This window comes from Coregonus clupeaformis, chromosome 28, assembly GCF_020615455.1.
Source record: "Coregonus clupeaformis isolate EN_2021a chromosome 28, ASM2061545v1, whole genome shotgun sequence".
Lineage (NCBI taxonomy): Eukaryota > Metazoa > Chordata > Actinopteri > Salmoniformes > Salmonidae > Coregonus > Coregonus clupeaformis.
This window is the reverse complement of record NC_059219.1, coordinates 19634095-19748704: the sequence shown is the minus strand read 5'-3', so window position 1 is coordinate 19748704 and position 114610 is coordinate 19634095. Positions and strand designations below refer to the sequence as shown.

The 114610-nt window shown below is 43.0% G+C and overlaps 3 protein-coding genes and 1 pseudogene across 4 annotated transcripts; 2 read left to right on the top strand and 2 right to left on the bottom strand.

The window, feature by feature from the left end:
• The first annotated feature begins 8590 nt into the window (after positions 1-8590).
• Positions 8591-13919, top strand: LOC121543369 (annotated as a pseudogene).
• Positions 13416-32433, bottom strand: LOC121543368 (KRR1 small subunit processome component homolog). The gene is made up of 10 exons (XM_041853181.1): positions 32337-32433; positions 31838-32013; positions 31470-31604; positions 31192-31317; positions 28344-28427; positions 26954-27010; positions 25753-25923; positions 17527-17604; positions 17222-17318; positions 13416-14418 (listed from the first exon to the last, which is right to left on the bottom strand). Exons 1-10 carry the CDS (start codon positions 32410-32412, stop codon positions 14282-14284), a joined length of 1137 nt encoding a protein of 378 aa, XP_041709115.1. The 5' UTR covers positions 32413-32433; the 3' UTR covers positions 13416-14281.
• A 9087-nt stretch (positions 32434-41520) lies between these two features.
• Positions 41521-50117, bottom strand: LOC121542445. 2 transcript variants are annotated; one of them, XM_041851841.2, is made up of 19 exons: positions 50039-50117; positions 49878-49936; positions 49635-49689; positions 49373-49530; positions 49104-49168; positions 48909-49002; positions 48340-48618; positions 47751-48044; positions 47029-47280; positions 46148-46468; positions 45633-45745; positions 45243-45462; positions 44712-44873; positions 44237-44427; positions 43880-44031; positions 43399-43656; positions 42824-42977; positions 42167-42299; positions 41521-41657 (listed from the first exon to the last, which is right to left on the bottom strand). In XM_041851841.2, coding segments are annotated over exons 1-19 (3084 nt in total). In that variant the 5' UTR covers positions 50041-50117; the 3' UTR covers positions 41521-41535. The 2 variants fall into 2 exon arrangements, with proteins under 2 accessions (XP_041707775.1, XP_041707774.1); XM_041851840.2 differs by lacking the exon at positions 50039-50117 and having other exon boundaries at positions 49878-50022.
• A 2604-nt stretch (positions 50118-52721) lies between these two features.
• Positions 52722-99333, top strand: LOC121543367 (crystal protein). Its single transcript, XM_041853180.2, has 8 exons — positions 52722-53584; positions 53829-54030; positions 55302-55435; positions 56601-56728; positions 57578-57696; positions 89864-90004; positions 90643-90815; positions 97410-99333. Exons 1-8 carry the CDS (start codon positions 53081-53083, stop codon positions 97860-97862), a joined length of 1854 nt encoding a protein of 617 aa, XP_041709114.2. The 5' UTR covers positions 52722-53080; the 3' UTR covers positions 97863-99333.
• The last annotated feature ends 15277 nt before the right edge of the window (positions 99334-114610 follow it).

The following is a 114610-nucleotide window of genomic DNA, read 5'->3' as shown; positions in this document are numbered from 1 at the left end:
ACATTAACCCCCGAAAATAAATAAATAAATGAATATAATATAATTTATTATTTTTATGGGAGTGGTCATTGAATCCACAATATAACAGGTTCGTGTCTCACAGACAAACAACATCCATCCATCGAAGCTATGTCGACTTTCCAGAACACAGAAAACGCAAGGGGCGATTCTCGCTGCATCACTGCAGTGTTTGACATACACACGTCGGACTCCAGTCACGTAACTACTACTACCGACAATACCACCACCACCACCACCACCACCACCACCGTCGTCGCCACCGTGATCGGTCTGGGCATCGTCGGAGGGTCGACTCGACTGAATCTGAGCACCATCAACTTCAACGACATCTATTCTGCGTTCAATCGAGTAGTGAACAACATACCCATACTTCTCGGCTACACGGTGAAAAGCCTCTCGGTCATGCCCAACAACAAACTGGAGGTGAGACTATTTGTCGAACCCAAATATAGTCTGTTGAGGTATGAGCTGTGGCTCGTTCGGGTCGTAGGACAGGCTCTGCTCTTGTGGTTTTACCACGGTGCAGTGTCACACATCATGGTGACACACCGGGACCACCATGTGCAGAAGATACACCGTCAAGCTGTGGGATGGTGTCCCTGTGCTGCAACGTTGACCGGGTTCGACGACAGCGAGTCTTGTACTTGTGCTTTGTACTACGACATGTGGGACATGGACGTTCGTCACAGCCACGTCCGAGACCATTTGTTGACATATTATCGGACAAAATATCGGCAAATGCCATGCGACATCTCATCCGTGTGTAGCGGTGTCCACATGACAGATCTCTCAGATGAGGAACAGACACTTCTGATGAAGACAGTCGCCTGGATATTTCAAGGCTTTTCTGTTGGCCCCAAACAACACGCCATGATGGGGATCCCTGCGAGCCTAGGCATACCTTGTGATTTCACGAAAACCCAAAATGTTGTACCGCAAGTCTACAAGTTGACAGACTGTCAGAATGAAACACGTGCGGAGATGTTCAATTGTCAGCAAGCCGAAGAGCAGATGACATATATTCACTTGTCGAGGAAATGGTTATCTTGGGTTTCCAGCATTGTCCTCGACTAGTGACACACACACACACACACACCTACAATATTACAAGGAAATCACCAGATTCTTTTACCAAGTAACACTTTTCACTGTAATGTCTGTACCTACAATGTGACCAATAAAAAGTTGATTTAATTTCATTTGCAAGGGTCCCGTTCACAGCACAGCACACACTCGCTCTAACACTCTAACACGTAGCCTGGGTCGTTTTCACCCCAGCCAGGACACGAGAGGACAACGCTAGGGGTCATACAGCCACTCGCTCTAACACATAGGCACTGACACGTAGCCTGGGTCTTTTTATTTTTATTTTTTTTATTTTTGTTTGACCCGGACAGGACAGCGGGAGGAGATATACAGCCACACGCTCTAACACATAGGCACTGACACGTAGCCTGGGTCTTTTTGACCTCGGACAAGAAAGGACAGGACAGGACAGGACAGGACAGGACAGGACAGGACAGGACAGCGGCACGGGATATACAGCCACTCCCTCTAACACATAGGCACTGACACGTAGCCTGGGTCTGTCTGACCCCGGACAAGACAGGGCAACGCTAGGGGTTACACAGCCACTCACTCTAACACGTAGCCTGGGTCTTTTTGACCCGGACAGGACAACGGGAGGGTTAATAGAAGGAACCATGAATTCTGCTCTGTATCAGAGAATTCTACATGAGAATGTCAAGCCATCCGTCTGTGAGCTGAAGCTGAAGCACAGCTGGGTCATGCAGCAAGACAATGATTCAAAACACACAATCAAGTCTACATGAAAATGGCTAAAAAGCAAAACATTTGAAGTTTTGGAATGAACTAGTCAGAGTCCAAACCTAATCCCAATTGAGATGTTGTGGCAGGACTTGACACGAGCAGTTCATGCTTGAAAACCCACAAATATCGCTGCGTTAAAGCAGTTCTGCATGCAAGAGTGGGCCAAAATTCCTCCACAGCGATGTGAGAGACTGATCAACAACTACAGGAAGCATTTGGTTGCAGTCATTGCAGCTAAAGGTGGCACAACCAGTTATTGAGTGTAAGGGGGCAATTACTTTTTCACACAGGGAAATTGGGTGTTGCATAACTTTGTTGATTAAATAAATAAAATAAGTATCAATTTTCTCAGGTTCCCTTTATCTAATATTAGCTTTTGGTTGAAGATCTGATAACATTCAGTATAAAAAAATATGCAAAAATAGAGAACATCAAAAAGGGGGCAAATACTTTTTCACGGCTCTGTATATGGGTAAGTCTCTAAGAGCTTTGCACACCTGGATTGCACAATATTTGCCCATTATTATTTTTTAATTCGTTAAGCTCTGTCAAATTGGTTGTTGACAGCCAATTTCCATGTCATGCCATAGATTTTCAAGCTGATTTAAGTTAAAACGGTAACCAGGCCAATCAGGAACATTCAATGTCGTCTTGGTAAGCAACTCCAGTGTATATTTGGCCTCTTGTTTTAGGTTATTGTCCTGCTGAAAGGTGAATTTGTCTCCCATTGTCTGTTGGAAAGCAGACTGATTCAGGTTTTCCTCTAGGATTTTGCCATTGCTTAGCTATAATCCATTTATTTTTTATCCTCCCAGTCCTTGACAATGACAAGCATACCCATAACATGATATAGCCACCACCATGCTTGAAAATATGAAGAGTGGTACTCAGTGATGTGTTGTGTTTTCCCAAAACATTACGCTTTGTACTCAGGACAAAAAGTTAATTTCTTTGCCACATTTCTTGCAGTATTACTTTAGTACCTTGTTGAATTTTGTATTATCTACAGGCTTCCTTCTTTTCACTCTGTCATTTAGGTTAGTATTGTGGAGTAACTACAATGTTGTTGATCCGTCCTCAGTTTTCTCCGATAACAGCCATTCAACTCTGTAACTGTTTTAAAATCACCATTGGCCTCATGGTGAAATCCCTGATTCCTTCCACTCCGGCAACTGATTTAGGAAGGGCGCCTCTATCTTTGTAATGACTGGGTGTATTGATACACCATCCAAAGTGTAATTAATAACTGCACCATGCTCAAAGGGATATTCAATGTCAGCTTTTTTTTATTTTACCCATCTAGCAATAGGTGCCCTTCCCCTGGTCTTTGTTGTGGAATCTGAGCTTGAAGTTCACTTCTCGACTAGAATAGCATGAGATGAGCTATAAAACTGCAAATGTTTATCTCGGCCTCATGTAAAAATGTGTAGAATAGCATTATAAAACTGCACATTTTTCCCTCTGCCCCCATTGCAAAATGTGTTGAAATGTAAGAAGTTAGCTATTTTCCCCAAAAAATATTTTCCCTAAAATGGGAGGCGGGGCCTGGAGGTAGGTGTCCCGGGACCGCAAATGTAGCAGTCCGGGCCTTCTTAAATGCCAACATGCCTTTAAAGGAATCCCCATTTATCTCCAAGTGGATAACTAGTTTGTTTTCCATTTCATGTAACTTGATTGGACTGAGAGATAGACAGTGTACTACTTTCTCTTCTGTAAAGATCAAGAACAGGATCGGAGTCATCAGGCACGTGGTGAAGAATGGCCTTCTTTGGGACGACCTGTACATCGGCTTTCAGAACCGTCTGAGCAGAGAGCCAGACGTCTACCACCACCGGTAAGCCCTCGTCTCCTCACCTTGCCTCCTTTCCTTCCTTCCTTCCTCCCTTACCAGACCCAGGCGTCTACCACCACCAGTAAGCCCTCGTGTACCGTTATGAACTCTATTGTGATGAGCAACGATTCTCAACTGTTGGGTTTTATACCTGTCTTGGTTATTTGTCCAGGTTCTGGAACCACTTCCAGACAGAGTTGCCAGTCGCTGGGCCGGATTGGGACTTGTTCCTGCAGCAGGTGCCATCATACCAGAGGTCTGCTGAACCCCAGGGAATCCAAACAGAAAGTGGCTCTGCTTGTACATTGTCTTAGAAAAAGCAGGCTATACTGTCTCATGAGAACCAAGCTTTGTGCCTGTATCCATTAATGAATAAGAAGGGCTGCTCTCCCTGTCACTGTAGGCACCACCAACCTCCCTGTTCTACTGAAACAGGGAAAAAGGGACGTGGCTGACGATATTAAATTTCTGAATTGGTTAAAATAATTGGTTCATTTAGGGTTCATTTTCTAATTATTTTTTAAAAATGTAATGGTGAAAGCAATTAGCATAGCATCTACTGTTACTTTGTAGGTCTGCATGTAGGGGACTAGTATGAAAAAGTACCCAAATGTATGCACTCACTACTGTATGTCTCTCTGGATAAGAGCGTCTGCTAAATGACTAATATGTGAAATGTAAATGTACTATGAATAAACCTTATTAAATTATTATTGATTACAGTGGGGGAAAAAAGTATTTAGTCAGCCACCAATTGTGCAAGTTCTCCCACATAAAAAGATGAGAGAGGCCTGTAATTTTCATCATAGGTACACGTCAACTATGACAGACAAAATGAGAAAAGAAATTCCAGAAAATCACATTGTAGGATTTTTAATGAATGTATTTGCAAATGATGGTGGAAAATAAGTATTTGGTCAATAACAAAAGTTTCTCAATACTTTGTTATATACCCTTTGTTGGCAATGACACAGGTCAAACGTTTTCTGTAAGTCTTCACAAGGTTTTCACACACTGTTGCTGGTATTTTGGCCCATTCCTCCATGCAGATCTCCTCTAGAGCAGTGATGTTTTGGGGCTGTCGCTGGGCAACACAGACTTTCAACTCCCTCCAAAGATTTTCTATGGGGTTGAGATCTGGAGACTGGCTAGGCCACTCCAGGACCTTGAAATGCTTCTTACGAAGCCACTCCTTCGTTGCCCGGGCGGTGTGTTTGGGATCATTGTCATGCTGAAAGACCCAGCCACGTTTAATCTTCAATGCCCTTGCTGATGGAAGGAGGTTTTCACTCAAAATCTCACGATACATGGCCCCATTCATTCTTTCCTTTACACGGATCAGTCGTCCTGGTCCCTTTGCAGAAAAAACAGCCCCAAAGCATGATGTTTCCACCCCCATGCTTCACAGTAGGTATGGTGTTCTTTGGATGCAACTCAGCATTCTTTGTCCTCCAAACACGACGAGTTGAGTTTTTACCAAAAAGTTCTATTTTGGTTTCATCTGACCATATGACATTCTCCCAATCCTCTTCTGGATCATCCAAATGCACTCTAGCAAACTTCAGACGGGCCTGGACATGTACTGGCTTAAGCAGGGGGACACGTCTGGCACTGCAGGATTTGAGTCCCTGGCGGCGTAGTGTGTTACTGATGGTAGGCTTTGTTACTTTGGTCCCAGCTCTCTGCAGGTCATTCACTAGGTCCCCCGTGTGGTTCTGGGATTTTTGCTCACCGTTCTTGTGATAATTTTGACCCCACGGGGTGAGATCTTGCGTGGAGCCCCAGATCGAGGGAGATTATCAGTGGTCTTGTATGTCTTCCATTTCCTAATAATTGCTCCCACAGTTGATTTCTTCAAACCAAGCTGCTTACCTATTGCCGATTCAGTCTTCCCAGCCTGGGGCAGGTCTACAATTTTGTTTCTGGTGTCCTTTGAAAGCTCTTTGGTCTTGGCCATAGTGGAGTTTGGAGTGTGACGGTTTGAGGTTGTGGACAGGTGTCTTTTATATTGATAAGTTCAAACAGGTGCCATTAATACAGGTAATGAGTGGAGGACAGAGGAGCCTCTTAAAGAAGAAGTTACAGGTCTGTGAGAGCCAGAAATCTTGCTTGTTTGTAGGTGACCAAATACTTATTTTCCACCATAATTTGCAAATAAATTCATTAAAAATCCTACAATGTGATTTTCAGGATTTTTTTTTCTCAATTTGTCTGTCATAGTTGACGTGTACCTATGATGAGAATTACAGGCCTCTCTCATCTTTTTAAGTGGGAGAACTTGCACAATTGGTGGCTGACTAAATCCTTTTTTCCCCACTGTATGTGATTTTGGATGTGTGCTGACAATGCATTTGTTATTCGTCCAACGCCTATTAATTGAACATCATTTAGTTTTTTTGTTTTGTATTAATAAATAAAAATAGGTTAGGGTTAAGGGTTTGGTTAATGTTAGGGTTAGGGTTAAGATAAAGCCACTTTTAGATTTTGGCTAGTTGGGCTGTGAATGGTCCCGTGTAGCTCAGTTGGTAGAGCATGGCGTTTGCAACGCCAGGGTTGTGGGTTTGATTCCCACGGGGGGCCAGTATGAAAATGTATGCACTCACAAACTGTAAGTCGCTCTGGATAAGAGTGTCTGCTAAAATGTAAATGAATGGGATGCTGGTCAGAGAAGTCAGTCTATTGTATTAGGCTGCTGTACACTGTGGTTTAACAAGAAGTTGTCAACTTAAAATGTTATGAACTGTTACGTGTGATTCTAATTATTTTAATGTATCTGTGTGCTTTTAATGTACCTGTGTGATTTGAGACAAAAATCTCAAATTTGGACTCATCAGACCAAAGGACAGATTTCCACTGGTCTAACATCCATTGCTCGTGTTTCTTGGCCCAAGCAAGTTTCTTCTTATTATTGGTGTCCTTTAGTAGTGGTTTCTTTGCAGCAATCCGACCATGAAGGCCTGATTCACACAGTCTCCTCTGAACAGTTGATGAGATGTGTCTGTTACTTGAACTCTGTAAAGCATTTATTTGGGCTGCAATCTGAGGTGCAGTTAATTACCGATTTCTGAGGCTGGTAACTATAATGAATTTATCCTCTGCAGCAGAGGTAACTCTGGGTCTTCCTTCCCTGTGGCGTTCCTCATGAGAGCCAGTTTCATCATAGCGCTTGATGGTTTTTGCGACTGCACTTAAAAGAAACTTGAAATTTTCCGTATTGACTGACCTTCATATCATAAAGTAATGATGGACTGTTGTTTCTCTTTGCTTATTTGAGCTGTTCTTGCCATAATATGGACTTGGTCTTTTACCAAATAGGGCTATCTTCTGTATACCACCCCTACCTTGTCACAACACAACTGATTGGCTCAAACGCATTAAGAAGGAAAGAAATTCCACAAATTAACTTTTAACAAGGCACACCTGTTAATTGAAATGCATTCCAGATGACTGCCTCGTGAAGCTGGTTGAGAGAATGCCAAGAGTGTGCAAAGATGTCATCAAGGCAAAGGGTGGCTACTTTGAAGAATAGGGGTGGTGAAGAGATGATGTGGTGCAGGTGCGCTGGAGGTGATTAGGGTGCGTTGGGTTTCCATTCCGGTGTTGCCGAGGTGGTGCGCTCAGACCGGTGGCTCAGTAGACCGGCGAATCAGAGCGCCGGAGGGGAGCAACGGGAGGAGACGTGACAGTTTGGTATACCTCCACTGGTGTGCCATCCAGCCCTGGACTTAAAGGCTTTAATTGCATCAAGAAGTTCTTCCCCTGTAAGTTAGCCTTCACATGAGTCTTTCTGTACAGCTGTTAATTTTACATTATTAATAGAAAAAATCCATACAATTAGCTTCGGTTAGCGGAGCTGGAGGAGACTGAAACGAAAACATATGCTTAAAGTACTTTACTTCCTCTTTCAAAATATTGTTTGGTGAATCAAGTTTCAGTAAATTATTTTTGGTAGCATTTCTCTGTTGAAGAATAAAAAGGTATTTGCAGCATTTTCCCCCATATTCCATCCAGTTCACTTCATTTTTATAATATATTACGCTTGATCTTTCTTGAATAAGTTCCTCCATTTCTTTTTGTTTTTCCTCTAACTTATTCTGAGCCTCTATGGTACCCATAGTTACTGTCTGGCTGAAGAGTGATAAGTTCACAGAACTGACTCAATAGGAGAAGTTCAGACAACCACAGCATAAGATGCTTGCCTTGCTGAAGTCACACACACAGACAAACACAGACACACATGCACACACACACACACACTCCAGTAGATTCACACAGGACTGCCGAATTATCTTGTTCCCACACATGAATAAGGGAGGTTTAGCTAACCACAATACCACACTTCTTCCTAGCCTTACATGATCCTAGAGATACCATAACACTCTAGCTATCTCTCTAGATAAGTCTATCCATGTATCTGCCTATGTCTCTCTCTCCTCCCTTCTCCATGTATCTTCCCTCATCTCTCTTATGAGTTGGATGCAACAATCACCAAGGCTTTCCCACTGGCCACAGACGTCAGTTCAACGTCTAAATTAAAATTTGTTTGAGTTGTCAACTAGCATGAATTCAACGAGAAATCAACAACAAATGTTACCATGTCATTGGATTTAGGTTAAAAGTTGGGTGAAAAAAAGACGTAATGCCCTTATGTTGATGACAAATCCAATCAGTTTCCCACGTTGATTCAACATCATCACATTGATTTTGGGGGGTTGAAATGACGTGGAAACAACATTGATTCAATCAGTTTCTGCCCAGTAGGTTTATTACAGTACTACATGGCACTGACTCACTAGTACACAACATTTCACACCGACTTCCTTCCTCATCACCATCCAGCAGTAAAATTTGCAAAGATGTGTCAGTTCCTGTGTGCAACGAGCTGCTTTACTGCAAAAGGAGATGTAATGTGAGACAATTGTATCCTGTCTTGGTTCAATCATCTGAACCTGAAGCATGGCACAGCTACTGCTGCTGGGATCGCTGTGGGTTGTGATTTTCCTGGCCTCATCTGTCCCTAATATCGAGTCCTCGGAGTACAACCCATTTCCTGGCATCACCGACGAGAAGTTCATCGACGACTGTGTGAGGATACACAACGACAACCGGTCCTCTGTGAATCCACCAGCCAGCAATATGCTCTACATGGTAAGCAGAGGCAATGAGAGCATGCAACACTGTGGATTCTCACCTTAAAAACTCAGCAATACCATAATATAGCCAAGACTGGTTCCATGTAAATAATTCAGAATTGTCATGTTTTTGCAGTTGGAAAAGAAGTGACAATTAAGAATATGCAATACATTAATAGTGCTTCAATGCTTCCCAGAGCAAAAACAATGCTTATAAACATTGCCTTGTGAGCAGGCTATAGTTGAATAAGACAGGGTTCTACACTGTCCTTTTTTACAAGGAGCACGTGGACGCCTAAGTTGAAAAATGTAGGCGCACACAAAGAAATGTAAGACCACAATGAAACATTTGAGGTAAGGTAATAAAGCTAGAATCCTTAACTTTATCGAGGCGCACTGGTGCTCCTAAATTAAAATTCCAGGTCGCACAGCAAAAATATGTAGGCGCATAGGCAATTAAAATGGTCGTACTGTAGAGCCCTGTAAGACGATGTTAGAATGAAAGTAGGACAGGCCACTCAGATCCATAGAGGCGTGTAATCAGTTTCACATCATAGATACTGTCATTTTTTAGACACCCACTAATTTGGTTGTAATTTGTTTTCTCAAGACGTGGGATGAGGGCTTGGCCATCACTGCAAGGGCCTGGGCGAAACACTGTGATTTCCAGCACAATATCTACCTGAAAGAGGTCAGACGGGTCCACCCTGTCTTCTCCTCCGTGGGAGAGAACATCTGGGCAGGATACCCGCCCTCCACGTTCTCTGTCATGAGAGCCATGGATTTATGGGTCAAAGAAGTGAAAGATTACTCATACCAAAGCAATGAGTGTACACCAGGAAGAATGTGTGGCCACTACACACAGGTACGTGTCCTCTACTGTAAAACCATCAAAACCACAAAATGCAATTTGAGCGTTGGACCAGTAACCAAAAGGTTGCTAGTTCAAATCCCCGAGCCAACTAGGTGAAAAATCTATCGATCTGTCCTTGAGCAAGACACTTACAGTGGGGGAAAAAAGTATTTAATCAGCCACCAATTGTGCAAGTTCTCCCACTTAAAAAGATGAGAGAGGCCTGTAATTTTCATCATAGGTACACGTCAACTATGACAGACAAAATGAGAAAAGGAAATCCAGAAAATCACATTGTAGGATTTTTAATGAATTTATTTGCAAATTATGGTGGAAAAGTATTTGTTCAATAACAAAAGTTTCTCAATACTTTGTTATATACCCTTTGTTGGCAATGACACAGGTCAAACGTTTTCTGTAAGTCTTCACAAGGTTTTCACACACTGTTGCTGGTATTTTGGCCCATTCCTCCATGCAGATCTCCTCTAGAGCAGTGATGTTTTGGGGCTGTCGCTGGGCAACACGGACTTTCAACTCCCTCCAAAGATTTTCTATGGGGTTGAGATCTGGAGACTGGCTAGGCCACTCCAGGACCTTGAAATGCTTCTTACGAAGCCTCTCCTTCGTTTCCCGGGCGGTGTGTTTGGGATCATTGTCATGCTGAAAGACCCAGCCACGTTTCATCTTCAATGCCCTTGCTGATGGAAGGAGGTTTTCACTCAAAATCTCACGATACATGGCCCCATTCATTCTTTCCTTTACACGGATCAGTCGTCCTGGTCCCTTTGCAGAAAAACAGCCCCAAAGCATGATGTTTCCACCCCCATGCTTCACAGTAGGTATGGTGTTCTTTGGATGCAACTCAGCATTCTTTGTCCTCCAAACACGACGAGTTGAGTTTTTACCAAAAAGTTCTATTTTGGTTTCATCTGACCATATGACATTCTCCCAATCCTCTTCTGGATCATCCAAATGCACTCTAGCAAACTTCAGACGGGCCTGGACATGTACTGGCTTAAGCAGGGGGACACGTCTGGCACTGCAGGATTTGAGTCCCTGGCGGCGTAGTGTGTTACTGATGGTAGGCTTTGTTACTTTGGTCCCAGCTCTCTGCAGGTCATTCACTAGGTCCCCCACGTGTGGTTCTGGGATTTTTGCTCACCGTTCTTGTGATCATTTTGACCCCACGGGGTGAGATCTTGCGTGGAGCCCCAGATCGAGGGAGATTATCAGTGGTCTTGTATGTCTTCCATTTCCTAATAATTGCTCCCACAGTTGATTTCTTCAAACCAAGCTGCTTACCTATTACAGATTCAGTCTTCCCAGGCTGGTGCAGGTCTACAATTTTGTTTCTGGTGTCCTTTGACAGCTCTTTGGTCTTGGCCATAGTGGAGTTTGAAGTGTGACTGTTTGAGGTTGTGGACAGGTGTCTTTTATACTGATAACAAGTTCAAACAGGTGCCATTAATACAGGTAACGAGTGGAGGACAGAGGAGCCTCTTAAAGAAGAAGTTACAGGTCTGTGAGAGCCAGAAATCTTGCTTGTTTGTAGGTGACCAAATACTTATTTTCCACCATAATTTGCAATTATATTCATTAAAAATCCTACAATGTGATTTTCTGGAGAAAAAAAATCTCAATTTGTCAGTCATAGTTGACGTGTACCTATGATGAAAATTACAGGCCTCTCTCATCTTTTTAAGTGGGAGAACTTGCACAATTGGTGGCTGACTAAATACTTTTTTCCCCCACTGTAACCCTAATTGCCCCAGGGTCACCGTCAATAATGGCTGATCCCTGGCCATGACCCCACTCTCCAAGGGTTTCGCAGGGAGGGGATATGCAAAAAATACATTTACATTTCACACCACACAGGTTGCACAATTGTACATGTGTGAAACAGGACAAATATAAGACCCCCTATTTGACCTATTGTAAAAACAGTGCCGACTGCATGCTTGCTTGCATTCCCAGGTTGTATGGGCGACGAGCTACAAGGTTGGTTGCGCCGTCCAAATATGCCCGAATGGTGTCGACAGGACTTCGTTTTCTAATAAAGAGGGAGCCATTTTTGCTTGTAACTATGCCTAAGCGTAAGTCAGACTGAAAACACAGATATACATTCCACCCAAAAACTATCTTTGGGTATTTGTTTCATTAGTCCATTGTATATATAGTCCCAAAATATGTTGCATGTCAGCAAATTAAAGATATAACTTTCAAAATACAGAAATACAGCCAGTATGACACATTTGCATCATATGATTTTGCCTTTGCATCACAATGATGCAAAATGAATCATTTCTGGAACGCTTGAGGATCTTTGAAAGGTTATTGGAATTATGCAACCCTGCACATATTGCACAAAGTCTAAGATGCTCTGATTATAGAAATATGGACAAATCTTGGACAAATTAAAAGGATGAGCATTGCTTTCTCCAGGGGAAACGTGGTTGGGATTTTACCATACCAGAATGGGATGGAAGAATGCAGCTCTTGTGAGGGTGCAAACAACCAATGCCAGGCCAAGCTCTGCCGTAAGTCTCAGTCAGTTACCATTTCCCACACCCAATATACTAATAAGATGCAGGACAAACTTGTGTGATGGTCTGAATGTGAAGTTAAACATATTCCTTCACAACACCACCAATACTCTTTCCCTTGTACATGCTACATGTTCAACATATTCAACAACGCCCAATACTATTTTCCATTCATGACATAACAAAGCTGCCATATTGTCTTCTCTCTTTACAGACAATCCAAAACGAGATGAACAGAAAAGTATGTTTTCAATACGCAACCCTTCATTTCAATTATCTTCCTAAGCCACAATGGCAGCATGTGTTCTTTGTGACCTACAGTAGCCTTTTCTTTTCTCACCTGTGTACAGGTTACAGATGGACTCCCGACTGGGACCCCGCCCTGGCCACCTGGGACCCCACCCTGGCCACCTGGGACCCCACCCTGGCCACCTGGGACCCCACCCTGGCCACCTGGGACCCCACCCTGGCCACCTGTGGCCCCTCCTGCATGGCCATATTGGCCATCCGACCCCTGGCCCTCCTCCTCACCTTTGTCGCCGCATTTGGAGTACACAGATTGTACCCAAGCTTATTTTTTTACGAATAGCTCAGCTGTTTAGATGATTGATTGTCCTGCATTGACGTTGTCATTGATGGCATTCCTTTCTCAATGTGGTCCTGTCTTTTTAAAATTGCCGCAGAGCCTCAAACCAAATTCCCATTGTGGTACAATAACGTGAACTACTACTAATACTAAAATGTATATGCTGCTTTTGCTGCTTCCATTAATGTCTTAAAGGGAAAGTTTACCCCAAAATGTAACCAAATCTTTATTTTCTGACCTCAAGGAGTTACGCAGCAGTCTTTAATACAAACTCTACGGCCCTCTGAAGTAAACAATGCATTAAATAAGAGCATGAAAAATAGGTCTTAAATAGCTCACACACTTCAATTCAATTTATATTATGACAATCTGTGTTTCTGTTAAGTTAAAGATTTGAAAATAACGGTTTCCCCAAAAAAATTGTCTCGCATTCATGTTTGGCTTGACAATGAGCAATAGTGTTGGCAAAAGCACAAACAAATCTAGGTCAAGGCTCACCAACCACTGACAGCAGAACTCCTAATAACACAACAGCTTATGTGCTTGTGAAAGTTGAAGAGCGGTGTCTAAAATCATCTCATTTAGCCTAAACAGGAAAATCACTCCTACAAATACAGAATGAGTTGATCATATACTTGTTTTATTGAGTCTTTAGAAGTAGCAGCACCAAATGACAAAGAATGTCACAGTTCTCCTAAACATCACAATGCTATTTCACTGTTCAGCAGTCCTCTAGGCCCATTTCTGCTACACCTGACGCCTGTAGCTGCACACAACAATGTTAATTTAATCATGAACTAAAACTTTCAATGCCTAAACAACCACCTTTTCTCAAACCCTGCAGGTATATAGCTTAATACCTTGTTAATGATTTATAATAAGTCTTTAATAGTATGCATGTTATTTTCAACGGACTCAAAATGTATTTAGTCAGGATCGCATAGCATTATGAGACATTACAAGTCTTACAATGCATTAACTGAATCATAAGCCATTATACTTGCAGGCTTCATAAAAGTAAAGTGTTTACGGCAAATATTAACATGGACAGGTGTTGGCTGAAAGCAGTACAAGTAGTTCTGAGGAATAGGACAAGAGGAGGAATCTGTGGCGTTAGGATAAACCAAGTGAATCACATTCTGTGCACGTCTTAGAAACTGTCGCTAAGTGATATTGAAGAATGGGCCTCGGTCACAGGAAAACTAGGCAACACTCAGAAGCATTGGATCTCACATATAGGGTTACACCTTCACTCTATACTCTCTCCTCTACTGCTGACAGAAGCATTCAATATTCATTTAATCATCGAAACTATGAGGAAGGTTCATCTCTGTGAGGAATTGGGGATATTCTATTAATATCACAAAGAAATCTTTAGCCAAACCGATGTTCTGACAAACCGGACATCCTTAACGCCAGTAATCTGCATGCCCCGTTTGAATGCAGTAATAGTAAATATCGTCCATTGGTCAAGCCTTTCCAAGGTTAGCCCTTCTTCTTCTTGCCACTGGCGGGTGTGGTCTGTGGGACAGGGTTAACTGAGGGGGCTCCTAGCTTCTTGGTCTTGGCTTTCCTTACCTTAGCCTTGATGGCCTCAACGTCGATTTTGGCTTCTGAGGGAGCTAGAAAAAAACATGGTAAAATAAAAATGAATATATTAAACAGCTAGGAGTGACTGTGGAAGTATGTTGTCAGACAATGCTTCATTTAACCAGATGAGTCAGTTAATGATGATAATAATTTACTACATTTGTAAAGCGCATTTCATTATACAAGAATAATCTCAAAGTGCATGAAATCAAATAAAATAGAAAATAAAATACTGGGACAGTAAAAGCGTTTTGTCCTACTTTTGGCTCAATACTCCAAAAGTTTGGATTTGAAATCAAACAATAATAATAATAATATAATAATATGCCATTTAGCAGACGCTTTTATCCAAAGCGACTTACAGTCATGCGTGCATACATTTTTTTTTTTTTTGTGTATGGGTGGTCCCGGGGTTCGAACCCACTACCTTGGCGTTACAAGCGCCGTGCTCTACCAGCTGAGCTACAGAGGAACAATGACTATACTTAGGGTTAAGTGCCTTATACATAGTCCCCCCATTTTAGAGGACCAAAAGTATTGGGACAAAATCACTTATGTTTGTATTAAAGTAATAAAGAGTTAAACATTTGGTCTCATATTTCTAGCACGCAATGACTACATTAAGCTTGTGACTCTACAAACTTGATGCATTTGCTGTTTGTTTTGGTTGTGTTTCAGATTTTGTGCTCAATAGAAATTAATGGTAAACCATATATTGTGTTATTTTAGTCACTTTTATTGTAAATCAGATTTGAATATGTTTCTAAACACTTCTACATGAATCTGGATGCTACCATGATTACGGATAATCCTGAATGAATCGTAAATAATGATGCGTGAGAAAGTTAGACACACAAATATCAAAATGAAACAATACGTTATTTACCATTAATTATTATTATTGGGCACAAAATAATCTGAAACACAACCAAAACAAACAGCAAATGCATCCAACAAATGTGTAGAGTCACAAGCTTGATGTGGTCATTGCGTGCTAGGAATATAGGACCAAATACTTACCCTTTTACTACACACACTACCGTTCAAAAGTTTGGGGTCACTTAGAAAAGTCCTTGTTTTCGAAAGAAAAGCAATTTTTTTGTCCATTAAAATAACATCAAATTGATCAGAAATACAGGGTAGACATTGTTAATGTTGTAAATGGCTATTGTAGCTGGAAATGGCTGATATTTAATGGAATATCTACATAGGCCCATTATCAGCAACCATCAGTCCTGTGTTCCAATGGCACGTTGTGTTTGCTAATCCAAGTTTATCATTTTAAAATGCTAATTGATCATTAGAAAACCCTTTTGCAATTATTTTAGCACAGCTGAAAACTGTTGTGCTGATTAAAGAAGCAATACAACTGGCCTTCTTGAGACTAGTTGAGTATCTGGAGCATCAGCAATTATGGGTTCGATTACAGGCTCAAAATGTCCAGAAACAAATAAATGTCTTCTGAAACTCGGCAGTCTATTCTTGTTCTGAGAAATGAAGGCTATTCCATGCGAGAAATTGCCAAGAAACTGAAGATCTCGTACAACGCTGTGTACTACTCCCTTCACAGAACAGCGCAAACTGTCTCTAACCAGAATAGAAAGAGGAGTGGGAGGCCCCAGTGCACAACTGAGCAAGAGGACAAATACATTAGAGTGTCTAGTTTGAGAAACAGACGCCTCACAGGTCCTCAACTGGCAGCTTCATTAAATAGTACCCGCAAAACACCAGTCTCAAAGTCAACAGTGAAGAGGCGACTCCGGGATGCTGACCTTCTAGGCAGAGTTGCAAAGAAAAAGCCATATCTCAGACTGCCCATCTTAATCTTTTCTTTTTACTGGCCAGTCTGAGATACGGCTTTTTCTTTGCAAACTTTTGAACGGTAGTGTAATACATTTTCTCCCCTAAAATGGGGGGACTATGTACAAAGAGTTCTGTAATTTCTAAAACGGTTCACCCGATATGGATGAAAATACCCTCAAATTAAAGCTGACAGTCTGCACTTTAACCTCATCGTGATTGTTTGAGGCAAAACAATAAAAAACGCTTCACTGTCCAAATAATTACAGAGGGCAATAACCATATCATGAAAGCAACAAAGTCTAGGAGGAAGGGTAGGCCAGCTGATAAAGATGAGTCTTAAGGCCTGTTTGAAAGCCCCAACAGTGTCTGGAAGGGAGTTCCAAAAGCGTGTTGAGTGGAAGGAAAAGGCGCGGTCGCCTCATTGTGCGGACTGGTGTGGGGCATGAAGCAGTTTGGCAGAGTGCGGACTGGTGTGGGGCATGAAGCAGTTTGGCAGAGTGCGGACTGGTGTGGGCGGCTGGTAGCTTAGTGGGTAAGAGCGTTGTGCCAGTAACCGAAAGGTCGCTGGTTCTAATCCCCGAGCCGACTAGGTGAAAAATCAGTCGATGTGCCCTTGAGCAAGGCACTTAACCCTAATTGCTCCTGTAAGTCGCTCTGGGTAAGATCGTCTGCTAAAATGTAAATGGGTATGAAGCAGTTTGGCAGAGTGTGGACTGGTGTGGGGTATGAAGCAGTTTGGCAGAGAGCGGACTGGTGTGGGGTATGAAGAAGTTTGTCAGAGTGCGGACTGGTGTGGGGTATGAAGCAGTTTGCCGGAATGCGGACTGGTGTGGGGTATGAAGCAGTTTGCCGGAATGCGGACTGGTGTGGGGTATGAAGCAGTTTGGCAGAGTGCGGACTGGTGTGGGGTATGAAGCAGTTTGGCAGAGTGCGGACTGGTGTGGGGTATGAAGCAGTTTGGCAGAGTGCGGAAAGGTTCATAGGTGGAGAGAAGATAGTTAAGAACATAAATATTACAATGATTCACTGTACCTTTGTTGGTCTTCCTCATAACAGGTTTCTCCTTAGGAGGAATAAAGGCTCTGTTTCGCTCCTCTTGCCTCTTGGTCAACGCCTCGGCTTGTTTCACCTTGGAAACAGATACAATCAGACATAGGACAAATGGATTTGACACATTAAATCCTGTTATGAGTCTTTGAAGGTAATTCGTTTCTCATGCAATGCTATGCAAATAGTTAATGGTGCATAGCTGTCAAGTGATGGTTGCGACACCTCAGGACGAAGCTGTGTCAAGTGATCCCCATGGTTACAACCCCCCAGGGTGAAGCTGTGATTACCTTTATCGCTTCCATCTTCTTCCTCTTCTTAACGCTCTCTCGAAGGAAGAACTCTCCCGTTGCCAGTTCCTTGTCAATCTAGACAACAACCAAACACAAAAAAACAGTGACTCCTGATAAAATAAATGTGTGAGTAAGACAGTGAGACTATTAGTCAATAACTAGAGAGACTGAGAGATGTGTTCAATGCAAACAGTGGATTTATTAAACAATAGGTTTATATTTTAATAAATTAATGCAACAGGTTTAAATCAGTAGATTACTGGAAGGTGGTTATGGGTTTGTTATTTATAGGTTTAGTGAATTTAATGATACGTGGAGTTATCTGATGTGTTCTGAGGGGGGAGTTTCTTGTTTTTGTTTTTTTCCCAGGATTGAGGGAAATCCCCTACAGTATATGTTAAGGGACAGTAGGAGACAACGTATCATTTTTTTTTTTAAATAGATGCCTGGAATAAAATATCACTGCTTACTTATATGAAGTAAGGGATTATATTGGCAAATGAGTGAAATATGACATTAAGAAGGGTGACAGGAACAATAGAAGGGGAGACAGATTTTCCTATGGTGTTGATCAAATAATTGATAATGGATCATTTGAGATGAGATCACATGGAGCAGATTTAGGGTTCAATAATCATTGTAAGATTTAAAGAGGATATGATCTGAAGGGTAATCAATTAAACAATCATTGTATACTCGAGGAATTTTGAGTGGTTTTATGGATTAATTATGAGGAATTAGATTGATACAAACAATTATTGATGAGTTAGGACTGGGGATATCTGTATCATGTTTTGTGTGTACTTACCATCTTTAGATTACTGATGGTAATTGAAGGTTAACTAAATGTATAATTCCTCTTCCAGGAGAAAGAGATTAGCTTATCTCATTGGAATGTTGCCCAGGGCTAGGGGGAGCAGTCTAGTGGAGTTAGGCAGTATTAAGGTCGTAAAAGTGAGCTACCAAATTAAGTGGGGACTGGCTATTTTTGGTTGTTTTTCAATTGGGTTTTTCAAATAAAAAACAACACACCTAGTATGATGTTTATAAAGGGTTGTTATTTTGATTCTAGGGGGTTTTCAACAGGTCAAAGGTGATAAGTCTTAAAGGAGCACACACAGTGAATTTTATGGAGTTTTTCGGTTTTGACTGAGTTTAGGGTATACATGATTTCTTATGAGAATAAATGTCATGAGGACTTAATGAACACTTGGGATAAGTAACATTTATGAAATATTTAGAATGATGGTCATGTTTAGTATACTATGGGATCGAACAGTTCGTTGAATAATTTCAATTGCCTCTGAACTCTGTTTTGACTTTCTGGTGTTAATTAATCATCCACACTGGTAATTCTAAAAGGCATGAGAGGAGGACTTTAAGATAGTTTATTTTACCAAGTTGAGGGGAATTTATAGTACTGTGAAAAGTGTGAAGATTATGATTTGAACCATAAAATAACAGAAGAGAGAGAGCTTTCCCTGAATGAAGGATACCTGTTGCTAGTAAATTGTATTAATCTTGGATTACTTTTACGGGATAGAAGTAAATTGAGGTATTATCAAATGTTGTCATTTAAATTTCATTTTTATTATGCTTTAATAAACAACAAGTTGGTATTTGAAACTAAATTAATGCAATGAGCTGCAGTAATCAGAGGAAGGCACAATCTAATGCGAAACAGCTATTACCTAGATCATTTATTTAGTAATGAGATCAGGAAGATAGGAGCAATAAAGAAGCAAGGGACAGTCTCAAAAATAAATAAGGGATGGCAATTGGATGGTAAATTACCAATATTACCTAAGTGATTGTTTAGGTAAGTGGTAATATTGACACATGGGCAGTGACATGTGTAAAAAGGAGGGATGGATGGTAGAGCAGATTAGACAACACTGTTGCATATGGGATGACTAATTATATTTAACAAATATATATATATAAAAAATAAAATAAACTTTTGTTCAAGATGTGTTATGTGTGCTCAAAATAATCACCAGGGCAGACAAAGGGCACCTCAGGGTGAGTATCCTCTGGCTAAGTACCCTTTCCAGCAATTGGAAATTGATTTTATAGAGTTATCACGGAGTGAAGGGAAGAAATTTAGAGTAACCCCAGATAAAGATGGGTTATCCCCCTTTGAGAAAGTGTTTGGAAGACCTTACAGAATGCCACAGTTGGCAGGACCAGACAGGCAGACATATAACTAGAGAATACACTAGCAGAACACATGAGAAAATTGTTCGTTAACCGTATGTCTAAGAATTTGTGCCCCACAGGTGAACTAAAGGAGAAGGTGACCCACTCTATCTAACCAGGTGACTGGGTGTGGATCCAATCCTTAAAGAAGAAAAACTGGAAGCAGCCCCGTTGGGAAGGTTCATATCAGGTCCTGTTGGTGACGGCCTTCGCTGTAAGAATTGCGGAAAGATTCACCTGGGTGCATGTCACACACTGTAAAAAGGTAAACCCAGCTACACCTGACGAACAAACACAGAGTTAGGAGAAAGAACCGATCACCACTAGGGCTCGGGGGTTGGCTCCTTAACGAAGATTCCCTTACCCTGTCTGATCATCCCTGTGTGAGTTCGATAGAAGGTAAAGCAATGGGTTGGCCTCTGGCGTCTGACATGTTCTCAGGGCGAGGGTGGGGATTCACAGGTCTCCTGACGGTAGGTAGCTGTCTGATTGTGGGGGCCATATTCCTAACACACTCAAACCCTCCTGATACGCCAGTAGTAGTAGTTAACCTAACACAAGTTGATAAAATAATACCTGAGCACAGTCTACGAAGACATAGGAGACAGCTAGACGTAGGGAAAGGGGAAGTACTAGGGACTGTAGGGAAGGACATCACCTTTGAGGTCTTTGCGGACCAGTTGGGGACTACTGGCTGGTAGTATCGTAAAGGATGGGAGAGATACAGTGGGGAAAAAAAGTATTTAGTCAGCCACCAATTGTGCAAGTTCTCCCACTTAAAAAGATGAGAGGCCTGTAATTTATATCATAGGTACACGTCAACTATGACAGACAAAATGAGAAAAAAAATTAGGATTTTTAATGAATTTATTTGCAAATTATGGTGGAAAATAAGTATTTGGTCAATAACAAAAGTTTCTCAATACTTTGTTATATACCCTTTGTTGGCAATGACACAGGTCAAACGTTTTCTGTAAGTCTTCACAAGGTTTTCACACACTGTTGCTGGTATTTTGGCCCATTCCTCCATGCAGATCTCCTCTAGAGCAGTGATGTTTTGGGGCTGTCACTGGGCAACACGGACTTTCAACTCCCTCCAAAGATTTTCTATGGGGTTGAGATCTGGAGACTGGCTAGGCCACTCCAGGACCTTGAAATGCTTCTTACGAAGCCACTCCTTCATTGCCCGGGCGGTGTGTTTGGGATCATTGTCATGCTGAAAGACCCAGCCACGTTTCATCTTCAATGCCCTTGCTGATGGAAGGAGGTTTTCACTCAAAATCTCACGATACATGGCCCCATTCATTCTTTCCTTTACACGGATCAGTCGTCCTGGTACCTTTGCAGAAAAACAGCCCCAAAGCATGATGTTTCCACCCCCATGCTTCACAGTAGGTATGGTGTTCTTTGGATGCAACTCAGCATTCTTTGTCCTCCAAACACGACGAGTTGAGTTTTTACCAAAAAGTTCTATTTTGGTTTCATCTGACCATATGACATTCTCCCAATCCTCTTCTGGATCATCCAAATGCACTCTAGCAAACTTCAGACGGGCCTGGACATGTACTGGCTTAAGCAGGGGGACACGTCTGGCACTGCAGGATTTGAGTCCCTGGCGGCGTAGTGTGTTACTGATGGTAGGCTTTGTTACTTTGGTCCCAGCTCTCTGCAGGTCATTCACTAGGTCCCCCCGTGTGGTTCTGGGATTTTTGCTCACCGTTCTTGTGATCATTTTGACCCCATGGGGTGAGATCTTGCGTGGAGCCCCAGATCGAGGGAGATTATCAGTGGTCTTGTATGTCTTCCATTTCCTAATAATTGCTCCCACAGTTGATTTCTTCAAACCAAGCTGCTTACCTATTGCAGATTCAGTCTTCCCAGCCTGGTGCAGGTCTACAATTGTGTTTCTGGTGTCCTTTGACAGCTCTTTGGTCTTGGCCATAGTGGAGTTTGGAGTGTGACTGTTTGAGGTTGTGGACAGGTGTCTTTTATACTGATAACAAGTTCAAACAGGTGCCATTAATACAGGTAACGAGTGGAGGACAGAGGAGCCTCTTAAAGAAGTTGTTACAGGTCTGTGAGAGCCAGAAATCTTGCTTGTTTGTAGGTGACCAAATACTTATTTTCCACCATAATTTGCAAATAAATTCATTAAAAATCCTACAATGTGATTTTCTTTCCTCAATTTGTCTGTCATAGTTGACGTGTACCTATGATGAAAATTACAGGCCTCTCTCATCTTTTTAAGTGGGAGAACTTGCACAATTGGTGGCTGACTAAATACTTTTTTTCCCCACTGTATGTATGTCACCATGTACATCCTGGGACCATGTAGTTGCTCATACCGAGCGGGGGAATATGTCAATCTCCATACACAGTTTAAGGACAGGTGGAGTATTGTGAAAGTAGGGAATGACCAGAAATGGCAGTGCGACCCATATAAGGGTAGGTACTGTCTGAAAGTCCGAATCACGCTAAAACAGGTTACAGACCTGACAAGTGAGATATCCTCTACAACTGGGGCACCCTATAGAGTAAACCTCTCTGAGGGAGGTATTGAGACCGGGGCTGTGGTGAAGATAGTGCAAACTATAGACCTGAAGGAAGTAGTACAGGTGGAGACGGGGTATAGGGATCCTAACCTGTGGTTGGAATGGATTGAGTATACGGCAAGAACTATGTCTAAAGAGGACTGTTATGCCTGTGGGACAGCCAAACCAAGGTTAACAACTACTCCGTTCCTGTTGACGGGCTTTAACTCTCCGTCAGGTTTATCCTGCATGATTAAATTGTTCAATACTCAAGGAGTATTGTAGTAACTTGCACTATCTGTATCCCCCGATAACAAAGTCACCCCGACCTAGGTTGTCTCCGTTTGAAGTCTCAGGGGATTCTTATTATTATTTTTCTAGGACTAATAAGATAGGATACTGGGTAGGGCATCTTAGCTCCTGCTCCCACACAGAGAATGTCACAACTAAAGAGACCATGACTAATCTCTCCTCTTTGTTGCAGCCAGAGGATTTTAGGAACCAAAACCAGGCCCGTGCTGACATCTGGTGGTTGTGTGGTGACAGATTGTGGCCTCACCTACATACGCAAAACAATCAAATGTGTCAGAGACTGGTGAGTTGACACGTAGAAAGCGGGACCTCCTCCCGGGATCCTTTAATGAAAGGATATATATTGATGGGATAGGAGTACCTCAAGGGGTTCCAGAAGAATTCAAAGCTAGGAATCAGATCGCAGCTGGGTTTGAATCAAGTATTTTCTGGTGGTCAACAATTAATAAAAACGTAGATTGGATAAATTATATTTACTATAACCAGCAAAGATTTATAAACCACACTCGTGATGCAATAAAGGGATTGGCTGAGCAGACAGCGTCAACTAGCTTAATGGCATGGCAGAATAGAATAGCTTTAGATATGCTTTTGGCTGAGCGGGGCGGAGTTTGTGTTCTGTTTGGATCTATGTGCTGTACTTTCATCCCCAACAATACAGCACCGGACGGGTCTGTGACCAAAGCGCTTCAGGGACTCAACACGCTCAAAGAACTGGCTGAGAACACTGGTATTGATAGCTACCTAAACGGTTGGTTTGATAACATATTTGGTAAATGGAAAACTATTGTTGTTACTATTCTGGGTACAGCTATAGCTTCTATGGGTATACTTGTTCTTTGTGGATGTTGTCTTATTCCCTGTGTCCGAGGGTTGGTGAGCAAGGTGATGGAGAAGGCGGTTTCCCAACAGATGGTGAGATACGGCCCAATCCCGGACTCCGACCTATGAATGAAGGATATGACCTACCAGGCTTGGTGGAGGATGACAACGATTCAGATAGTTTGAGACTGGATGAAACTTTTCTTAGTTCTAATGTGTGAAGGTTGCAGTGAAAATCTAACGAAGAGCTGTGATTGGATGTTAACCTAGAACTATAAATCTCTAGTTTAAAAGTTATTGTAATGATTTTTGTGCATGAAAGTCTTGTTTTAAGTATGATGTACTAATTAATCAATATTGCAGGATGTGATGAAGCAAATGTTCTTCACTATAGGCTTAGACTGTTGTTTCCAGATAGTGGGTAAACAGGTTAGGTACCATTGCTAAAGAGTAACATTACGCTTTTAATCATGGGGTAACCCTCACGAACCTGTATTGAATGAGACAATGTTTTTATATGCAAATCAACTGGTATGCCTTGTTGTGTGTTTCATTTTATATAGAATGTAGTTTAAATGTGTGGGTGTAATTTAGTCAAAGGGTGGATTGTTAAAAGAAATGTGTGAGTAAGATATGACTAAAATGTTACACCCTCAGTTAAACGAATAACATATGGTAAGAACAGTGTGATAAGAACAGTGTGTGTGTGTGTGACATGATGGTCAGGAGAGCAGTTTTCCAGTGGAAAACTACAGCCCGCCTAAAGAGGGGAGGGATTCTCTGACGTGTGCATATAAAAATATTGTACGACCATTTTGTTTTAGAACGTTCTCAATGAATAATGCCTGATGATTGTATGCTGGGCTGCTTGGTCTGATTATTAGAGATTTACAACCTCTGGGATACAGACTGAGTAATAAGTTCATTTTTGAAACATTGGGATAGAAATTCACGTAACAACTCCACAAACATGGGTTTGAACAAGCCTAGTGATAGGTTAAGTGATGGGTGGGATATATCAAGTAGTGACCGACCAAGTCCTGTGTTGATGTTAGGCTTTATGGGTGTTGTATGTTATAGTACAAGGATGGGCAAACTACATTCAATCTGGCCCGCAGGAGGTTTGAGTAAAAAATTAAAAAGATTAGGAAATTATTAAATTGTAACTCCAGGTCACTCTTGAATGTCTAAAACTAAATAGAAAGTATGTAGAAATTATAATGGACATATATATATATATATATATATATATATATACACACCTCCGCTGAATTTTGTAATCCCAATGTGGCCAAAGTTACTGCCCACCCATTATAGTATGTGGAAGGAAGAAGAACCATCAATGTCCTTCTGTGTTGTTATCTTACAAATGAATGAAGAATTATATTATTATTTTTTGGTGCTGTGCTTGCACTATGTACGTAATGTTTGATGTTCCGTCTACATGAAGGTTTGTATACTGGGCTAGCATGCTGTATGACACAGGAACAGATACAAATGTAGTAGGGGTGTAACGATTTGTTTTAACAACGATTCGATTTGTATCACGATTCGTGGTTGTCGATACGATTCAAGGACGATATTGGTTCATTTAGAACGATACGATCCGAAACGATTCAGTGACTTGAAATCGATTCAGTAACCTTTTAGCCAAAAATTCAACCAGTGTGACTGAAATAAATACCTGGATACTGGACAGTGCAGGTGAAGTTTCCTAGATTCCTGTTTCTTGTAAGGACCGCAATGGTGGCTTGATAATTTCTCGCTCGTCGGCTTCTCCTCTGTCGTACGCCATGCTATGTTTTGTTGTCTTTGCGCCTTTGCGCTGCTGCTGGCGCGGGGCGATGACGTCACGGATAGGCAGACTGAATCGAGTAATGTTTAAAGCCTTTATCATTAAAAGTGCTAAGAAAAAACATCCATATAAAGTCTGACGTGCTTAAATCCAATGGGTTATTTCCTAGTATCGATACAATCGATTTATTACATTTTAAAACGATGTTAGATTGATATATGTTGTCCAAAAGGCCAACTCGCCGAGCACAGATCGATGTAGTTGGATCATACGAATATAAATCGATACATCGATGTAGTAGATGGATCGTTACACCCCTAAAATGTAGTCATTATCATTGTAGTCATCATGGCCTGCGGTGGCGGTTCTGACCCACTAACCTGGCTCTCAGGCTGCTGTGGGGGGAGGCGGTTCTGACCCACTAACCTGGCTGTCAGGCTGCTGTGGGGGGAGGCGGTTCTGACCCACTAACCTGGCTGTCAGGCTGATGTGGGGGGAGGCGGTTCTGACCCACTAACCTGGCTCTCAGGCTGCTGCAGGGTGTGGTGGTTCTGACCCACTAACCTGGCTGTCAGGCTGCTGCGGGGGGAAAGGAGTGTACTCCTTCTTTGTCGTCTTATTCTTAGGCTCCTTGCGCTTGGTCAGGTTCTTGTGGCGGAAGTTGGGCAGGAAGCGCTCCCAGCTCTGCAGCCGCAGCTCGGGGTCCTTGGACAGCTCGCGCTTGATCATGAGCGTCTGCGGTCGCCCCCAACCGAATGGTCGCCAGAGTCAAGAGGGTGAAACGTGTTGGAAGGGTTAACTTGGATTATTGAAACAGAGGGCAGTTGATGTCATACTCCTGCTGGTAACTACATGGCAAAGCACCAGAAAGGATGCAGTAGTTGAAGCCAATTGCTTCAATAAAAGGGGCAATCTGCAATAGCTACATCCATTTTTGTAATATTAAATTAACTATATATACACACATCCATTGATTTGTGAAAAGTATAATTTATGCCTTTAGTTGAAATGTCGTACCCCATCAGAACCCAAAATATAAGATTGTTTTATGACATTGTTTGTAAACAATGCCATTGTAAACAAACACTGTGTAGCCTCAAAACTATTTAAACTATAATGTTGATATCTTGGAAAAGTCCTTGCATCCATAGCTCTGTCTATGAATTTGAGTGGTTACATTTCTCAAAGGCCCATCACTCAGCCTTTTACCAAAAGAGAGGCGGGGGCCCTGTTTTGTTATTGTTTCAACTAAGGATTGCCCCTTTAAGTCCATTGCGCCAGAGCATTAAAAGGAGCAACACCTCACATTTTAGTAATTTAGATTTCTTCTTTAACTGCTAAGAAACGCCTAAAATAGCTAAGTACTGGTTCTTTCCTGACAATATTTTAAAAAAACATCCGCTGCATGGACAACTAAAAAGGTTTGCATTGCTAATATTTTGGCTTTTGTTGACAACCTCGTGTACGAGAGCAAATCGTAATAAAGGAAGTTGTAAACACAACTGGCCAGACTAAGTTGGTCTAGAGCATGTTGTTTTCAGCTGTGAAGGAACTTCAAACTACCCCTTTTGGTATCATAGTAAGTTCATGTCTCATCTATTCTAAAGGACTTGGTGACATCCTGTGGTTTCAACAAAAAACCCACATCCTCTTACATAGAACACAGTGTTGGTTACTTTAAGTTTATCAGGAACCATATAGACCACCTTTACGGGGCACTGGTTTCCCCCTCTCATTGGATGTGGAGGAGAAAGGTGTCAATTACCTTGATGTTGTAGATGGGGTGGATGTTCTTCATGGTATCCAACACCACTTTTCTTACCTACGTAAGGAAAGAACAGATTTTAGGAGATAATAATTGAGTCCCTCTGAGAAACAGAGAGCACAGAAAAAATACAATTGTTGCTCACTCCAGGTAAGTTGACTGAGAACACATTCTTATTTACAGCAATGACCTGGGGAATAGTTACAGGGGAGAGGAATGAGCCAATTGGAAGCTGGGGATGAATAAGTGGCCATGATGGTATGAGGGCCAGATTGGGAATTTAGCCAGGACACCGGGGTTAACACCCTTACTCTATGACAGGGTTCTTCAATTCCAGTCCTGGAGGGCCGAAACACTTCTGTTTTTTTCTACCTGGTAGTTAATTGCACTCACCTGGTGTCCCAGGTCTGAATTAGCCCCTGATTAGAAGGAGAGGATGAAAAACAGAGGTGTTACGGCCCTCCAGAACCGGAATTGAAGAACCCTGCTCTATGATAAGTGCCATGGGATCTTTAGTGACCACAGAGAGTCAGGACACCCGTTTCACGTCCCATCCGAAATACATTTACATTTAAGTCATTTAGCAGACGCTCTTATCCAGAGCGACTTACAGTTAGTGAGTGCATACATTATTTTTTTATTTTTCATACTGGCCCCCCGTGGGAATCGAACCCACAACCCTGGCGTTGCAAACGCCATGCTTTACCATCTGAGCTACATCCCTGCCGGCCATTCCCTCCCCTACCCTGGACGACGCTGGGCCAATTGTGCGCCGTCCCGTGGGTCTCCCGGTCGCGGCCGGCTACGACAGAGCCTGGATTCGAACCAGGATCTCTAGTGACACAGCTAGCACTGCGATGCAGAGCCTTAGACCACTGCGCCACTCGGGAGGCCCCACACAGGGCAGTGTCAATCACTGCCCTGGGGCACTGGGATATTTTTCTTGTAGGACAGAGGACAGTGCCTCCTACTGGCCCTCCAACTTCCAACAGCATCTGGTCTCCCATCCTGGGACATACCAGGATCAACCCTGCTTAGCTTCCGAGGCAATAGTGATAGTATGCATCTGAAAGGGATTTATTTATTTATTACCATCAATTGCAAAATTAGTGCGGCCTAATCTCCCTAAGGAGTGGTAGGCCTAAGTAAATTCGCTAAATGATTTTTTGTAATTACAGAAAATGGCCACCTGATGAATTCAACAGGCTTATTTCAGTGGTTCCAGTGCATGGTTAAGGGAGAGAGCAGGGCTGTGCTCAGTAGGGAGAAAGCATTTTGAAACGGATTGAAATGGAGAGGTACTACCTAAAAACTTGTTTTTGCGATACAAAATGTTTCGCTATGGTGTACCCTACTGAACATGTCCCTGATGGAGGAAATCAGCGCTCACCTCTTTGAGGCCGTTGAAGGGTCCCAGGGCTGACACAGTGTTCCCCTGCACCATGACGTAGCAGTTGGTGAGCAGCTCCAACGCCTGAGGGGGAAACAGGTTAGACAAATGCCTGTAAGAGGGTGGTTGAATGTGTTCCATGCAGAGCAATCTCCATCTGCTCACACTCCACACCTTAACACACACCATGACTGCTGCTACTGCCACCACTACTACTACGACTGCTGACAGTACTACTACTCTGCTGACAGTACTACTACTACTACTGCTGACACTATGACAGTACTACTACGACTGCTGACAGTACTACTACTACTACTACTACGACTGCTGACACTATGACAGTACTACTACGACTGCTGACAGTACTACTACTACGACTGCTGACAGTACTACTACTACTGCTGACACTATGACTGCTGACAGTACTAATACTACTACTACTACTACTACGACTGCTGACAGTACTACTACTGCTGATAGTACTACAAACAGAACACATGCACTAACTCTTCGCACCTTAGAACACACACACAGTTGAAGTCGGAAGTTTACATACACCTTAGCCAAATACATTTAAACTCAGTTTTTCACAATTCCTGACATTTAATCCTACTAAAAATCCCTGTCTTAGGTCAGTTAGGATCACCACTTTATTTTAAGAATGTGAAATGTCAGAATAATAGTAGAGAGAATGATTTCTTTCAGCTTTTATTTCTTTCATCACATTCCCAGTGGGTCAGAAGTTTACATACACTCAATTAGAATTTGGTAGCATTGCCTTTAAATTGTTTAACTCGGGTCAAACGTTTCGGGTAGCCTTCCACAAGCTTCCCACAATAAGTAGGGTGAATTTTGGCCCATTCCTCCTGACAGAGCTGGTGTAATTGAGTCAGGTTTGTAGGCCTCCTTGCTCGCACACGCCTTTTCAGTTCTGCCCACACATTTCCTATAGGATTGAGGTCAGGGCTTTGTGATGGCCACTCCAATACCTTGACTTTGTTGTCCTCAAGCCATTTTGCCACAACTTTGGAAGTAGGTTTGGGGGCATTGTCCATTTGGAAGACCCATTTGCGACCAAGCTTTAACTTCCTGACGGAGGTCTTGAGATGTTGCTTCAATATATCCACAATTTTCCTTCCTCATGATGCCATCTATTTTGTGAAGTGCACCAGTCCCTCCTGCAGCAAAGCACCCCCACAGCATGATGCTGCCACCCCCGTGCTTCACGGTTGGGATGGTGTTCTTCGGCTTGCAAGCCACCCCGTTTTTCCTCCAAACATAAAGATGGTCATTATGGCCAAACAGTTATATTTTTGTTTCATCAGACCAGAGGACATTTCTCCAAAAAGTACGATCTTTGTCCCCATGTGTAGTTGCAAACCGTAGTCTGGCTTTTTTATGGCGGTTTTGGAGCAGTGGCTTCTTCCTTGCTGAGCGGCCTTTCAGGTTATATCGATATGGGACTCGTTTTACTGTGTATATAGATACTTTTGTACCTGTTTCCTCCAGCATCTTCACAAGGTCCTTTGCTGTTGTTCTGGGATTGATTTGCACTTTTCGCACCAAAGTTGATTCATCTCTAGGAGACAGAACGCGTCTCCTTCCTGAGCGGTATGACGGCTGCGTGGTCCCATGGTGTTTATACTTGCTTACTATTGTTTGTACAGCTCAACGTGGTACCTTCAGGCGTTTGGAAATTGCTCCCATGGATGAACCAGACACGTGGAGGTATACAATTTTTTTCCGGAGGTCTTGGCGGATTTCTTTTGATTTTCCCATGATGTCAAGCAAAGAGGCACTGAGTTTGAATGTAGGCCTTGAAATACATCCACAGGTACACCTCCAATTGACTCAAATGATGTCAATTAGCCTATCAGAAGCTTCTAATGCCATGACATCAGCTGTTTAAAGGCACAGTCAACTTAGTGTATGTAAACTTCTGATCCACTGGAATTGTGATAGTGAATTATAAGTGAAATAATCTGTCTGTAAACAATTGTTGGAAAAATTACTTGTGTCATGCACAAAGTAGATGTCCCAACCGACTTGCCAAAACAATAGTTTGTTCACAAGAAATGTGTGGAGTGGTTAAAAAACGACTTTTAATGACTCCAACCTAAGTGTATGTAAACTTCCGACTTCAACTGTACTTGCTGCTACCAGACTCTTATTTACAGTACTATTACCGCACCATTAAAACACTTGCCCCCCAATCCCCCCTTTCTCTGATACATGTGGAAATATTGGACTAGAAATTGTGCCTTCCTGTATTATACTGATGCTAAAAAAGTAAGTATATTCTACTGAGTCATTTACTTTATGTTAGTATTCTTATCTTTGATATTTATTCATTATTGTTGTTGCGTTGTCGAGAAGGAACCTGCAAGTAAGAATTTCGTTGGACGGTGTATACCATGTGTATCCTGTACATACGACTAATTACATTTGAAACTTCTTACTGTATGCAAAGTCATTTCATGCTCCCCCTATCCCCCATACAAGTGTAAATATACCTACTTTGAATAAGTGCTTTTACATTTTTTTTGCTAATTTTATACCAGCTATTTACTGTTATGGACAGTGTTCTTAATGTATTTTTCTTCTACTTGTTTTAATTGAATATTTTTGTTGTTGTCGCACTGTTGAGAGGAGAGCTTGCAAGTAAGAATTGTATTGTATACACATTGTGTACCCTGTGCATATGACAAATAAACTTTGATTTGATTAGCTGACTGATTCTGAAATGTTGGGCTGAATTAACACTATGCTTCCACCTAGTGATGCTAACCTCTAATGTATCCATTTGAACGCTCTCTGTGGCTGCATGGTTGAACAACACACGCACCTTGAGTGTAGATCCTTTAGGTCCGATGAGTCTCTGCCTCCTCTTCACAAACCGTTCTCTGTTTCTGACCAGCGTGCCAATTTTGATGATGTCACACGCCATGTCATCCTCCAAAATACGCACTGCCTAAAGGCGGAAGACAGAAGAAAATACATCAACCAAATCAATATACTTGTACTGGTTTTTTTTAAGTGTAGAGTTGTTACTATTCTCCACGCTCTATCAAGATAATTGTTGGAAGTTCAACTATGAATTGATTAACAAGAGAGCATGCCTACTTGCTCAAATGGCACACTTCTGGCCAACAGCTTGATGAGGTCCCGTGCCCTTACAACGGCATATGGGTCAAAGGTCTTTTTGGTGGTGCAAACCGTGATGCTGCCCTCGATCAAATCCAGGGTGGCCTTGATGTGCTGTGGAGGGAGAAAAGCAGAACATTAACATTCTGGACATTTTAAAGACCATGTGCCTGAATCTAGGAGAGGATCATTGATCCTACCATGGCTACATACTGTAGCTCTGTCTATGCATTTGAGTGGCTACATTTCTCCAGTCACGTCCCTCAGTGTTTAACCAAAACCGTGGCAGGGTGTCCGCTTTGTTATTATTTCAACTACATATTTCCCCTTTCATTGGATGAACTTACTGAATCGCCTAGTGCTTTTTGGACCAGTGGCCAGCATTCTTTCAGGTACGCCTCTCTGTATTTGGGAAAGAGAGTGGCGAAACTGCTCTCCTCCAATAGACCTTTGGGGTTGTCATCTTTCGTGAATGCTGGCTCCTTCCATCCATCGGGAACAGTGAAGAGTTGAGATTCATCCACTGAAAATACAAGATTAGAAGCTGGGATATTGCACGGCTAACGTTATAACTAGCTACCTAACTAGGTAAATTAGCCACATTGCATGCACTTTTTCCCCAAAAGTTGCAACGTTTTCCCATACAACAAACGTTCTTTCCCTAAGAACAAATTAGTAGCGGTCTTTAAGCAGTGCTGATACTAGCACCATCAGCATGAGGCCGGGCGCGAGCTACCCAAATCAAGGGATATCAGGTTTCTGCTCAGATTCATTATCCAGAAACGCGGACTATTAATAAGAAAGAATGACATTTGTTTCCGATACTAGACAATATCGTTGTAATACCTTGGTTTGTATTCTTTTTCGACTTCTTCCCCGACTGCGTTTCACTCACGCTTTCTTCGTTCGTGGAGGACGCCATTTTTGTTGTGCCGGAAAAACAGACCGGAACTGCGTAGTTTAGAACTGAGGGTTGCGTTCAAAATTGCAGAGTTCCATTACGTGCTAAGAGCGTTCTTAATACTGTATATTCCAATGGGTAAGAGTATTTTATATTTACGTTTTAGTCATTTAGCAGACGCTCTTATCCAGAGCGACTTACAGTTAGTGAGTGCATACATATTTTTTTTCCATACTGGTCCCCCGTGGGAAACCAACCCACAACCCTGGCGATAACACCCCTATCACTACATTATATTAAATCACTACATTATATAAATTACACCAATTTATGACAATGCATTTCATATTCACATGGTACAGGTGGTTTGGTTGTGTTAAGTTGCGTCAATTCAAATCTGGTATTGGGAACAAAAGAGGTCAACACGACTTCTAAGATATACTAGTATTTTAATTAATGCAAACACTTCAATGGTAAATATGATGTTCGTATATACGGGTCCACTGAAATACCACGCAGGGCCTCAGAGAACTGATCCATTGTTCTAAGTTCTTCTCCAAATACTCTGACAGAGATAGTTCCCGCTCCCTGCTGGCCAATCAGAGTAGAGACTGAGCGTGGTTTAGACTTACTCAGCCTATCGTTAGCGCACAGGCTGGTCCCAGCCCCTTGGCGCTTCACTGTTGCCAGGTGTTTAGTTGTTTTGCAACTTCGGATATAGTCTGTTCCTCTCCACTGTAGCAGAACACATGTCCTTGAGCGCGGTTTAACAAAGAGGCAGTGTGTATGTGTCTGTGAGAATCACAAGTCTGTCTCACCCTACTCCCTAACATTCCTCACATGAATCACAGCTTGTTATGTTAAACAATTTATATCAGTACAGTACAAACCTATTATGTTTAATCATTAATGCATTCTTTCTAAGCTAGGCATCACATCTAGTTATAAGAAAATAGACCCCCACAATCCCCCTTTTTACACCCACTGGGTGTGAACCCAAAACAAGAAAACCCAAAATAAGAAATTTCAGGGAAATTCAGGAATCCCCCTATTGACACCCTCTAGGGTGTCACTCATTAAAATACAATACAAACAAAAATAATCACACTTTTATTAATAGGCAATAATGATAATAAAAAAGCCTTCAGTCCTTCCATCTACACCCAACTTGTACTAGGTTGGCTACCAGCCACCCAGGAACTTCAAACCTTCACATAAGGAAAGACAAACATTCACAATGGTTAACTTGATTAATAAAGCATAAATCACAGGATTAATAGAACACAAAACACAAGATTAATAAAACATAAAAAACAAAGATTAATACATTTTGGCCCCCTTTAGACACCCTCTAGGGTGTCACTCCACCACCTCACCAATAGCAAACCAAGGATCATCCTTTGTCAACCCCATCTCAGTGTCTGCATCTCCTTCTTGAGCCCCTAGGAGGGGCATCATACCAGCCGTATGCACGACATCTGTACCAGACTTTCTCAGACAAGGAATTACACAGGCAGTACAGCACATTAATATTAGAAACACAACTACTAGGGTCAGAAATCCAGTAACCACCACAACAGAGTACCCACCAAACCAATCACCCAACCAGGAGAATAGTCAGTTTCCCTCCATTCCAGCCATGCTCTTCATTTCAGCTGATAGTTTATCTAAACCAACTAGTCAGGACTGGTATTGTTATGGATAAATGTACAACAATGGCTTAACATTCTATAGACACCACCCCTTTCTGCCTGATCTAGAGCCAACCTCTTTTTACTAAGTCATAAGAGTGAGATGGCAGATAATTGTTCAAAAGATCCCTTCTGTTGCATCCCTAGTCCAGCCAATAAATCGTTGTTGGTCGTAATAGATATAATTAATCCAATTCACAATTTTGTTTATTGTCACCCACCAAAAGAACGTGGTAGTAAACCCTTCCCCTAATTGTTTCATAGCTCGGTATCCATCCGATACCCCCCTTGTTAGCCCAATCGCATCCATCTAAATAGGGCTATTCTCCTTCTTGTTAAAACTCCTCCTACATCTTGTTTAATCCTTGGTTCCTGGTGACTAATTCTAACTAGTTGAACCAGTAGAACCAGGGCGCATGTATCTAGCCACCCCTTTGGAATTCTCTGCCTTATACTGCCTTTACTGGCACACGCCCACCACACATCGGTTACAGGGGCTGTAAGGTTTAGAATTCTCTCCTGTCCTTCCGAACTTAAGTCTCCAATTGATAATTGGTGATGTCTTTATTTCTCTTTACCCCCCATCTGGATGTTCAGTACCCCTCGGTCTCATATCCCCATCCCCAAGTGTATTTAAACACTTGAGTCTAGGAACAATCCGCTGTGGGGTCCGAACACAAATATAATAGGATTTTATAATCCCAATTTTCTTATTGAAATGTACCCCACCCGTTGGCTACGTCCCCAACCCTTATTTTGAATCTGACAGTCTGCCCTTCTCTGACTCCCATTTTGTAGGCCACTCGTCCTTGACGGTCAGTATGTCGGGTCGCTTCTCTTCTCTTTTACTTCTAAACAATAGTAAGGGCATAGCATAATTGGTGGTGGAGCTTGACATATCAAGACCATTACCGAGACTATGATGCAACTCAAGTTATCCATATTCCCCAAAACCGCCAACCCTCTCCTGTCCTCAGTCTTTCTGCTTGGTACTACCCCATACTCACACCTCTATAAACACCCCACAGTGATGAAAGGTCGGGGTAGGGGATCTTCGTTAACAGAGTTTACCCCCAGACCCTATTGGTTCCAGTTCTTCTCTTTAACTCTGTGTGTGTTCAACAGTGTTGGCATGTGGGCCTACCTTTTTGCAGTGGGTAACGTTGACCCAAGTGGCTCTTTCAGCTATTCTAATGGCAAAGGCAGTGACCAATATAACATGATAGGGCCCTTCCCAACAGGCCTGCTTCCAGTTTTTCTTCTCTAGGGACTGGATGCTCACCAGTCACCTGGTTAGATAGAGTGGGTCACCTTCTCCTTTAGTTCACCTGTGGGGCACAAAACCTCTGACATACGGGTGTGGTTAATAAAATATATTCACATATGTTCAGCTCTCAATTTCTATTTCTGACTTTTTTTAAATTTATTTTTTAGTATTTTGTCCTCTCCTTCGTATATATTTATTATTTAATCCTACCATCCCCCTTTTGACACATGTTTTGCCCATGTGTCAATATTACCACCTACCTAAACAATCACTTAGGTAATATTGGTAATTTATCATCCAATTGCCATCCCTTATTTATTTTTGAGACTGTCCCTTGCTTCTTTATTGCTCCTATCTTCCTGATCTCATTACTAAATAAATGTTCTAGGTAATAGCTGTTTCGCATTAGATTGTGCCTTCCTCTTACATTTACATTTACGTCATTTAGCAGACGCTCTTATCCAGAGCGACTTGCAGCTCATTGCATTAATTTAGTTTCAAATACCAACTTGTTGTTTATTAAAGCATACTAAAAATGAAATTTAAATGACAACATTTGATAATACCTCAATTTACTTATATCCCGTAAAAGTAATCCAAGATTAGTACAATTGACTAGCAACAGGTATCCCTCATTCAGGGAAAGCTCTCTCTCTCTCTCTTCTGTTATTTTATGGTTCAAATCATATTATTACCAAATTATAATCTTCTTCACACTTTTCACAGTATTATAAATTACCCTCAACTTAGTAAAATAAACTAGCTTAAAGTCCTCCTCTCATGCCTTTAGAATGTACTAGTGTGGATGATTAATTAACACCAGAAAGTTAAAACAGAGTTCAGAGGCAATTGAAATTATTCAACGAACTGTTCCATCCCATAGTATACCAAACATTACCATTATTCTAAATATTTCATAAATGTTACTTATCCCAAGTGTTCATTAAGTCCTCATGACATTAATTCTCATAAGAAATCATATATACCCCAAACTCAGCCAAAACCGAAAAACTCCATAGAATTCACTGTGCATGCTCCTCCAAGACCTATCACCCTTGACCTGCTGAAAACCCCCCAAAATTGAAACAACAAGGCTTTATAAACATCATACTAGGTGTGTTGTTTTTTGTTTGAAAAACCCAATTTGAAAAACAACAACCACAAATAGCCAGGCCTCACTTAAATACTGCCTAACTTCACTACTGCTCCCCCTCGCCCTGGGCAACATTCCAATGAGATAAGCTAATCTCTTTCTCCTGGTTATAATCTATAGATGGTAGTACACACAAAACATGATACAGATGTCCCCAGTCCTAACCCATCAATAATTGTTTGTATCAATCTAATTCCTCATAACTAATCCATAAAACCACTCAAAATTCCTCGAGTATACAATGATTATTTAATTGATTACCCTAAATCTGCTATATGTGATCTCATCTCAAATGATCCATTATCAATTATTTGATCAACCCCCTAGGGTTCTACATGCCACTCCTCTTCTTTCCCTAAATGAGATTTAATCCCTTGCCTTTCCTCTACTATCCTTCTATCATTACTGGATCAATGATAATAACTGTAATAACTATTCATAATAATTGTAATAACTATTTCACATTATATATTGTGCACTTTTTCTGATAATGTTATAATTGTAGCCTATTGCATTACTTTAGTTTAAAATATAAGTTTGTTTATTTAACAAATCCAGAACCCACCACAGGCTGGCGCTATTCCCCCAGCACAACAGCCAAAGCCACTTGCATCCCCTGGTCCCCGTAACGAAAATAAATTATAGTTCTAGAATTCACCAACCATTTGCATACACCACTGGTGTTAAGCAACCTATCGAATAAAGTAATAACAATTAGAATTTATCAAAGCACTGCCTTCCAGTCAAGCATTCAGACCTCCACTTGAAATCCCACAGCTCAACCCAACTCGCTTGACTGTCTCAATTTTTTTCTCCCGCTAACCAGAGCCATAAATTATTCTCCTTTGTCCTCAACTCAATTTTCACAGCTCTATCGCCATTTCAGTTCGCTATTCAATTTCTTTAACTGTTCTCTCTGATTAGGCCCTAATTAAATCAAACAAATACTTGCTATCATTGATAAGCATACATTTAATGATATTCCTATCATTTGAACTCTCTCTCACCCCTCCCCTTGCTCCTTCCTACACAACGGGGAAGGCGCAAGGGGACCTTGTAACATATTTTCATAGACCTTTCTAGAATACTTCTACTTAAGCCATCTAATTCAACCTTTCACATTTCTCAATCCACGTAGTAATCTAGGTCTATAGCCCCAATGCGAAAGCTTTACCCACTGTCCCTACCTGTGTTCGAACCCGGGACCCTCTACATACATTGCCAGTCACCCCACACATTCCGCGATGCTTTCAAAGTACCCCAAACAACCACTTCCATGTCGCACAACCAGCCACGTCATCACTCCCGACTAGCCAGCCCTTTCATCTCAAACACTAAATCCCCTAGTAGCAAAAATAAAACACACTCTCAAACAGCGTTCTGCATTTACCTCCATCATCGGGTTTAAAAACTAACGTAACACCATTAACCATCCTCTATTGCTGTAGTAACGTCTTGTTTGGTTCAGTTTATTTATTACAGAGTGTCCATAATACTTCTCTATTCTCAGTAATTTAACTCTCACCTCATTCAGTAACACAAAATAATGCTCTCTCTCCCTTCACCCATACCAGCCGCCGAATTCACTCACACACAGACCTCACCTCATGCCATTGAAATGCCAAACAAAACATAATAGTTCAATGGAGCCCCCTACTGGCTCTCCACTATTTATACATTACTTCCATAACCACACCAGTCATGGTCCGATCACCCATCAAACCCCATCACATTATCAAACAACGGCACAACCTTAAACTCATATGGGGCGGCAGGTAGCCAGTAACCAAGAGCACCGTGCCAGCAACCGAGAGGTCGCCGGTTCCAATCCCCGAGCCGACCAGTCGAAAAATCTGCCGATGTGCCCTCGAGCAAGGCACCCAACCCCAATTGCTCCTGCAAGTAGCTCTGGACAAGTGTGTCTGCTAAATGACCAAAAATGCAAATGTAATATATTCTCTACTTTATATTTCAACGATAAACCAAATTATTTCAGTGTAATTATTTAACCAGTATTTTGCAGGGTCAAACATCAACCGTTAAATTAAATAATAAACCAAATAGCTTCAACTTAATTATTTAAAACCAGTATTATGCTATGTCAAACATCAAACGTTACAGTTCAATCATATCAGTTCAAACGTTTCAGTTTAGTCATACTAGTTATTCATTATTTTACCTTTATGTTCCCAATTGTTATTAACGGGTTATACGGTTTAAGCAACCACAAACCCAACAGTTATTCACAAATTATACAGTTTGGACAGCCACAGACGTCTTTAATTCCTAATTAGTTTTCTATCAAGGTATACAGGTTTATTAATTTTAGTAACCCGCATTCCCTCTTTTATTTCGTCTGCAAACACTATTTTATTACACTGGGATCATTCGCACTCTCATGCATACGACACCCTATACTTTAAAGTGCTCCTCCGATCTGGGCGGTACCCCCAAGTACAGCTCCCTGCCGAAGCGCAACACTATAGTGTACTTTAAAGTGCACTTTAAAGTGCTCCTACGATCCTAGCCGTACTATTTACGGACCTTGCTGATAGCGCAACACTATCTAAAATTTCCCGAACCTAGCCGTACCCTCGCAGTTACGGACCTTGCCGGTAGAACAAATACTCTATGGTACCATGGTTTAACATCACATTCACCACAGGTTTGCATGTCACAATATTGTGCTTATCTACTCATAATAATTTCATAATTTAGTTCACTTACATCAGACAGGTGTTTCACAAAATTAATTTGGATAAAGCCAATGTGCAGAACTTTAGTTATATAACAATAGGTGTCTGCTTACCTGTTTTTAGTAGTCCAATGACAGAGATGTCCAATGGGCCGGACAATACCCAGCGAAGTCCCTTCTACCAGATCACGTCGGGGTCACCAATTGTTAAGTTGCGTCAATTCAAATCTGGTATTGGGAACAAAAGAGGTCAACACAACTTCTAAGATATACTAGTATTTTAATTCATGCAAACACTTCAATGGTAAATATGATGTTCGTATATACGGGTCCACTGAAATACCACGCAGGGCCTCAGAGAACTGATCCATTGTTCTAAGTTCTTCTCCAAATACTCTGACAGAGATAGTTCCCGCTCCCTGCTGGCCAATCAGAGTAGAGACTGAGCGTGGTTTAGACTTACTCAGCCTATCGTTGGCGCACAGGCTGGTCCCAGCCCCTTGGCGCTTCACTGTTGCCAGGTGTTTAGTTGTTTTGCAACTTCAGATATAGTCTGTTCCTCTCCACTGTAGCAGAACACATGTCCTTGAGTGCGGTTTAACAAAGAGGCAGTGTGTATGTGTCTGTGAGAATCACAAGTCTGTCTCACCCTACTCCCTAACATTCCTTACATGAATCACAGCTTGTTATGTTAAACAATTTATATTAGTACAGTACAAACCTATTATGTTTAATCATTAATGCATTCTAAGCTAGGCATCACATCTAGTTATAAGAAAATAGAACCCCACAGTAGCCGATTAAATCAAACAACTATCATTGTTAGCTAATTAGCTTGTGATAGCCATTGATAACAGGCTGCTGTTTAGCAGTAATCAGCAGATTCTTGACCAACCTTTACTTGGCAGTCATTACCTTCTTCATTCTCGATTCAGAAGTCACTGGTGTCTTCTGAACTCCTATAGCTCATTGCAGGGGGAACGTTGAAAAGGCTATAGAAAATGCTCAGTTATTAAATAAATTTTTGCTCCATGAAGTAATGCAACAATGTTTACGCCACAATCTTACCAGTTTCTTTGTGCGAGATTTTGGCAATTAAAGGTAGTTTCGCGAGCCATTGCTAACTAGCGTTTGTACAGTGCCTGGAAGTCTATGGAAACAGCTAGCATGCTAGCTTCCCTATAGACGTTAAGTCATTGCGCTATTGCTCATTAGCAACTTCCTTCAAACTGCATGCAGTTTTTTACAAAACAATTTATCATATTTATTGGAGTGGCGGCAAGCAGTGCGCCGCTGCCAAACGAATATAGGGGAAACACTTCAGTCTAATTAATTAAATTAGCTTTAACAAAAATATAAATGCAACAATTTCAAAGATTTTACTGAGTTACAGTTCATTTAAGGAAATCAATCAATTGAAATAAATTCATTAGGCCCTAATCTATGGATTTCACATGACTGGGCAGAGGTGCAGCCATGGGTGGGCCTTGGAGGGCATAGGCCCACCCACTTGGCAGCCAGGCCAAGCCAATAATGCGTTTTTTCCCACAAAAGGACTTTATTACAGACAGAAATACTACTCAGCACCCCCTCCCCCCTCAGACGATCCCACAGGTGAAGAAGCCAGATGGAGGTCCTGGACTGTTATGGTTGCACGTGGTCTGCGGTTGGGAGGCTGGTTGGACATACTGACAAATTATCTAAAAGGCATTGGTGGCAGCTTATGGTAGAGAAATAAACAAATTCTCTGGCAACAGCTCTGGTGTACATTCCTGCAGTCAGCATGGCAATTGCATGCTCCCTCAAAACTTGAGACATCTGTGGCATTGTGTTGTGTGACAAAACTGCACATTTTAAAGTGGCCTTTTATTGTCCTCACCACAAGATGCAGCTGTGTAATGATCATGCTGTTTAATCAGCTTCTTGATATGCCACACCGGTCAGGTGGATGGTTTAACTTGGCAAAGGAGAAATGCTCACAAACAGGGACCTAACAAATTTTTGCACATAATGAGAGAAATAAGCAATTTTTGTGTATGGACAATTTCTGGGATTTTATATTTCAGCTCATGAAACCAACACTTTACATGTTCCGTTTATATTTTGGTTCAGTGTAGTTAGCCTAATGATGATAGTAATTTGATATATTGGCTAGTGGTTTGGGTGTGCCCGTCGCAATTTATCAACTAGGGTAGCTTGCCACTGCACCTACTAGTGGCAGTTAATGTTAATCGTTCATTTTGGCAATTTTACTTAGTGAAGACATCTGTAGAAAATATATTGAATGAATCCTTGATAATACTCAGGACAAGAGAAAAAGAGATGTGGTTCCATGTATTTATTGAGGCCTTGCTCTCTCATAATAATTCATTATAGCCTTTGTTGCGCTCACACCAAGCATCGTCAACACCAAGACACCCATGGTTCCTCCCACGACGTAGATCGTCACAGCCTCATCCCCTGCAAGGAAACAGACACGTGCTAAATTATTGCTACACTTTGTAAGGGTGATATATGAATGCTTCCATACAGCCGTTACACCTTAGCTAGTGTAAAGCACCGGCAGCAATTTTTCAACTAACCTTTAAAAATGGCGATACTTTTTCTAAATGTAAGTATTTTCTCAATTCCAACGTTCCAACTGCAACTAGCGATGGGAGTTGAGAAGACACCGGTAAGTTCCAAGTTGAGAATTAAGGAAGTGTCGCCATGTAACGGTTAGTTGAAAGATTGCTGCCGGTGCTTTACACGAGCTAAGACGTAACAGCTGCATGGAAGCATTCACATATCACGGTTACAAAGTGTAGCTAACTGAATTAGTATCCAAGACATGATTTGGAGCATCCCCTCCCAACCTCCAGATACCACAGGCCTGTTCAAGAACGTTACAGAACTTTCCTAAAGAAATGTATAGATTCATTTGATTCATATCTGTAAAGCTCAAAACGTTTCACATCACACCAACTCACAGTTGGAGAGTTTGGTCCCTGGTGCTGCCTCATGGGTGACCATCAGTGGTCCTGCAGACACGACCACGGCTACTTTGACGTATGGATCCCATCTAGCTGTTGATCTCTTTGAAAGTCTCTGGATGGTACAGTTCTACAGAGACGATCATGGGAAAATATGTTTAAAAAAATAATGACCAAGTTACTAAAATGTGTATAACTAACTGTCTGTTAAATCAATCCAGATTTGTTTGTTGAGCAAAAAGTTGCACTACGCAGAAATCTCCTGGTTGCTAAAATTCTAATAGTTCGCCTAATTTCAGTTTGTGACAAAACAAGTATAGTGTAGAGAATCATTGTACCATCTAAACCGCTGTGAAATATCTATTCCATAACCAAAAATATTGTATTTTCAGCTGTTTGAAGCTGGTGTACAAAAACAAAAGTTAGATGCAAATACGAAACTTAACAGGAAACATAGCAATAGAACAAACAGATCTACTGCTTCTTAGACCTGCTTTCAATGAGAATGACTGCTCTAACACGTTTATGTGTGTATCTGTAAGGCCTAATATATATTTGTCCTGATCATTCTTCCTGTTTTTAATTGAACTTTATCTAATAAGATTTCCAATATATTTATAATGGCAAATAGACTTGAACTTGTTAGAAGTTTACCGTAGTGCAGTCCTCATCGTGACTGCATATCCGGGCCAGGCAGTGTATGTAGATGGGTAACTCCTTGGGCATAGTGAACATATGAATGGAGAACCTACTCCTCTGTGACACACCGTTCACAGAGAGCCAATGAAAGGTGCTGTCAACAGGGCAGCTGAGGACGAGAGAGTAGCGCATGATCCCAAACTGATTTTTTAAGTTTTGAAATCAAAACAGAAAATCCAGGGTCATGCCCAGTAGGCTTGAAACTGAAGATAAAACAGGGAGGTAAAACAGGGAGGTAACATCTTGTCCAAAAACAAATACTATTTTCCATTGCAAAACATTTAGCTACGGTGTGCCCTAATGAACCTGTTAAAGACCTCCCCCATCACATGCCACTACATGACATTTTATATTGCTCGATTGAACACAGCCCAGAGTGTAGAATACCATATTTCACACCAGGGTCATATTCACTAGAAATCAAAAGGAAGAAAATTGACTAAAACAGGGAGGGGCTACCTGAACTTGTCCAATAAGAAACTCTTGTTTTTTGTGTGCACAAATGAATATGATCCAGGACAGTAACCCACCCATCTAGGAGAAAGAAGCCCTTGGTGTCGCCCTGTGGATCCGGGCTCTCTGTTGCCCAGCAAGAAACCACTTCTAGCAGGACCTCCGAGGCGAACGTGTTGTTGGTCAGGAGGGCCACCTCGAAGAAGAGTATGTCGCTGAGGCTGAGGGAGCTGGAGTCTCTGTAGTCGTAGGAGAAGGATTCGTCGCTGTACATGGTCATGGCCAGCCCCAGCTCATGGGAGGAGTTGTACTCCACTACAGAGTGGGAGGTGATCCTGGAGGGGTGGAGAGGGGATTGTTCAAAAACGGTTTTATGATTCTGATCCATTGTATTAATCAAAAGTCCAGTAGATTACTGGTACATTTCAAAATTGACCAGTAATATTCCCTCCCTTTGGAAACCTTGCCAGGCAACAGGACCTTGAGTTGTTCCTTGTAGGTCAGATATTTAGGAACATCTCCTGGCCCCAAGCATTACTCCAACCTGCCACTTCTTACCACTCCAGATCTACGTTTATCTGGGTGTTGCGGACATAGTTCCGGGGATAGATGCACTTCCAGATAACCTTGAGATCTCTTCGTGTGATGGTCCTCTCTCTGCTCAAGGTCACAGTCAGAGTGTTCCGGAACTCGATGTGTGTTCTGTTCACCTGGACACACACAATCCCATTTCATCCACAGAGTGCTGTGCACAATGGCATAATCACATTGCAGTTGTGCTTGGCAGGTATCCAGTGTGACCGGTTGTATAGCTTCCATTATAACCCCCTTGCACATGACTAGAATTAAACCAAATACTTTGTGAGCAGTTTAAGGTCTCTTACATGACCGCCATCTGAATGCACATTCACTCACCAGCCGTCTCGTTCCACACTGCGAGGGTTTGCGCAACACGCGGAAGTGGTAGAGCGTCTCGCTCTCTTCCATTGTGCAACGGCCTTCATTCAGGACAACCGTCACGTTGCCCCCGAAGTAGCCAATCAGGAAGGCTTTGGCGATACCTCCGGCCATCAATCTATCCAGGCATTGGGTGAACATCCCCTTTTCTGTTGGAATTAATGAACAAATTAACTTTCTTTACCCCGAAAGGGAATCAGCGTCGTGTTCATTAGGCACAGAATGGAAGAAACCGGACTAAAACAGGGAGGGACCGCCTGAACTTGTCCAATAAAAATGCTTGTTTTTCATTGCAGCGCGTTTAAAACGTTATAAAACATTTTCCGTTGTGTGCCCTATTGAACACGACCCATCAGTAAACAGGAGTGGTGTAGTAGAGAATAGAACATGTTCACCAACAGCCATATTGCACGATAACAAGTAGCTTACTGACCATAACAGACAGGATGTGAGGCAGGGGTAGGAGGGGGAACGAAGGCGGGCCCGACGTCATAGAAGCCATGTTGACACACACAGGTATAGGAGTTCAGAGTGTTGACGCACAGAGAATTGGAGTCACACCTGTTCAGGTCAGGGGTTGCACACTCATCTGGGTCTGTCCAAAAGGGGGAGTAGGATAATGTTACCCCTAAGCGCTGCTCTTGGGTCAGTTTTGCATTTCCCCCACTAATGGTTAAGGTTAGAATTGGGGGAGGGGAAGCTGATCCTAGATCTGTACCTAGGAAAGACTTTACCCCGGAGCTCAAAAGGGACTATAAAAAAAACAGCTGCAGCATTCTTTGTAATGCACAGAGGTTACATTATTTCAGCGATAGTGTGCCAAGAAATGTACAAACCCCACATTTGGGACAGGTACCAGCCTAGGTAAGCAGGAATTATAGTTTAAAAGACATTAAATGCTGATAGAAATCTGACAGTCCTCCATGTGATGCTGTGGTGGTTGTTGTTGGTGGTTCTCTCTTACCATCCCAGTATATAATCCCGTCCTTGACTGTGATATTGGGCGACTGGAGGGACTGGATATGATCCAGCTGCTCGTCAGGTGGTAGCGGCAAGTCTGCATCGGTTATGGAAGCGTCAAAGCCTTGAAAGGTAATCTTGGTTTTGGATTCACCTTCCAGCTCCTCGAATGCAACCAACTCCACCCTGGTCTTAATCGGGTACTCTTTCAAAAGCTCCTCCAACTACGGACACGAAGAATGTCAGTGAGAGGGAGGCCAGGGTTGGGTTCATTAGGCCACACAACAGAAAACTTGATTCAACAGAAAATAAAAATTAACATTTATTGTCAAGTCCAAGTAGTCCCTCTTTGTTTCAGACCGTTTTATTCCATTTGGTGCTCAAAGACACTCACTCGGTTTTTGTAGATGTGCTTCAGCTCAGCCCAGGGCTCAGTCTTTGGGTCCATCACCAGTAACCAAGGCACAACGACAGCCAGGGCTAGGCTTGAGAAGACAAACGTCAACCCTACAGTGACACAAAGCCATAAACATTGTGTACATGGAAAGTCTGAGTATATAAGCCAAAGCAGTCTTGTGTCATCAGTGATAGCATAACAATGTACGAGACGACAATTCATTAACAAAGCACTCTCATTGAAAGAACTCTTTACCTGACCATTCCAATGCATGTAGAACAGCAAATCTGTTCCTGCAACAACATCCATTTCTACCTCTCCTAAACATACCCAACAATATAAACATCTGGCACACGTTCAGTAGGCAACTTTGTGGAACATTGCGGATCGAAATGTTGTGAATAGTGCTTACGTGATTCCTTAGTCTACATGTCAGAGAGGCACATTTGTTGTACATAATATATCACTCCAGAACGTTGTGCCCTACTGAACACGGCCCAGATGACACCAACCTTTGTCTTCATTAGGCCTCAGGGTGGACGCCACCGGCAGCACGAGGGCGTTGACGGAAACGTTGACTCCATCGAAACCCACCAGGGCCGGGTCGGCACTCCACTCGCCATCACACTCCTCCCACACATCCAGGGCATAGTGCGCGCCCTCGATGAGCCCTGGGAGGCGGAGCAAAGGCTCCATCAGCCGGCCTTGCCGGATGGTCGAGCCGTTGTCATAAGACAGCTGGTACTGAAAGGCCACGCCCTGCCCAGTCCCACCAATCCACAGCGCCGTAGAGTCCTCAGGACGGTAGCGAAGTTCTGATACACCTCTGGGTCCTAGGAGAGAGCAGACAGTAGTAGGGTGAAGTTGACCCTAGACACTGATCTTGGATCAGTTTACATTTTCCCCTCTAATGGTAAAAGTTAGGATTGGGGGAAGGGAATCTGATCCTAGGGAAACTTCAGCAGAAAGAGGAGAAAGCAAAGACCCACCCAACATGGCAGATACAGGCTGTTGTAGTAGTCTTCAATACGGGTCCTATAGACCCCACAGGGTGGGCAGGCTTTTGTTCCAGCCCAGCACTGCTGCCATACATACGGTCTACTAAACTAATCATCAATCACTTGAATAGTTGAATCAGGTGTTGGATTGAAACAAAAGCATGCACATAAAAGCATGTGACTGCAATTTCTTTAATCACCAATCAAGCTGATTAAATTATTAGGTTACCGTTAATAATTCTCTCCATTCAGTCCCCCACTAAATGCATCCCTAACCTAGTCAAAAATAAACATGAGAGCTACCCAAACATCGATCCCGCAACCGCTAAACATGAGCCTCGAGTTCTGGGCTCCGTAGCTTACCTGTCCGAGCGCTTACCTGTCCGAGCGCTTACCTGTCCGAGCGCGTACGGTCTTGGTGCTCATGACCACGCTGTCGCCGCACAGCGCCTCCACTCTGGCCTGGTACTGGCTGCAGGGCAGCAGGCTGGCCACCGTGTGGCTGGTGAGCAGGGTGGTGTTGTGAAGCGCCCCCTGGTGGTAGATCCTGAACATGGAGATAGAAGACGTGTTCCTCACCACCCAGCTCAGGGTGTAGTTGTCCGGCCCTGAGGAGGTCTGCCACAGCTTCTCGATTTCTGAGTGGACTAAAGAGAGGTCCGATACAGTCATTTCCAGAAGTGTTCACCGTAAGCAAAGTAGGAGAAAGGCAATTGAAGATTGTGTGAAAACAGTGCCTTGGATGAACAGATGTTATGGGTTTACTTTGGCTGCATATCAATAGATGTGGCTTCCTCTTCTCCTTCCCCTCACGTGCAATGATCAGAGAACTCTGTTAGAATAGGTGAAAGCACCGATCTGACGTTTCCTTTCACCGTTCCTACCTCCTCAGGACACCTGTCCTACCTCCTCAGGACACCTGTCCTACCTCCTCAGGACACCTGTCCTACCTCCTCAGGACACCTGTCCTACCTCCTCAGGACACCTGTCCTACCTCCTCAGGACACCTGTCCTACCTCCTCAGATTTGTACATATGAAGAGAAGGAGACAAGGAGTGGAAGCAATTTAAGACTATTGACACTCAGCCTAGCAAATCATCAACTAGGTGGATCTTACCAGTATTCCCGTTGATGAGGACCATTCTGCTGTGGCGAGCCTCCGTGCCCGCCTCGCACACCGTCTGCAGGCCAAACTTCACCCTGCTACAGGGCGGCAGGTCAGACTGAGAGAACACAAAGGTGTCCAGTGTGTGCCTGAAGGACCTCTCCTCCAGGACATGGTTGGTGCCATTGAGGTGTAGGACCGTGACAAGGAAGAAGGAGAACTTGCGGTTGTCGGGACAGTCCCAGGACACCGTGACACTACTGCTGTTCCACGACGTCACCTGGAAATGTCTGGGGACTTCTGGGTCTGGATATGAATAGAAATGATACAGCAAAACGTAACAAACAAAGTAATTACTTCATAAATATCAATACAACACAGTGCTGCTCATATCAGTACCGAGCTCATAAGTTATATCCCTCAAAAATCTATACTTAATTTTTTTTATCATCAAAAAGGCCTGTAAATAACACAGATTGAACCTTTAAGAAAACTTGGAGCGATTACACAGGGTGACAACGCCTAGAGAGCTACCAAGGGTGTATTCACTAGGAACCAGTTTTGCTACAGTGTGCACTAATGAATACCCCCCCAACTGTACCTGTGATAGTGGAGAGACAGGTAAGCGAGTGGCTGCCTGCCAGCTCCACACAGGCAGCATAGGAACTGCAGGACTCCAGGGCTGTGAAGCGGTAGTGGTTGGAGTGGGTGCTGTCCACACTAAGGGCAGCGTAGGCCTTCATCTCAGAGTGGTAGAGGGACACAGAGTAGACGGGGACAGGGTCAGGGGCAGCCTGGGGCTGCATCTTCTCTTTCCAGGACACCAGTAACATGGAGGAACTCCTGGACTCCAGCTTCAAGGGGTAGCGCACAGTGTGACCTAGGAGAGGAGATGAGGGGAGTTGACTCTACATTTATGACCTGTACACCAGTGGTATAGTGGCCATGTTCCCAGATTGATTTCACGTTTGCTCTCACTCCCTCGAGGCTCTCACTCCCTCGAGGCTCTTTCTCTACCTCTCTAATGTCTGTCTGCCTTTCTGACTATCCATCTGTGTCTGTCTACCTACCGTCATCCCATCTCCCTCATTTATTTCTCTCTTTCCCCCTCTCTCTTGCTCGCTCGCTCACTCACTCATTCACTCACGAACAAAGACGTAACAAAGTTACCGAGCATGAGGATGAAGTCTGGGTCCTGATAAAGGTACAGAGTGCTGTTTTCACACGCAAACACCTCATTGGCAGAGAACAACTCCAGGGCTTCCTAAGAGAGATAACATGAGAATGGACAAACAATCTTTCATTCAAAGGGACATTATGGTGATACCAGATAAGGAGAATGTCATCACTGATATTATAACCCACCAGAGTGCTATTGATTGGCTGCTGGATAGGCTCGTGTATACTTCTGAACTCAATGGAATGTGAACCTTCAAGTGAAGAAAAAAAAAAGAATTATACTGTAGCATGATCTAATGAACGCCAATGGTTATCTCAGAATCCCAGAACTAAAATCTTGCTTAATTTGTTTAGATGTACGTAGTCTGTCCACAAGAGATTAATGGATACATGACCGTATTTGTACTTACATAACGTCTTAACAATGAGTGGAAGGGTGGAAGACCTATACTTACTTGGGAAGACAGAGAATGTCCACTTCCGAACCATGACACCATATTGAAGTGTCAATTTGTGCTCCACAGTAGTGGCAACTGTCAAAGATGAAAATGTGTCCTGTCTCCAAATGGATTTCAATTTGGTAGTGTTCAACCATAAATTTCCTTCTGGCCAACTGTAGAGAATCAGAAATAATAAGACACAGGCCTAAGTTAGTGCAAAGTGGATGGTTCAGAAGTTTCCATGATGATGTGTTTATAGAATATTGGACTTATTTACCTGGAATTGTTGCTGATCTTCCAACATATGGAGAAAGTAAAACTACTGCAGCTTCCTGCAGATTGTATGAAGCTACATGTGTCACAATTCACTCATGAAAATCAACCAAACCCAGCGTCATGGGAGGGAAATAAGGTAAATACATTTTAGTCTCTAACTCATAATTGATGTGGAAACAGCATAGCCACTCAGTGTCAATTAGAAACACAACAGTAACGCACTTAGCACGCACAGGCTACTTACCGAGAGATATAGTGTGAGGTACAAGTATGAACAATATAAATGGAAACGCGAAACAGGTCCTGCAAAAGGAAAGTCGGTATTCTTTATCAATATTCATGTCCTCGTTAATTCACCATTCAATTAATAACACAATAACTAAATTAAGTATATGTTTAGCCTACATGTTTCTTGCGACTGTTATTTAGCACTCAGGTATAGGTACGCGTGATTGAGTTGACGGAAACAAACGATTGACCTGACGTCATCGACTAATAATGATTGACAGGTGCCGGTCAATCTGCTAGGGCCCACTGTCTTGGTGCAGGTTTGATCACAAATTATTTGGACAATATCATATATTATGATGATTGAGAAAGGAGAAAATAGAGAGAGCTGCTAGTGTCAATGATCGGATAAAATGTGATGAACTCATATAATTTGTGGAATATTGATTTCGAGCAACATGGTAGGCTTAAATGCCAATTTTGCTCCAAATAATTAGGTTTACTATTTGGTGGGAGGCTATGAATATCAATGTGCAAAGGGCAAGAATGCTAGCCTACATAAGTCTTTTAGCCTACAGAAGTCTGTATGTGGTTTCAATTTTTTTTGAATCTATAAATTTTTAAGCACAGCTACAAAGACCTATGATGCATTCATAACCAGTAGGAAACTCGGAACATAACATTAACATAAAGTGTTTGCATAATGCTTCTTGTTGGTTAATTCTGATACTCGGGTATCATCTTTCTACAAGTTTCAAGTCGGAAATGTCTGAGTTTCCTAGTTCCGACATGAATGCAGCACCAGTCGAGATACACTACATGACCAAAAGTATGTGGACACCTGCTCATGGGGATTAATATGGAGTTGGTCCCCCCTTTGCTGTTATAACAGCCTCCACTCTTCTGGGAAGGCTTTCCACTAGATGTTGGAACATTGTTGTGGGGACTTGCTTCCATTTAGCCTCAAGAGCATTAGTGAGGTCGGGCACTGATGTTGGGCAATTAGGCCTGGCACGCAGTCTGTGTTCCAATACATCCCAAAGGGGTTGGATGGGGTTGAGGTCAGGGCTCTGTGCAGGCCCGTCAAGTTCTTCCACACCGATCTCGACAAACCATCTCTGTATGGACCTCGCTTTGTGCACAGGGGCATTGTTATGCTGAAACAGGAAAGGGCCTTCCCCAAACTGTTGCCACGAAGTTGGAAGCACAGAATTGTCTATAATGTCATTGTATGCTGTAGAGTTAAGCTTTCCCTTCACTGGAACTAAGAAGCCTAGCCCAAGACCATTATTCCTCCTCCACCAAACTTTACATTTGGCACTATGCATTCGGGCAGGTAGCGTTCTCCTGGCATCCGCCAAACCCAGATTCGTCAGTCGGACTGCCAGATGGTGAAGCATGATTAATCACTCCAGAGAACGCGTTTCCACTGCTCCGGAGTCCAAAGGTGGCGAGCTTTACACCACTCCAGCCAACGCTTGGCATTGCGCATGGTGATCTTAGGCTTGTGTGCGGTTGCTTGTCCATGGAAATCCATTTCATGAAGCTCCCGACGAACAGTTCGGTAGTGAGTGTTGCAACCGAGGACAGATTATTTCTACACGCTTCAGCACTCGACAGTCCAGTTTCTGTGACCTTGTGTTGCCTACCTCTTCACGGCTGAGCCGTTGTTGCTCCTAAATGTATTGCTTCACAATAACAGCACTTACAGTTGACTGGGGCAGCTCTAGCAGGGCAGAAATTTGATGAACTGACTTGTTGGAAAGGTGGCATCCAATGACGGTGCCACGTTGAAAGTCACTGAGCTCTTCAGTAAGGCCATTCTACTGCCACTGTTTGTCTATGGAGATTGCATGGCTGTGTGCACGATTGTATAGACCTGTCAGCAACGGGTGTGGCTGAAATAGCCGAATCCACTAATTTGAAGGGGTGTCCACATACTTTTGTATATATAGTGTATATTCCCTTCATTCCTTGTAATTACATATTGTCAGTAATATACTCCTAAATACCTTTTTATAGCCTACATAACAGATATTAATTCTAATTTACAAAACATATGTTTGTACAAAGTGTTGCATTGTTTATGTAGGTGTAGTAGTGATTGCTTTATGAAAGTTGGTATGCAACCTTCAAAGAAAGTGTTACCATAAATTAACTAATGTTACAGATCTGGAGGGGAGGGGAATCTGATCCTAGTTTTGTACATTTTACATATGCTCTTATCCAGAGCAATTAGGGTTAAGTGCCTTGCTCAAGGGCACATCGACAGATTTTTCACCTAGTCAGCTCGGAGATTAGAACCAGCGACCTTTCGGTTACTGGCACAACGCTCTTAACCACTAAGCTACCTGCCGCCATGTACCCAGGGGAAACTTCACACAGAACAATATTGTGACCACCAAAAATGAGCCAAGCTTCACATCATGGGAACCTATTATGTCGTTAGGTAAAGGGAAAGACCACCTGCCTCCCATTACTGGGAGTGCATCACAGGGTCCTGGCTATCCCAAGTATATCAGTCATGAGTCCTAATCCACAGTTGTCTGACAAGGGAAGTTCTGTCTGAGAACTGTTCATGATTCTCCAATTGGCCAAATTGGTGTCACGAGTATCCACACAGGCCACTGTAGGAACCAAAGATTATTTTTGCTAAACCCAAGATAGTTCACATGGGGCTTTGTCACACTGTGGGCACTCAATCAAGGAGGTGGGCAGAGCCAAGCATGAGCTAGAAAAACATATTATTGGCGCGTTTTAGTGTTCATTTGCATATTTCTGTTAGGGAACGCCTACTCTTGGAAGTGTATGTGTGCATTGTGCAAGAACTTGAATTCACCCCTGCTCTTCTTTTAAGTAATGTACGTTTCTAGGACGTTTAGGAAGTCAATCTACAAAACTGTTCATAGCAAATGATAGTTTTGGGAACAGAAAACTGTGTAGAGATGTTGGGATGTTTAATCTGAGAAAATAAGCAGAATATGGAACCAGCTTCGTCTTGATTCCTCTTGTCCCTCTGACTTGCCACTGGACTTCCTCTCTTTACCAAATATGGTATGAAAAGGAAAGCCGTTAGGGGAAGTTAAAGCGTTTCCCCCTTATTCATCTGGGTAGGAATGTAGGCTTCAGCTTTCTGCCCCAGCTAGGATGCAACTGGAGAAGGATCTGATCTGACTGAGAGACCCTGGGTAATACATTCTGATAATTCATTCAGGAAAGATGGAGAGCTGTCACTGTTTCTTTCTGCTTTGCTCCCTGGTCTTTGCGCTGTCTTTTGCAGAGGCGACAACGTTTGAGAATGAGATCGACCTTACAGAGTTTATTGGAAGGATTTCCTCCTATGGACTACTAGTCAGGGATCAACCTTTGGCTATCAACAGAGACATTCGCTTTGAAACAAACTCATTGGAGGAGCTTGAAGATCCAGAGGATTCCATTCCCATCTGGACTGATGAGGAACCAGTCAACACCAAGACTACTATCCCTGATATTCCTGACTATGGCCCCATAGTGTTGACCAACAATGGGGTGATCAAGGGACTCACAGTGGAAAAGACCCACATATTTTATGGGATCCCGTACGCGGACCCACCTGTGGCCGAGTACCGCTGGAAGGCCCCCAGACCGGTGACCCCGTGGCTGGGGGTGTACGACGCCACGTACCCGAGGGACGCATGTATGCAAGGCTGCAGTGGCCCTATATCTGACGAGTGCCCTCAGAAGGTAGGGGACTGACTCAGATGGGCTTGATAATGATTTTGTTATGATTTAGCGTAATGTTCTACCAGTATGTCATGTGCAGCGTGTTGACGGTGAAACGTGAAATTAACAAAGTCCTGACTAATCTCCTGATAACATCCAGAAACGTCTTTGATTCATCAATAATGTGAATATTTTATTTGCTGTGTGAAATGGCTTGTGAAATGTGAATATTTGGTTTCTGAAATGAAACGTGATTGTCCCGTAGGTGAGTGAGAACTGCCTCTACCTCAACATATTTGTACCTCTGGATGTGAACTTCAGTTCCCCTTTACTGACACCCCTGCCAGTGATGGTGTGGATCCACGGGGGGGATTTCATCGCTGGCTCAGCCTCCAAGCCCCTGTACGATGGGAGGTTCATCAGTAACTTCACACACACTGTGGTGGTGAACATGGCATATCGGCTAGGTAAGACAGGGGTGAAGTTTCTCTAGGTACATATCTAGGATCAGCTTCCCTAAACCTAACCTTAACCATTAGTGGGGAAAATGCCAAACTGACCAGGGTCAGTATCTAAAGGGAACGTCACCCCACACCTCTTCACTATACAACTTTTATCTATTTATCCAGGCTAGTTTCATTAAGATCAAATTGTTTCTTTCAACCCTAACCCTTTCATAAGAGACCTGGAACAGTGTAGAGACAGGGCAGAGACCTTGTGTGATTCATTAGTGTGGGGGGCGCATCGGGTTTGCTGATGACATTACCCTACACAGTCCCAAAAATAGGAAACAAATGGATATCTGGATGGTGATTCCAAACATTTATGAACAGAGTTGAGAGCTTGTCTAATATAGCAGAAGACCCTGGGTATATCAAATTGCTGTATATAATGGCCTTTTCTCAAGTGGACTTCGACTCCTCCTGTCCTCTCCTCGTTAAATACCATTTGGTGGGTGTAGCGAGTTGTGACCCTGTGGTGGCCTGATCAATATGGGTGTGTGGTCGTTAGAAATCACAGCACACACCATACACAACCTCCCTCTGGGCCACCGTAATCACAACGTTCTTCAACTGGGGGCGCATTCATTACGGAAACCGTTTACCATTTTAGAACCAAATGGAGCAAACTGAACGAAACGGGGAGGGACCTACCTGAATTTGTCCAATAGAAACTCTCGTTTGTGTTTTCAGCTTGGCGTAAACGGTTTCTGTTGCAAAACATTTAGCAACAGATGAAACGTTTTGCAACAGAATCGGAGTAATGATTACGCCCCCTTGTCGTTCAGTACCGTTTCCGTTGGATTAAACGTTGCACAACGTTCTGTCGAACTGAACGCACCCCTGAGCATCCTTTGCCGGATCCTCCGTTCACCTTTTAACGAATTGACATCTCCTACATATTGCGACCACATCGGTTTCTGGGTCACAGAGGAGAGATGGACACAGGAGTCGAGGAGGGGACAGACTTTCACCCAATTGAAAAAAGGCCATTATCTGTGTGGGTGTCAGAGGAGGCTGGGGGGCAGAGATGGGAGGATGGGTTCATTGTAATGGAATAAATAGAACGGTATCAAAACACCATGTGTTGATGTGTTTGACTCCGTTCCATCAATTCCACTCCAGACTTTATGATGAGCCCGTCCTCCTATATCTCCGCCCACCAACCTCCTCTGAGGGGTGTGTTGTTTTGTGTATATAGTTTTTCATGGACCAATGGACTTGCTCTATCATTGCAGGGGCGTTTGGTTTCCTCGTCTCGGGAAAAGACCCCAAAACCTCAGCAACCGGGAATTATGGGATCCTAGATCAGCAGGTTGCTCTTCTCTGGGTTCAACAGAACATTGCTCTGTTCGGCGGCGACCCCAGCAAGGCAAGCACGCACACATTATCCTGGGTCGTGTTCATTAGGGCATGCAAGGGAAAATGTTTACAAATGTTTCACAATGGAAAACGAATTAGAATGTTTCTTAGACTAGTCCACGTAGTCCCTCCCTGTTTCAGTCTGTTTCTTCCATTTAATGCCTTATGATCATGCCCCTTTGATCGAACAAACCACAGTCGTACGAAATGACAACATCTGATTTCTTCCGCCACCTCAAGTCTTTGATGATCTCAACGGGTTCAAACTGCTCTCTTTTTTTTGGTGTTGGGGTCAGGTGCAGGGTTGGGGACAGGTGCAGGGTTGGGGTCAAGTGCAGGGTTGGGGTCAGGTGCAGGGTTGGGGTCAATTCCATTTAAATTCAGTCAATTCAGGAAGTAAATAGACATTTAAATTCAAATTTTTCTCATTGAAATGTGAATTGTAATTTCCGTTTACTTCCTGAATGGACTGAATTGAAATGGAATTGATCCCAACTCTGGTCAGGAAAAACTCCTGGACTCGACACCAGATACACTGACCTAGATATTCACATTCTGACCATGTATAGAAATACCTTGTTGACAAGGTTGTATTTCAGCAGTGGTTGTTGTTGAATGACCTCTATATATATCCCGGGGTGCTGTCGTGACTGATTTGTAGTGATGCCCTGCTACTGGGAGAATAACAGCCTCTATGAGGCATAGCGAAGAGCTCCTCCAGCCCTGATGAGATTTCTCTGAGTGGTTAGAGAGTGGGGAAAGAGGCTCTTCGGAGAGAGGTCGATGCTGCAGAGTAGGGTTGCACATATCCAGGAACTTTCAATAAATTCTCTGGTTTTCCAGAAGTCCTTGTTGGGCCCAACTGCAGAGACAGACCCAGCACAAACACATTGGTTGGATCATGCCGAAAGAGAAATGACTGGCACCTCATACAAACAGCTAGTACCATACTCTGGTTGGTTAAGAAAAAGCCTTTCAGTTCTGTAAACCACCTCCATCAAACAAAGATAAACAGCCTTATCATTCTTCACTTCTCAAATTGCACCCAGGGGATATTATATATCTAAATTAGGCATAAAACCATCAGGATTATGTGTGTTTGTGTACATTGTTATTTTCTCTGTCTGTGGACATACAACCCAACCCTGATTATGGCCCATTAACATCAACCACAGGTGACCGTGTTTGGGGAGAGTGCAGGAGCCCAGTCAGTGAGCCTCCACCTGATGGTCCAGAGCAGTAAGCCCCTGTTCAGACAGGCTGTGTTCCAGAGCCTACCCTTCTCCATCCCTCTCAAGACCAGGTCAGTGACCACTAACCCCTAACATCTGGGTAGTGTTCATTAGGGCACACCGTAGCAAAAACAAGCGTTTCTCATTGGACAGATCCCACATTTCTCTCCCTGTTTCAGTCCGTTTTCTTCCGTTGGTCGAATGAACACATGACTCAGCTAGTGGTCTTGATCGCTAACTCCTTAAAGATGAAATCCGCCGTAGGGGAAACGGCGCCACTGTCCGCCCCACCGCCGTTGTTATTGTTTTTGTTTTGTTGACGAAGCAGAGGTGAGGAGTGTCGTGCAACGTAGTGAAATAAATTGCAGTACATTTTCTGCTGTTCTATCGTGCGTGCAATGATGTCAGAGTGACAAATACAGTGTTTGTTGTTTGCAGTAACTTCTTTGTTGTTGTAATATCCCAAACAGACGAGGCAGTTTCACAATGAAGGATTTCAGGTTTAAGAAGGAGACCCTCACTTTGCTTCTATCATCTATATTGATCAACTTATCCTTCCCACATTTTGAATGAGTAGTCCTTACCATATGTAAATAGGAAATTGACTACAAAAGTGAATCACCCAGCTTCCTGATAAGTGTTTCGTTATATGGCCTGCCTAGCTACAAGGAGTAAACAGGATAAATTCAATAAAATTACATTCAATCAATAAAATACTATATTATTTATCCCCTCAGGGTTACAGTTTAGACATGCTAATTTTTCCAAGAAGACAAGGTACCTTTAAGTTCCTGCCCATGTCCTAGTAAAACACTCATTCCATCTACAGCTGTCGTTACTCTCCTGGAAGAGATGTGGCACTACCTAATGTTCCCATTGAGCAGAGAGAGACTATCTGTGGTTTGTTGTCTTTGTTCCAGACATGATGCCCTGAAGCTGGGGAGGGACTTTGCCAAGCAGGCCAACTGCTCTGTGAGCGACTTCGTTTGCCTGCTGTCCCTCAGTCCTCAGGCTGTCCTCGCTGCCCAGATGAAATCAAGTAGGAGACCAGTCTTCCTCTGTGTCTCTGTCGATTTCTGACTGAAGACTAACCATTTTTAGATAAAGTGTGCATCCCAAATTGTACCCTATCCCCTCTATAGTGCACTGCTTTTGACCATGGCCCATAGGTCTCGGGTCAAAAGTAGTGCACTATAAAGGAAATAAGGAGGAATTTGGAACACAACCAGTTGACCCTCTACCTATCTACCGTTGACCTATCTAAGTTGACCCTCTACCTATCTACCGTTGACCTATCTAAGTTGACCCTCTACCCATCTACCGTTGACCTATCTAAGTTGACCCTCTACCTATCTAAGTTGACTCTCTACCTATCTACCGTTGACCTATCTATGTTGACCCTCTACCTATCTAAGTTGACCCTCTACCTATCCACCATTGACCTATCTAAGTTGACCCTCTACCTATCTACCGTTGACCTATCTAAGTTGACCCTCTACCTATCTACCGTTGACCTATCAAAGTTGATCCTCTACCTATCTAAGTTGATCCTCTACCTATCTACCGTTGACCTATCTAAGTTGACCCTCAACCTATCCACCGTTGACTTATATAAGTTGACCCTCTATCGATCTAAGTTGATCCTCTACCTATCCACCGTTGACCTATCTAAGTTGACCCTCTACCTATCTACCTTTGACCCTCTACCTATCTACCGTTGACCTATCTAAGTTGACCCTCTACCTATCTAAGTTCACCCTCTACCTATCTACCGTTGACCTATCTAAGTTGACCCTCTACCTATCTAAGTTGACCCTCTACCTATCTACTGTTGACCTATCTAAGTTGACCCTCTACCTATCCACCATTGACCTATCTAAGTTGAGCCTCTACCTATCTAAGTTGACCCTCTACCTATCTACCGTTGACCTATCAAAGTTGATCCTCTACCTATCTAAGTTGATCCTCTACCTATCTACCGTTGACCTATCTAAGTTGACCCTCAACCTATCCACCATTGACCTATCTAAGTTGACCCTCTATCGATCTACCGTGACCTATCTAAGTTGACCCTCTACCTATCTACCGTTGAGCCTCTACCTATCTAAGTTGACCCTCTACCTATCTACCGTTGACCTATCTAAGTTGACCCTCTACCTATCTAAGTTGATCCTCTACCTATCTACTGTTGACCTAACTAAGTTGACTCTCTACCTATCCACCATTGACCTATCTAAGTTGAGCCTCTACCTATCTACCGTTGACCTATCTAAGTTGACCCTCTACCTATCCACCATTGACCTATCTAAGTTGACCCTCTACCTATCTACTGTTGACCTATCTAAGTTGACCCTCTACCTATCTAAGTTGACCCTCTACCTATCTACTGTTGACCTATCTAAGTTGACCCTCTACCTATCCACCATTGACCTATCTAAGTTGACCCTCTACCTATCTACTGTTGACCTATCTAAGTTGACCGTCTACCTATCTAAGTTGACCCTCTACCTATCTACTGTTGACCTATCTAAGTTGACTCTCTACCTATCCACCATTGACTTATCTAAGTTGACCCTCTACCTATCTAAGTTGACCCTCTACCGATCTACCGTTGACTTATCTAAGTTGACCCTCTACCTTTCTAAGTTGACCCTCTACCTATCTACCGTTGACCTATCTAAGTTGACCCTCAACCTATCCACCATTGACCTATCTAAGTTGACCCTCTAGCTATCTAAGTTGACCCTCTACCTATCTACCGTTGACCTATCTAAGTTGACCCTCTACCTATCTACTGTTGACCTATCTAAGTTGAGCCTCTACCTATCTAAGTTGACCCTCTACCTATCCACTGTTGACTTATATAAGTTGACCCTCTACCTATCTACTGTTGACCTATCTAAGTTGAACCTCTACCTATCTAAGTTGACCCTCTACCTATCTAAGTTGACCCTCTACCTATCTACCGTTGACCTATCTAAGTTGACCCTCTACCGTTGACCTATCTAAGTTGACCCTCTACCTATCTAAGTTGACCCTCTACCTATCTACCGTTGACCAATCTAAGTTGACCCTCTACCTATCTAAGTTGACCCTCTACCTATCTAAGTTGACCCTCTACCTATCTACCGTTGACCTATCTAAGTTGAGCCTCTACCTATCTAAGTTGACCCTCTACCTATCCACCGTTGACTTATATAAGTTGACCCTCTATCGATCTAAGTTGATCCTCTACCTATCCACCGTTGACCTATCTAAGTTGACCGTCTACCTATCTAACGTTGACCTATCTAAGTTGACCCTCTACCTATCTAAGTTGACCGTCTACCGATCTACCGTTGACCTATCTAAGTTGATCCTCTACCTATCTAAGTTGACACTCTACCTATCTAAGTTGACCTTCTACCTATCTACTATTTACCTATCTTAGTTGACCCTCTACCTATCCACCATTGACCAATATAAGTTGACCCTCTACCTATCTAAGTTGACCCTCTACCTATCTACCGTTGACCTATCTAAGTTGACCCTCTACCTATCTACTGTTGACCTATCTAAGTTGACTCTCTACCTATCCACCATTGACTTATCTAAGTTGACCCTCTATCGATCTAGTTGACCCTCTACCTATCCACCATTGACCTATCTAAGTTGACCCTCTACCTATCTACCGTTGACCAATCTAAGTTGACCCTCTACCTATCTACCATTGATCTATCTAAGTTGATCCTCTACCTATCTAAGTTGACCCGCTACCTATCTAAGTTGACCCTCTACCTATCTAAGTTGACCCTCTACCTATCTACCGTTGACCTATCTAAGTTGACCCGCTACCTATCTAAGTTGAGCCTCTACCTATCTAAGTTGACCCTCTACCTATCCACCGTTGACTTATATAAGTTGACCCTCTATCGATCTAAGTTGATCCTCTACCTATCCACCGTTGACCTATCTAAGTTGACCGTCTACCTATCTAACGTTGACCTATCTAAGTTGACCCTCTACCTATCTAAGTTGACCCTCTACTGATCTACCGTTGACCTATCTAAGTTGACCGTCTACCGATCTACCGTTGACCTATCTAAGTTGATCCTCTACCTATCTAAGTTGACACTCTACCTATCTAAGTTGACCTTCTACCTATCTACTGTTGACCTATCTAAGTTGACTCTCTACCTATCCACCATTGACCTATCTAAGTTGACCCTCTACCTATCTAAGTTGACCCTCTACCTATCTACCGTTGACCTATCTAAGTTGACCCGCTACCTATCTAAGTTGAGCCTCTACCTATCTAAGTTGACCCTCTACCTATCTACCTTTGACCCTCTACCTATCTACCGTTGACCGATCTAAGTTGACCCTCTACCTATCTAAGTTCACCCTCTACCTATCTACCGTTGACCTATTTAAGTTGACCCTCTACCTATCTAAGTTGACCCTCTACCTATCTACTGTTGACCTATCTAAGTTGACCCTCTACCTATCCACCATTGACCTATATAAGTTGAGCCTCTACCTATCTACCGTTGACCTATCTAAGTTGAGCCTCTACCTATCTAAGTTGACCCGCTACCTATCTAAGTTGACCCTCTACCTATCTAAGTTGACCCTCTACCTATCTACCGTTGACCTATCTAAGTTGACCCTCTACCTATCTAAGTTGACCCTCTACCTATCTACTGTTGACCTAACTAAGTTGACCCTCTACCTATCCACCATTGACCTATCTAAGTTGAGCCTCTACCTATCTACCGTTGACCTATCTAAGTTGACCCTCTACCTATCTACTGTTGACCTATCTAAGTTGACTCTCTACCTATCCACCATTGACCTATCTAAGTTGAGCCTCTACCTATCTAAGTTGACCTTCTACCTATCTACCGTTGACCTATCTAAGTTGACCCTCAACCTATCCACCATTGACCTATCTAAGTTGACCCTCTATCGATCTACCGTTGACATATCTGCCTGCGGTTACGAAACCCCTACCTGTCCCAGACCTGCTGTTTTCAACTCTTAATGATCGGCTATGAAAAGCCAACTGAGAGACCTGAGCCCTAGGACCATACGTCGGGACTACCGGCCGTGGTGACTCCTTGCTGTCCCCAGTCCGCCTGGCCTTGCTGCTATTCCAGTTTCAACTGTTCTGCCTGCGGTTATGGAACCCCTACCTGTCCCAGACCTGCTGTTTTCAACTCTTAATGATCGGCTAGAAAAGCCAACTGAGATTTATTCCTGATTATTATTTGACCATGCTTGTCACTTATGAACATTTTTGAACATCTTAGCATGGTTCTGTTATAATCTCCACCCGGCACAGCCAGAAGAGGACTGGCCACCCCTCATAGCCTGGTTCCTCTCTAGGTTTCTTCCTAGGTTTTGGCCTTTCTAGGGAGTTTTTCCTAGCCACCGTGCTTCTACACCTGCATTACTAGCTGTTTGGGGTTTTAGGCTGGGTTTCTGTACAGCACTTCGAGATATCAGCTGATGTACGAAGGGCTATATAAAATAAAATTGATTGAAAAATTGAAAATTGATTGATATCTAAGTTGACCCTCTACCTATCTACCGTTGAACCTCTACCTATCTACCGTTGACCTATCTAAGTTGACCCTCTACCTATCTAAGTTGATCCTCTACCTATCTACCATTGACCTATCTAAGTTGACCCTCTACCTATCCACCATTGACCAATCTAAGTTGACCCTCTACCTATCTAAGTTGACCCTCTACCTATCTACTGTTGACCTATCTAAGTTGACCTATCCACCATTGACCTATCTAAGTTGAGCCTCTACCTATCTACCATTGACCTATCTAAGTTGACCCTCTACCTATCTACTGTTGACCTATCTAAGTTGACCCTCTACCTATCTAAGTTGACCCTCTACCTATCTACTGTTGACCTATCTAAGTTGACCCTCTACCTATCTACCATTGACCTATCTAAGTTGACCGTCTACCTATCCACAATTGACCTATCTAAGTTGACTCTCTATCGATCTACCATTGACCTATCTAAGTTGACCCTCTACCTATCTAAGTTGACCTTCTACCTATCTACTGTTGACCGATCTAAGTTGACCCTCTACCTATCTAAGTTGACCCTCTACCTATCTAAGTTGACCCGCTACCTATCTAAGTTGACCCTCTACCTATCTAAGTTGACCCTCTACCTATCTACTGTTGACCTATCTAAGTTGGCTCTCTACCTATCTAAGTTGACCCTCTACCTATCCACCATTGACCTATCTAAGTTGACCCTCTATCGATCTACCGTTGACCTATCTAAGTTGACCCTCTACCTATCTAAGTTGACCCTCTACCTATCTACTGTTGACCTATCTAAGTTGACCCTCTACCTATCTAAGTTGACCCTCTACCTATCTACCATTGACCTATATAAGTTGACTCTCTACCTATCTACCATTGACCTATCTAAGTTCACCCTCTACCGATCTAATTTGACCCGCTACGTATCTACCATTGACCTATCTAAGTTGACCCTCTACCTATCTAAGTTGACTCTCTACCTATCTACCGTTGACCTATCTAAGTTGACCGTCTACCTATCTACCGTTGACCTATCTAAGTTGACCCTCTACCTATCTACCGTTGACCTATCTAAATTGACCCTCTACCTATCTAAGTTGACCCTCTACCTATCTAAGTTGACCCTCTACCTATCTACCGTTGACCTATCTAAGTTGACTCTCTACCTATATAAGTTGACCCTCTACCTATCTACCGTTGACCTATCTAAGTTGACCCTCTACCTATCTAAGTTGACCCTCTACCTATCTACTGTTGACCTATCTAAGTTGACTCTCTACCTATCCAACATTGACCTATCTAAGTTGACCCTCTACCTATCCACCGTTGACTTATCTAAGTTGACCCTCTACCTATCTACCGTTGACCTATCTAAGTTGACCCTCTACCTATCTAAGTTGACCCTCTACCTATCTACTGTTGACCTATCTAAGTTGACCCTCTACCTATCTAAGTTGACCCTCTACTTATCCACCATTGACCTATCTAAGTTGACCCTCTACCTATCTACCGTTGACCGTTCTACCTATCTACCATTGACCTATCTAAGTTGACCCTCTACCTGTCCACTGTTGACCTATCTAAGTTGACCCTCTACCTATCTAAGTTGACCCTCTACCTATCTAAGTTAACCCTCTACCTATCTACCGTTGACCTATCTAAGTTGACCCTCTACCTATCCACCGTTGACCTATCTAAGTTGACCCTCTACCTATATAAGTTGACCGTCTACCTATCCACCCTCTACCTATCTAAGTTGACCCTCTACCTATCTAAGTTGACCCTCTACCTATCTACCGTTGACCTATCTAAGTTGACCCTCTACCGTTGACCTATCTAAGTTGACCCTCTACCTATCTAAGTTGACCCTCTACCTATCCATTGTTGACTTATCTAAGTTGACCCTCTATCGATCTAGTTGACCCTCTACCTATCCACCATTGACCTATCTAAGTTGGCTCTCTACCTATCTACCGTTTACCAAACTAAGTTGACCCTCTACCTATCTAAGTTGACCCGCTACCTATCTAAGTTGACCCTCTACCTATCTAAGTTGACCCTCTACCTATCTACTGTTGACCTATCTAAGTTGGCTCTCTACCTATCTAAGTTGACCCTCTACCTATCTACTGTTGACCTATCTAAGTTGACCCTCTACCTATCCACCATTGACCTATCTAAGTTGAGCCTCTACCTATCTAAGTTGACCCTCTACCTATCCACCGTTGACTTATATAAGTTGACCCTCTATCGATCTAAGTTGACCGTCTACCTATCTAACGTTGACCTATCTAAGTTGACCCTCTACCTATCTAAGTTGACCCTCTACCTATCTAAGTTCACACTCTACCTATCTAAGTTGACCTTCTACCTATCTACTATTGACCTATCTTAGTTGACCCTCTACCTATCCACCATTGACCAATCTAAGTTGACCCTCTACCTATCTAAGTTGACCCTCTACCTATCTACCGTTGACCTATCTAAGTTGACCCTCTACCTATCTACTGTTGACCTATCTAAGTTGACTCTCTACCTATCCACCATTGACTTATCTAAGTTGACCATCTACCTATCCACCGTTGACTTATCTAAGTTGACCCTCTATCGATCTAGTTGACCCTCTACCTATCTAAGTTGACCCTCTACCTATCTAAGTTGACCCTCTACCTATCTACCGTTGACCTATCTAAGTTGACCCTCTACCTATCTAAGTTGACCCTCTACCTATCTACTGTTGACCTATCTAAGTTGACTCTCTACCTATCCACCATTGACTTATCTAAGTTGACCCTCTACCTATCCACCGTTGACTTATCTAAGTTGACCCTCTATCGATCTAGTTGACCCTCTACCTATCTAAGTTGACCCTCTACCTATCTAAGTTGACCCTCTACCTATCTACCGTTGACCAATCTAAGTTGACCCTCTACCTATCTACCGTTGACCTATCTAAGTTGACCCTCTACCTATCTAAGTTGACCCGCTACCTATCTAAGTTGACCTTCTACCTATCTAAGTTGACCCTCTACCTATCTACCGTTGACCTATCTAAGTTGGCTCTCTACCTATCTAAGTTGACCCTCTACCTATCTACTGTTGACCTATCTAAGTTGACCCTCTACCTATCCACCATTGACCTATCTAAGTTGAGCCTCTACCTATCTAAGTTGACCCTCTACCTATCCACCGTTGATTTATATAAGTTGACCCTCTATCGATCTAAGTTGATCCTCTACCTATCCACCGTTGACCTATCTAAGTTGACCGTCTACCTATCTAACGTTGACCTATCTAAGTTGACCCTCTACCTATCTAAGTTGACCCTCTACTGATCTACCGTTGACCTATCTAAGTTGATCCTCTACCTATCTAAGTTGACACTCTACCTATCTAAGTTGACCTTCTACCTATCTACTATTGACCTATCTTAGTTGACCCTCTACCTATCCACCATTGACCAATCTAAGTTGACCCTCTACCTATCTAAGTTGACCCTCTACCTATCTACTGTTGACCTATCTAAGTTGACTCTCTACCTATCCACCATTGACTTATCTAAGTTGACCCTCTACCTATCCACCGTTGACTTATCTAAGTTGACCCTCTATCGATCTAGTTGACCCTCTACCTATCCACCATTGACCTATCTAAGTTGACCCTCTACCTATCCACCGTTGACTTATCTAAGTTGACCCTCTATCGATCTAGTTGACCCTCTACCTATCCACCATTGACCTATCTAAGTTGAGCCTCTACCTATCTAAGTTGACCCTCTACCTATCCACCGTTGACTTATATATAAGTTGACCCTCTACCTATCTACCATTGATCTATCTAAGTTGACCCGCTACCTATCTAAGTTGACCCGCTACCTATCTAAGTTGACCCTCTACCTATCTAAGTTGACCCTCTACCTATCTACCGTTGACCTATCTAAGTTGACCCTCTACCTATCTAAGTGTACCCTCTACCTATCTACTGTTGACCTATCTAAGTTGACCCTCTACCTATCTACCGTTGACCAATCTAAGTTGACCCTCTACCTATCTACCATTGATCTATCTAAGTTGACCCTTTACCTATCTAAGTTGACCCGCTACCTATCTAAGTTGACCCTCTACCTATCTAAGTTGACCCTCTACCTATCTACCGTTGACCTATCTAAGTTGACCCTCTACCTATCTAAGTGTACCCTCTACCTATCTACTGTTGACCTATCTAAGTTGACCCTCTACCTATCCACCATTGACCTATCTAAGTTGAGCCTCTACCTATCTAAGTTGACCCTCTACCTATCCACCGTTGACTTATATATAAGTTGACCCTCTATCGATCTAAGTTGATCCTCTACCTATCCACCGTTGACCTATCTAAGTTGACCGTCTACCTATCTAACGTTGACCTATCTAAGTTGACCCTCTACCTATCTAAGTTGACCCTCTACTGATCTACCGTTGACCTATCTAAGTTGACCGTCTACCGATCTACCGTTGACCTATCTAAGTTGACACTCTACCTATCTAAGTTGACCTTCTACCTATCTACTATTGACCTATCTTAGTTGACCCTCTACCTATCCACCATTGACCAATCTAAGTTGACCCTCTACCTATCTAAGTTGACCCTCTACCTATCTACCGTTGACCTATCTAAGTTGACCCTCTACCTATCTACTGTTGACCTATCTAAGTTGACTCTCTACCTATCCACCATTGACTTATCTAAGTTGACCCTCTACCTATCTAAGTTGACCCTCTACCTATCTACCTTTGACCTAAGATGACCCTCTACCTATCTACTGTTGACCTATCTAAGTTGACCGTCTACCTATCTAACGTTGACCTATCTAAGTGACCCTCTACCTATCTAAGTTGACCCTCTACCGATCTACCGTTGACCTATCTAAGTTGACCGTCTACCTATCTACCATTGACCTATCTAAGTTGACCCTCTACCTATCTAAGTTGACCCTCTACCTATCTACCGTTGACCTATCTAAGTTGACCCCTCAACCTATCCACCATTGACCTATCTAAGTTGACCCTCTACCTATCTACCTTTGACCCTCTACCTATCTACCGTTGACCTATCTAAGTTGACCCTCAACCTATCCACCATTGACCTATCTAAGTTGACCCTCTACCTATCCACCGTTGACCTATCTAAGTTGACCCTGTACCTATCTACCGTTGACCATCTACCTATCTACCGTTGACCTATCTAAGTTGACACTCTACCTATCTAAGTTGACCTTCTACCTATCTACTATTGACCTATCTTAGTTGACCCTCTACCTATCCACCATTGACCAATCTAAGTTGACCCTCTACCTATCTAAGTTGACCCTCTACCTATCTACCGTTGACCTATCTAAGTTGACCCTCTACCTATCTACCGTTGACCTATCTAAGTTGACTCTCTACCTATCCACCGTTGACTTATCTAAGTTGACCCTCTACCTATCTAAGTTGACCCTCTACCTATCTACCTTTGACCTAAGATGACCCTCTACCTATCTACTGTTGACCTATCTAAGTTGACCGTCTACCTATCTAACGTTGACCTATCTAAGTGACCCTCTACCTATCTAAGATGACCCTCTACCTATCTACTGTTGACCTATCTAAGTTGACCGTCTACCTATCTAACGTTGACCTATCTAAGTGACCCTCTACCTATCTAAGTTGACCCTCTACCGATCTACCGTTGACCTATCTAAGTTGACCGTCTACCTATCTACCATTGACCTATCTAAGTTGACCCTCTACCTGTCCACTGTTGACCTATCTAAGTTGACCTTCTACCTATCTAAGTTGACCCTCTACCTATCTACTGTTGACCTATCTAAGTTGACCCTCTACCTATCCACCATTGACCTATCTAAGTTGAGCCTCTACCTATCTAAGTTGACCCTCTACCTATCTAAGTTAAACCTCTACCTATCTACCGTTGACCTATCTAAGTTGACCGTCTACCTATCTACCATTGACCTATCTAAGTTGACCCTCTACCTATCTAAGTTGACCCTCTACCTATCTACCGTTGACCTATCTTAAGTTGACCCTCAACCTATCCACCATTGACCTATCTAAGTTGACCCTCTACCTATCTACCTTTGACCCTGTACCTATCTACCGTTGACCTATCTAAGTTGACCCTCAACCTATCCACCATTGACCTATCTAAGTTGACCCTCTACCTATCCACCGTTGACCTATCTAAGTTGACCCTGTACCTATCTACCGTTGACCATCTACCTATCTACCGTTGACCTATCTAAGTTGACCCTCTACCTATCTACCGTTGACCTATCTAAGTTGACCCTCTACCTGTCCACTGTTGACCTATCTAAGTTGACCTTCTACCTATCTAAGTTGACCTTCTACCTATCTAAGTTGACCCTCTATCGATCTACCGTTGACCTATCTAAGTTGACCCTCTACCTATCTAAGTTAAACCTCTACCTATCTACCGTTGACCTATCTAAGTTGACCCTCTACCTATCTAAGTTGACCCTCTACCTATCTAAGTTGACCCTCTACCTATCTACCGTTGACCTATCTAAGTTGACCCTCTACCTATCTAAGTTCACCCTCTACCTATCTACCGTTGACCTATCTAAGTTGACCCTCTACCTATCTAAGTTGACCCTCTACCTATCTACTGTTGACCTATCTAAGTTGACCCTCTACCTATCCACCATTGACCTATCTAAGTTGAGCCTCTACCTATCTAAGTTGACCCGCTACCTATCTAAGTTGACCCTCTACTTATCTAAGTTGACCCTCTACCTATCTACCGTTGACCTATCTAAGTTGACCCTCTACCTATCTAAGTTGACCCTCTACCTATCTACTGTTGACCTATCTAAGTTGACCCTCTACCTATCCACCATTGACCTATCTAAGTTGAGCCTCTACCTATCTAAGTTGACCCGCTACCTATCTAAGTTGACCCTCTACCTATCTAAGTTGACCCTCTACCTATCTACCGTTGACCTATCTAAGTTGACCCTCTACCTATCTAAGTTGACCCTCTACCTATCTACTGTTGACCCTGTACCTATCTACCGTTGACCATCTACCTATCTACCGTTGACCTATCTAAGTTGAGCCTCTACCTATCTAAGTTGACCCGCTACCTATCTAAGTTGACCCTCTACTTATCTAAGTTGACCCTCTACCTATCTACCGTTGACCTATCTAAGTTGACCCTCTACCTATCTAAGTTGACCCTCTACCTATCTACTGTTGACCTATCTAAGTTGACCCTCTACCTATCCACCATTGACCTATCTAAGTTGAGCCTCTACCTATCTAAGTTGACCCGCTACCTATCTAAGTTGACCCTCTACCTATCTAAGTTGACCCTCTACCTATCTACCGTTGACCTATCTAAGTTGACCCGCTACCTATCTAAGTTGACCCTCTACCTATCTAAGTTGACCCTCTACCTATCCACCATTGACCTATCTAAGTTGAGCCTCTACCTATCTACCGTTGACCTATCTAAGTTGACCCTCTACCTATCTACTGTTGACCTATCTAAGTTGACCCTCTACCTATCTACTGTTGACCTATCTAAGTTGACCCTCTACCTATCTACTGTTGACCTATCTAAGTTGACTCTCTACCTATCCACCATTGACCTATCTAAGTTGAGCCTCTACCTATCTAAGTTGACCTTCTACCTATCTACCGTTGACCTATCTAAGTTGACCCTCAACCTATCTAAGTTGACCCTCTACCTATCCACCGTTGACTTATATATAAGTTGACCCTCTATCGATCTAAGTTGATCCTCTACCTATCCACCGTTGACCTATCTAAGTTGACCGTCTACCTATCTAACGTTGACCTATCTAAGTTGACCCTCTACCTATCTAAGTTGACCCTCTACTGATCTACCGTTGACCTATCTAAGTTGACCGTCTACCGATCTACCGTTGACCTATCTAAGTTGACACTCTACCTATCTAAGTTGACCTTCTACCTATCTACTATTGACCTATCTTAGTTGACCCTCTACCTATCCACCATTGACCAATCTAAGTTGACCCTCTACCTATCTAAGTTGACCCTCTACCTATCTACCGTTGACCTATCTAAGTTGACCCTCTACCTATCTACTGTTGACCTATCTAAGTTGACTCTCTACCTATCCACCATTGACTTATCTAAGTTGACCCTCTACCTATCTAAGTTGACCCTCTACCTATCTACCTTTGACCTAAGATGACCCTCTACCTATCTACTGTTGACCTATCTAAGTTGACCGTCTACCTATCTAACGTTGACCTATCTAAGTGACCCTCTACCTATCTAAGTTGACCCTCTACCGATCTACCGTTGACCTATCTAAGTTGACCGTCTACCTATCTACCATTGACCTATCTAAGTTGACCCTCTACCTATCTAAGTTGACCCTCTACCTATCTACCGTTGACCTATCTAAGTTGACCCTCAACCTATCCACCATTGACCTATCTAAGTTGACCCTCTACCTATCTACCTTTGACCCTCTACCTATCTACCGTTGACCTATCTAAGTTGACCCTCAACCTATCCACCATTGACCTATCTAAGTTGACCCTCTACCTATCCACCGTTGACCTATCTAAGTTGACCCTGTACCTATCTACCGTTGACCATCTACCTATCTACCGTTGACCTATCTAAGTTGACACTCTACCTATCTAAGTTGACCTTCTACCTATCTACTATTGACCTATCTTAGTTGACCCTCTACCTATCCACCATTGACCAATCTAAGTTGACCCTCTACCTATCTAAGTTGACCCTCTACCTATCTACCGTTGACCTATCTAAGTTGACCCTCTACCTATCTACTGTTGACCTATCTAAGTTGACTCTCTACCTATCCACCATTGACTTATCTAAGTTGACCCTCTACCTATCTAAGTTGACCCTCTACCTATCTACCTTTGACCTAAGATGACCCTCTACCTATCTACTGTTGACCTATCTAAGTTGACCGTCTACCTATCTAACGTTGACCTATCTAAGTGACCCTCTACCTATCTAAGATGACCCTCTACCTATCTACTTTTGACCTATCTAAGTTGACCGTCTACCTATCTAACGTTGACCTATCTAAGTGACCCTCTACCTATCTAAGTTGACCCTCTACCCGATCTACCGTTGACCTATCTAAGTTGACCCTCTACCTATCTACCATTGACCTATCTAAGTTGACCCTCTACCTGTCCACTGTTGACCTATCTAAGTTGACCTTCTACCTATCTAAGTTGACCCTCTACCTATCTACTGTTGACCTATCTAAGTTGACCCTCTACCTATCCACCATTGACCTATCTAAGTTGAGCCTCTATCCCTATCTAAGTTGACCCTCTACCTATCTAAGTTAAACCTCTACCTATCTACCGTTGACCTATCTAAGTTGACCGTCTACCTATCTACCATTGACCTATCTAAGTTGACCCTCTACCTATCTAAGTTGACCCTCTACCTATCTACCGTTGACCTATCTTAAGTTGACCCTCAACCTATCCACCATTGACCTATCTAAGTTGACCCTCTACCTATCTACCTTTGACCCTGTACCTATCCACCGTTGACCTATCTAAGTTGACCCTCAACCTATCCACCATTGACCTATCTAAGTTGACCCTCTACCTATCCACCGCTGACCTATCTAAGTTGACCCTGTACCTATCTACCGTTGACCATCTACCTATCTACCGTTGACCTATCTAAGTTGACCCTCTACCTATCTACCGTTGACCTATCTAAGTTGACCCTCTACCTGTCCACTGTTGACCTATCTAAGTTGACCTTCTACCTATCTAAGTTGACCTTCTACCTATCTAAGTTGACCCTCTATCGATCTACCGTTGACCTATCTAAGTTGACCCTCTACCTATCTAAGTTAAACCTCTACCTATCTACCCGTTGACCTATCTAAGTTGACCCTCTACCTATCTAAGTTGACCCTCTACCTATCTAAGTTGACCCTCTACCTATCTACCGTTGACCTATCTAAGTTGACCCTCTACCTATCTAAGTTCACCCTCTACCTATCTACCGTTGACCTATCTAAGTTGACCCTCTACCTATCTAAGTTGACCCTCTACCTATCTACTGTTGACCTATCTAAGTTGACCCTCTACCTATCCACCATTGACCTATCTAAGTTGAGCCTCTACCTATCTAAGTTGACCCGCTACCTATCTAAGTTGACCCTCTACTTATCTAAGTTGACCCTCTACCTATCTACCGTTGACCTATCTAAGTTGACCCTCTACCTATCTAAGTTGACCCTCTACCTATCTACTGTTGACCTATCTAAGTTGACCCTCTACCTATCCACCATTGACCTATCTAAGTTGAGCCTCTACCTATCTAAGTTGACCCGCTACCTATCTAAGTTGACCCTCTACCTATCTAAGTTGACCCTCTACCTATCTACCGTTGACCTATCTAAGTTGACCCTCTACCTATCTAAGTTGACCCTCTACCTATCTACTGTTGACCTAACTAAGTTGACCCTCTACCTATCCACCATTGACCTATCTAAGTTGAGCCTCTACCTATCTACGTTGACCTATCTAAGTTGACCCTCTACCTATCTACTGTTGACCTATCTAAGTTGACCCTCTACCTATCTACTGTTGACCTATCTAAGTTGACCCTCTACCTATCTACTGTTGACCTATCTAAGTTGACTCTCTACCTACCCACCATTGACCTATCTAAGTTGAGCCTCTACCTATCTAAGTTGACCTTCTACCTATCTACCGTTGACCTATCTAAGTTGACCCTCAACCTATCTAAGTTGATCCTCTACCTATCTAAGTTGACCCTCTATCGATCTACCGTTGACATATCTAAGTTGACCCTCTACCTATCTACCGTTGAACCTCTACCTATCTACCGTTGACCTATCTAAGTTGACCCTCTACCTATCTAAGTTGATCCTCTACCTATCTACCATTGACCTATCTAAGTTGACCCTCTACCTATCCACCATTGACCTATCTAAGTTGACCCTCTACCTATCTAAGTTGACCCTCTACCTATCTACTGTTGACCTATCTAAGTTGACCTATCCACCATTGACCTATCTAAGTTGAGCCTCTACCTATCTACCATTGACCTATCTAAGTTGACCCTCTACTCATCTACCAGTTGACCTATCTAAGTTGACCCTCTACCTATCTACTGTTGACCTATCTAAGTTGACCGTCTACCTATCCTAAGTTGACCCTCTACCTATCTACTGTTGACCTATCTAAGTTGACCCTCTACCTATCTACCATTGACCTATCTAAGTTGACCGTCTACCTATCCACAATTGACCTATCTAAGTTGACTCTCTACCGATGTCCCATTGACCTATCTAAGTTGACCCTCTACCTATCTAAGTTGACCTTCTACCTATCTACTGTTGACCGATCTAAGTTGACCCTCTACCTATCCACCATTGACCTATCTAAGTTGACCCTCTATCGATCTACCGTTGACCTATCTAAGTTGACCCTCTACCTATCTAAGTTGACCCTCTACCTATCTACCGTTGACCTATCTAAGTTGACTCTCTACCTATATAAGTTGACCCTCTACCTATCTACCGTTGACCTATCTAAGTTGACCCTCTACCTATCTAAGTTGACCCTCTACCTATCTACTGTTGACCTATCTAAGTTGACTCTCTACCTATCCAACATTGACCTATCTAAGTTGACCCTCTACCTATCTACTGTTGACCTATCTAAGTTGACCCTCTACCTATCCACCGTTGACTTATCTAAGTTGACCCTCTATCGATCTACCGTTGACCTATCTAAGTTGACCCTCTACCTATCTACCGTTGACCTATCTAAGTTGACCCTCTACCTATCTAAGTTGACCCTCTACCTATCTACCGTTGACCTATCTAAGTTGACCCTCTACCTATCTAAGTTGACCATCTACCTATCTACTGTTGACCTATCTAAGTTGACCCTCTACCTATCCACCATTCAATCAATTTTCAATCAATTTTATTTTATATAGCCCTTCTTACATCAGCTAATATCTCGAAGTGCTGTACAGAAACCCAGCCTAAAACCCCAAACAGCTAGTAATGCAGGTGTAGAAGCACGGTGGCTAGGAAAAACTCCCTAGAAAGGCAAAACCTAGGAAGAAACCTAGAGAGGAACCAGGCTATGAGGGGTGGCCAGTCCTCTTCTGGCTGTGCCGGGTGGAGATTATAACAGAACCATGCCAAGATGTTCAAAAATGTTCATAAGTGACAAGCATGGTCAAATAATAATCAGGAATAAATCTCAGTTGGCTTTTCATAGCCGATCATTAGGAGTTTAAAACAGCAGGTCTGGGACAGGTAGGGGTTCCATAACCGCAGGCAGAACAGTTGAAACTGGAATAGCAGCAAGGCCAGGCGGACTGGGGACAGCAAGGAGTCACCACGGCCGGTAGTCCCGACGTATGGTCCTAGGGCTCAGGTCTCTCAGTTGGCTTTTCTTGCCGATCATTTAGAGTTGAAAACAGCAGGTCTGGGACAGGTAGGGGTTTCGTAGCCGCAGGCAGAACAGTTGAAACTGGAATAGCAGCAAGGCCAGGCGGACTGGGGACAGCAAGGTGTCATCATGCCCGGTAGTCCTGACGTATGGTCCTAGGGCTCAGGTTCTCAGAGAGAAAGAGAGAACGAGAGAATTAGAGAGAGCATACTTAAATTCACACAGGACACTGGATAAGACAGGAGAAGTACTCCAGGTATAACCAACTAACCCCAGCCCCCCGACACATAAACTACTGCAGCATAAATACTGGAGGCTGAGACAGGAGCGGTCCGGAGACACTGTGGCCCCATCCGAAGAAACCCCGGACAGGGCCAAACAGGAAGGATATAACCCCACCCACTCCGCCAAAGCACAGCCCCCGCACCACTAGAGGGATATCCCCAACCACCAACTTACAATCCTGAGACAAGGCCGAGTATAGCCCACAGAGGTCTCCACCACAGCACAAACCAAGGGGGGGGGCGCCAACCCAGACAGGAAGATCACGTCAGTAACTCAACCCACTCAAGTGACGCACCCCTCCCAGGGACGGCATGAAAGAGCACCAGCAAGCCAGTGACTCAGCCCCTGCAACAGGGTTAGAGGCAGAGAACCCCAGTGGAGAGGGGAACCGGCCCGGCAGAGACAGCAAGGGCTGTTCGTTGCTCCAGCCTTTCCGTTCACCTTCACACTCCTGGGCCAGACTACACTCAATCATATGACCTACTGAAGAGATAAGTCTTCAGTAAAGACTTAAAGGTTGAGACCGAGTCTGCGTCTCTCACATGGGTAGGCAGACTGTTCCATAAAATGGAGATCTATAGGAGAAAGCCCTGCCTCCCCGCTGTTTGCTTAGAAATTCTAGGGACAATTAGGAGGCCTGCGTCTTGTGACCGTAGCGCACGTATTGGTATGTACGGCAGGACCAACTCGGAAAGATAGGTAGGAGCAAGCCCATGTAACGCTTTATAGGTTAACAGTAAAACCTTGAAATCAGCCCCTTGCCTTAACAGGAAGCCAGTGTAGGGAAGCTAGCACTGGAGTAATATGATCAAATTTCTTGGTTCTAGTCAGGATTCTAGCAGCCGTATTTAGCACTAACTGAAGTTTATTTAGTGCTTTATCCGGGTAGCCGGAAAATAGAGCATTGCAGTAGTCTAATCTAGAAGTAACAAATGCATGGATTAATTTTTCTGCATCATTTTTGGACAGAAAATTTCTGATTTTTGCAATGTTACGTAGATGGAAAAAAGCTGTCCTTGAAACAGTCTTGATATGTTCGTCAAAAGAGAGATCAGGGTCAAGAGTAACGCCTAGGTCCTTCACAGTTTTATTTGAGACGACTTTACAACCATCAAGATGAATTGTCAGATTTAACAGAAGATCTCTTTGTTTCTTGGGACCTAGTACAAGCATCTCTGTTTTGTCCGAGTTTAAAAGTAAAAAGTTTTCAGCCATCCACTTCCTTATGTCTGAAACACAGGCTTCTAAGCGAGGGCAATTTTGGGGGCTTCACCATGCTTCATTGAAATGTACAGCTGTGTGTCATCCGCATAGCAGTGAAAGTTAACATTATGTTTTCGAATAACATCCCCAAGAGGTAAAATATATAGTGAAAACAATAGTGGTCCTAAAACGGAACCTTGAGGAACACCGAAATGTACAGTTGATTTGTCGGAGGACAGACCATTCACAGAGACAAACTGATATCTTTCCGACAGGTAGGATCTAAACCAGGCCAGAACTTGTCCGTGTAGACCAATTTGGGTTTCCAGTCTCTCCAAAAGAATGTGGTGATCGATGGTGTCAAAGGCAGCACTAAGGTCTAGTAGCACGAGGACAGATGCAGAGCCTCGGTCTGACGCCATTAAAAGGTCATTTACCACCTTCACAAGTGCAGTCTCAGTGCTATGATGGGGTCTAAAACCAGACTGAAGCATTTCTGTATACATTGTTTGTCTTCAGAAAGGCAGTGAGTTGCTGCGCAACAGCTTTTTCTAAAATTTTTGAGAGGAATGGAAGATTCGATATAGGCCGATAGTTTTTTATATTTTCCGGGTCAAGGTTTGGCTTTTTCAAGAGAGGCTTTATCACTGCCACTTTTAGTGAGTTTGGTACACATCCGGTGGATAGAGAGCTGTTTATTATGTTCAACATAGGAGGGCCAAGCACAGGAAGCAGCTCCTTCAGCAGTTTAGTAGGAATAGGATCCAGTATGCAGCTTGAAGGTTTAGAGGCCATGATTATTTTCATCATTGTGTCAAGAGATATAGTACTAAAACACTTAAGTGTCTCTCCCGATCCCAGGCCCCTCGCAGAGCTGTGCAGATCCAGGACAGCTAAGCCCTGGAGGAATACGCAGATTCAAAGAGGAGTCCGTAATTTGCTTTCTAATGGTCATGATCTTTTCCTCAAAGAAGTTCATGAATTTATCACTGCTGAAGTGAAAACCATCCTCTCTTGGGAATGCTGCTTTTTAGTTAGCTTTGCAACAGTATCAAAAAGAAATTTTGGATTGTTCTTATTTTCCTCGATTAATTTGGAAAAGTAGGATGATCGAGCAGCAGTGAGGGCTCTTCGGTACTGCACGGTACTGTCTTTCCAAGCTAGTCGGAAGACTTCCAGTTTGGTGTGGCGCCATTTCCGTTCCAATTTCCTGGAAGCTTGCTTCAAAGCTCGGGTATTTTCTGTATACCAGGGAGCTAGTTTCTTATGACAAATGTTTTTCGTTTTTAGGGGTGCAACTGCATCTAGGGTATTGCGCAAGGTTAAATTGAGTTCCTCAGTTAAGTGGTTAACTGATTTTTGTCCTCTGACGTCCTTGGGTAGGCAGAAGGAGTCTGGAAGGGCATCAATGAATTTTTGTGTTGTCTGAGAATTTATAGCACGACTTTTGATGCTCCTTGGTTGGGGTCTGAGCAGATTATTTGTTGCGATTGCAAACGTAATAAAATGGTGGTCCGATAGTCCAGGATTTTGTGGAAAAACATTAAGATCTACAACATTTATTCCATGGGACAAAACTAGGTCCAGAGTATGACTGTGGCAGTGAGTAGGTCCAGAGACATGTTGGACAAAACCCACTGAGTCGATAATGGCTCCGAAAGACTTTTGGAGTGGGTCTGTGGACTTCTCCATGTGAATATTAAAATCACCAAAAATTAGAATATGATCTGCTATGACTACAAGGTCTGATAGGAATTCAGGAAACTCAGAGAGGAACGCTGTATATGGCCCAGGAGGCCTGTAAACAGTAGCTATAAAAAGTGATTGAGTAGGCTGCATAGATTTCATGACTAGAAGCTCGAAAGATGAAAACGTCATTTTTTTTTTGTAAATTGAAATTTGCTATCGTAAATGTTAGCAACACCTCCGCCTTTGCGGGATGCACGGGGAATATGGTCACTAGTGTAACCAGGAGGTGAGGCCTCATTTAACACAGCAAATTCATCAGGCTTAAGCCATGTTTCAGTCAGGCCAATCACATCAAGATTATGATCAGTGATTAGTTCATTGACTATGACTGCCTTTGAAGTGAGGGATCTAACATTAAGTAACCCTATTTTGAGATGTGAGGTATCACGATCTCTTTCAATAATGGCAGGAATGGAGGAGGTCTTTATCCTAATAAGATTGCTAGGGTGAACACCACCATGTTTAGTTTTGCCCAACCTAGGTCGAGGCACAGACACAGTCTCAATGGGTATGGCTGAGCTGACTACACTGACTATGCTATTGGCAGACTCCACTAAGCTGGCAGGTTGGCTAACAGCCTGCTGCCTGGCCTGCACCCTATTTCACTGTGGGGCTAGAGGAGTTAGAGCCCTATCTATGTTGGTAGATAAGATGTTGGTAGACCATTGACCTATCTAAGTTGAGCCTCTACCTATCTACCGTTGATCTATCTAAGTTGAGCCTCTACCTATCTAAGTTGACCCGCTACCTATCTAAGTTGACCCTCTACCTATCTAAGTTGACCCTCTACCTATCTAAGTTGACCCTCTACCTATCCACCATTGACCTATCTAAGTTGAGCCTCTACCTATCTACCGTTGATCTATCTAAGTTGAGCCTCTACCTATCTAAGTTGACCCGCTACCTATCTAAGTTGACCCTCTACCTATCTAAGTTGACCCTCTACCTATCTACCGTTGACCTATCTAAGTTGACCCTCTACCTATCTAAATTGACCCTCTACCTATCTAAGTTGACCCTCTACCTATCTACCGTTGACCTATCTAAGTTGACTCTCTACCTATATAAGTTGACCCTCTACCTATCTACCGTTGACCTATCTAAGTTGACCCTCTACCTATCTACTGTTGACCTATCTTAGTTGACTCTCTACCTATCCAACATTGACCTATCTAAGTTGACCCTCTACCTATCTACTGTTGACCTATCTAAGTTGACCCTCTACCTATCCACTGTTGACTTATCTAAGTTGACCCTCTATCGATCTACCGTTGACCTATCTAAGTTGACCCTCTACCTATCTACCGTTGACCTATCTAAGTTGACCCTCTACCTATCTAAGTTGACCCTCTACCTATCTACCGTTGACCTATCTAAGTTGACCCTCTACCTATCTAAGTTGACCCTCTACTTATCCACCATTGACCTATCTAAGTTGACCCTCTACCTATCTAAGTTGACCCTCTACTTATCCACCATTGACCTATCTAAGTTGACCCTCTACCTATCTACCGTTGACCTATCTAAGTTGACCCTCTACCTATCTAAGTTGACCCTCTACTTATCCACCATTGACCTATCTAAGTTGACCCTCTACCTATCTAAGTTGACCCGCTACCTATCTAAGTTGACCCTCTACCTATCTAAGTTGACCCTCTACCTATCTACCGTTGACCTATCTAAGTTGACCCTCTACCTATCTAAGTTGACCCTCTACCTATCTACTGTTGACCTATCTAAGTTGACCCTCTACCTATCCACCATTGACCTATCTAAGTTGAGCCTCTACCTATCTACCGTTGATCTATCTAAGTTGAGCCTCTACCTATCTAAGTTGACCCGCTACCTATCTAAGTTGACCCTCTACCTATCTAAGTTGACCCTCTACCTATCTACCGTTGACCTATCTAAGTTGACCCTCTACCTATCTAAGTTGACCCTCTACCTATCTACTGTTGACCTAACTAAGTTGACCCTCTACCTATCCACCATTGACCTATCTAAGTTGAGCCTCTACCTATCTACCGTTGACCTATCTAAGTTTACCCTCTACCTATCTACTGTTGACCTATCTAAGTTGACCCTCTACCTATCTACTGTTGACCTATCTAAGTTGACCCTCTACCTATCTACTGTTGACCTATCTAAGTTGACTCTCTACCTATCCACCATTGACCTATCTAAGTTGAGCCTCTACCTATCTAAGTTGACCCTCTACCTATCTACTGTTGACCTATCTAAGTTGACCCTCTACCTATCCACCGTTGACTTATATAAGTTGACCCTCTATCGATCTACCGTTGACCTATCTAAGTTGATCCTCTACCTATCTAAGTTGACCTTCTACCTATCTACCGTTGACCTATCTAAGTTGACCCTCAACCTATCCACCATTGACCTATCTAAGTTGACCCTCTATCGATCTACCGTTGACATATCTAAGTTGACCCTCTACCTATCTACCGTTGAACCTCTACCTATCTACCGTTGACCTATCTAAGTTGACCCTCTACCTATCTAAGTTGATCCTCTACCTATCTACCATTGACCTATCTAAGTTGACCCTCTACCTATCCACCATTGACCTATCTAAGTTGACCCTCTACCTATCTAAGTTGACCCTCTACCTATCTACTGTTGACCTATCTAAGTTGACCTATCCACCATTGACCTATCTAAGTTGAGCCTCTACCTATCTACCATTGACCTATCTAAGTTGACCCTCTATCGATCTACCGTTGACCTATCTAAGTTGACCCTCTACCTATCTACTGTTGACCTATCTAAGTTGACCCTCTACCTATCTAAGTTGACCCTCTACCTATCTACTGTTGACCTATCTAAGTTGACCCTCTACCTATCTACCATTGACCTATCTAAGTTGACCGTCTACCTATCCACAATTGACCTATCTAAGTTGACTCTCTACCGATGTCCCATTGACCTATCTAAGTTGACCCTCTACCTATCTAAGTTGACCTTCTACCTATCTACTGTTGACCGATCTAAGTTGACCCTCTACCTATCTAAGTTGACCCTCTACCTATCCACCATTGACCTATCTAAGTTGACCCTCTATCGATCTACCGTTGACCTATCTAAGTTGACCCTCTACCTATCTAAGTTGACCCTCTACCTATCTACTGTTGACCTATCTAAGTTGACCCTCTACCTATCTAAGTTGATCCTCTACCTATCTACCATTGACCTATATAAGTTGACCCTCTACCTATCTACCATTGACCTATCTAAGTTCACCCTCTACCTATCTACTGTTGACCTATCTAAGTTGACCCTCTACCGATCTAATTTGACCCGCTACGTATCTACCATTGACCTATCTAAGTTGACCCTCTACCTATCTAAGTTGACTCTCTACCTATCTACCGTTGACCTATCTAAGTTGACCGTCTACCTATCTACCGTTGACCTATCTAAGTTGACCGTCTACCTATCTACCGTTGACCTATCTAAGTTGACCCTCTACCTATCTACTGTTGACCTATCTAAGTTGAACCTCTACCTATCTACCGTTGACCTATCTAAATTGACCCTCTACCTATCTAAGTTGACCCTCTACCTATCTACCGTTGACCTATCTAAGTTGACTCTCTACCTATCCACCATTGACCTATCTAAGTTGAGCCTCTACCTATCTAAGTTGACCCTCTACCTATCTACTGTTGACCTATCTAAGTTGACCCTCTACCTATCCACCGTTGACTTATATAAGTTGACCCTCTATCGATCTAACGTTGACCTATCTAAGTTGATACTCTACCTATCTAAGTTGACCTTCTACCTATCTACCGTTGACCTATCTAAGTTGACCCTCAACCTATCCACCATTGACCTATCTAAGTTGACCCTCTATCGATCTACCGTTGACATATCTAAGTTGACCCTCTACCTATCTACCGTTGAACCTCTACCTATCTACCGTTGACCTATCTAAGTTGACCCTCTACCTATCTAAGTTGATCCTCTACCTATCTACCATTGACCTATCTAAGTTGACCCTCTACCTATCCACCATTGACCTATCTAAGTTGACCCTCTACCTATCTAAGTTGACCTATCCACCATTGACCTATCTAAGTTGAGCCTCTACCTATCTACCATTGACCTATCTAAGTTGACCCTCTATCGATCTACCGTTGACCTATCTAAGTTGACCCTCTACCTATCTACTGTTGACCTATCTAAGTTGACCCTCTACCTATCTAAGTTGACCCTCTACCTATCTACTGTTGACCTATCTAAGTTGACCCTCTACCTATCTACCATTGACCTATCTAAGTTGACCGTCTACCTATCCACAATTGACCTATCTAAGTTGACTCTCTACCGATGTCCCATTGACCTATCTAAGTTGACCCTCTACCTATCTAAGTTGACCTTCTACCTATCTACTGTTGACCGATCTAAGTTGACCCTCTACTTATCTAAGTTGACCCTCACCCCTAAGTTGACCCTCTACTTATCTAAGTTGATCCTCTACCTATCTACCATTGACCTATATAAGTTGACCCTCTACCTATCTACTGTTGACCTATCTAAGTTGAGCCTCTACCGATCTAATTTGACCCGCTACGTATCTACCATTGACCTATCTAAGTTGACCCTCTACCTATCTAAGTTGACTCTCTACCTATCTACCGTTGACCTATCTAAGTTGACCGTCTACCTATCTACCGTTGACCTATCTAAGTTGACCCTCTACCTATCTACTGTTGACCTATCTAAGTTGAACCTCTACCTATCTACTGTTGACCTATCTAAGTTGACCCTCTACCTATCTAAGTTGACCCTCTACCTATCTACCATTGACCTATCTAAGTTGACCCTCTATCGATCTACCGTTGACCTATCTAAGTTGACCCTCTACCTATCTACTGTTGACCTATCTAAGTTGACCCTCTACCTATCTAAGTTGACCCTCTACCTATCTACTGTTGACCTATCTAAGTTGACCCTCTACCTATCTACCATTGACCTATCTAAGTTGACCGTCTACCTATCCACAATTGACCTATCTAAGTTGACTCTCTACCGATGTCCCATTGACCTATCTAAGTTGACCCTCTACCTATCTAAGTTGACCTTCTACCTATCTACTGTTGACCGATCTAAGTTGACCCTCTACTTATCTAAGTTGACCCTCTACCTATCTAAGTTGATCCTCTACCTATCTACCATTGACCTATATAAGTTGACCCTCTACCTATCTACTGTTGACCTATCTAAGTTGAGCCTCTACCGATCTAATTTGACCCGCTACGTATCTACCATTGACCTATCTAAGTTGACCCTCTACCTATCTAAGTTGACTCTCTACCTATCTACCGTTGACCTATCTAAGTTGACCGTCTACCTATCTACCGTTGACCTATCTAAGTTGACCCTCTACCTATCTACTGTTGACCTATCTAAGTTGAACCTCTACCTATCTACCGTTGACCTATCTAAATTGACCCTCTACCTATCTAAGTTGACCCTCTACCTATCTACCGTTGACCTATCTAAGTTGACTCTCTACCTATATAAGTTGACCCTCTACCTATCTACCGTTGACCTATCTAAGTTGACCCTCTACCTATCTACTGTTGACCTATCTTAGTTGACTCTCTACCTATCCAACATTGACCTATCTAAGTTGACCCTCTACCTATCTACTGTTGACCTATCTTAGTTGACTCTCTACCTATCCAACATTGACCTATCTAAGTTGACCCTCTACCTATCTACTGTTGACCTATCTAAGTTGACCCTCTACCTATCCACCGTTGACTTATCTAAGTTGACCCTCTATCGATCTACCGTTGACCTATCTAAGTTGACCCTCTACCTATCTACCGTTGACCTATCTAAGTTGACCCTCTACCTATCTAAGTTGACCCTCTACCTATCTACCGTTGACCTATCTAAGTTGACCCTCTACCTATCTAAGTTGACCATCTACCTATCTACTGTTGACCTATCTAAGTTGACCCTCTACCTATCCACCATTGACCTATCTAAGTTGAGCCTCTACCTATCTACCGTTGATCTATCTAAGTTGAGCCTCTACCTATCTAAGTTGACCCGCTACCTATCTAAGTTGACCCTCTACCTATCTAAGTTGACCCTCTACCTATCTAAGTTGACCCTCTACCTATCCACCATTGACCTATCTAAGTTGAGCCTCTACCTATCTACCGTTGATCTATCTAAGTTGAGCCTCTACCTATCTAAGTTGACCCGCTACCTATCTAAGTTGACCCTCTACCTATCTAAGTTGACCCTCTACCTATCTACCGTTGACCTATCTAAGTTGACCCTCTACCTATCTAAATTGACCCTCTACCTATCTAAGTTGACCCTCTACCTATCTACCGTTGACCTATCTAAGTTGACTCTCTACCTATATAAGTTGACCCTCTACCTATCTACCGTTGACCTATCTAAGTTGACCCTCTACCTATCTACTGTTGACCTATCTTAGTTGACTCTCTACCTATCCAACATTGACCTATCTAAGTTGACCCTCTACCTATCTACTGTTGACCTATCTAAGTTGACCCTCTACCTATCCACCGTTGACTTATCTAAGTTGACCCTCTATCGATCTACCGTTGACCTATCTAAGTTGACCCTCTACCTATCTAAGTTGACCCTCTACTTATCCACCATTGACCTATCTAAGTTGACCCTCTACCTATCTAAGTTGACCCGCTACCTATCTAAGTTGACCCTCTACCTATCTAAGTTGACCCTCTACCTATCTACCGTTGACCTATCTAAGTTGACCCTCTACCTATCTAAGTTGACCCTCTACCTATCTACTGTTGACCTATCTAAGTTGACCCTCTACCTATCCACCATTGACCTATCTAAGTTGAGCCTCTACCTATCTACCGTTGATCTATCTAAGTTGAGCCTCTACCTATCTAAGTTGACCCGCTACCTATCTAAGTTGACCCTCTACCTATCTAAGTTGACCCTCTACCTATCTACCGTTGACCTATCTAAGTTGACCCTCTACCTATCTAAGTTGACCCTCTACCTATCTACTGTTGACCTAACTAAGTTGACCCTCTACCTATCCACCATTGACCTATCTAAGTTGAGCCTCTACCTATCTACCGTTGACCTATCTAAGTTGACCCTCTACCTATCTACTGTTGACCTATCTAAGTTGACCCTCTACCTATCTACTGTTGACCTATCTAAGTTGACCCTCTACCTATCTACTGTTGACCTATCTAAGTTGACTCTCTATCGATCTACCGTTGACCTATCTAAGTTGATCCTCTACCTATCTAAGTTGACCTTCTACCTATCTACCGTTGACCTATCTAAGTTGACCCTCAACCTATCCACCATTGACCTATCTAAGTTGACCCTCTATCGATCTACCGTTGACATATCTAAGTTGACCCTCTACCTATCTACCGTTGAACCTCTACCTATCTACCGTTGACCTATCTAAGTTGACCCTCTACCTATCTAAGTTGATCCTCTACCTATCTACCATTGACCTATCTAAGTTGACCCTCTACCTATCCACCATTGACCTATCTAAGTTGACCATCTACCTATCTAAGTTGACCCTCTACCTATCTACTGTTGACCTATCTAAGTTGACCTATCCACCATTGACCTATCTAAGTTGAGCCTCTACCTATCTACCATTGACCTATCTAAGTTGACCCTCTATCGATCTACCGTTGACCTATCTAAGTTGACCCTCTACCTATCTACTGTTGACCTATCTAAGTTGACCCTCTACCTATCTAAGTTGACCCTCTACCTATCTACTGTTGACCTATCTAAGTTGACCCTCTACCTATCTACCATTGACCTATCTAAGTTGACCGTCTACCTATCCACAATTGACCTATCTAAGTTGACTCTCTACCGATGTCCCATTGACCTATCTAAGTTGACCCTCTACCTATCTAAGTTGACCTTCTACCTATCTACTGTTGACCGATCTAAGTTGACCCTCTACCTATCTAAGTTGACCCTCTACCTATCCACCATTGACCTATCTAAGTTGACCCTCTATCGATCTACCGTTGACCTATCTAAGTTGACCCTCTACCTATCTAAGTTGACCCTCTACCTATCTACTGTTGACCTATCTAAGTTGACCCTCTACCTATCTAAGTTGATCCTCTACCTATCTACCATTGACCTATATAAGTTGACCCTCTACCTATCTACCATTGACCTATCTAAGTTCACCCTCTACCTATCTACTGTTGACCTATCTAAGTTGACCCTCTACCGATCTAATTTGACCCGCTACGTATCTACCATTGACCTATCTAAGTTGACCCTCTACCTATCTAAGTTGACTCTCTACCTATCTACCGTTGACCTATCTAAGTTGACCGTCTACCTATCTACCGTTGACCTATCTAAGTTGACCGTCTACCTATCTACCGTTGACCTATCTAAGTTGACCCTCTACCTATCTACTGTTGACCTATCTAAGTTGAACCTCTACCTATCTACCGTTGACCTATCTAAATTGACCCTCTACCTATCTAAGTTGACCCTCTACCTATCTACCGTTGACCTATCTAAGTTGACTCTCTACCTATCCACCATTGACCTATCTAAGTTGAGCCTCTACCTATCTAAGTTGACCCTCTACCTATCTACTGTTGACCTATCTAAGTTGACCCTCTACCTATCCACCGTTGACTTATATAAGTTGACCCTCTATCGATCTAACGTTGACCTATCTAAGTTGATCCTCTACCTATCTAAGTTGACCTTCTACCTATCTACCGTTGACCTATCTAAGTTGACCCTCAACCTATCCACCATTGACCTATCTAAGTTGACCCTCTATCAATCTACCGTTGACATATCTAAGTTGACCCTCTACCTATCTACCGTTGAACCTCTACCTATCTACCGTTGACCTATCTAAGTTGACCCTCTACCTATCTAAGTTGATCCTCTACCTATCTACCATTGACCTATCTAAGTTGACCCTCTACCTATCCACCATTGACCTATCTAAGTTGACCCTCTACCTATCTAAGTTGACCCTCTACCTATCTACTGTTGACCTATCTAAGTTGACCTATCCACCATTGACCTATCTAAGTTGAGCCTCTACCTATCTACCATTGACCTATCTAAGTTGACCCTCTATCGATCTACCGTTGACCTATCTAAGTTGACCCTCTACCTATCTACTGTTGACCTATCTAAGTTGACCCTCTACCTATCTAAGTTGACCCTCTACCTATCTACTGTTGACCTATCTAAGTTGACCCTCTACCTATCTACCATTGACCTATCTAAGTTGACCGTCTACCTATCCACAATTGACCTATCTAAGTTGACTCTCTACCGATGTCCCATTGACCTATCTAAGTTGACCCTCTACCTATCTAAGTTGACCTTCTACCTATCTACTGTTGACCGATCTAAGTTGACCCTCTACCTATCTAAGTTGACCCTCTACCTATCCACCATTGACCTATCTAAGTTGACCCTCTATCGATCTACCGTTGACCTATCTAAGTTGACCCTCTACCTATCTAAGTTGACCCTCTACCTATCTACTGTTGACCTATCTAAGTTGACCCTCTACCTATCTAAGTTGATCCTCTACCTATCTACCATTGACCTATATAAGTTGACCCTCTACCTATCTACTGTTGACCTATCTAAGTTGACCCTCTACCGATCTAATTTGACCCGCTACGTATCTACCATTGACCTATCTAAGTTGACCCTCTACCTATCTAAGTTGACTCTCTACCTATCTACCGTTGACCTATCTAAGTTGACCGTCTACCTATCTACCGTTGACCTATCTAAGTTGACCCTCTACCTATCTACTGTTGACCTATCTAAGTTGAACCTCTACCTATCTACCGTTGACCTATCTAAATTGACCCTCTACCTATCTAAGTTGACCCTCTACCTATCTACCGTTGACCTATCTAAGTTGACTCTCTACCTATATAAGTTGACCCTCTACCTATCTACCGTTGACCTATCTAAGTTGACCCTCTACCTATCTACTGTTGACCTATCTTAGTTGACTCTCTACCTATCCAACATTGACCTATCTAAGTTGACCCTCTACCTATCTACTGTTGACCTATCTAAGTTGACCCTCTACCTATCCACCGTTGACTTATCTAAGTTGACCCTCTATCGATCTACCGTTGACCTATCTAAGTTGACCCTCTACCTATCTACCGTTGACCTATCTAAGTTGACCCTCTACCTATTTAAGTTGACCCTCTACTTATCCACCGTTGACCTATCTAAGTTGACCCTGTACCTATCTACCGTTGACCATCTACCTATCTACCGTTGACCTATCTAAGTTGACCCTCTACCTATCTACCATTGACCTATCTAAGTTGACCCTCTACCTGTCCACTGTTGACCTATCTAAGTTGACCTTCTACCTATCTAAGTTGACCCTCTACCTATCTACCGTTGACCTATCTAAGTTGACCCTCTACCTATCCACCGTTGACCTATCTAAGTTGACCCTCTATCGATCTACCGTTGACCTATCTTAGTTGACCCTCTACCTATCTAAGTTAAACCTTTACCTATCTACCATTGACCTATCTAAGTTGACCCTCTACCTATCTAAGTTGACCCTCTACCTATCTAAGTTGACCCTCTACCTATCTACCGTTGACCTATCTAAGTTGACCCTCTACCTATCCACCGTTGACCTATCTAAGTTGACCCTCTACCTATCTAAGTTGACCGTCTACCTATCCACCCTCTACCTATCTAAGTTGACCCTCTACCTATCTAAGTTGACTCTCTACCTATCCACCATTGACCTATCTAAGTTGACCCTCTACCTATCCACTGTTGACCTATCTAAGTTGATCCTCTACCTATCTACCGTTGACCTATCTAAGTTGACCCTCTACCTATCTACCGTTGAACTAAGTTGAACCTCTACCTATCTACCATTGACCTATCTAAGTTGACCCTCTACCTATCTACTGTTGACCTATCTAAGTTGACCCTCTACCTATCTACCGTTGACCTATCTAAGTTGACCCTCTATCGATCTACCGTTGACCTATCTAGGTTGACCCTCTACCTATCTAAGTTGACCCTCTACCTATCTACCGTTGACCTATCTATGTTGACCCTCTATCGATCTACCGTTGACCTATCTAAGTTGACCCTCTACCTATCTAAGTTGACCCTCTACCTATCTACCGTTGACCTATCTATGTTGACCCTCTATCGATCTACCGTTGACCTATCTAAGTTGACCCTCTACCTATCTAAGTTGACCCTCTACCTATCTACCGTTGACCTATCTAAGTTGACCCTCTATCGATCCACCGTTGACCTATCTAAGTTGATCCTCTACCTATCTAAGTTGACCCTCTACCTATCTACCGTTGACCTATCTAAGTTGACCCTCTACCTATCTAAGTTGACCCTCTACCTATCTAAGTTGACCCTCTACCTATCTACTGTTGACCTATCTAAGTTGACCCTCTACCTATCTAAGTTGACCCTCTACCTATCTACTGTTGACCTATCTAAGTTGACCCTCTACCTATCTAAGTTGACCCTCTACCTATCTAAGTTGACCCTCTGCCTATCTAAGTTGACCCTCTACCTATCTAAGTTGACCCTCTACCTATCTACTGTTGACCTATCTAAGTTGACCCTCTACCTATCTACTGTTGACCTAACTTGACCCTCTACCTATTCATGACAAAATCAATATCTCAGAGTTGCTTAAGTGTGTTTCATTACAGTGCTAGATGTTTAGCATTTTGAATGGAGTAATTGTATGTATATTTGCAGGATGTATTTAGGTAAGTAGCTAATTGTTCTCTCTGACTCTCTCTCTCTCTCTTTTTTCCCCCCTCATCTCTCTTCTCTCTCTTCTCTGTCTCAGGTTCCAAAGTGGTGAATCCCTTCAGGTTCCTGGAGATCTTTGAGTCCTGGGGGCCCTACATAGACGGAGAGCTGATTAAGGAGCAGGCTGTGACTGCCTTCCAGAAGGGCCACTGGCAGAAGGAGAAACCAGTCCTCCTTGGTATGGACCACTTGAAATACACTCACATCTAACCAGAACAGCTTTTAATGGCTGGCCCCCATATCAACACTTAATAATACATTTAACTTGGCAGATGTCTTTCAGGATACTCAAGAACACCTTACATTAAAAGTAGGTACTCTGTACTACTGTACTAGTGAAGACGTCTGTTACACACTTAAGTTTACAGAGGTGGTTCGGTGCTTCTGTAATGACGAGTAACCTTTGCCAGAGACCTGAAGAGTTGCATTGGCTCCCCAAGCCAATGCCTAGGCTTTGGCTAAGCTGGCTAATGCTGTGACTTAATTGGATTGAGTAGTTGAATGTTAGACGTGAAGTGCAATTGGTTCCCTCTCAGCTGGCCACTCGACATAACACACCTGTAGGAGAGATTCTTCGTCCCTGATGTGTTCTGCGTCCTTCCCTTCTACAGGATCCATGGTTATATTCATACCAGGGTTGTGTTCATTAGGGCACGCAATGGAAAATGTTTTAAAACATTCAATAGAACATTTAAATTATTCCCTGTTTCATCCCAATTTCTTCTGTTTGGTGCCTAATGAACACAACCAAGATTATACCAGAATGTTTGGCCCAACATTTTGAGGACATGTTGTTGACGTACAATAACCTTGCAGGGACCACGTCAGAGGAGGGGGTGATCTTTGTGTACGGGGTCTTCACTAAGCCTGTGTCTGCGGTGGAGTGCACCGTCTACACCACAGCCATCTTCAAACAGCACAGCCTCAGGATCCTACGCAAGTACCTGCCCCTGTACAAGGACATTGACCGACGGGACATGCTGGCTCAGGTAAAATCTGACTTTCACAGGGGGTGCGTCCCAATAATCTCTCCTTTCTCCCACAGTGTGCACTTATTCACTTCCCTTCATGGATTTGGCAAGAAATTACTGGTATGGAAACTCTCTATCCTATGCCTACACCAATCCAATGCTTTTAAATGTGTAGGGAGTAGTGAATGGGTCCAGACTTCAGGAAGAAGTCTGGACCCATGAGATCATTGAGATCATTGGGACATAGCCAGGGAGAAACTCACAGTGATGTCCATGCAAACATGTTAGTAAAAAAAAGACAAATCAAAATGTAGAAAGGACACTGATCAATCCTCCCAAAAAGTAATGTTTTACATTAAAGTCAACAAAAGTTTTGGCAATGTTCATTGTCAGGTTGAAGACCAGGCAATGGTTGAAAACGAAAAAATTTCCACTGTTTTCTAATGTGCAGAATGAATGACATGGCAATCTGTACACATTACAAGATTATGTGTGGTCACTGACGATGAACAATATCTCACCACCATATCACAACTTATTCAAGTGTAACAAAACACACATTAGACAATTAACTACAGTGGGGGAAAAAAGTATTTAGTCAGCCACCAATTGTGCAAGTTCTCCCACTTAAAAAGATGAGAGAGGCCTGTAATTTTCATCATAGGTACACGTCGACTATGACAGACAAAATGAGAAAAAAAATCCAGAAAATCACATTGTAGGATTTTTAATGAATTTATTTGCAAATTATGGTGGAAAATAAGTATTTGGTCACCTACAAACAAGCAAGATTTCTGGCTCTCACAGACCTGTAACTTCTTCTTTAAGAGGCTCCTCTGTCCTCCACTCGTTACCTGTATTAATGGCACCTGTTTGAACTTGTTATCAGTATAAAAGACACCTGTCCACAACCTCAAACAGTCACACTCCAAACTCCACTATGGCCAAGACCAAAGAGCTGTCAAAGGACACCAGAAACAAAATTGTAGACCTGCACCAGGCTGGGAAGACTGAATCTGCAATAGGTAAGCAGCTTGGTTTGAAGAAATCAACTGTGGGAGCAATTATTAGGAAATGGAAGACATACAAGACCACTGATAATCTCCCTCGATCTGGGGCTCCACGCAAGATCTCACCCCGTGGGGTCAAAATGATCACAAGAACGGTGAGCAAAAATCCCAGAACCACACGGGGGGACCTAGTGAATGACCTGCAGAGAGCTGGGACCAAAGTAACAAAGCCTACCATCAGTAACACACTACGCCACCAGGGACTCAAATCCTGCAGTGCCAGACTTGTCCCCCTGCTTAAGTCAGTACATGTCCAGGCCCGTCTGAAGTTTGCTAGAGTGCATTTGGATGATCCAGAAGAGGATTGGGAGAATGTCATATGGTCAGATGAAACCAAAATATAACTTTTTGGTAAAAACTCAACTCGTCGTGTTTGGAGGACAAAGAATGCTGAGTTGCATCCAAAGAACACCATACCTACTGTGAAGCATGGGGGTGGAAACATCATGCTTTGGGGCTGTTTTTCTGCAAAGGGACCAGGACGACTGATCCGTGTAAAGGAAAGAATGAATGGGGCCATGTATCGTGAGATTTTGAGTGAAAACCTCCTTCCATCAGCAAGGGCATTGAAGATGAAACGTGGCTGGGTCTTTCAGCATGACAATGATCCCAAACACACCGCCCGGGCAACGAAGGAGTGGCTTCGTAAGAAGCATTTCAAGGTCCTGGAGTGGCCTAGCCAGTCTCCAGATCTCAACCCCATAGAAAATCTTTGGAGGGAGTTGAAAGTCCGTGTTGCCCAGCGACAGCCCCAAAACATCACTGCTCTAGAGGAGATCTGCATGGAGGAATACCAGCAAAATACCAGCAACAGTGTGTGAAAACCTTGTGAAGACTTACAGAAAACGTTTGACCTGTGTCATTGCCAACAAAGGGTATATAACAAAGTATTGAGAAACTTTTGTTATTGACCAAATACTTATTTTCCACCATAATTTGCAAATAAATTCATTACAAATCCTACAATGTGATTTTCTGGAGAAAAAAATTCTCAATTTGTCTGTCATAGTTGACGTGTACCTATGATGAAAATTACAGGCCTCTCTCATCTTTTTAAGTGGGAGAACTTGCACAATTGGTGGCTGACTAAATACTTTTTTCCCCCACTGTATGTGTAAGATCTCAACTCTGACACGCACAGTGGTGGCTTTCCAGGTAGTCTTTTTTTGCGTCTCATTAGATCGCTATTTTATTTTTATTTATTTTACCTTTATTTAACTAGGCAAGTCAGTTAAGAACACATTCTTATTTACAATGACGGCCTACACCGGCCAAACCCGGACGACGCCGGGCCAATTGTGCACCGCCCTATGGGACTCCCAATCACGGCCGGTTGTGATACAGCCTGGAATCGAACCAGGGGGTCTGTAGTGACGCCTCAAGCACTGAGATACAGTGCCTTAGACCACTGCGCCACTCGGGAGCTATATCATATTGTGGTTCCTGCAACAAGATCCCACTCATCCAGGCACACAGTATATGTAGATACCACTCACCACAGGCTCCAGATCAGTGGTTGTAGGGCCAGACGGTCACGTCTGCACCTTTTGTAATACAGGCGACCTGGAACGTGCCCACAGTATCTGTAGATACCACTCACCACAGGCTCCAGATCAGTGGTTGTAGGGCAAGATGGTCACGTCTGCACCTTTTGTAATACAGGCGACCTGGAACGTGCCCACAGTATCTGTAGATACCACTCACCACAGGCTAGACAGTCAAGTCCACTTCAATAAAGATGACCTGGAAAGCACCCACCACAACATCTGTAGATACAGCTAACCACCGCTAACCAGGCTCCAGATCATGGGTTGTAGGACCAGACAGTCACATCTGCATTGACTCACCTGAGCAGCCAGTGGACTGTAGAGCGAGGCCTCGGAGCGTGATGAGGACACATCTGCCCATCTCCTCGCTTCGTCTCACCGCATCTAGATGAGCCTTGCTGAGCTCTGGGGAGAAGGTTTCACTAGGTACAGATCTAGGATCAGCTTCCCCTCTCCCAATCCTAACCTACAAAAATGCAAAACTGACCCAAGAAAAGCGTCTAGGGGGTACCTTCACCCTACTCCCCAAGCTGAAAATCTCTTACTCAATCCTCTGTGGAGTGCTCTGTCCAAGTCATCATAAAAATGAGGACGGACTCAATCAGTATAATTATAGGCTACCAAATTTGTATTAGGTTCAGAATAATTGTTTGATTAACCAAACTATTACAACAACCCAGAGAACTATGTTTCTAACTGCCTGAATTATTTTAGAGGTAAATATTCTGATTTTAATCAGGGGTGGAAAGAGTACTGAAATATCCTACTCAAGTAGAAGTAAAATTACTGGTGTAAAAAAACGACTCAAGTAAAGTTTACATCTGATAGTTTGGTTCTTCAAAGTGCAACTCCCCATGGTTACCAGCAGAGGGGCTAAAAGACTACTTTCTGTTTAGGCTCCTCCCATAGCCATCCTCAAATAATCATTAGTAGTGCTGTCTGTAGCAGAGTGCCATTGTCTCTTTGGGATGTAAACCACACAGTGGCAGCAGATCAAACCTTTAGGAAATAAAAGAGAGACACAGAGGAAGACCACCCAATCACAGTTTCTCCAAGCTGCAGATCTAGGATCAGCTTCCCCTCCCCAATCCTAACCTTAACCATTATTGGGGGAAATGCAAAACTGACCGAAGATCAGTGTCTAGATGCAACTTCACCCAATCACAGCCAGAGAGCTGACCTCAGATATCCTGGGATGCAGAATATGTCTCCATTTCACTACCAGCTCAGGCTAGATGATGTTCAGTGTGGATTACAGGATAAACTGACTCCACCCACACTAGAGACAACAACAGACGATGAATACATAAACTGCATCAGTAGAAACATGCATTCACTGTAGTGAGGGGAAAATGTGAAACAGATAGCTAGAATGGTAAATAGCCTCAGGCACTTTCTCTGAATGTTTTGAATCTAAAGTGAGAGATGAGTGTGCTGAGAGAGGCTGGGGGCAGAAGGTGACACTCCCATACCTGTTTAGTATTCATATACAGTTCACTGTCAGACTGTGGTGTGTGTGTGTGTGTGTGTGTGTGTGTGTGTGTGTGTGTGTGTGTGTGTGTGTGTGAGAAGCAGAATAGGAGGAAGGACCCCACCCCCCTTCCTAAAGGACAGGTTCCAGGGGAGGGGAGGGTCATGACAAATGTCAGCAATTGCACTGAGGCCACATGGCTCTGCCTGGGAGGGGGAGGGAGAAGGGGAGGTAAAGAGAAATGAGGGGGAGAGAGAGAGGGGTAGAGAAATGAGGGGGAGAGAGAGAGGGGTAGAGAAATTAGGGAGAGAGAGAGGGGTAGAGAAATGTATGCACTCACTAACTGTAAGTCGCTCTGGATAAGAGCGTCTGCTAAATGACTAAAATGTAAAATGTAAATGTAGAGAAAGTGAGCTAGGGAGAGGGAGGGGGAGAGAAAGTAAGCTGGGGAGAAGGAGGGGGAGAGAAAGTGAGCTAGGGAGAGGGGGAGAGAAAGTGAGCTGGGGAGAAGGAGGGGGAGAGAAAGTGAGCTGGGGAGAGGGAGAGGGAGAAGTGAAAGGGAGATGCTGACATCAGAACAAAGTGACTTAGTGCTGGATTCAATCCGTAGTGCTAAAGTGCGGCGTTACAGCGTGATTGAAATTTAAAGCCAATGTCCCACGTTAGCGGAGGCTGCATTCACGGTAAACGATGCACATGTCGGCTCAATGGGAAATTACCTTTACATTTAGATTGCGCAGTCTGTAACGCTTCAGCGATACAGATTGAATCGAGCCCTTAGTTCAGGATATAAAGTGTTTGCACCTTAGCAAAGTTTGCACCTACTATTCCCTCAGGGTAAGAGTGGGTGGGTGCACACACACACACACTGTATCTGTGTGTATTTAGCCTCGCTACTGTTATTTTTACTTTATTTTTTACTTAACTCTTATTTTTCTTAAAACTGCATTGTTGGTTAAGGGCTTGTTAGTAAGCATTTCACTGTAAGGTCTACACCTGTTGTATTCAGCGCATGTGACAAATAAAATTTGATTTGATCTGTCTGTTTGTATGCCCCATGTTGTGTATGCCTCCTGCTGGGCATGCTGCTGTATATACAGTATCACTCCTTTGAGGAGACTAAGGGCTACAGGTGTTCTAGATGATTCTGTATATAGCTCCTTTGAGGAGACTGAGGGCTACAGGTGTTCTAGATGATTCTGTATATATCTCATTTTGAGGAGCCTGAGGGCTACAGATGTTCTAGATGATTATGTGCCGCGTAGGTGGCTGCCCTGAGTGTATTCCTGACTATAGTTTCCAGGTAACAAGCGAGAAAAAAGGCTTTGAACGCCAGTTCTGCAGCACACACACTAGCCAATAGGGACTCTTATCTCTCTGTTTGTTGAGAATGTTGACCCTTACACTGGGTAGCAGTTCACAAAATAAATATAGTTTGGATGAACCTAAGTTGGTCATAAGAAGAAGATCTAGGATGTAGGTTATTATTAAACCACCCTGGAGTTGCATGTACACTTTTAGATAAAAGGCTTCTTTGAGGTTTCTTTGCCGAAGGTTTTACCTGGAAGCTTTTATGGAGGGTTCTACCCGGCAAAAAAAAAGTTTGCCTGCAACAAGGGACATGCCGAAAAACCCTTTGGTTTGGTTTGGTTTGGTTTGGTTTGCTTCTAGGTAGCACCTTGTTCTTTATCACATAGCCCTGATATTATCTCTGTGCAACATGACAGTTCCATCTGCCTTCACTGTACTTTTTCTAACCTTGTATTGAACTCAATGACCTCTCTGTTTACCCACCAGATTGTATTGACCTCAATGACCTCTCTGTTTACCCCCAGATTGTATGGACCTCACTGACCTCTCTGTTTACCCCCAGATGGTATTGACCTCAATGATCTCTCTGTTTACCCCCAGATGGTATTGAACTCAATGACCTCTCTGTTTACCCCCAGATGGTATTGAACTCAATGATCTCTCTGTTTACCCACAGATTGTATTGAACTCAATGACCTCTCTGTTTACCCACCAGATTGTATTGACCTCAATGATCTCTCTGTTTACCCCCAGATGGTATTGAACTCAATGATCTCTCTGTTTACCCACAGATTGTATTGAACTCAATGACCTCTCTGTTTACCCACCAGATTGTATTGACCTCAATGACCTCTCTGTTTACCCCCAGATTGTATTGACCTCAATGATCTCTCTGTTTACCCCCAGATGGTATTGAACTCAATGAGCTCTCTGTTTACCCCCCAGATTGTATTGACCTCAATGACCTCTCTGTTTACCCCCAGATTGTATTGAACTCAATGACCTCTCTGTTTACCCCCAGATGGTATGGACCTCACTGACCTCTCTGTTTACCCCCAGATGGTATTGACCTCAATGATCTCTCTGTTTACCCCCAGATGGTATTGAACTCAATGAGCTCTCTGTTTACCCCCCAGATTGTATTGACCTCAATGACCTCTCTGTTTACCCCCCAGATTGTATTGACCTCAATGACCTCTCTGTTTACCCCCAGATTGTGACAGACTATGTCTTCCTGTGCCCCTCCCGCAAGGCGGCCCGGGCGGGCACCAAAGCGGGCAGCGCTGTGTGGATGTACGTCTTCGACCATGTGGCGTCGGACCACAGTGTGTGGTCGGGTCTCTCCTTCTGCTATGAGCACGCGTGTCACGGCGCCGAGCTGCCTTTCCTCTTTGACACGGCCTCCGTGGCCAACTTCACGCTGGCCCCGCCCGAGCGGCTGCTGTCCAATCGGATGCTGTGTTACTGGGGGGCGTTCGCCCACACCGGGGACCCGGCCTCACGGGTGCAGCAGACTGGCTTCTGTAGACAGCAGCGCCTGCCAGCCTGGCCCCGCTACTCGGACAGCAGCTCCTGGCTGGTCATGAACTTCACTGTACGCTCCCACTCCCAGGTGGGCACCAGGGACCATATCTGTGACTTCTGGGACAAGCTGGGCATCTATTAGGGCATAGGGGTGGGCATGGGGCGGGCAAGGTGTTGGTATTGGTTATGTATGCATACATAGTGTGTTAAGTCACATTTGGCAATTCACCCTACAGTGGGAATGGTTATGACACCCTGTATACACCATTTATAGAGTATGACTTATGCTTAGACATGATTTGTGAAGCACTTATGTAGTCCTTATGAAGCCTTTATGTATGCTATATAAAGCCTTTGTAAATTGTACTTTGTTTAAAGTGGGACCGAAGCTGATTGTGTTTGTTATAACTGTTTGACATCAGCTGACATTCAGTGACATGACCTCTTATAGAAGATTACTCTATTGTCCATTTAGAACATGAGTAATGGACGTTTTCTTTTGCATATCCCATTCTCCCCGGTAGACATACACATACAGGACATGTACATAGAGGGGTTAGGGCTAGAGCCAGGGTCAGACACATTTGTTATGTCATGTTTTTGACTGTATTATGATGATGTTATAACATACAGTTTATGACTATTATGACAGTGTAATAACAGTTTGACTATTATGACTGTTATAACATAGTTTGACTATATTATGACTTATAACATAGTTTATGACTTAGGACTGTTCTAACAGTTTGACTATATTATGACTTATAACATAGTTTATGACTTGACTGTTATAACATAGTTTAACTATATTGACTTATAAAATACAGCTTGACTTATGGCAGTGTTATAACATTTTATGACTTATGACAGTGTTATAACAGTATGACTATATTATGACAGTGTTAACAGTTTATGACTATATTATGACAGTGTTAACAGTTTATGACTATATTATGACAGTGTTAACAGTTTATGACTATATTATGACAGTGTTAACAGTATGACTATATTATGACAGTGTTAACAGTATGACTATATTATGACAGTGTTAACAGTTTATGACTATATTATGACAGTGTTAACAGTATGACTATATTATGACAGTGTTAACAGTTTATGACTATATTATGACAGTGTTAACAGTTTATGACTATATTATGACAGTGTTAACAGTTTATGACTATATTATGACAGTGTTAACAGTTTATGACTATATTATGACAGTGTTAACAGTTTATGACTATATTATGACAGTGTTAACAGTTTATGACTATATTATGACAGTGTTATAACGTACAGTTCTAATAAAGTGTTACAGATGTAGTATCCAATGAGGGTAAGAGAAGGCAGGGGGAGGCGGGGATGAACGCTACAGTCATCCTTCTCTCCCCCGATGTACCAAGCATATCTGTGTATCGACTTCGGAACGATTGCATGTTTTTATTTTCCTTCTTCCTTTTTCTAACCCTTTCTCCTTCCCAGCTGCTTATCATTTGTTGTGATTTGTTGGCTACGTACTTGAGAACCCCTACATGAATACCCCACTGTCGCTGTACATGTGAATCATTTTGGATAATGTGTTTTCTATGACAAATAAATCACAGTGAGAAATACTCAATGTCATCTTCGTGACCTGAATACATACATACTGATGAATGACATCTAGAAGGTCTCTCTAGCTCTCTTTCCCTGTCCTTCTCTCTAGCTCTCTTTCCCTGTCCTTCTCTCTAGCTCTCTTTCCCTGTCCTTCTCTCTAGCTCTCTTTCCATCCACCTTCTCTCTAGCTCTCTTTCCCTGTCTTTCTCTCTAGCTCTCTTTCCATCCCCCCTTCTCTCTAGCTCTCTTTCCATCCCCCCTTCTCTCTATCTGTAACTCTCCCTCTTTGCCTCGCTCTTTTTTCATTCTCTCTATTCTGCTCACTTTCTCTCCAGCCATCCATCTCTCTCTCCAGCCATCCACCTCTCCCTCTCCATCCCCTCTCTCTCTATCTTTCTCTCCCTCCCCCCTCCTACAAACCCACATGCTCACGCAGGCATAACAGGCTACTTATTTACTGAGGAAAAGTATCCATTTCACAGCAGTAAGCCCAGATCAATAGAAAAGGGTATCTAGAATCTCAAAACGCCCCTAAGGCAACTGAGGTCGTGGGTAATTCCCTCTTGAACATGTCTACTTCCTTGTTAAACGGCAGGGCTACAGATTACAATGCATTCTCAATAGAGGTGTAGGGTGAAGTTGCCCCTAGACGCTGATCTTGGGTCAGTTTTGCATTTCCCCCACTAATGGTTAAGGTTAGGATTGGGGGAGGGGAAGCTGATCCTAGATCTGTACCTAGGGGAAACTTCACCCCAGATCCTGTGTCACGATGGTTTATAGACTGGACGGACCAAGGCGCAGCGTGATAAGCATACATGTTTATTTAAACGAATGAACACGCGACAAAACAACAAACGAAACGTGAAGTCCAAGGTAACACACAAACATACCATAACTGGAACAAGATCCCACAACCCACTAGTGCCAATAGGCTGCCTAAGTATGGTCCCCAATCAGAGACAACGAGCTACAGCTGCCTCTGATTGGGAACCACCCCGGCCAACATAGATCTACACATTCTAGATCTAAACATAGAAAATCAACATAGCAGAACACAACACAGAAAATACACACCCTGACTCAACAAATACGAGTCCCCTGAGTCAGGGCGTGACATCCTGAATAGGCTACAAAGGATGGCTCATGTTATCCTATCCATAATCTACTATAAGATAGCTAGCATCAAAATATTAATTAACCTGTAATTTATGTCATCTTGAACTGTATTCACCACCCGGAGGGTAGGTATAAAGCTCTGAGGACAAATGTAATGGTATTATATCATTGAATTGTAATATCATACGGAAATAAGCCTAAGGAAAATGTAATTCATTAATTCAGGCATGATGTTCTGACTCTGGATTTTAATATATCAGAACTTTCCCTATTTTTTGGAGTTTCCCCGCCGCGTTGCTAGCATTCAGGTTTTGGGTTAGAAATTACCATAGCCACTACATTGATTCAGTGTATTTACAGTGCATATCTGGACGTCCCAAATGGCACCCTATTCCCTTCATGGTGCGTGGACCCTGGTCAAAAGTAGTGCACTATGTAGGGAATAGGGTGCCATTTGGGAAGCAGTCCTGGAGTACATGGCTCTCAATGTCAATGGAAGCCACTGTGATACATCCCTATTTTCCCCTCTCTTATGGTGGCCTCTCTTCTAGATGCCAAACTCACCGCAGTCTCTGACCTTTTCCCTCCACTGTGTCAGCCTACGCCATGCGCTCGCAAGCACTTGGATGCAGGCACACAAACACAAACACACACACACACACACATACATGCATGTAAGCACACACACATAAGCACAGACAGACAGACAGACACACACTGCCGGTACAGTCCCACATTGATTGTGACATGTGCTGACACCAAAAGAGAGAGATCCATATCAACCTCATTAACACTGAGCTCTACTGGATGTTCACCTTCCCTTACAAAGTTGTCTAATACCAACATGAACTGCATTACTATGCCATCGATTGAGTGGTCAGAGATGGCTGGATATCTAATCAATGGCAGCTAATCATAGACCCACACTAATGGCTAGTTCCTGAGTGGGGTTTTTTCTCTCTCTCTCTCTCTCTTTCCAAATCGTATGATCATCAGTGGGGACGAGAAAACTCAGAGACTATCCACCTCATCCACTTATAATGAGGGAATGGCCTGAGTCAATGGCTGATTGTCACTGGGATCTAAATGATCTGTGGCACTCTGTGCGAGCAGAGGCTTTGCATGGACACATTCCAAAAATATCTGATTATGGCCACGATGGCGGCAATTAAAAATCAGATGACAGCTCCGCTCTGCACGTCGGCCATGCAGCAAGCCAGGATGCAGCAGTATGAAGTGTTGTTGTTGACTTTGAATGCAGCCTCTTCTCTCACATGGAAGAGAGACTAATTTAGTTGTTTTAATTCTGGCCCTGAAAAACCTTTGCAATTAAAAATGGGAAACTATGTGAAATCCCACAAACACATACTGTGATTTTAAAGTATTTCTGATTACATCAGGCAGCTGTGTGATAATTGGGGGGGGGATACAGAGGATCAACATTCTTTGAAGATAACATTTTGACTGATTGACTCCTTTGGCATCAGAGGCAACTGATGGAATAAGAGGTAACATAACCAGTATTCATCCTCTGAAATTGCCTCAACGTGTTGAAGTCTCAAGGGCAACTGTGAGTGGAGATGAAATTAGTCCTCTTGTCGTTGCAAATTCAAAATGAGTCAGAAAAGCCCCTAGCAGTTGTCTCTAGAGCTCTGTGTAAAAGTGTACTTGTTTTCCAAAATGGCACTCTATTCCCTATATAGTGTACTACTTTTGATCAAAGTCCTATGGGCCCTGGCCAAAAGTAGTGCACTATATAGAGAATAGAGTGCCATTTGGGACGCAAGCCTTTGAGTTGCTGTTTTCGTGTTCTGGAAAAGTCCAGCCGTTGTCTTACATCTCAATAAGAGAACATTGTTTTGTCTTGTGTGCTGGGGGCATGCACCAGGGAGTACAAAGTCCTGTCTTGTCTGAAATCGAGCAGATATTATTCCTCTCTTTGGTACTCAAATAACAGTCTTTGATACATTTCATTTCTGAAGACTTTTGGACACAAAATGGCTGCCAATGGGTCGTTGTGAACGCAGATAAGAAATGTGTGTTGGAGATGTATGTTATTACGAGTTGAAGTTATGGGTACTGCAACAAGACCATGGAGTCTGTATGTATAATGACTACACAAACCGTAGGCCTACTGAGCAATATACACTGACAATACCAAACATTAGGAACATCTTCCTAATATTGAGTCCTCCCCTTCATCTACACTGATTGAAGTGGATTTAGGGAGGGGAAGCTGGTCCTAGATCTGTACCTAGGGGAAACTTCACCCCAGATCCTGTGTCACGATGGTTTATAGACTGGACGGACCAAGGCGCAGCGTGATAAGCATACATGTTTATTTAAACGAATGAACACGCGACAAAACAACAAACGAAACGTGAAGTCCAAGGTAACACACAAACATACCATAACTGGAACAAGATCCCACAACCCACTAGTGCCAATAGGCTGCCTAAGTATGGTCCCCAATCAGAGACAACGAGCTACAGCTGCCTCTGATTGGGAACCACACCGGCCAACATAGATCTACACATTCTAGATCTAAACATAGAAAATCAACATAGCAGAACAGTACTCAAATAACAGTCTTTGATACATTTCATTTCTGAAGACTTTTGGACACAAAATGGCTGCCAATGGTTCGTTGTGAACGCAGATAAGAAATGTGTGTTGGAGATGTATGTTATTACGAGTTGAAGTTCTGGGTACTGCAACAAGACCATGGAGTCTGTATGTATAATGACTACACAAACCGTAGGCCTACTGAGCAATATACACTGACAATACCAAACATTAGGAACATCTTCCTAATATTGAGTCCTCCCCTTCATCTACACTGATTGAAGTGGATTTAACAAGTGACATCAATTAGGGATCATAGCTTTCACCTGGATTCACCTGGTCAGTCTATGTCATGGAAAGAGCAGGTGTTCCTAATGTTTTGTACACTCAGTGTATTTCACCATTGTAACATTTATCATATGCACAGTATATGTAATCATCATGTATTGGTATCCTATTACAACATCTTGTGAAGTCAACCATAGACAAACCATGTCAATACACAGACTAGGTTCTAGTGTGATGCACTTCCCCAAAGGTCTTGCTATTTTTCAGTGTCTCTTGAAACAATAGATGTGAAGAGGTTGACCTAGGGCAGTGTGGGATTGCAGATGATGACATTAGTCACACTGGCATAAATTGCATGTCGGCCCGTGTAGGGAAAGACTCTTTTCATGGTCCTTCGAGACGGATATCCCTGTGGTCCTTCACAAATCCCTGAATCAGTACATAGCATTCAGTAGAGGTCATCCAGACCCTTTCAGCTTTTACACTAGTCGTTTGGATTTAGCTTCAACTTTCAGCATTAGGAACATTCTTACTCTAGTGGGTAATGTAGTCCTTATTCCAGCCTCCCTCAATGTCACCCTCTCCATAGGGACACTGGCTCAGAGGTCCTGCAGGCATAAATGCCCATTCAAGTGGCAATTAAAATTGAGAAATTCACTTGATCAGCTTTTATTACTCTGCAATACGGAAACAATGTGCATGTAAATTGTTGTTTTCGGAAGGCCCTAGGACCGGGTTCTGCGGAGTCGCATGTAATAGAGAAGCCTAGAGAAATTTGTGCTAGAATTGCATTAGTCTCCAGAGCTCAACTTCAAAAGCGATTGTGCAATTTGCAATTTGCCCAACACAAAAAAGTAATGATTCTGTCTAACCAGCAGATTTAGGAGAGAAATAGAATGTTACAGTAGATTCAAATTGTTTAACATTGCTTTGTGAACAGTCAGCTCACTCCAGTGACATAACATAATGTCAGGGCTATTGTGGCATTGTAAACCACAGTTGGTTCAGTTTGGTTGTGTAAGACAACCGGCAAACAAACACACAGAAACGTCTGTTGCCCAACCTGGGTTTTGGTGAGGTCAGTAAAGCCACTGATCCTTCCATACTGGTGGAGGGAAGCTACCTTTTGTTTTGCTGTGCACAAACATACAGAATTACACACATACAGTTGAAGTCGGAAGTTTACATACACCTTAGCAAAATACATTTAAACTCAGTTTTTCACAATTCCTGACATTTAATCCTAGTAAAAATTCCCTGTCTTAGGTTAGTTAGGATCACCACTTTATTTTAAGAATGTGAAATGTCAGAATAAATGTAGAGAGAATTATTTATTTAAGCTTTTATTTATTTCATCACATTCCCAGTGGGTCAGAAGTTTACATACACTCAATTAGTATTTGGTAGCATTGCCTTTAAATTGTTTAACTTGGGTCAAACGTTCCGGGTAGCCTTCCACAAGCTTCCCACAATAAGTTGGGTGAATTTTGGCCCATTCCTCCTGACAGAGCTGGTGTAACTGAGTCAGGTTTGTAGGCCTCCTTGCTCGCACATGCTTTTTCAGTTCTGCCCACACATTTTCTATAGGATTGAGGTCAGGGCTTTGTGATGGCCACTCCAATACCTTGACTTTGTTGTCCTTAAGCCATTTTGGTGTTCTTCGGCTTGCAAGCGCCCCCCTTTTCCCTCCTAACATAACGATGGTCATTATGGCCAAACAGTTTTTGTTTCATCAGACCAGAGGACATTCCTCCAAAAAGTATGATCTTTGTCCCCATGTGCAGTTGCAAACCGTAGTCTGGCTTTTTTATGGCGGTTATGGAGCAGTGGCTTCTTGCTGAGCGGCCTTCCAGGTTATGTCGATATAGGACTTGTTTTACTGTGGATATAGATACGTTTGTACCTGTTTCCTCCAGCATCTTCACAAGGTCCTTTGCTGTTGTTCTGGGATTGATTTGCACTTTTCGCACCAAAGTACGTTCATCTCTAGAAGACAGAACACGTCTCCTTCCTGAGCGGTATGACGGCTGTTCCCATGGTGTTTATACTTGCGTACTATTGTTTGTACAGATGAACGTGGTACCTTCAGGCGTTTGGAAATTGCTCCCAAGGATGAACCAGGCTTGTGGAGGTCAAAAAAAAAAATTCTGAGGTCTTGGCTGATTTCTTTTGATTTTCCCATGATGTCAAGCAAAGAGGCACTGAGTTTGAAGGTAGGCCTTGAAATACATCCACAAGTGTCATGCACAAAGTAGATGTCCTAACCGACTTGCCAAAACTATAGTTTGTTAACAAGACATTTGTGGAATGGTTGAAAAACAAGTTTTAATGACTCCAACCTAACTTCCGACTTCAACTGTATATCCAATGACAATTAAGTTTTGCCTGCCAGATTTCTCAGTGGCCATTGGAAACAAAGCTGGGGTTTGTTAGACTCTGCGCTGACAGCTCCCTGGTCTCTACCCACAAAATGGCCGCCATGCTAATGCTACACTGATGTAGCAATGTAATCTAAATAGCGAAACATAACTGTGTATAGGCATATTGATTTCATAGCATGAAAATAAAAGTGCAGCTCTGCATGCTCACATGCTTGTCCTGGAGGAGAGGGGGGAGAGGGGTAGATACATTATTTATTATGCCCCATAATTTATATGTGTTGCTTTTGTGATGCTAGCATGCACTACACAATCTCTCAGCCCAAAGGTCGTCTTCACCAGCTCGTGGGATACAGGCGCTAATGCTAATGGAGTTTCCCTCGTGTCACAATGCTGGTAGATTGGAGGAAGTGTGTGTGTGTGTGTGTGGGAGGAGTAGGGGCGGGACAAGGACATCTCTGTCAGCCCTTTAGCCTCACCGTTGATTAGTGATGTTCCATCAACCGCCATTAGCGGCTAATTAAGCCAGAGTGCAGAGAGGCTAACGGCAAGCGGCCCGGCACGCTGGGCGGAGGCCAGGACGTAGGGGGCAGGTTCAGCTGTGTCGGGAATACTAATGGACCTGGAGGGGGAAACAATGGTCAGGCAAGGCGTGCCATTGACAGAGAGAGGGCACAGAGAGAGGGCACAGGGGCGCTTTACTCTGCTCCTTGAGTTAACTGTGTAGCTCATCCGACTCAGCCCCACAGGCTGGCGCTTTTATGGGCCTTGAAATAAAGTGCCTTTACGACGCTGTTCTCCCTTCATGTGGAATAATTATGTGGCGACGCTCTCGGAGCCGCGTGGAATTCTAATACGGTCACCCTCTCCGAGCCACTAAGGCATCTCCCTCCAGATGATATGAAAATGACACAGGAGCGATTGCACAATCTGTCAACAAATATTATTAGCCTCCTGCGCTCCATCTCTACAGTCATGTTATTCTCCCAAAAGGAGAGTATCAGTGAAACACACACCATAAACACTAGTTAAAAAGGGTAGCCTATCGGTTTAGAGCGTTGGGCCAGTAACCAAAAGGTTGCTGGTTCAAATCCCCAAGCAGACTAGGTGAAAAATCTGTCGAATTGACTAAAATGTAAATAGGACAGTTTTGCGCCTGGGGTCAGACTCAATCTTAAATGTATTTGCTCAACTAGTGGCTGAGAATTGAGATTAAGAGACCAATAACATCCATAGGTGACTTTGAATTTGTCCTGAGGGTGTTGGGACCAAGCCTAGCTTACATTCTGTTTCGCTCGGGAGATCAGGATGGTTCATACAAGGCTAGTTGGGAACACCCTTGCCCCTAGGACAAGCTACAATACTAGCAACACTGTTGCTATCAACAGCAACATTACTGTTTTAATGTGTCCATTTGCCTTCACTCTGCCTGAGAGCAACCTCTTTTTAAATTCTCCTGTCTACATGCACACAAAACACCTATTTAGACTGGTAACCGAGCCATACACAAATAACCTTAACCCATCAGGGCCACTTACCGCGAGGCGTAGTGGACCATAACACATTACATTTTCCCAAACGCAAATTAGACATACCCTAAACGGCCGGTTCATGTTCAATTAAGTAATTACCAGTCACATTGATGTAACCAAGGTTGTTGATTACAAAATGTGTGGATACAGTGAGTAAATTAGCTCTGACTCAGCCAATGTATCCTGAATGAGTGCCTTGCCTTCATGCCGACCACACAGAGAGACACGTTGTACTTTGGACCGAACTGCAGCCACCTTCCATTCTTTATAGTCTGCCTTTGAGGCTTTGAAGCTACCATAAAAAGCCCACAGCTTGTCTGCCAACTATTTCCCTCAGGTAACACTACTAATGAGAACTATTTCCCTCACCTACTACCAATGCTAACTATTTCTAGCATTAACTCAGATACACTTCAGCAGGCGTTTTCCAATCCGAGCCTGGAGGTCCGGAGAACTGCTGGTTTTCCAGCTTGGTTGTTTTACCTGTTCTACCTGATAATGAATTGCACACACCTGGTGTCCCAGGTCTAAATGAGTCCTTCATTAGAGGGGAAGAATGAAAATCAGCAGTGGAACTGGCTTTGAGGTCCAGATTTGAATTTGCCTGCACTATGTGTTAGACTTTTAGCTTGGTGCTGCTGTATTCAAGTGCAAAGGTTCTATTCTTTATTATTTTTCTTATTTTTCTTATTTTTTTTCTTTTTTTTTGGGGGGAATGGATCAGCTTAATATTGCAGATAGATTGTATCTTCTATCAATGTAATTGTCTGCATCACTTCCAATCCCCCATGTTTTTAAATTTTTTTTATATATACAGTGGGGAAAAAAAGTATTTAGTCAGCCACCAATTGTGCAAGTTATCCCACTTAAAAAGATGAGAGAGGCCTGTACTTTTCATCATAGGTACACGTCAACTATGACAGACAAATTGAGGAAAAAAAATCCAGAAAATCACATTGTAGGATTTTTTATGAATTTATTTGCAAATTATGGTGGAAAATAAGTATTTGGTCACCTACAAACAAGCAAGATTTCTGGCTCTCACAGACCTGTAACTTCTTCTTTAAGAGGCTCCTCTGTCCTCCACTTGTTACCTGTATTAATGGCACCTGTTTGAACTTGTTATCAGTATAAAAGACACCTGTTCACAACCTCAAACAGTCACACTCCAAACTCCACTATGGCGAAGACCAAAGAGCTGTCAAAGGACACCAGAAACAAAATTGTAGACCTGCACCAGGCTGGGAAGACTGAATCTGCAATAGGTAAGCAGCTTGGTTTGAAGAAATCAACTGTGGGAGCAATTATTAGGAAATGGAAGACATACAAGACCACTGATAATCTCCCTCGATCTGGGGCTCCACGCAAGATCTCACCCCGTGGGGTCAAAATGATCACAAGAACGGTGAGCAAAAATCACAGAACCACACGGGGGACCTAGTGAATGACCTGCAGAGAGCTGGGACCAAAGTAACAAAGCCTACCATCAGTAACACACTACGCCGCCAGGGACTCAAATCCTGCAGTGCAAGACGTGTCCCACTGCTTAAGCCAGTACATGTCCAGGCCCGTCTGAAGTTTGCTAGAGTGCATTTGGATGATCCAGAAGAGGATTGGGAGAATGTCATATGAAACCAAAATATAACTTTTTGGTAAAAACTCAACTCGTCGTGTTTGGAGGACAAAGAATGCTGAGTTGCATCCAAAGAACACCATACCTACTGTGAAGTATGGGGGTGGAAACATCATGCTTTGGGGCTGTTTTTTCTGCAAAGGGACCAGGACGACTGATCCGTGTAAAGGAAAGAATGAATGGGGCCATGTATCGTGAGATTTTGAGTGAAAACCTCCTTCCGTCAGCAAGGGCATTGAAGATGAAACGTGGCTGGGTCTTTCAGCATGACAATGATCCCAAACACACCGCCCGGGCAACGAAGGAGTGGCTTCGACGAAGCATTTCAAGGTCCTGGAGTGGCCTAGCCAGTCTCCAGATCTCAACCCCATAGAAAATATTTGGAGGGAGTTGAAAGTCTGTGTTGCCCAGCGACAGCCCCAAAACATCACTGCTCTAGAGGAGATCTGCATGGAGGAATGGGCCAAAATACCAGCAACAGTGTGTGACAACCTTGTGAAGACTTACAGAAAACGTTTGACCTGTGTCATTGCCAACAAAGGGTATATAACAAAGTATTGAGAAACTTTTGTTATTGACCAAATACTTATTTTCCACCATAATTTGCAAATAAATTCATAAAAAATCCTACAATGTGATTTTCTGGATTTTTTTCCCTCATTTTGTCTGTCCTAGTTGACTTGTACCTATGATGAAAATTACAGGCCTCTCTCATCTTTTTAAGTGGGAGAACTTGCACAATTGGTGGCTGACTAAATACTTTTTTTCCCCACTGTATATTCCCCTTTATTACTTTTCAACCCCACCATCCTTTCCCTACTTGGAGTAAATTAGTGAACAACAACGCCCAGGCCTCTACTTCCGGTCTATACTTACTATCTACACCTTATGGACAGAGTTAATTTAAAAAAAAAAAAATTTTTTGCTCCTGAACTCTCAACCTCTCCGATCATTTTCATGATGTCCATCCGGTTTGCTTCTAAATGCCATATCTTTCTAACTGTGCTCTTTCCCAAAAGCTCCCAACATACAACCTATATAAGGTTCTATTCTTGACATAACTCGGCAGATGGATCAGAAGTTGAAATACTGTACATTTTCTGGCGAGACCAGCTGAAAAGAGTGTTGAATCTTTCTCTTAATCACTGCAGAGTTACAGAGTTAGAGATATAATTAATATAAAAAATCAAAAACAACGGACAGAACAAGTAAGGAGGGGGGAAATGAACAAGAGAAGATTCAAATCCTCCAGCAGCTCAATGTAATTGCTCCCACTGGGCATTGGCTTGTGTCTCAGTTTGCTCTTGTTCATTTATTAAGAGCTTGAGAAACATCACACCACACACATAATATTGCTGTACCATAATTTTGTACCCCTCTTTACGAAACTTAATATAAGCACCGTACAAAAAGAGACAGAAAAATACTTCCTCTCATCAAGATGATGCAGTCACACACATTGATGCAATGAAACGAAAAGTCAGGAGGGATATGCCAAGGCTTTGACCCGCAGCTATGAAGGGCAAATTACCAAAGCAACATGCAAAGATTACAACCGCACAATTCGAATTTGGAAACGGTAAAATACATCCTTGTCACCGCATTAAGCAAAGCCTTCTAATACATTGTTTCAGTAAACTGCCGCGATCGTCAAACAATTTACTCCTAGGACGCAAAAACCTAGAGGATTAACAATTAGGTTTCAGCCATGTAAAGTCAAGGTTAGGGTTATGGTTAAAACAGAATAGCTCAAGGGTTAACAAGTAAGCATTAACCCTGTAAGGTTATGGTTATTATAAGGGTTTTGGTTAAAACACAAAAACTAAACCACAAAAACAAGTGTTTAGCACTGGGATTAACCTCTGATGCTCTGAGCTGCAGCTCAAGGTTTAATATTTTATCTTTAATATTTCAGCTTTCTGTAGACAGCGACCAAATTCTTCAACACATCCAACTGCTTCTCCTCAAAGAGACTAAATGGAAAGCAAACATCAACAGCCAGTTTCCCAGACCCCAGATTAAGATTAGATCTGGACAATTCTTTAAAACTAATTGTGTGTGACAGGTGTCTGCCAGGCCATGATGAAGGCGTGGGGGACGTCCATAATGGATGGAGGAGGGAGATCCTGTCTACACTCCCAGGGGGGGGAGCAGAGACCCTGTTCTGTGTGAGAGGCCACATACATGACTCCCTCCCCATCCCCCCTCCGCACTTCTACTTGAGGATATTACAGAGCAAGTGACTTCATGATGTACACTACCGGTCAAAAGTTTTAGAACACCTACTCATTCAAGGGTTTTTCTTTATTTTTTACTATTTTCTACATTGTAGAATTATAGTGAAGACATCAACACTATGAAATAACACATATGGAATCATGTAGTAACCAACAAAGTGTTAAACAAATCAAAATCTATTTTATATTTGAGATTCTCCAAATAGCCACACCTTGCCTTGATGACAGCTTTGCACACTCTTTGTAAGGGTTGGTGTAAGGTGTTGTGTACCTGTACATATTTCTTAGATCAGGCACTGATTAGTACTGCTGAGCATCGAGAAACTAGCAGAGAAAACTGAGCAAGGGAACACAGGTGACACCAATAGGATGTGGCACACCTCCCGAGTGGCGCAGTGGTCTAAGGCACTGCATCGCAGTGCTAGCTGTGCCACTAGAGATCCTGGTTCGAGTCCAGGCTCTGTCGCAGCCGGCCGCGACCGGGAGACCCATGGGCGGCGCACAATTGGTCCAGCGTCATCCAAGGTAGGGAAGGGTTTGGCCGGCAGGGATGTGGGTTCGTTTCCCACGGGGGGCCAGTATGAAAAAATAAATAATAATAACACTACAAAAAAATTTAAACATGTATGCATTCACTAACTGTAAGTCGCTCTGGATAAGAGCGTCTGCTAAATGACTAAAATGTAAATTATGATTAGTCCAGACTGTGAGTAAGGAGGTGCCTAAGGTTGTCGGAGGATGACACCTAGTGGGTCGCTCCGGAACTGCGACCCCCTCCTGTAACAACTCTTGGCATTCTCTCAACCAGCTTCATGAGGTAGTCACCTGGAATGCATTTCAATTAACAGGTGTGCCTTCTTAAAAGTTAATTTGTGGAATTTCTTTCCTTCTTAATGCATTTGAGCCAATCAGTTGTGTTGTGACAAGGTAGGGGGGTATACAGAAGATAGCCCTATTTGGTAAAAGACCATGTCCATATTATGGCAAGAACAGCTCAAATAAGCAAAGAGAAATGACAGTCCATCATTACTTTACGACATGAAGGTCAGTCAATCCGGAACATTTCAAGAACTTTGAAAGTTTCTTCAAGTGCAGTCGCAAAAACCATCAAGCGCTATGATGAAACTGGCTCACATGAGGACCGCCACAGGAAAGGAAGACCCAGAGTTACCTCTGCCGCAGAGGATAAGTTCATTAGAGTTACCAGCCTATGAAATTGCAGCCCAAATAACTGCTTCACAGAGTTCAAGTAACAGACACAATAATAAGAAGAGACCTGCTTGGGCCAAGAAACATGAGTAATGGACATTAGACCGGTGGAAATTTGTCCTTTGGTCTGGAGTCCAAATTGGAGATTTTTGGTTCCAACCGCCTTGTCTTTGTGAGACGTGGTGTGGGTGAACGGATGATCTCCGCATGTGTATTTCCCACCGTAACGCATAGAGGAGGAGGCTTTGCTGGTGACACTGTCTGTGATTTACTTAGAATTCTGCAGCGATATGCCATCCCATCTGGTTTGGGCTTAGTGGGACTATCATTTGTTTTTCAACAGGACAATGACCCAACACACCTCCAGGCTGTGTAAGGGCTATTTTACAAAGAAGGAGAGTGATGGAGTGCTGCATCAGATGACCTGGCCTCCACAATCTCCCGACCTCAACCAAATTGAGATGGTTTGGGATAAGTCGGACCGCAGAGTGAAGGAAAAGCATCCAACAAGTGCTCAGCATATGTGGCAACTCCTTCAAGACTGTTGGAAAAGCATTCCAGGTGAAGCTGGTTGAGAGAATGCCAAGAGTGTGCAAAGCTGTCATCAAGGCATAGGGTGGCTATTTGAAGAATCTCAAATATTAAATATATTTTGATTTGTTTAACACTTTTTTGGTTACTACATGATTCCATATGTGTTATTTCAAAGTTTTGATGTCTTCACTATTATTCTACAATGTAGAAAAACCCTTGAATGAGTAGGTGTTCTAAAACTTTTGACCGGTAGTGTATGTCTACACCGAAATGAAAGAGACATTGTGGAGAAACTAAAGAGACAAGTAGATTTCATGGCATGTTTTGATATAGTGGTGCAGGAAAGATTTATAGTACCTTTATTGCTTTTCACATGTACTACAGTATGACTCGTCAGAATACACCCTTTCTGCCTGCTTTCTCCCCTCAGATTTCTTCTTTCACATTAGCAGCAGCATAACCTTTCCTACTTCTTAACGGTATCCTAATCCAGTGTTACATACCAAATGGCACCCTACTCCCTATCAAGTGCACTAATTTTGACCAAAGGTAATACAGTATAAATGGGAATAGAGTGCCATTTGGGATGCACACCCAGTGTTACCGGGCAACAGTAACAATGTTATTTCAATGCCTCCCCCACCCACGGCTTCGTTTAACTGTAGATGCCCAGGTTACCCACAGGGCCTATCAAAACACATTTCACAGTAGCTAGTCTTAGCTACAACAAAAGCCTTGGTCTGTTAGTTATTCTGTCCTAACCCAGGGCAACGAACGGGTAGCATGACACACGAGCTGGGAGGAGGATGAGGATGTGAGGGGGTGGTTTTCCTGAGGGTGCGACTGTGTTTATTCTTCCGCCCGGGCTGTCTGTGAGTTAGCCGCAGCCGTTTGGGAGGGAGTGTGAGTGTGTGTGTGTGTGTGTGTGTGTGTGTGTGTGTGTGTGTGTGTGTGTGTGTGTGTGTGTGTTGACACAGCACACACACAAACACTTAGACACGTTGGTGGAGTATTTGATGGAGCCATGTTGATCGCCAGAACCCCTGGTCTCCTATTGAGCTGCTGTGGTCTCCTGTTGATCTGCTGTGGTCTCCTGTTGAGCTGCTGTGGTCTTCTGTTGATCTGATGTGGTCTTCTGTTGAGCTCCTGTGTAGCTTCCTGTTGAGTTGCTGTGTAGTCTCCTGTTGAGTTGCTGTGTAGTCTTCTGTTGAGTTGCTGTGTAGTCTCCTGTTGCGTTGCTGTGTAGTCTCCTGTTGAGCTCCTGTGTAGCTTCCTGTTGAGTTGCTGTGTAGTCTCCTGTTGAGTTGCTGTGTAGTCTTCTGTTGAGTTGCTGTGTAGTCTTCTGTTGAGTTGCTGTGTAGTCTCCTGTTGAGTTGCTGTGTAGTCTTCTGTTGAGTTGCTGTGTAGTCTCCTGTTGAGTTGCTGTGTAGTCTCCTGTTGAGCTGCTGTGTGGTCTCCTGTTGAGCTGCTGTGTGGTCTCCTGTTGAGCTGCTGTGGTCTCCTGTTGAGCTGCTGTGGTCTTCTGTTGAGTTGCTGTGTAGTCTCCTGTTGAGCTGCTGTGTAGTCTCCTGTTGAGCTGCTGTGTAGTCTCCTGTTGAGCTGCTGTGTAGTCTTCTGTTGAGTTGCTGTGTAGTCTCCTGTTGAGTTGCTGTGTAGTCTTCTGTTGAGTTGCTGTGTAGTCTCCTGTTGAGTTGCTGTGTAGTCTCCTGTTGAGCTGCTGTGTGGTCTCCTGTTGAGCTGCTGTGTGGTCTCCTGTTGAGCTGCTGTGGTCTCCTGTTGAGCTGCTGTGGTCTTCTGTTGAG

What these genes read in the sequence shown, in the direction of transcription:
- LOC121543368 (XM_041853181.1), bottom strand. Translation starts at nt 32,412, where the DNA reads ATGGCGTCCTCCACGAACGAAGAAAGCGTGAGTGAAACGCAGTCGGGG. An exon ending in AAAAAGCACTAGGCGATTCA is followed by an intron (nt 31,605 to 31,837) that starts GTAAGTTCATCC and finishes CTCCCTCCACAG; the next exon opens with CACATCAAGGCCACCCTGGA. An exon ending in CTAAAGGATCTACACTCAAG is followed by an intron (nt 28,428 to 31,191) that starts GTGCGTGTGTTG and finishes TTTCCCCCTCAG; the next exon opens with GCGTTGGAGCTGCTCACCAA.
- LOC121542445 (XM_041851840.2), bottom strand. Translation starts at nt 49,974, where the DNA reads ATGAATATTGATAAAGAATACCGACTTTCCTTTTGCAGGACCTGTTTC. An exon ending in CCTCATCAACGGGAATACTG is followed by an intron (nt 47,281 to 47,750) that starts GTAAGATCCACC and finishes ACCTCTCTTTAG; the next exon opens with TCCACTCAGAAATCGAGAAG. An exon ending in AGGGACCAAACTCTCCAACT is followed by an intron (nt 41,658 to 42,166) that starts GTGAGTTGGTGT and finishes GTTTCCTTGCAG; the next exon opens with GGGATGAGGCTGTGACGATC.
- LOC121543367 (XM_041853180.2), top strand. Translation starts at nt 53,081, where the DNA reads ATGGAGAGCTGTCACTGTTTCTTTCTGCTTTGCTCCCTGGTCTTTGCG. An exon ending in CTGACGAGTGCCCTCAGAAG is followed by an intron (nt 53,585 to 53,828) that starts GTAGGGGACTGA and finishes ATTGTCCCGTAG; the next exon opens with GTGAGTGAGAACTGCCTCTA. An exon ending in TCGGCGGCGACCCCAGCAAG is followed by an intron (nt 55,436 to 56,600) that starts GCAAGCACGCAC and finishes CATCAACCACAG; the next exon opens with GTGACCGTGTTTGGGGAGAG.